General features: G+C 40.0%; 5 protein-coding genes across 5 annotated transcripts; 3 read left to right on the plus strand and 2 right to left on the minus strand.

The window, feature by feature from the left end:
• Nucleotides 1-9535: 9535 nt before the first annotated feature.
• Nucleotides 9536-29706, plus strand: LOC124141604 (sodium- and chloride-dependent GABA transporter 1-like). Its single transcript, XM_048383220.1, has 14 exons — nt 9536-10320; nt 10530-10661; nt 12823-12912; nt 14633-14909; nt 18353-18485; nt 18636-18770; nt 19044-19147; nt 19441-19565; nt 22143-22255; nt 22660-22791; nt 23657-23756; nt 25570-25670; nt 26233-26406; nt 27802-29706. Exons 1-14 carry the CDS (start codon nt 10119-10121, stop codon nt 27943-27945), a joined length of 1962 nt encoding a protein of 653 aa, XP_048239177.1. The 5' UTR covers nt 9536-10118; the 3' UTR covers nt 27946-29706.
• A 25679-nt stretch (nt 29707-55385) lies between these two features.
• Nucleotides 55386-55856, minus strand: LOC124141640 (ankyrin repeat domain-containing protein 50-like). The gene has a single exon (XM_046509672.2). The coding sequence runs from the start codon at nt 55854-55856 to the stop codon at nt 55386-55388; it is 471 nt and encodes a 156-aa protein (XP_046365628.2).
• Nucleotides 55857-76466: 20610 nt separating this feature from the next.
• LOC124141641 lies at nt 76467-85568 on the plus strand. The gene is made up of 2 exons (XM_046509673.1): nt 76467-76644; nt 84859-85568. The coding sequence occupies exons 1-2, from the start codon at nt 76467-76469 to the stop codon at nt 85566-85568; spliced, it is 888 nt and encodes a 295-aa protein (XP_046365629.1).
• Nucleotides 85569-88732: 3164 nt separating this feature from the next.
• Nucleotides 88733-89614, plus strand: LOC125372731. The gene has a single exon (XM_048383221.1). It carries the CDS (start codon nt 88733-88735, stop codon nt 89612-89614), a length of 882 nt encoding a protein of 293 aa, XP_048239178.1.
• Nucleotides 89615-113583: 23969 nt separating this feature from the next.
• LOC125372732 lies at nt 113584-122472 on the minus strand. The gene is made up of 3 exons (XM_048383222.1): nt 121408-122472; nt 120736-120844; nt 113584-113702 (listed from the first exon to the last, which is right to left on the minus strand). The coding sequence occupies exons 1-3, from the start codon at nt 122470-122472 to the stop codon at nt 113584-113586; spliced, it is 1293 nt and encodes a 430-aa protein (XP_048239179.1).
• Between the last annotated feature and the right edge of the window lie 21707 nt (nt 122473-144179).

The raw sequence follows: 144179 nt of genomic DNA on the forward strand, positions 1-144179 counted from the left end.
TCGTCAAAACTCTCACTCGCAGGGATGAAATAGAACTTCCTTGTAGCCATCTGACACAAACATGGACTTTGAAACATTCTTTCTGATATATTCTCACTAACAAAACAAGGATCCTGTAAAACAAGGATGTAAAATCTTGTGTACATGTATATGTAGGCCTTATCAGTGACGGGATGTTCTCTCCCTCAGATGCGGAATGATTTTCCCACCAGCCATCTCTGTACACATTTAGGATCTTCATCCTTTGTTTTGATAGGAACCAGGAACAGACTATGGAGAGGGTGATTTACAAGCGCTTCAGTTTGGTGGTTCTTTTGACGGTACTGCAGAGTGGCATGGGAAAGTATCTCTGTTGTGCTTTTATTACCCCAGTATCTGCAATAAAAAAACATGTATCATTCATATGATACGGATCCTTTACCAGAGTAAATATCTTTTTGGAATTTATAGATTAACTGTATTATTACAAAGAATGACATGCCCTTTAAATCAGCTTTTCACTCAGCATCGAATTTCACACAGTAGGGGATGTCAAGTGAGTGAGTGAGTATGGTTTTACGCCGCTTTTAGCAATATTCCAGCAATATCACGACGGGGGACACCAGAAATGGGCTCCATACATTATACCCAATTCGGGAATCGAATTCGGGTCTTCGGCGTGACGAGCCATCAGGCTACCCGACCGCCTCAGGGGACGTCAAGAAACATACTTTGGAGTTACTGTTATTAAATAAAATGGAGGTGACCAGATAACTGTCAATGTAATATTTCTAACACATAACTGAATGATACGCGAATCTGCATAACTCGTGAGGATCACAATGACTTGATTATTTGTGATTAGTATTTAATACACATATCTTGAATCGTAACAAGTTTGCTCTCTATCTTGAAACACATTACAAGTTTCTAAAAGCCGGATTTTACACCATTGAAACAAACGCAAATACGAGTACAATAGGAAATGTATGCTGTGACAGGCTTTATGTGGTGTTTTCCGATATGAATTAACTTTGGGCTTTTATTTGATATGGAGCTTCAACTTTGAGACATATGATCACCGTGTATTGTTGTATGCACAAGCACCATTATCCTGAATGCTCTGATCGGATTTTCTGACATTTCCAAGGCATTAAATAAGAAGTTGATACCCCAGTAAATACTTGATCATAGAGTATTCGAATGCATTCCTTTTTATTGTAATAGGTGCTGAGCTTTGCCAGTCCTTTCTAAGTGTACTAGGGTTTGAAATATGAACGTTTCCTTAGGTGGGGAAACATTTGTAAACATATTTTTTTCAAATGTTTTCAAGCCTTAGAAAGTTATGTATCATTCCGGATATCAAAGGTATGTATTTGAATAGTTTTTGCTCATATTATCGGTACTAAAATAAGATGATGATACGTTTCCAACATATTAAATATTGGGTTAACTATAATTTCACTTATACTGAAACCTTTGCCATCAAGGTTCATATGCCCCCATTAACCTTTCTGTTAAGGTTCTGGTTAAATAAAACACTATTATGCAAGCTGAAACGTTCACATTAGGTCATCAATTTAATCGCTTCCCTTCAGCAGGTTGCCAGTTCTTTTGACAATTGAGTGGGAGTGTGGGAGACCAGGGCTTCCGATAAATGACTGAGCCATTGAGCGTTCACTCACATGTTATAATTCACATCGGGTATCGATAGTTTGTTGCGGTATTCAGTGTATTATTACTCTTCGTCCCGTCTATAGGATAATTGTTAAATTTTGGCTGTGTTCATTGACATTCCTGCATTCCGATTAGCTAAATTGTTCACATGTTATTGCATTCCTTTCCCAATGAATGTAAAGACTTAAGCCATGCCCACCGAGGCGGACTACTTTTATTACTGCGGAATGTTGGGGAATCCGTATATTACCGTCGAGGGAATTCCCTTTCTGCTTACGTGTATCGTCATGCACAGGACATTTAGCGATATTCATGCATATTCATTTTCCAAACTACCCTTTGAAACCGAAGGCCGAGAAGTAATGAAACAGCAAACGTGCAGGCTCGCTCGCCTGTATTTTTTATCCCCACTGGCTTCGGTTCCACAACTTTCATGTCTTCAGGTTTCATTTCTAACTAGCATTTCTCCAACTGTGTTTTCCCGTTTTCAGGGAACATATCTATTTCTTTTGAGTGATTGAGTGATTATTGTTTAACACCGCATTAACAATCGTCTAGCTATTTGCGTGGATTGTTCCCAAGAATTATGGCTCACATTTTACCGTACCGTTATTTTGCAGACCATGTCATTTAAAACAGCCGCCTTCTCCCGGACATATTTCTTCCGGTTCGTTACAGTCTGACTGTTGCAGTTCTTCTCGTCTCTTGCCTTGATTGACAGGTCCAATAAACATTGTTTTGATTCTACCCTTCGTTTATTGGCTACTGACTGTGTAGGCGTGTCAAGTTCTGCGCAAAAATTAAACGATCACCTGATTCATGTCACGCCACAGTATGACGTTATTGTATTCATACACTGGAATGTTTTTCAATCTCGTCATTTTTGTCTGTTTTGATATATACAACTGTTTTTGGTTAAACTATTCTAGATAAAACATGTTTTACGTTGTCGAGTTTAATTATAAGCATTGACAGTGTATTTCTTGTCGGTTCATTGAGGTATGAATCGAAAAACCGATGTGCAAACTTTTGTAAGAATCCGCTACACGGATTCATACAGTTTGAACCGAAAACAATACACAGTCAATCCTTAATTGCAAACCTAAGAGTGGTTCTGTTCAAAATAATTGTACTTGTATACTGTTTTAGTTTTTAACTTCTACTCAACATGTGTTGATGTGTTACATAATTTCGTTACAGTGATACAAGTTACAATAAGCAAGATGTTGCACAGTTGTGCATTATTCACTACAGTGGAATTCTTGTGTATACGATGCCTGCATTCAGTCCGTAAGAAAAGAAATGTAAAAACATCTGTGTGCGCGAGCTGAAAAGCTACATTAGGTTATTACACATATTGGATAATATAATTTGTGTACGCAAGCAACTCAAAAGGTTTATGGTGATTTACAAATGCAGTTTTCGTATTTTACAAATACGTAGCTTATCTGGAGATCGTGAGAAGTATTAATACATTAACATCTTGTACAAATCACCCCATTCCCCATTCCCCCTTCCCCTCCCATACCCCATGGACTATAGTAGAATATATCACACGAGCACCTCGCATATACAAATATACATGAGCACCTCGCGTACACAAATATAAATGGACGTGCACATGCTCGCACACGCGTCTTAGTAGAGCACTATGGTAGCCTTGACACATTCCATAAAATCACGTTCTTATCAAATATCATAAAGACATGTTGATCAGTTTGCATACATATTTAACAATGTTGGGGAAGTGAATATGATTTAGGTGTGTGCTATTTCACCAATGAAGAGAACAATCTGCAAAATAACGGGATGGTTAAATGTGAGCCATAATTCTTTGGAACAATCGACGCCAATAGCTAGACGATTGTTGGTGCGGCGTTAAACAACAATCACTCAAAAGAAATAGATATGTTTCATTTTGTAACACCCAAACAATACAAATATAAACCATGTCACAATTACTTATAAGCACCGCGCCAGGAAAAGTACCAGACGCCTCAATTGCTTACCCGTCAATATCATTGCAAGGAGAGAAAGGACTCCCGCTAACAGTGAGGAGTACTAATAAAACATTCCAGTAATGTTACACGCCACTATATCAGTTTTATTTGTAACTTGCTAATCATTTTGATCGGCTTTTTGCACATACAAAACAATTATAGAATAATACATAGCAATATCCCCCTTTACCAACATTTACAAAGCAACACAGTGCTCAACTTAAAAATCTTCATTTTGCACATATACAATAATTATACACGAATACATAACAATTATCTCCCTTTACTGATCTATACAAAGAAAAACAATTTTGGATGAATCATATATACAAAATTTTATATTTTTGTATATGTCATATATACAAACTTGTATATTTTTGTATATTTCATCATTCCAAACTTGTATATATTTGGATATATCATATTTCCAAAGCATATACAAGCTTGTATATTTGGATTTCTTTTGCAGTGATTGTATCTGATCATTGAGACCCTTTAATCTTGAACTTAGCGTGTTAGCATACATTGGGATAAGTCAGAGTTTGACTTAATGCCCGTTCAAGAATATTGTCGATACGACATCCTAGTGAACGAAACGAAGAAATGCAGTCCAAACTATGGAATCGATCGTGTCTAGACAGACAAGTGACAGTCTACAGCAATTAAAAAAATTACCTTACGTTACTGCAGTTAAACGTTTCACGATAAAGAAAGATGGTGTTATCACAAACACAAATACTTATCTCATGACGTTTGCCCGTACATACCTTCCTCGTGTCAATTTAAGCAGGTTATTTCCACATCGGAGTGGATGTGTATGTCCCCAATCTGCTCCGATGCTACAAGTGCCGACATTTCGGTCATGGTTCCAAATCTTGTCATCTTTCAGTATGTCATCGTTGCGGTGACAACCATGAGAGCACTGACTGTGATCATGATTTGAAGTGTGCTAACTGTTCTGGCCCACATGTTGCTTCGCCTAAATCTTGCCCCGTGTGGCAAATGGAATCTTAAATGTGAAAGAAACATATTCTACCTGGATGCCAAAAAACTATTCAAAGATCAGACAATGACTCCATCATCTATTTCCTACTCCGCTGCAGTAACCCGTTCCGTAGCAACGTCATCTATTTCGTGTCAGACTGACTTGACATTGGTCAAGTCAGTAAAACCTGTTGCTACTATTCAAATCAATCGACCTATTCCTGCCATACAATCTAGTTCAGGATCTCATACTGAGATTCAGTCTGAGAAACAATCTCAAATGTCTGTGAAAGAACCAGTAAATCTGTCAAAAAAAGAGAAAAAGAAATTGAGTAGAAAGCAACCACCTTTCGTCCCTTCACCTTCAGAGGTTCCTTTACAGAACTCCTTTGGGCCTCTGGACATGGAGGTTACTCTGTCCTCACAGGACAGGCGGAGGAGTAGTTCCTCCTCACATTAACGCGAGCGATACCCAATTGAGCCTCCATGACTCAATTTTCCAATATAATACAGTGGAATTGCAGAGGACTTAGGCATAATTTCAATGAGATCCAATAATTGATACAAGATTTAAAGCCGTCAGCACTAAGTCTTCAAGAAACCTACCTTAAAAGTACAGATAAGTTTACTTTAAGACAGTACGATGATTATCATTCCTTTTCTCCTCCCGGAGATAAAGCAACGGGAGGCTCAATTATCTTGTGCGGCAGGGCATCATACATAGCCTGGTCCCTCTTAATACAAATCTTCAAAGTGTTGCTGTTCGTCTGACTCTACACATTGCTTTTACGCTGTGCTCCTTATATATCCCACCTTCCTCTGATATTCGACAGTCAAATCTTCAAAATCTATATGATCAACTTCTACAAGCCCTGCATTATCATGGGTGATCTGAATAGACACAATCCGCTGTGGGGAAGTACAAATGCTAATAATAAAGGAAAAATAAATAAGGACTTTCTTTGTGACTATAACTTATGTATCTTTAATGATGATTCCAGCACCTATTTACATCCAGCCAGTGGAACTTATTCTGCCCTCGATCTAAGACTCACAGACTCAAACTTGTATAATGAATTTGTATGGTCAGTCCATGATGACCTCTGCGGTAGTGATCATTTTCCCACTATACTTAAAACTGTTAACCCTACTGATGAGCCACCATCATCCGGGGAACTTTACTAAGGCTAATTGGTCCTTATATGAGGTACTGTGTACTGACACATTAAAACATGACATTTTCCAGAATATTCCAGATCCGATACCGTTGTGTTTTCGGACTTACTGAATGACATTGCTGACCAAACCATTCCTAAGTCCTCTGCGAATCCCCATATTCGTAAACCATGGTTTACTAATGACCGCAAACAGGCCAGAAAGTGTAGGAAGAAAGCAGAAAAATATTTTAGCCGACATCCTGCAGTCCATAATTCGGATAGGGTTAAACTTACAAATGCCAGGGCACGACGTGCTTTTAAACAGAATAAGCGACAATCTTGGAAAAACTATGTCTCCAAAATAAATTCCCGTACACCCATGTCCAAGGTGTGGAACATGGTTCAGGAAATAAAGGCAAAGGCTCAAAATCTTCTGTTCATCATCTTAAGGATGGTGATAAGTTATTTACTAATAAAACTGAAATTGCAAATAAACTTGGAGAAACGTTAGCCAAACATTCTTCGTCATCAAATTATGTCCCAGAATTTTGAAAATATCAGAAACAGGAAGAGAAAAAAGTAAATTTTAATTCGGACAATGGTGAAGACTATAATGAAGTATTTTCATTACATAAGCTATGTACTGCCCTTGGGCAAGCTCATGATACTGCTTCGGGGCCTGATAATATTCACTATCAGCTCCTTAAACATTTACCTGGATCGTGTTTAGTAAATGCTAAATATCTTTGACAATATTTGGACTTCTGGTAATTTTCCATCATCATGGCAAAATGCTACTGTCATTCCTATACCTAAGCCTGGTCGGGATCATACCGATCCCTCTTATTACAGACCGATATCTCTTACTAGCTGTGTTTGTAGGACTATGGAACATAGGGTAAATAATCGTTTAGTTTGGTTCTTGGAAACCAACAATCTCATTACTAACATTCAATGTGGTTTCCGCAAAAATCGTAGTACCATCGATCATTTAGTACGTTTAGATGATAATATCCATTATCAGCTCTTGAAACATTTGCCTGAATCATATATCGAAACCCTTTTAGACATTTTTGACCAGATATGGACTTCAGGGAATTTCCCTGCTTCGTGGCATAATGCCATTGTAGTCCCCATACCAAAACCTGGTCGGGAGCATTCAGATCCCACAAATTATAGCCCTATATCGTTAACCAGTTGTGTCTGTAAAACCATGGAACGAATGGTAAATAACATATTAGTTCGGTATCTGGAAACAAACAATCTTATTACTAATATTCAATGTGGTTTCAGGAAAAACAGAAGTACTACAGATCATATAGTACGGTAAGAATCCTTTGTTAAAAATGCTATAGTAAATAAACAACATGTAGTATCAATATTCTTTGATCTAGAAAAGCATATGATACTATCTGGAAGCACGGCATTTTACAGGATCTACACAATTTTGGTTTGAGAGGTTTACCTCATTTTATATCCCAGTTTTTAACTGACAGGCAATTTCAAGTCCGTGTGGGCTCAACCATGTCTGACCATCACAATCAGGATCAGGGTGTCCCATAAGGCAGTATTTTGTCTGTCACACTATTCAGTATCAAGATTAACAGTCTTTCAAAAGTTCTAAGTGATCCAGTAGATGGACCACTGTTTGTGAATGAATTCAATATACCTTGTCGGGGTAAAAACATGCATGCTATTGAGAGACAACTGCAGTTGTGTCTGAATAAAAAACATAAATGGTCGCTTGCCAATGGCTTTAAGTTTTTTTCAAAAATACAACTAATTGTTTACATTTCTGCAGAAAAATACAGACCACAAAAGGACCCAGAATTGTTTCTATCTGGCACCCCCATCAAAGTAGTTAAGGAGGTCAAGTTTCTTGGACTTATTTTTGATCGTCATGTGACATTCCTACCACATATTAAATATCTGAAAACAAAATGCTTGAAAGCACTTGACTTACTGAAAGTTGTCTCAAACACTAAATGTGGAGGGGATCAGAAAACCCTTCTCCATTTGTACAGATCACTTATTTGCTCAAAACGGGATTATGGTTCCATCATTTATGCTGGAGCCTGTAAAAGTAATTTACAGAAGTTAAATCCAATACATCATCAGGGGATTGAGGCTTTGTCTTTGAGCTTTCCGGTCATCTCCTGTTGATAGTTTATACGTGGAGGCAGATGAACCTTCTCCCAACCAACGCCGTCTTAAACTCACTCGCATTACAATATATTACTAAATTACGTTCAATCCGTCTAATCAAGCATGCAGTTGTGTTTTCTCTCCCATTTACGAAGAATTGTTTCAAACTAAACCCAAACTTGTTCCACCTCTTGGGATCAGACTTACGCCACATATCATAGCAGCTAAAACAGATCTAAAAATTATCTCGCCATATCAGCTGCTGTCTACACCTCCTTGGCAACTAGTCAAGCCAGAGCTAGACCTAACACTTGCAAATTTGAAAAAAATCAGAAACCAACCAATTACTCTTCCAGCAGGAATATATTCAATTAAGATCCAAATTTGATTCTTACTGCTCTATTTTTACTGATGGGTCGACGGATTGTGGCAAAACTGCTAGTGCCACAGTCTTTGGATAAAAAATTATATCTTCTAGAATACCAGATCATAGCTCCATATTTACCGCTGAAGCCAATGCTACACTAGCAGCACTAGAATATATTCAACATCAAAGTAAATGTTAGCAGTTTTGTCATATTCTCCGATTCATTGTCATGCCTACAGGCACTAAAAAATGTCAACTTGACTCATCTACTGATTCTTGCTACTTAAGAATTATTTAATACCCTTGCAACTGGCCAATACGACATTGTCTTTTGTTGGTTGCCCAGCCATGTTGGAATTGTGGCAACACATGTACAATGGCTGATGCTGCAGCTAAAGCAGCTCTCAACAAATCTGTGACACCACTTTTTCTTCCATACAGTGACTATAAGCCTGTTATCAGATTTTACATCAGGGACCTTATGCAAAAGAAGTGGGACACCCAAGTAGGTATAAATGAGTAACATGAAATAACACCAACTATTGGTTACACCTACTTTGGTTGTCAATCCAGATTTGAAGAGGTCATAACACGACGATGTCGTATTGGTCATAGCAGGTATACACATGAGCATTTGTTGAAAGGTGAGGATCCTCTGATGTGCATCTCTTGTGATGAAAGAATCACGGTCAAGCATGTCCTGCTTGACTGTTATTTTTCCATCGCAAGGGAATACATATTTCAAAGCATCAATTACGAAGGACCTTTTAAACAGCATGAATTCTAATCTAATAATTTGCTTTTAAAAGAAATATCTTTGTTGCAACATTTTTGAAAATCATGTTTTGTAATTACGTAATAAATTTCTAAATTGGTATGAGTAAATTTGATATCTGCGATTGTAAGCGGTTTTTCTCTCAAGGGGGTTGATGAAGAGTAAAATTATTGTCCCCCTATGAGAGTATGTAAGACCACATCATTCAAAGTACGTTTATTTCTACCAGAGTTTTAATCGTAGAATACTTGTAATTTTAATTGTTGGCTTAACCTTCAAACAATCACCAGTAGCCAGAGGGATGGTGTAAATCTTGCCGAGTACCATGTAGGTAGCTGAAGTACCGTAAGTCCCCATGGAACCTAGTATGGTGACCTACCTTTGGTTGTTGGTGATCTTTTACCCATTTTTATTTTGTATTGTTATGAATAGTTCAAATTTTATAATGACATGCTAGTTTTAAATATACGTCTGTGACAATCTAGTTATTTTACTATCCTTTGTCGAAAGGTTTTATAGTTCAGTTTTGTGTTTCATTAACATATAACTTGATTTAGTCACGATATGGTTGAAATATTGCCGATGTGACTATAAACTCACTCACTCACTTATAACTTGTATCTAATTCTTTCATCAGTATTTTTTTTTATGATCAGTAACTATTTGTATATAAATTCCTTTTTAGAAGTTTAAAGAATTTCCAGTGATGTGATTGGTTTATTTGCGGTTCACATGACCCGTTCATTTTTCAACAAACATCATTAAGTGATGTTAACAAAGAATAGACGTCACCTTTTGACATTTGCATGATTTTTGACCTGAACTATATATACAACTTCTCAATGTCTTTCATTTCATTTGTTAACATTTTGAACAGAAGAAAGCATGGTCTCATTATTAGTATTTATCATCTACAGAACTGCAGCGTGGCTGGTCGCAGAGCCTTGATGGTCAACAACAAGTAAAACAACATCGTGTAGCTATCTTCATTTGCATTAGTGTGTTTTTAATTGACGACACTCCAAGTCATAACCATGCCCAGCACCGCGGGAGATGTTACAGACCCAACGATTCCTATGGCGACGGGGAATACCCAAGGAGGAGGTAGAAGTGCACCTTTAAGACAGAGAGAATCATGGCATAGACATCTGGACTACATGTTAACAATGGTCGGCTACAGTGTCGGATTAAGCAACCTGCTGAGGTTCCCCTATATCTGCAACAGAAACGGTGGAGGTAAGCGTGATATCCCTCCAGATTACATATTTGCTCTTCTCTATATGTCACTCTTAAATTTAATGTAAATATAAGCTACAAAGAGTCCACTGTATGAATTCAGCTATATCATCAGCAGCATGTGTTTCTGAATGTAAAGTAACGCTATCATTACATCCCTACTGCTTGTGTTTAGTACATTAATAGATACAAAATATACTTTCTTTCAGGAGCTTTCTTGATCCCGTTCATCGTTTGTGTTCTGATCGCTGGGTTCCCAATGTTTTTCCTTGAGTCGGCAATCTCTCAGTTCTCGGGAAAGGCTGCCAAACAAATGTGGAGCTTTTGTCCCATGTTCAAAGGCCAGTGTACATTTCCTATGATTATATACTTGATACTACTGATATATATCGTTTTAATTAAATCTTTATTTAGATATCAGGAGAAAATTATGCATTTCTGGTCTGTGATACTACACGTCTACAAGTTAAAACTGTTTCCGCTCTGTGCGACTTGAAACTGTTTCCGCTCTGTGCTATGATTCTTGTTCCAATGTTTTTTAGTTGGCTGTATGTAGGGAATGGAATACCTTAAACACAACGTCATGTCAGTAAACATTTCAAATGACACGTGTAAATCTGTTATCTTATTAAAGAATTAAAGATTAAAGAATAGTTCACTATGTGAAAGTGAATGCTAGCTATGGAAGTCTGGCAAACTGATTTATACTTCAAACTTTATGTCAAAACTGGATATTCTCAAAATCGTAACATGTGTTCTACAGGGGACTCATTCACAACGCGTTCGTATCTTAGACTCATCGTAAGAGGTTACGGCCATTTGCAAATTCAATTACTTCGATCGTCGCTCTCTTGATAAGGGTGAACTTTCAATAGGTATTTCCCTGTGAAACCCACGAATATTTATTGAAAGGTGAGGACCCTCCATTCTGCATCCCTTGTGAGGAAAGAATCCCGGTCAAGCATGTCCTGCTTGACTGCATTGAAATATCCATCACAAGGGATAAGTATTTCAAAGTATCATCCATCAAGGATCTTTTAAGTCAAATAAGTGCTCTTCTTATCATCGTTTTTTTAAAAGGAATAGAATTAATTGATAAATTAAGATAATATGTATAGTATATAGAAAGTGATTTTTTTGTTTTGGTAGAATGAATTTTTAACTGAGATTGGTAGTGGCTGTATCGTCACAGGGGATAAAAGTATCGTAAAACAATTGTGCCCCTCAGAGGATATGTAAGTCCGGTATCATTCAAAGTATTTTGCCATTTCTCTGTGATTTTAATCGTAGTATTTTTGTTGTTTTAACTGTTTGGCTCATATTTCTGATCATCACCAGTAGCCAGAGGGATGGTGAAAATCCTGCAGGGGTACCATGTAGGTAGCAGAAGTATCGTAAGTCCCCATGGTCCCTAGTTTGGTGGCCTAACTTTGTTTGCTGGTGATCTATAGCTCATTTTTATATTGTATTGTGACATTTAGTGATATCTTTATATGATAACATACTAGTTTTAACGATTAATTTGTGATATTCTAGTTATTTTGCTGTCTATTGATGACAGGGTTTTATTAATTGATAATATATAATAACTTCTCTTCACGATATGGCTGAAATATTGCTGATGTGACGTTAAATTTAACTCACTCACTCATTCACTTTTAAATGGTTTCGTACGGTCTGGTCGGAGATTCTGCGCAGTCCGGGTATTTGGGATGCGGTTGAGGTGGCTGTGGTTGTCCTTTCACGAAGGTGGCGCAGTCGGATGTAGCGATCATGGGCGGGTGTGGTTACTCTTGGTCGTCCCGACTTTGGCCGATCACATGTTGTCCCATGCTGTTGAAACCGATCCCATAGCTTTGTTATGGTGCTTTGTCCTATTAAATGGTCACGACCATCAGGAGAGCATGTTGACAGTTTGATAGCAGACTCTTCCTACAGAATTGAAAAATAACCCATGAGATGTATCTGAATAAAACTAGCACTTATCTCGTCAGTTTCTATGTCACAATGGGGAAATACGACACTTCTGACTCACGTTTTGTGGTGCCATTAACGTGTATGAGGTATTCGTTGTAAAACTGTCTTCCGAACATAATTATAATTTCTTTTTAATAGATCCACTAGAGGTAAGAATGAAATTGACGCTAAGCCAAATTTAATATAGTGTTGGCTGTGTACTACAATCACACTCAGATGACTTAGTTCCCCATTAGTAATGACAAGTGTCATAAGAAAGTACACAGTTTTAATGAAGAAGAAATGGAACACACAGGGGGTCCAAAGACAAAGTCAGTACCTGGAATGACCACTCCTGGTCGCACTGCGTGCCACACAACACCTTCACAAGGACACTATAAGTCTCTGGATAACAGCTTATATCCTAGGCCACTCACGTTGCAGGACAAGTGCGAGCTCTCTAACGTTGGCGATTTAAGAGCGACGTGCAATGCGCTGTCCCAGCGATAGATTGGGGAATAATGTAGGTCCGTTATTCTGTGCCAGGAAGTCCAAAGAAGCACATGCTGTTTGAGCCCTGGCGTTGTCCTGTTGGAAAGTATGTAGCTCTTGGTGTTGACGGAACCAAGGGACAACGTAACGTCTTAAAATGGCGTCCCCGAGTAAACTGCATCAACACGACCTATGCATACATGGAGCTGTGTTCTGTGCCGAAAATTAATACTGCCCAAACCATTACACTTTAATCGCCCCATCAGTCAGCTCACACAATCATCGTTATAACCTACACCAAGGCGACGCCATACCCGTTTACGTCCATCGGGTTTCCCGATGTGAAATTTCGATTCGTCAGAGAAGTGAAAGGCATGCCAGTGTAAAAGCAACCCTTGTTTGTGCCTCAGCGACCATTGTAGACGTGCATTCGGTGCCAAAGTGTCAAAATTGAGCCTACGTAGCTGCGAAAGGCACGTAAACCAGCGGTGCAAAGTCGCCAGCATACAGTATCGGCGCTCCTCGTCGACCTATGATGGCAGCTGCTGCTCTGGACGATGGAAGTGTTAGATCTCGTAGATGAGCCCTCACAATCAGTCGGTCTTCCATGGCTGTTGTCACACGTTGTTACCGTGCGCGTGAATGGCCTCTGGTACGTCCTGTCTGCTGAAATAAGATGTGAAATCTGGTGAAATTCGATATGATGGTACTGTTATGACATCTAAACCTTTCCGTTCCTCAAGTGTCAATATCGGCATTGCATCCTCAGTGCTATTCCACGGCTACAGCGATTATGCGAGTAGCCTTTGAATGCAATCCCCGTGAGTAATGACATTTGTCGTGCTTTGCACGTGTAGAAACGTGTTTTTTGAGAACTGTTTTTTGTTGTATTTTGGTGACGACTCACAACAGCTATCAAACCTGGCAACTGTTTTGGAGCTTCCTGAACTCCTAACTTCTATTTTCATAGTTCTTTTCAAACTATCAGGTCTAGTGGTAGAGCGTCCGCCCGGAGAGCGGATGGTCTGGGGTTCGATTCGCGACCGCGTCATACCAAAATACGTTAAAAGATGATACTTGTTGTTAACCTGTCTGGCGCTCGGCATTAAGGGGCTAAAACAAGGACTGGTCAGCTCAGAGTCAGTATACTGTGTGGGGTATTCATGTTAAACTGCGGCATGGTATCTCAGTGAGCTAGCACTATAAATCGGCATCAGTCCGTACTAGTACAAGCAGCCACACACACACACACACACACGTGCATGCACGTCGCTATATAAGTGCAATAATCTTGGACGCGACGTTAAACCCCATTTCACCTCACCTTCAAACTATCATCATACTTTCATGGATTGATGTTGGTTCGTTTTCAAAGCGAGTCAGTATAACCTTTCTCAGCAACCCACTGACTTCCTTTGTCGCTACAAAAGGTCCAGAACATTCATGAGATAACTGGAATAGTAATAGTTTTGTGAATCGATATACCTTTTCGCAAACAACTGACTTGATCACTGTTTGATTGTAATTTCTAAACACTAGCTCATGATATATTCAGAATCGAACAATCGACTCTGCTTTTAACAGATATGTCCTATGATTATGGAAAGCGTTTTGGCACTTTTATCATTCTAAAGTTACGATGAATTTAATGATGTTCGTAGCGCTACAGATGCTTTGTGAATTGGGTCTCCATAATATAAATTGATAAGAAAGGTTTGATAATTAATATATTTAAATCAGTTGTACACACACTAAATGTTTCGTAAATGTTACCTTATCACGTACATCTTTATACCTTTGTATACACACATAATAAAAGGCAATGTATGCATTATGAAAATCAAGAACGTCTTCTTATATTCAGCAGGGATTGGTATTGGGTCTGTACTTCTTACATTCGGCTATATGCCCTATTACAACCTCTATCTGGCCTGGCCCATCTACTACATGTTGAAGACCTGCTCCAGCGTCCTGCCCTGGACAACATGTGGCAACAGCTGGAACTCCGACCTGTGTGTTGATGATGTGAATGCAGGCAGTAACATGTCAGCCCTGGCGGGGAATACTTCAGATACAATCACTGCAGCCGAGCTGTGGGAAAATGTGACACTGGCTCACACACCTGCCGAGGAATTTTGGCAGTAAGACATCCACCATGATATATGATGGGTGACTGAAAAGTTCTGAGCCTAACTATGAAAGATGTATAGTATACCCTAAAACATACTGTCCTTGCTTATGGTCATCTTCCCGAGGCAAGAGAGTTAACTGACTTTAAAAGTCCAGTTTCCACCCTTGCCGAACTAGGCTGGAATTCCTGGGCTCGATCGCAGCGCCACCACTGGTTATTGCGACTTATGTCCCTTCTAAGCCTCTCCTATGGACCAATCATATGTCACCTCTCGTATCACTTGCATTTGTTTCAAGCAAAATGGCGGCGCCCCCTAAAGACCATCTGATCGATAATCAAGATCTATATTGTGATAAAACGGGTCTTACATCGCGAAGTGCATCAAATCACGCGAGCGCCTTGATTGAAAACATGAACAGATTTGGAAAATATCTGTTGACAACGAGTTGGCAGTGCACATGCTTTGCAAATCCTGCAATCGACCGAAATCTGCACGACAGTTTACGAACCGGATTTCGATTTCGTTGCGCGATTTTGATAGGACTATGCTTAGACTCGTAAGTCCAGACTCGTAAGTCCAGCCAAAATGTAACTCAATTATTCAAGCCTAGTTCGGCAAGGGTGGAAACTGGACTTTTATAGTCAGTTAACTCTCTTTCCTCGGGAAGATGACTTATGGGCTGCAAAATGGCTAAATTATCTACTGCGCTGTCATCACGTATCTAAAACTGAAAGGATTAACTCCAGCCTTCCAACTATTATTCTACATTGCATGACTGTGGCTTTGAACACATTGAACATCCGCCATAATCATCAGATTTGGCAAGGTCAAAAGTATACCTCTTCCAAAACATAAAGTAGGAACTGTCTAGCAAGCATTTTTCTGCTATGTAGGACTCCTTATACCACCAGGCGAATGCCTGCTACAACAGTGCGATCCAGGTGCTCCAACATCATTCCCAGAAGTGTGTCGACATCAGAGGGAATTAACAATAAAGTAATTAGCAACCAACTCCTTGAACGTAAATTTATCATATTTAGGCTCAGAACCTTGCATACATCCCTCGAATGTGATCCATGCAAACATACCATTTCTTCAGTGTTCATAATATATGCCGTCCAGTATATTATTTGAATTAACTGGCTAGCCATTTGAGTTCAAAAGTTCCCATTATTGATAAATACGACTACCTGGTTCTACAATCAAAATAGGAGGATGTAAAGGTATGGTAACACAACGATTTTGTGTTGTGGCATTAGACTTGGTAAGTATTGTTACTTGCTTGATGTTGGTGTTAGTCTGCCTGTGATGATGGCAGGGCCGTGCTGACGTACAGGCATGTGTTACTTCGTGAACGAGGGTCTGCCCTTACAACCCCTCACAAATGAGGGTGATGACAGTGTCCGCCTGTACAATCTCTTACAACACTTGACTCCCTGAATATTATAAGTTCAATTGAACTTGCCTTTTGAGTGACTTATGAAAAACCACGATGAGCACGTATGCAGTGTAAGTTGGATGGATTGTTGACATCAGATTGGGCTTCGTGACTGTACGTTATATTATGAGTCCATCAAACCTGTCATGACAGCTTCAGGCTCAACGGCACGTAGGTATTAAATTTAGAATGTGCGAACAAGTCCCAGCAGCAACTTCATCATCAAAATAATGTCAGGCCAACACATAATGAAGCATATATGTTATTCATCTGTAAATGTGCTTGAATAATAGTTTTAATCGTCGTCCTCAAGTTCACGTTGGTAATACGTCTATTTGAAAGGTCCTTGATTGGATCTTCATTGACGGAATCTGAGTGACGTCTAGATCTATGGTCATCACCAAGGCCAGTTCTCCCAGCCTTAAAACATGGCTGTCCAACGTTTAACAGTGGAATAGCTGGGGCACTCATCCCCATACACACGTGTCATGAATGTTTTGGGCAGTATTTTACTCTGAAGTAAAATAATTGATGACCACTTGGTACTCGTGTCTTCTATTCCTGTGTCCAATTGAACCCCCTATCACGTTCAACTGGTTGTCACTAATATACAAACGGCCTCAACAGACCGTATACGCTTGCAATGAACTTCTTAAACAATTGACTACCTTGACTAGTTCACTTTGGTATGACCTGTAGTTGAAAGCTAGTCACGCTTAGAACTTGTTGACTATGCCCTCGTATTCTCAGCTTAAAGTCATCACAAAAATGTGGTAAACCAGGCTAATATTTGGTTGTTTGTTGTTTGACGCCGCACTCAGCAATATTCCAGCTATATGACGGAGGTCTGTAAATAATCGAGTCTGGACCAGACAATCCAGTGATTGATATCATGAGCATCGATCCACGCAATTGGGATAGATGACATGCATCAAACCAAGTCAGCGAGCCTGACCACCCGATCCCGTTAGTCGCCTTTTACGACAAGCATAGTCACCTTTTACGGCAAGCATGGGTTGCTGTAGACCTATTCTACCCCGTAATCTTCACGGGTCCCTAGGCTAATAAATTGCAAGCGTTTGTAACTACTATTATATAACGTTTCTATCTCTTTATTCTTGTATGAATGAGAAAAGAGAGTTATTGCTGTTTTAAGGAATAGGCTATGTTTGAATTTATTTTGTGATTAGTTCTGTCTAAAAAACTGTCTATGATATACGGGAATAATATAAGTGTGTTTATATAGTATAGCTCAATGACTCTTTGTCATAAAATTTGTTTTATATCCAGATATTATTTTGGATATGCTACACTTCTGTAATCTGGAAGACATCCCATTCTTACGAACAGGGAAGGAACACTATTACATGTAAAGTCTGTTTTTATTTTTGTGTAACACCTTACACCAGTAAATTCATGTTAGGTAAATTTATTTCTGTTATTAGTTAAGTACACATGTGTACCAAAATAACCTGGTACCTATTTATGTGCATGTATGCATTTTGTTGGAGATTTATAATATTTTTCCATTTAACATTATATATGAATAATTATTATATCGACTTGGTTCTTACATTAATTATTATACATTATAACACATAATAGTGAGTGAGTATGGTTTTACGCCGCTTTTAGCAATATTCCAGCAATATCACGGCGGGGGACACCAGAAATGGGCTTCACACATTGTACCCATGTCGGGAATCGAACCCGGGTCTTCAGCGTGACGAGCGAACGCTTTAACCACTAGGCTACCCGACCGCCCCTAACACATAATAAAAAGGTTAGATCTGTTGGTCATGTAAAACGGGTTGTACTATTGTGTTGTTGATGACTTGATTATGTGTACTGTTAATATTACTAATTATTCCTTTAACATGTTTCAGGGTGTAAAATATTGACGAAATATAACGCCTCACACCCGTAGCTACACATAAACGCAATCTTATGATATCGTCGGAATCGCAGAGATTTCTTATGGTTATTGAAACGAATTAGTGACTTTTATTTACAGGTACAATGTACTGAGCATCTCTAGTGGTATAGATGACGTTGGAGCTGTACAGTGGCACATAGTTGGATGCCTGTTTGCTTCATATGTACTGGTCTTTCTATGCCTAATTCGTGGAATCAAGTCTGCTGGCAAGGTAAGACAAATAAAAAACACTAAACTGAAAGACACGACTCATGTTCTGCAGAATGGTATGTTTACGATGTACGTTTATGAACATATGATTTCTTTTTCAAACATATGTCAGGAAAATGTTCTAAAACTTTCTTTGGAAATATGTTTAAAGGTTGTCTATGTGACCGCACTGCTGCCATACATTCTTCTTGTCTCCATCTTTATCACGACGCTGCTTAAACCTGGAGCTACAGACGGCTTACTATACTACTTCGTACCGGATTTCTCACAACTACTTGACATACAGGTATTTCGACACTTGAAATGCAGGTGAGTTAGTAGCATCAACACCTGAAATGAAGGTGTGTTACTAGCTTCAACATTTGAAATGCAGGTGAGTAAGTTGTGTCGACACTTGAAATAAATGAGTGTTAGATGCATAAACATTTGAAATTTGTTATACATTTCCGACACAATCGGACTAACTGACATTGATATGTCAACTGCACAACACGTAAAATCCCAATGTATTTCCACTCTATGTTGTCGAAAAATTCGTTTCAGTGTTGACACGTTTCAGGTGTGGCTGGAAGCGTGTTTGCAGGTATTTTTCTCACTGGGACCTGGATGGGGAATGATTAGTACCGCTGCAAGCTACAAAAAGTTCAACGAACCTTGTCTCAGGTGAGTAGGAATTATGTCATTGGTTGGAAAAAACAAGTCACAGAGCTTTGCTAAATGTCTCCCTGATGAGGCTTTAAGATAAGCACAAAAATGATGCAGGTCGAGGACATTTAACTGCATTTATCTTGAAAACTTATTACTGTAATACTGTCTTTATATATATACAAAGGGATACTACAACATATCCATGATTCTTAAGCTCTTAATTCGCTAAACAGGACGATTCCTTGGGAATGATATTATATTCTAATTTTCGAGGTTTGTAATAAGAATTACATAATACAAATTCACAGAGATTGCCTCATACTGACCATAGTATCAGAGGGAACCAGCATCTTTTCTGGTTGCGTGACGTTTGCTGTTCTTGGGACAATGGCACAGAAAACGGGTGTCCCTATTTCCGAGGTAGTTTCGACAGGTAGGTAATATTTTATTGATACAAACATATTCAACAACGTTTATATTCTAACTACTAATGAAAGATGGGATCAGTAAACCAACAACCTAACAAACCGAAAATAACCATTAGTTGAGAAGTAAGAACCTATCATTTGAACTATTGTCTTTGTTCCTGAACAACCATTAAATATCCTGCTTTATTCCCAAAGTTGAAGCACAATATCTAAATTCTGGGTCAGAAAAAGAAATATACTCCATACTCGATGATATCAATATTATCAAAAGTCAAAACCTGTAGCAGATTCTCGCTTGTCATTTGACTCACCAACACTAACACCATCATATTGAATTACCAAATGCAACAGGGGGATTTGTGGACTGTGACTTGAGAAAGTTATACAATATTTATAAAAACTGTCGACGAAGGACAGTATAATAACTAGCAATATATCACGGATTGACCTAAAACTCGTTGTAGAACATTAAAAATATTTCATTATTGAGGTACGACACAATATAAAAAAAGGCTATAGATCGCCAGCAACAAAGTTAAAATCACCTTACTGGGGACCCAGGGGACTTACGGTACCTCTGCTACCTGCATGGTTCCCCAGCAGGATTTACACTTCCCCAAGTTACTGGCGATTGTTGCGAGTTTAGCCAGAACTTAAAAGTGAACAAATATTCTGCAGTTAAGATGGAGGTAAATAAAAATATACTTTGAAAGAGGTGGTCTCAGGGGGACAACAATTTTACTCTACTTCTGGACCGCCTCCGTGGTCTAGTGGTAGAGCGTTCGCCCGGAGAGCGGAAGGTCCGGGGTTCATTCCCCGACCGCGTCATACCAAAATACTTTAAGATGGTACTTGTTGTTACCCTGTCTGGCGCTAGGCATTAAGGGGCAAAAACAAGGACTGGTCGGCTCGGAGTCAGTATACTGTGTATGAGTGGGGTATTCATGTTAAACTGCGTCATGGTTTCTCAGTAAGCTAGCACTATAAATCGGCATCAGTCCGGACTAGTACAAGCAGCCACACACACACACACACACGTGCATGCACGTCGCTATATAAGTGCAATAATCTTGGACGCGACGTTAAACCCCATTTCACCTCGCCACCTTACTCTACTTCAACCCCCGTCGAGGGTTTAGCCACTCACAATCTCAGTTATTAATTATGCACTACCGACTTATAAGATACATAAGTTTTTACATCAAAATGTGTGAATGAGTTCTATATTTTTTAAAAAGTTAATGAATAAACATTAAATAACAAGGCTAAAAAGGTCCTTAACGGTTTTGACACTGAAATAGTTATCCCTTGTGATGGAAAAACCAATACAGTCAAGAAGTCGAGAGTGTGAACTTCAACAACCCAGAAAACATTCTTTGTACTCTAAATTATTGATTGTGATGTATGTGTCTTATGTGAAAAGTGAAAAGAACAATTTATCGGTCTGACAGAATGCCTAAGAGTCAGAATGAGAGTCCACAAGGACCTGCTTGACCGTGTTGACATTTCCATCACACAGGATAACTATTTCAAGTTTCTTCCATAATCAGATTGCTCAGAAGTGCTCCTTTAATTAAACGAAATTGAATTAATTGATAAATTTCGATGTATAAATATATGTTTTTTTACAATTTGGTTATATGTGATGACTAACTGAGAATGTTACTGGCTGTGCCCTTTCTGGGGGTTGAAGTAGCGTACATTTATTGTACCCCCTGAGAGGGTATGTTAGCCCACTCACTCACAGTATTTGTGTACCAGTGTTTTAACAGAAGACTATTTATTTGTCTTAACCTATGGGTCAAAAATGCAACCTTGTCCATAATCATCAGTGACTAAAGGGATGGTGTAAACCCTGCTGGAGCACTATGCAGATGGCAGAGGCACTGTAAATCCCAATGGTATCTAGTGTGGTGGCCTAACTTTGGTTGATGGGGATCTATAGCCCGTATTTATATTGTATTTTTTAATCTATCATGATCTTTCATGGTTAAATGCTAGTTTTAATAGTGAGTGAGTTGGATTTAACGCTGCTTTTAACATTATTCTAGTTATTTCACGGCGTGTCAGCTTAATGTTGGAGGAAAGCCCGAACTGATGCAGGTCTCTGACGTTTAGTTTTAATATAAATCTGTGAAACTCTGGTTGTTCACTGACCTTTGTTGAAAGGTTTGTATATGGTTATTATTATTCATGTATAAATTGTTCTTGTCACTATATGGCCGAAATATTGCCGATGTGAAGTTAAATTTCAACTCACTCACTCACATGCACTTTGGCAAACATCGTTCGTAAAAGGCAAAGTTATTAAGAACAAGGTGAACAAAACTAGACAGGAAGATGAATCTACGATTCAGGACTGCCAGGTACACATTTAAATCTAGGCCAAGATGTACAAAGTACTCATAGTATGTGCATTGACACATAGTTTCTCTGAAACTAAAATCTTTATTCATTGAATGCCAGAATATTCACAAATAATACCTGTCAACAACTTGAATCAAGCTTGCCATTTTACACTATGTTCTTTATACCCTTGGGTAGATATGTTTTCTACAGATAAATCTTTTTTTCTACTTAAGGTCCCGGTTTAGGATTTGTAACCTATCCAGACGCTCTAGCACAACTTCCATTGCCGCAGCTGTGGTCATTCATGTTCTTTCTGATGTTGTTGATGGTTGGTTTAGATTCGGAGGTACGAAAGAATAACAGTAAAATGTTGTTTATATGTATATCTTAGGTATCTGAAGGCCATAGGATTCGTGAAGGTCCTAGTTAGAATTAGTCGTCATCAACCAATGCTTGTGGTAAGAGTCGAGTGACGGTAGTCAGACTTGGATGCTCATGATGCGAATCACGAGATTGTCTTGTCCAAGTTCGTTTATTTACAGACCGCTGTCATGTAGCTGGAATAGTGCTAAGAGCGGCGACAAACAAACGAGTCCACAGACCATAAGGTCAGTTTAGTTTATGGATTCCAGTTTCACTGCATTCAGATGGACGTCCCCGTTGTTGAGAACTGTAAAATTACTTGAGTAAACACATGTAAAGCGAAGATGTGACTCCCCTGTAACATAACAATACCTTCATCTCTTCCAGTTCATGGGCGCTGAGGTAGTCATTACTGCTTTGGTTGATCAGTACCCACGACACTTGGGCAAGAGGAGGATGCTGGTAACAGCAGGAGTTTGCTTTATATCATTTCTTCTTGGAATCGTTTTCTGCACGCAGGTGATTATACAGTTTACGTTATACAATGTATGACACACAGGATGTATTGAGTCGAGGAATAACCAGGGGGAATAATAGGACGTTGTAGATGAGATGATGTTGCTAATCAGGAACACTGTTTTAGTTCCCCAACGCATCACATATGAAGTAGAAGCAGAACGATGTATATAGCAACCAGGGGAACTTGAGCACTAGAAGATGTAGTAGCAGCAGCACTGGTTTAAGTAAAAGTAGTATTTGTTTGTTTGTTGTTGAACGCCGCACACAGCAATATTCCAGCTATATGACGGCGGTCTGTAAGTAATCGAGTCTGGACCAGACAATCCAGTGATTGATATCATAAGCATCGATCCACGCAATTGGGATCGATGACATGCATCAACCAAGTCAGCGTGCCTGACCACCCGATCCCGTTAGTCGCCTCCTTCGACATACATAGTCGCCTTTTGGGCAAGCATGGGTTCCTGAAGACTTATTCTACCCCGGATTTTCATGGGCCAGTGAAAAAAGTAGTAGAAGAAGAAGCGCCAGTGGTAGAAGCATGTGCAGTAGTTATAACATTGTTTGTCGTGGGAGGCGACTGAATGGATTGGGTGGTCTGGCTCGGTGATTTGGTCGATGCATTCCATCGTATCCCGATTGTGTGGATCGATGCTCCTAATCCCCATCACGGGGTTGTCGGGTCAAGACTTGCTATTTTACCGAACATCGTCCTATAGCTGTGATATTACTGAGTGAGTCATAAAACAAACAAGGCAAATGAACTTACACAAGTAGAATGGGGAAGACAACATAGTTGAAGCGGTATTCCAGAATAATGTATAACAATTACCTCGTGTGACCATACACCCTTGACTTATTGCAGGGAGGGCCGTACATGTTCCAGCTGTTAGACTGGTATGAAGCCTCTCTTGCACCCATGGTTTTCTGCACATTGGAGTGTGTTGCAGTGGGGTGCATATATGGTTCGTATACACGTTATCACACAATACTACCAATAGTCCATGCAGGAAGCAAAGGCACTGTCAGTACCCATGTTCCCTGGTATAGTGATCTCCTTTCAGTGACAGACGATCTCTAGCCCATTTTCATATTGTGTTGTTCATTAATACTTACTGCTTTGTAATATTCTCAACTAGTTTAAAATCAATTCTGTGATATTCTAGTTATTGTACTGTCCATCGTTGACAGGTTTTTATTTAGTCTAAATAAACTGACGTCGAAAAGAAACTTTACCATCTGAAAATATAAATTTCAGACAAAGTATAATCTTTTTTTCGATGAAACACATAACCTAAATACAACAACAGTGTATGCAGAAAATGTTAATAGTCTGTTACATGTTTGCGAGATAACACGCGAAAAAGTGAAAAACACGTGCACCACGGACAACTGCTAATGCACGTGCGGGTAAGGGTATAAAACGATGGCAACGGCAAGTCAGACTTCCACAGTGATAAAAAAACACAAAAGAAATGCCACGACTCACAGTCGAACAACGTGAACGATCCTTGGGTATGGTACGGATGGGAGCCACCCACGCCCATATTGCACGAACCTTCGGTTGCTCCCGTGTTGCCGTTACCAACTTGATGCAACGTTACAGACAGACAGGGTTGACCGCTGACAGGCCAAGAACAGGCAGACCCAGGGTGACCACGCCCCATGATGACCGGTACTTGCGTACCTTGCACCTCCGAAATCGCTTCCTGACAGTGACGTCATCGGCGACAAATGCCTTAGGTCACAGGGTTAGTCGACAGGCAGTGGCCAGGAGACTCAGGGCTCATGGAATCAGGGCTTTTAGACCATACAGAGGACAGCTATTGACAGCGCAACATCGTCGTCTGATCTTGGCCCCTCCAAGAAGAATGGCGTCAAATCCCACGTCATCAGACGACTGACTTTTTCCGTGCGTCGAAGAGTTTTTGCGTGTATTGAGGCATTTGGTGGTCACACACGCTACTAATGACTTGTTATTGACCGTGAGCGATTGTTCATATACTCTGCCTATTGGCCATGGTTCTGAAAGCTCGAGTTTTGTACCACACCCTACTTTTGGGGGCTCTGACGTCATTCTCGGTCGCGGTATGATTGTCATTTTCAGTGTTAATTATGTTGATATATTGATCTTCTCAATACACTTTACTTCATGCATGTATGTTTTGTTGTTTTTGAGCAAGAGTGATTTCAAACTCTGGTAAAGTTTCTTTTGACGTCAGTTTATGTGTTTCATTAATGTATAACTTCTCGTCACGACATAGCTGAAATACTGCCGATGTGACTTTAAATATTGACTCACTCACTCACTCGTCACGATATGCCTGAAATACTGCCGATGTGACATTAAATATTTACTCACTCACTCAATACTACAAATATGTGCTAAATAACGACAATTCCTGAAGACTAGCATAAGACAAGACGAAGCAATTATAACGCCATATAGTACAGAGACTGACAGCCATTCCTGAAGACTAGCATAAGACAAGACGAAGCAATTATAACGCCATATAGTACAGAGACTGACAGCCATTCCTGAAGACTAGCATAAGACAAGACGAAGCAATTATAACGCCATATAGTACAGAGACTGACAGCCATTCCTGAAGACTAGCATAAGACAAGACGAAGCAATTATAACGCCATATAGTACAGAGACTGACAGCCATTCCTGAAGACTAGCATAAGACAAGACGAAGCAATTATAACGCCATATAGTACAGAGACTGACAGCCATACATGACAATACCTAAACTTCAAACTTATTTCTATCAGGAATCAGACGAATGAGCAATGACGTTGAGATGATGCTTGGAAATCGACTGTCACCACTTGTGAAGATTCTCATAGTTTTTGTGACACCAGCAACCTTGACAGTGAGTGCTACATGATAAAAGAACATTATTTATTCTTGTAGTATTGATGTAAGGCATTAGTAGTGCCCACGATACTATGCATGGCAATTTGTATCTGATATTGACCCAAGCAATCTGTTAACATGGAGATGTACCAAAAGTTAAATTTCCTTATCACATTTCAATAAAAATGCAGCAATTCATATGTTTGTTGTTAAACGCCACACTCGACAATATTCCAGCTATATGGCGGCGGTCTGTACATTATCGAGTTTGTAAACGATGTTTCAAACTATATGACGGGGGTATGTAAGATAATCGAGACTGGACCAGACGATCCAGTGATTGACATCATAAGGATCGATACACGCGATTTGGAGACAAAGATATGCATCAACCAATTCATCGAGGCTGACCACCCGATCTCGTTAGTCGCCACTTATGACAAGCATAGGGGCCAATGCATACGAAACAATGTTGTCTAATGTTGCAATATGAAAACACCAACTACACCTAAAACTGTATTCTGAACAATGTTACAATTACACCTTTGTCAATTGTGTTCTCGATATTGTTGTTTCAGGCAGCTTTAATCCTAACCCTCCTCCGCTACCAGCCACCGACCTACGGCAAGTACCAGTTCCCCAGCTACGCCAGTTTAATCGGCTGGATCATTGCCGTGATTCCACTTCTACCTCTACCCGTCTACATGTTCATGACTGTCAGGGAGCACATGGCAACACACTCCCTGAAGAAGGTAATATATGTCTGTGTATTATTTGGACTTGCCTCGTCGATTTCCTTAGATCTTCTCCTGAATTAAGGACGGCGCTAGACGGTTCCTTTTATCAAATATTATGGTCTAATTGCTGATGTTATCAATTGAAAAGTCATCTTTAGCTTACTTCAGCAAGGTGAATTGTGCACATAGGTCTGGATATTTATTCAGTACTAGAATTATTGTGTGACTGCTTTTGCTCACCTGTAGGACAGATTCAAGTTTAATTGTACATAATATATAAATAGAAGCCCCCAAACTCTTTCCATAATATGAGAAATCTCTACTCAAAGCAGAATCAATTGCACGGCTCTGACTATCACATGAGTATGTGTTCACGAACTACTATAAAAAAGTGAGTATACCAGGTGTTCGCGGAAAGGTCGGGAAGGCTTTGCATCTACGTCAGAGATCTAGAACTGAATGTGTCAGTACAACTTACGAGTTATACATGTCTGTTCGTGGCGAGAGCGGTACATGGTATGTTACATAGTTCTTAACATTCATTATTTAAGTAGGGTAGGAGTAACCTATTTGGGTAAAGCATTGACTCGCTGTCGAGATTTAAATTTCTAACATGTTAACAACCCTTATATTGGTGATCCTTGTAATGATATGACTGGATTAAGCCTTGGCTACCATCCAACACTTTTTGGGAGCATTAGATGACAGTGCCAGGCTACGATGGGATCACATTTGTACTATTGACAGTTGTTTTTCTAGACAATCATTTTGTGGTCGCCAGATTTGATCAGATACTCTCATTTTGAAGGGTGATCTGTGTGATTATTGGTGATGTGTTGTTTGTTGGCATTGTGTAGCACATAACATTGAACATGTCTTCACGCAAGTCTTTAGGTATTGTAACAGATTCACACGATTTGACGTATTACTATTTAAACTGGACATTCTTAGCAAACCTTGAGTAGTATAGTTACATGGTTTAAGAAAAAGCATGCACACAGCTCAAGTGAGTCACAACCATCATCGTCAAAAGGTTGTAGGTCATATGTTTCATCATTGCAGTTTCTTGCCAATAAATCTTATACCCCAAAATTTAAACTGAAGGTAAAGTTGTTATGATTTTAGATCGGTCAGTGGACGCAAGGTCGCGGTTACATGATAATGACCAACTGGTATAGGAAACCTATTCAAATTAAATCCAAATCAGCATGAGTAGATCTTAAGCTTTATCAAAGGATATCCAACGGACAGAAACAAGTACACTCATTATTACATTTCAAAATGAAAGGTGTTCAATCTGTTGATGACTAAAACTCCTGAAGTTGAGAACGAATCTGACATGTTTACCCGAGGCCTAGCTGGACCGTTGCGTGCAGTTATAGTGTAACTGTGATTTTGTTCCATCTGCAGAGTGTGAATCTTGCCTTGAGTCCTGACGATGACTGGGGTCCTGCTGACGACAGATATGGGGAGGAGTACATGATGAATTCACAGCCAGAAAGCCTCCCATCAAGGCTAAGATCATGGATCTGTTCAAACAATGAAACAACGTGATTTCTCGTGGATTTATGGGGTTTATGTGCTTTGTGTCTACACACATTATTTACTGACAATATTCGCTAATCGCCATTATATGTAACGCACGGTTGATTTGTTACTTCTGTGGCCTGGACATCTAAGGCGCTACAATTCACTGTTAAGACGTGCCAGGACCTTATAATCGCTGGTTCGAATCTCATTTGCACCCTTATTATGATTTTGGGTTTATCAGCACCATACCCATACCCATGTTCAAGGTTCATTGGAGTAGATCCGATGTTAGACGTTCACTGCCTAGGACTTTTGATCTAACATCAAGCTGACATGGCGTGATATAACTGAAAGAGCGTCAAGAGCAGCAATAACTCAAGGTGTGGTGAGGTTAAATGGGCCGTAACGTCGCGTCAGTTGCCAGGATACACTATTCATGAGTTTGAATCTCACAATATACATGTTGGTTATAATTCTTGGTTCGTCAGCAGATTAAACATATAAAAAGGATTCACTGAAGTGGTCAATGACAAAGAGCTGTCTCTCTTCTTTTGCATCAGATCTCGGATGTAACATCTGATCACTGGTGTATAATCGCTGTATGGAATTTGAAGTGGTGTCACAGATTTGTTGAGAGCTGCTTTAGCTGCAGCATCAGCCATTGTGTTACAAATTATTCCAACATGGCTGGGCAACCAACAACATACACTGTCGTATTGGCCAGTAGCAAGATCATAATATAATTCAACAATTTCTAATAAAAGTGGATGATGACATGCATTATTTTGAATGGCCTGATGACATGAGAGAAAGTCAGAAAAGATGATTATTTGTTTGTATTTAGATTGGTGATTAATGTATTCAAGGGCTGTTAAAATAGCTTTGGATTCCGCTGTAAAAATGGAACATGCATCTGGTAGTCTTGACGAGAATGTTTTCGATCCAATGACAGTGGCGCTAGCAACTGCACCACCATCTTTGGAACCATCTGTAAATATAGATCTGTAAGTATTGTAGGTATTTCGTAACTGATGATATTGCTGCTGATACATCAGTGGATTTGTTTCTGATTTCTTCAGTTTTGTTAATTCAAGATGTACCTGTGGTTTTACGAGTTGCCACGGGGGAGACGACAGTATTCTTTGGATGAGAAACCAGTAGCGGAGTGGCAGACACAGATGTGTTGAAGATGCGCGGAAAAGTCGGCATGACAATGCCAATATGTTTGACAGATTTAATTATCTGCATGAGGGCTGTTTCAGGAAAGAAGACAGGGCCGTACTTACATGGACCTATTAGTTTGTAGTTGTTGGATTATCAACGCCGTGTTGCACTGAAACTAGGCCTTGGGTGTTTTTTGTACGACATGTTTATGCATGTTCTAGCTGTCAGAGTGTTTCACGTACACCTTTTTAGTAATTTGTATGCATTATATATTGTTATTGATGTCGTGTCAACTATAAACATATGGCTGTAATAAATTCGCAAACATTTTTTTACAAATTGTAATATTTACTTCTACAAGTTTTTCGTTTCCGAATAATAAGCGAATTTTAACCCAAAGTAGCTACGGTCGTGTGGTAATCTGGCTGCATGTGTATAGACGACCGCGGAAGGTGCGAGCCGTTCTGACAAAATGGCCGAAGATTCAGCTGTACGAGGGCGACCTATATGTAGGCGAGTCTAGAAAAGATAATCCAGAAAGCAAATGTGTATGAATGATTCCACACCGGTGATTCCGATATGATTGTTGGTTTGTTGTTTTACACCGCACTCCGCTATTAATATTCCAGCTATATGACGGCGGTCTGTAAATAATCGAGTCTCGACCAGACAATCCAGTGATTGATATCATGAGCATCGATCCTTGTAATTTGGATCGCTTACATGTATCAACCAAGTCAGCGAGCCTGACCACTCGATCCCGTTAGTCGCCTTTTACGACAGGCATGGGTTGCTGAAGATTATATGAGCTACGAAAAGAGATGGCATGGCACATAAAGTGATATACATTGAGGATGTACTGTTTGTTTGTTGTTTAACGCAACGCGCGGTCAGCAATATTCCAGCTATATGACGGCGGTCTGTAAATAATCGAGTATGGACCAGACAATCTGGTGATTGACATCATGAAGATCGATCCACGCAATTCGGAAACGATGACACGCATCAACCAAGTCAGCGAGCCTGACCACACAATACCGTTAGTCGCCTCTTACGAATAGCATGGTCTCCTTTAACGGCAAACCTGGGTTGTTGACATATTCTCCCCCGGATCTTCACGGGTCGGAGGAAGTACTCGGACATAGGGCTATTTGTTTCTAACAGGACACTTGTTTAATCTTTCCGACCAAGAAACATGTCAACGATATGTCAAACTCATCATATATTTCTGTAAAGGATATTTTCAAGTTATATCAAAGACTTTCTATATCATGTCTGTAGTATGAAAATAATCTAACCATGAGGGGTTTTTTTTAAACAAAGTACATGTATATACAAAGTTTCATTTACAATAATCAAACAGTACACACAATCACGTTTTTGTTTAAATCACTTAACCAGTGCCTCAGATCGTATATTGAAGTGATTCATTGGTTGAATGAAAAAAAGGAAACAGAATTGGAATACACCCATTCTGTCTCGGCCGGTCATCCAAGGTTTTGCAGTCCCACATGGACAGTTTGTTCAGTCCGAGTGGCTCCAGACCCGTGAAGATTACGGGGTAGAATAGGTCTTCAGCAACCCATACTTGCCGTAAAAGGCGACTATGCTTGTCGTAAGAGGCGACTAACGGGATCGGGTGGTCAGGCTCGCTGACTTGGTTGATACATGTCATCGATCCCAATTGCGTGGATCGATGCTCATGATATCAATCACTGGATTGTCTGCTCCAGACTCGATTATTTACAGACCGCCGTCATATAGCTAGAATATTGCTGAGTGCGGCGTTAAACAAATCAACCAACCGAGTGGCTTCAAGTGAGAACGATGAATAGCGAACTTACTAAAAATCGGGTTTATTCTATTTAATGTCAAGACGGTAAATGGCATTATTACCCATACGGGCAGGAAGAACTCGTGTAATAACTTTTTGATATTTGCACATGTGCATTTTGGTGATTCTCGGTGTTCATTGGCTTGTTAAAATTTTACGCTTTTTCATTGGCTGACACTGACCGCCGGAACTACTTTTGAGCTTTCACATTTCATTCACAAACCACACGTGCTTTCATTCATGAATTATATGCTGATTTCGTTCTCGCAAATGCGTTACTTTGACTAGAACAATTTACAGTATCTTCTTCCAAATAAAAACAAAGTACCAATATTGTATTACTTGAGACATCTCTTTAATGCACAATCTTTTAACAATCGATCAAATTTCCATGCACAACTTTGATACGTCTGCTTTTTTTGTAAACAAACATGGCTGCCCACTTGACACCGATAAAGGTCAATGACCTGGTCAAAGTTGATGGCGATCGATAGTTCAACCACTTAATACCTTCAATGTCTATGTGGTGAAGACTATGTTTGGCGAAATGCAAGTTCCCCGATTCCGATTACTAACCGAAACTGTGCCAAATGCACCACCGTCACGTCCGTCCTTTGGCCTACCCCAAGCAGCCGTGGATGACTTAATGAGTGATGACTTTTTCGATCCCCCAACACAAAACAATTCTACAAACTTTGCAATAAATGAAATTGATATTGATGACTTTTTGGCAAGTAATGAAAATGAAAATACCATGAAGAGCAAAGTTTGCAAGAAACAAGGAAAGTTGAAGAAATCCCACCCAATGAACTCAATATTCTCTTGTGCAGGTTTTTCATCTCCGCCAAAAAGTCGGATGGAACAGAATACGAATCATCGACATTAAAAGGGATAAAGGCCAGTGTTGAGCGTTATCTGAAGAGACATGACTATAAACACTCGTTGTCAGACTCCGTGCATTTCATTAAATTTCGAGAAGTTTTAAAATCTAAACAAAAATCCCTGAAAAAGCATGGTAAAGGCAACTTACCCCAGCGGGGCGAGCCCGTGTCAGATCTTGAACTAAATAAACTCCGTGAATCTGGACAACTTGGCACAAGTTTACCTGATGCAATCTTTAACACATTATGGTGGAACAACACCATCTACTTTGGTCTGCGTTCTGCCACCCTTCACTGGCGCATGCAATGGGGCGATGTCATTCTAAAAAAAGATACTGATAAAAGTCGATATTTCGAAGACATATTTTTAATCACCTGAAGGCACGAAAGTGAGTTATAGAAAATAATGAATTGTTTGTGTTCTGATTGATAACTGATATGTTTAAGAGCTGTAAAAATGGCGTTTGCTTCTGATGTGAATATGGAACTGTTTTCGGGCAATCTTGAAGATATTGTTTATGAGCCCCTAAGGACAGAAGGAGCAGGTCTGTCGGACGAAGAAGGTCTCGAGAGACTCTGGTCTTATCTGGGCAAATTCGCCAATATTACAAAGGAAATGACGCCGGAAAACAGGGTTGACCTCCTTAGTGATGCCCTTCTCCACTTTGGCAAAAACATTCAAGACAAATGTGGTGTGTAACAATCAAACTTAATATTAGCAAATGTTGTACCAAATTTATTTACATGATACAGTGTCAAGTTTACGTATTTTCAAGGATAATATGTTCATCAGTAAGCTATAAAGGTTTTACTTTTTAATGTTATCTTATTTATCTGCAAGAGTCGTTTGTTTGTTGTTTAACGCCGCACCCAGCAATATTCCAGCTATATGTATGACGGCGGTCTGTAAATAATCGAGTCTGGACAAGACAATCCAGTGATTGACTTCCTGAGCATTGATCCACGCAATTGGGATACGATGACATGCATCAACGAAGTCAGCAAGCCTGACCAGCCAATCCCGTTAGTCGCCTCTTACGGCAAGCATGGGTTGCTGAAGACCTATTCTGCCCCGGATATTCAAGAGCCGTAAAAGGCCGTCATACATATAGCTGGAATATTGCTGGATGCGGCGTTAAACAACAAACAAACGACTCTTGCAGATCGGTGCTCATGATGTCAATCACTGGATTGTCTGGTCCAGACTCGATTATTTTACAGACCGCCGTCATATAGTTTGTAAATATTAATTCAACGAAACTTCTTTGAGTTGTTTCACCTTGGTTGACAGATTTACTTAATGCTATGTTTGAACTGCATGTTGTCTCTATTTTTTCAGACTGGAGAACCATACTGAAGTGGTGCCTTTTGATATTTTGGGATTTTTATTTCTGAAACTTTTTATGGAAAGAAGTTGGATATAGACTCCATTAGGGACGGGGTTCGTTTCCGTGGCAGAATTCGAAAACCATTCAGTATATTTGATCGAAACTTGAAAGATGTATCACTAACTTGCTGAAGTGGTGCCGCTTGTTATTTTTAAATTTTCATTTTTAAAAATCTTTATGGACAAGGACACGATTGCCAGATTCACGGTTAACTTTGCGCGACTTGTTTTTTGAGAGTTACAGAGTAGTAATCAAGTTACATTCGTATCCACCTCAAGTAAGATTTGCAATGAAAAGGTTAGTTTTTGAAAAGAATCTTCTCATTTATTCTCAAGCCAATCAAGGAATAACTTGGATAGATATTTCCAGAAGAGAGAGTAGGACGACAGACAAGACAAGACAAGTCATCTGTGCACATCTCCTGTAAACAACACCTGAACACCCATTTGCACCAGTCTCTAGACAGTTCAAGGTTGGACGCAATGGAGTTGTTATGAGAACACAGTTCCCATTAAGACCATCTGCCGCCAAGACACTCCATAGGGCTCAGGGAGAAACTCTGTCTTCACTAACTTACTAAGAATCACCAGTAGCCAGAGCGATGGTGTAAATCCTGTTGGGTTACCATGTAGCTAGCAGAAGTATCGTCCATAGGGCTCAGGGAGAAACTCTGTCTTCACTAACTTACTAAGAATCACCAGTAGCCAGAGCGATGGTGTAAATCCTGCTGGGTTACCATGTAGGTAGCAGAAGTATCGTAAGTCCCCATGGTACCTAGTATGGTGACCTACCTTTGGTTATTGGTGATCTATAGCCTATTTTTATTGTGTACTGTTATGAATTGTTCCAATTTTATGATGATATGCTAGTTTTAAATCTACATCTGTGTTAGTCTAGTGTTTTTACTGTCCTTTGTCGACAGATTTAAATGTCTTTATTTATATATGCTTCATGTACAACTTGATTTAGTCACGATATGGCTGAAATATTGCCGATGTGACTATAAATCTTAACTCACTCACTCACTCTGTCTTCACTTGTTGTTGACTTTGCAGTGTGCACACTATGTTGGATTGAGCAGAGCAGTCTGCATATTCGTAACCTCAACAAAACAATGATGATGTCAGTTAATGAAGATGTCAAGCGAGAAATGGAAAGTCTTAGGACCTCTACATCATGCACTCTTTCAAGCACACCAATATAATCCATGTCAGATGGATTTGTTATCGCCTTACATGATCGACACTTCAAGTCAACAGATATCTTTCTCTTGTCAGAAACAAGAATCAGACCCACAGAAGCTAATGAGAGTTACCTATTTCCAGGCTTCAACCTCTACAGGAATGATGACACAGCTACATCAACTGTACGGCCACCACATGGAATGGCAGTCTTTGCTACCAAACCAACAACTGTGATAGCCAACAACCAGAGAGGCATTGAGATAATGAATCTTGAACCAGTACCTGCCTGACGTAATAGTTGTAGGTGTTTACAAGCCACCAACAGTTTCAGCTACACTTCTGACTCAGGTACTCCTGGACAATATCCTTCAGCTATCCACCAGATATGCAGTTGTCATTGGTGATATGAACCATGATTTAAACAAACATGAATCATCACCTTTGTCACCTGACTATCATCAACTAATTAAAGGTCCATGTTTACTATTTTAGGGTCCAAGTAACATGTTTAAAGAGCGCTTTGTCATTGTATTCAAGATTATCGACAACGCAGAGGACTCTACCATTGACAATTACACAGTGGTATTATGATATTTCCAGTGTTCAAAACAACCCTTTTGTTCCAGACCATTGAACCAAGTCATAAAAGTGTTTCCAGACTGACCAGAGTAACTTGCACGTATTTTCACAGTTTGAAAAAATAGTTTCTATTTACAGTATCTAATTTAGTTATTGTTTCTTGTAATTTGTCATTTGTTTGCATAAAAACCCACAGAAACACACTTGTTTTACTTTCCATTTCATATGGATACGACCATGGTGGATCTTTTGTGGGTAAACAATGTATGGTCTTCAAGAACATATATTTCTTCACTCATTGCATACAGAATTGCACATTTACTTGTGGTTACTTTACAAACAGCTGCCAGGGGGATATGTCATCTTTCTGATGACTCTTGTTGTGATCACTGTCAACCATCAACGTTATGAAGTAGCAATTTGAAAGTCAATTGAAAAACAATCCCCCCTTCGAAGGGCCACGGAAACTCACTTGTATGGAAATAACAAATGTCCCGACATCACTGTCATCAAGTCACTGCAAAGGAACTTGATCATCAGTTTATCAAACATGAGTGAGTTAATATTTAACGTCACATCGGCAATATTTCAGCCATATCATGACGACAAGAAATACATTATTAACACATACATCTAAACTTCATAAGAACCTGTCATCAAAGGACGGTACAATAACTAGAATATCACATAGTATATTTAAAACTAGCTGAGGAACATTCAAAAGCAACAATGAACACACAACACAATATTTAAAAAATGAGCTAGAGATCGTTCCGGGGTAGAATAGGTCTTCAGCAACCCATGTTTCCCATTAAAGGTGACTCTGCTTGTCGTAAAAGGCGACTAACGGGATCGGGTGGTCAGGCTCGGTGACTTCGTTGATGCATGTCATCGGTCCAAACTGCGTGGATGGATGCTCATGATATTGATCACTTGATTGTCTGGTCCAGACTCGATTATTTACAGACCGCCGTCATATAGCTGGAATATTGCTGAGTGCGGCGTTAAACAACAAACAAACAAACAAACAGAGATCGTCAGTAACTAAAGGGTAATCACCATACCAGGGACCATGGGGAATTACAGTGCCTTTGCTTCCTGCATGGACCCTGGCTGGATTTATATCGTCCCTTCAGTCATTGGCGATATTTTACCAGTTAAGCCTAATATTAAAATGACAAAAATTCTACGTTTTAAAATTCTGGAATGCATATAAATACTTCGAATGATGTGGGACTTACATACCCTCTTAGGGGGACAATAATGTTACGCTACTTCAACCCCCCTTGATGGTACAGCCACTAACAATCTAAGTTATGAATTAGCACTACCAATTTTTAAAACAATACAGTAAATACATCAAAATTTATGAATAAGATCTATTTCTTTTAACAAACATAGTATTAAAAAGGAATTAACTTTACTTAAAAGATCCTTCACTGTTTTTACACTGAAATATTTATCCCTTGTGATGGAAAAATCAATACAATCAAGCAGGACATGATTGACCGTGATTCTTTCATCACAAGGGATACAAAACGGAGGATCGTCGCCTTTTAACAAATACTCATGGGTATATCTCCAATGGCCAATACGACAACTCGCATAATGACCTTCAAATCTGGACTGACAACCAAAGTAGGTGGTTAAATTTTTATGTAATTTATTGATACCTACTTGGTTGTCCCACTTCTTTTGCATTAGATCACGGATGTGAGATCTAATTATAGGTTTATAATCACTGTATGGGATAAGAAGTGGTGTCACGGATTTGTTTACATACCAACATGGCATGGAAACCAACAAAAAACGACGTCATATTGGCCAGCAGCAAGATCATAAGTAAATTCGAGAATTTGGATTAAAAGTGGATATTTCGAAGACATATTTTTAATCACCTGAAGGCACGAAAGTGAATCGGAAAAATTAATGAATTGTTTGTGTTCAGATTGGTTACTGATATATTTAAGTGCTGTAAAAATTGCGTTTGCTTCTGCTGTGAATATGGAACTGTTTTCGGGCAATCGTGAAGATATTGTTTATGAGCCCCTAAGGACAGAAGGAGCAGGTCTGTCGGACGAAGAAGGTCTCGAGAGACTCTGGTCTTATCTGGGCAAATTCGCCAATATTACAAAGGAAAAAGACGCCGGAAAACAGGGTTGACCTCCTTAGTGATGCCCTTCTCCACTTTGGCAAAAACATTCAAGACAAATGTGGTGTGTAACAATCAAACTTAATATTAGCAAATGTTGTTCCAAATTTATTTACATGATACAGTGTCAAGTTTACGTATTTTCAAGGATAATATGTTCATCAGTAAGCTATAAAGGTTTTACTTTTTAATGTGTTATCTTATTTATCTGCAAGAGTCGTTTGTTTGTTGTTTAACGCCGCACCCAGCAATATTCCAGCTATATGTAAGACGTCGAGTCTGGACAAGACAATCCAGTGATAAACTTCCTGAGCATCGATCCACGCAATTGGGATACGATGACATGCATCAACGAAGTCAGCAAGCCTGACCAGCCAATCCCGTTAGTCGCCTCTTACGGCAAGCATGGGTTGCTGAAGACCTATTCTACCCCGGATATTCAAGAGCCGTAAAAGGCGACTAACGGGATTGGCTGGTCAGGCTCGCTGACATGGTTGATGCATGTCATCGTATCCCAATTGCGTGGATCGATGCTCAGGAAGTCAATCACTGGATTGTCTGGTCCAGACTTGATTATTTAGAGACCGCCGTCATATAGCTGGAATATTAATAGCTGAGTGCTGCGTTAAACAACAACCAACCAACATGCCATCGATCCCAATTGCGTGGATCGATGCTCATAAGGTCGATCACTGGATAGTCTGGTCCAGACTAGATTGTTTTACAGACCGCCGTCATATAGATGGAACGATGTCATATAGCTGGAATATTGCTGAGTGCGGCGTTAAACAACAAACAGCTCACCTGTTACAAGTTAGGCAATGCATTTATGTTTCTTGGTCCAAAGATCCCCTGAAGATCTTTTGAAGCAGGAAAAGAAGTCCGTTTTGTCCTGGTATTAAGACCAAGACATGCCTCTCCAACATCTAATTCTCATTGTGACAGAGTTGAAAATTCTTTGTTTTTTCAAGAAGGCTTATTTCTTGAAAGACAAGAGTTGAAAATTCTTTGTTTTTTCAAGAAGGCTTATTTCTTGAAAGACAATTGCATGTGAAACATTTGTTGGCAAAATGTTTGGTTCCGACATTGTTTACACACATTGTCGGAATTGAAATTTACAATTTTTCACACTCCTTGTTGCAAGAGGTATTGGAGTGTGAACATATTGTTCATATTGAAGAAGATGAGATCATGGAAGATGATGAGTTTGATCTGAGAGAGATTGAAGAGCAACATTGATGATGAGGAAGAGATGTGCTAAACCTTTCATGTGATCTATTGTCAGCGCCCCCTGAATCCAGGATGCAATTGCGTGAATCGATGCGCTTGATATAAATCACTGGGTTGTCTGGTCCAGACTCTATTATTTACAGACCGCCGTCATTTAAGAATTGACCTTCACTTTGTGTGAGTTCATTGAAGTATGAACCTTCATAGAGTGAGGGCCAAACTGTATGAACGTCGGAGCTTGCGATTTTTTTATCACAATTTCTTACCTCACAAGATGTAGGCGTAGATCTAAACACAATTTTATTTAGTACGTGTGACTTCATGTTTACACTGACAGCCATACAACAACCAGCTATATCGCGGAGTAAAATAGTTCCTCAAAAAGAGAGGTGACATGGGCGTATGGATGCACAACTTGCTCTCCAGAAACATCTTACGCAGCACATGTGTTCAAATCATATCCTCATTAGATGAGAAAGGTCTGTAAAGAACTACCTCAGTAAGTCAGTCACAATGACAGCGCATCGTAATACATTTACATCAAGTACAAGACGTCAAAATGGCCGACACGATAAACGTGACGGGAGAGATTTCCGAAGTTGTTGATGAACCTTTGGTGGTTACATGTGTTAGTCATCATTAATCAACTGGCCGATCATTGAAAGGTGAATAAAGATGCGTCAAACAGACACAAAGGTAAATTCATAGATTGCTGGAGACGGTCAATGTCAGCCTAGGCACGGATCGAGTCGATACTACGATAGTTTAGATGTGCATTTCTTCGTTTGTTCATTAGGATGGGCCGTAGCGAGGATATTCGTGAACAATCATGCAGTCACGCTCTCTCATTTATCAAAGTATACTGAAACGCTGAGACCAAAAATAAAGGTTCTAAATGATCAGAAAGAACGCTTATGCATGTTTTCGTGGTAGGGAATTCCCAGGGGTTTCCCCAGGAATGTGGAAGTAGCCCGTCAGTGTTTACGTCATTTCAAGAACACGGTCTCGTGAAAAGCGTATGAACGTCAAATTGTGTCGTTCATACACTTATGAACGTCAATTTCGCGGTTATGTGACCGACCTCTCGTCCAGTGGAAAAGCCGTATATCGTGTAAACTTCAAATAAAAAAATTATATTGCTGTATGCGGCGTTTAAACAACAAGCCAACCAACAAAATATTCGAGTCTGGACCAGACAATCCAGCGATTGACATCATGAGCATCGATCCACGCAATTGGGATCGATGACATTGCATCAACTAAGTCAGCGGGCCTGACAACCCAATCCCGTTAGTCGCCTTTTGAAGGGACCTGTGAAGATCCGGGGTAGTATAGGTCTTTATAGCAACCTCTGCTTGTCGTAAGAGGCGACTAACGGGATCGGGTGGTCAGGCTTGCTGACTTTGTTGATGAATGTCATCGATCCCAATTGCGTGGATCGATGCTCATGACATCAATCACTGGATTGGCTGGTCCAGACTCGATTAGTTACAGACCGCCGCCATATAATTTTAATATTAATATAATGATTAATATCAAGAGCATCGATCCGCGCAATTGGTATCGATGACATGCTTCAACCAAGTCAGCGAACCTGACCACCCGATCCCGTTAGTCGCCTTTTATGACAAGCAGAGTCACCTTTTACGGCAAGCATGGGTTGCTGAAGACCTTTTCTACCACGGAATCTTCCAACAAACAAATTTATGTACAAGATGTAGGTCACCTATAAGGTCAAATTGACAAAGTATGGTTGTGTCATCCTTATTGCTAGTATTGGGCAAAGATCATTGAGGTGAGTGAAGATTTACTTATTCCAGATGGACCTGGGGACTACTTTTGATACAAGAAGGTCAAAGGTCATGGTTATTTTGAAACGTGGTTGTATTTGCCAGTTTCTCCTGTATTTGTATTGTCCTGAGACAAAGTTATTGTTGTATCTTTAGAAGTTGTCTTGATTAAGGTCAAAGTCTGAAGGTAATTTATTTCAACTGGACTTTTGTGGTGGTGTTTTATTAAGACTTTAGAAGCTTTGATTTGTTGGGTTTTTTGTTTGATGTTTAACGCCACACTCAGCAATATTGTCTGAAACCAATCAACTTATTTATCAACAGGAATATCATCAACTACGAAACAAATATGATACCTACAAATCTCTATTTACAGATGGATCCAAGGATGGTGACGCAGTTGCTAGTGCCACCATCATTGGATCCAGGACTATATCATATAGAATTCCTGATAACTGTTCCATTTTTACAGCCGAATCAAAATCCATATTAACAGCACCAGTAAACAATCAAAACATAAACAATTTATTATATTTTCCGATTCTCTTTCCTGTCTTCAGGGCAGAATAGGTCTTCATCAACCCATGCTTGCGACTAACGGGATCGGGTGGTCAGACTCGAAGACTTGGCTGATGCATGTCATCATTTCCCAATTGCGCGGGACCCGTGAAGATTTCGGGGTAAAATAGGTCTTCAGCAACCCATGCTTGCCGTAAAAGGTGACTATGCTTGTCGTAAAAGGCGACTAACGGGATCGGGTGGTCAGGCTCGCTGACTTGGTTGGTGCATGGATCGATGCTCATGATATCAATCACTTGATTGTCTGGTCCAGACTCGATTATTTACAGACCGCCGTCACATAGCTGGAATATTGCTGAGTGCAGCGTTAAACAACAAACCAACCAACCAAATCCTGTCTTCAGGCAATTACAAATCAGTCCACGAAACATCCACTTTTAATCGGAATTCTTGAATTATAAAATGAACTTAAAAATTGCTACTGGCCAATGCGACATCGTTTTCTGTTGGTTACCCAGCCATGTTGGAATTACTGGGAACACAATGGCTGACGCTGCTGCAAAAGCAGCACTCAAAAAAACTGTGACACCGCTCCATATTCCATACATAGATTATAAGCCAGTGATTGGATTATATATCCGAGATCTGATGCAAAAGAAGTAGGACACCCAAGTAGGTATCAATAAATTACATGAAATAAAACCAACTATTGGCTACACTACGCCTATTTGGGTTGTCAGTCCAGATTTGAAGAGGTCATAATACGACGATGTCGTATTGGCCATAGCAGGAAAACAAATGAATATTTTTTTAAAGGTGAGGATCCTCCATTTTGTATCCCTTGTGATGAGAGAATCACAGTCAAGCAGGACGATTGTGATGATCTTTTTAATGGAATAAGTTCTCATATATTTTTTGCTTTTTTAAAAGATCTTGAACTCATTGATCAATTTTGATATGTGTAGATCGTTATACTTTATAATATTGGTAGTGTATGATTTGTAACTAAGATGGTTAGTGGCTGTATCCTCAAAGGGGGTTTCAGTAGCGTAAATTATTGTCCCCCTGAGAGGATATGTAAGACCACATCTTTCTAAGTACCTTTATTCATGCCACAGTTTTAATCTTAGTATCTTTGTTATTTTAATTGATGGCTAAAATCCGTATCATCGCCAGCAGCTAACGGGATGGTGTAAATCCTGCTCAGGAACCGTGTAGATAGCAGAAGTATGATCGTAAGTCTCCACGGTCCCTAGTAAGGTGGCCTAACTTTGTTGCTGGTGATCTATAGCCCATTTTGATATTGTATTGTTGAATGATAATGTTTTCTTTTAAATATTCTAAACTAGTTTTAAAATCGAAACTGTGATACTCTAGTTATTATACTGTCCATCGTTGACAGCTTTTTATACAATCTCTATATATATATTATAACTTTCGTCACGATATGGCTGAAATACTGCCGATGTGACGTTACATTTTACTGACTCGCTATATGACAGCGGTCTGTAAAGATTCGAGTCTGGACCAGACAATCCAGTGATTAACAACATGGTTGGTTGGTTTGTTGTTTTACGCCACACTCAGCAAAATTCTAGCTATATGACGGCGGTCTTGTAAATAATCGAGTCTGGACCAGACAATCCAGTGGTAAATATCATGAGCATCGATCCACGCAATTGGGATCGATGACATGCATCAACCAAGTCAGCGAGCCTGACCACCCGATCCCGTTAGTCGCCTTTTATGGCAAGCATGGGTTGCTGAAGACCTATTCTACCCCGGATCTTCACGGGTCGATCAACAACATGAGTGCTTATTGATTAGACAACTGTTTGCAATGGTGTGTTCATTCTAATACAGCGTCTCTGACCCAGTTGAGATGTAAAAGATCTTTTAAATTTGTTTTGACCATCAGTTTTAAATGTAATACTGTATATAAGATACATAGAAGGTTCATGTAATGACAATGACAGATATGGCAGTGTTAGTTTTGATTGGTTTGGACAGATATGGCAGTGTTAGTTTTGATTGGTTTGGACCTGTGAAGATTCCGGGGTAGAATAGGACTTCAGCAACCCATACGGGATCGGGTGGTCAGGCTCGCTGACTTGGTTGATGCATGTCATCGATCCCAATTGCGTGGATCGATGCTCATGATATTAATCACTGAATTGTCTGGTCCAGACTCGATTATTTTACAGACCGCCGTCATATAGCTGGAATATTGCTGAGTGCGGCGTTAAACAACAAACAAACAAAACAAATTGATTGGTTTGATTTGTTGTTTTACGCCGCACTCCGTGAGATGACGGTGGTCTGTAAATAATCGAGTGTGGACCAGATAATCCAGTGATTTACATCATGAACATCGTTCCTCCAGCGCCGAGCGGAAGCCCGAAGACTTCACACTTGGTGGCCCCCGTCCGTTCTAGAACGGCCTGTGCAAGCGGTCGGTACTTTCTCACCTTCGTGTTTGCCGCTGCGGCGAGTGCCTCCATAGAGGAGTCCCAGACTACAGTCACATCCACCACTACCGCCATGAAGGTTCCGGGGTAGAATAGGTCTTCAGCAACCCATGCTTGCCGGAAAAGGCGACTATGCTTGTCGTAAAAGGCGACTAACGGGATCGGGTGGTCAGCCTCGCTGACTTGGTTGATAGATGTCATCGGTCCCAATTGCGTGGATCGATGCTCATGATATTAATAACTGGATTGTCTGGTGCAGACTCGATTTTTTACAGACCGCCGTCATATAGCTGGAATATTGCTGTGTGCGGCGTTAAACAACAAACCAACAACTACCGCCATGTCGTCTTTTACAAAGATAAGGTCAGGTATGAGGTACCTCTCGCTGACTCTGAACCGGGGTTCAGTAAGTACCGCCCAACCACGAGCTTTGGCAGCGCCCGATATGGCTGTGCTCAACTTGTGCCGTTTTATTCGGTTCCTTTTGACAAACCCACAGTGGCCGCTGATATGCCCCAGCGTTTCGGTCAGAAAACCACACCGTCTACACTTCACGGACCCAGCCCTTCCTCGATTCACTGACTCCTTTGTAGGGTAGGTGTTGGTCCTAAGCTTGATAGCCAGTGAAAATTCGGACTCTACGAGGGTCTCAAGTCTGAACCATGAGTTGCCGGCCTTGGATCCTCTCAGCAGATGTGCCCCCATACATTGGGTTTTGTGGGCGTACCAAGCTCACCGCCACCATCGCCCGACGGCCGTTCCTTTGTTGTCGACCGCGCACGCCGGAAGCCCCCACTTGGTTCGGAACCAGTGAGGGACGCCTCACTGATGGTACGTAGGATATTGTCACTGGAACGGACTACTCGGCTCTTCATCCGCACAATACTGCATGGCACCATGTATCTTAGGCAGGGAAGGCTTAAGCCCCCATCCCTCGAGCAGGTGTACAAGAAGCCAGACGCAACCGAATGATGGAGGTGGAGCCACTCCTTGACTGTCCCTCGGATTAACGTGTCCAACTTGTTGAGTAAGCCGCATGAAGATTTCACTGTCGAGAGGGCGTATTGTAGGCGGGGGACCGCATACTTGGTGAGGAGGCATACTTTCTGCCGCGGCTTCAGAGGTGCTCTGGAGATCCTAGAGCACCAGGTCGAAAGCTTCTGGCGCCAGTCTTTGCTCGTGGTACCTACCCATGGATCGATGAGTGCGCCCAGGTACTTAGCGGTGCTATCCGGGTCGATCCATAGGAGTTCGCTCCCATTGACCTCCAGCGGCGTCTCGGCATTCACCGTGTATGTTTTCCCCCTATCTAACGTTCAGTTTCAGACCCGTCTCCCTGCCAAAACCCTCCACCAAGGTCAGATTGGTTTGAAGTCCTGTCACCCCATCACTTGCCAAACCTGTATCATCTGCATACCCCATCGCTGATATTGCAAGCCCATCCTCGAGCTTGTACCCCACGCCTTTTTCTTCCAGGAGGTAGAATAGGGGATCTATGGCTAAGTTGAACAACAAAGCAGAGAGGGGGTCTCCCTGCTTGACGCACCGCAGGATAGGTTTCTTCGACGTCTGACCTGATGGCACTGTGAAAGCTGTGAAAGTTCCAGTGTAGAGGTCTTTTACAACACGGAGCAGATGTGGATCCGCCCCGTGTCTCACGACTCCATTAATCACATGTGAGTGGGAAACCATGTCAAACGCTTTGGATAAGTCCAGAAGTGCCACAGCAAGGGACTTCCCCTTCTTCTTTGCGTGTTCAACCAGTGATGTGAGTAGCTGGACATTCTCAGCTCAGTTCGGTGCCTTGATGAAGCCGCGCTATCTAGCTAGTGTTAAGGTGACTGCCTTTTGCATTCGGGCTGCTAGTACCTTGGTGTATAGCCGTACTACGACCGACGTTATGGTGACATGGCGCAAGTGGCCTAGGTGACACTAAAGTAAAAAAAAACCCAGTGAAGTTAAAGTAACACTGCTATAGACCCGTGAAGATTCCGGGGTAGAATAGGTCTTCAGGAACCCATGGTTGCCGTAAAAAGGTGACTATGCTTGTCGTAAAAGGCGACTAACAGGATCGGGTGGTCAGGCTTGTTGACATTCTTGATGAATGTCATCGATCCAAATTGCGTGGATCGATGCTAATGACATCATCACTGGATTGTCTGGTCCAGACTTGATTGGTTACAGACCGCCGCCATATAGTTGGAATATATAACTGAGTGCGGCGTTGATTTGTTGTTTGTTTTTTGTTTAACGCCGCACTCAGCAATATTCCAGCTATATGACGGCGGTCTGTAAGTAATCGAATCTGAACCAGACAATCCAATGTTTAATATCCATGAGCATCGATCCACGCAATTGGGATCGATGACATGCATCAATCAAGTTAGCGAACCTGACAACCCGATCCCATTAGTCGCCTTTTACGACAAGCAGAGTCCCTTTTTACTCCAAGCATGGGTTGCTGAAGACCTAATCTACCCTGGAATCTTCCAACAAACAAATTTATGTACAAGATGTAGCTATAGGTCACCTATTAGGTAAAATTGACAAATTATGGTTGTGTCATCCTTATTGCTAGTATTGGGCAAAGATCATTGAGGTGAGTGAAGATATATTATTCCAGATGGACCTGGGGACTACTTTTGATACAAGAAGGTCAAAGGTCATGGTTATTTTGAACCGTGGTTGTATTTGACAGTTTCTCCTGTATTTGTAATGTCCTGAGACAAAGTTATTGTTGTATCTTCAGAAGTTGCCTAGATTAAGGTCAAAGACTGTAAGAATTTATTTCAAGAGGACTTTTGTGGTGGTGTTTTATTAAGACTTTAGAAGCTTTGATTTGTTGGGTTTCTTGTTTGATGTTTAACGCCACACTCAGCAACATTGTCTGAAACGAGATCGGGGGTGGTCAGGCTCGCTGACTTTGTTGATACATGTCATCTGTCCCAATTGCGTGGATCGATGCTCATGATATTAATCACTTGATGGTCTGGTCCAGACTCGATTATTTACAGACCGACGTCATAAAGCTGGAATATTGCTGTGTGCGGCGTTAAACAACAAACCAACTAACAACCAACTACTGCCATTTCGTCTTTTACAAAGATAAGGTCAGGCATGAGGTACCTCTCACCAACTCTGAAGCGGGGTTCAAGAAGTACCGCCCAACAACGAGCTTTGGCAGCGCCCGATATGGCTGTGCTCAACTTGTGCCGTTTTATTCGGTTCCTTTTGACAAACCCACAGTGGCCGCTGATATGCCCCAGCGTCTCGGTCAGAAAACCACACCGTCTACTCTTCACGGACCCAGCCCTTCCTCGATTCACTGCCTCCCTCGTAGGGTAGGTGTTGGTCCTAAGCTTGATAGCCAGTGAAAATTCGGACTCTTCGAGGGTCTCCCGTCTCAACCATGAGTTGCCGGCCTTGGATCCTCTCAGCAGATGTGCCCCCATACCTTGGGTTTTGTGAGCGTACCAAGCTCTCCTTTGCTCGTTCTGCCACCATCGCCGGACAGCCGTTCCTTTGTGGTCGACGGCGCACGCCGGAAGCCCCCACTTGGTTCGGAACCAGTGAGGGACGCCTCTCCATCCCGTTCCTCACTGATGGTACGTAGGATATTGTCACTGGAACGGACTACTCGGCTCTTCATCCGCACAATACTGCATGGCACCATGTATCTTAGGCAGGGAAGGCTTAAGCCCCCATCCCTCGAGCAGGTGTACAAGAAGCCAGACGCAACCGAATGATGGAGGTGGAGCCATTCCTTGACTGTCCCTTTCTGCATACTTTCTGCCGCCGCTTCAGGGGTGCTCTGGAGATCCTAGAGCACCAGGTCAAAAGCTTCTGGCACCAGCATTGACCAGCGGCGTCTCGGCGTCTCGGTATTCACCGTGTATGTTTTCCCCCTATCTAACGTTCAGTTTCAGACCCGTCTCCCTGCCAAAACCCTCCACCAAGGTCAGATTGGTTTGAAGTTCTGTCACCCCATCACTTGCCAAACCTGTATCATCTGCATACCCCATCGCTGATATTGCAAGTCCATCCTCGAGCTTGTACCCCACGCCTTTTTCTTCCAGGAGGTAGAATAGGGGATCTATGGCTAAGTTGAACAACAAAGGAGAGAGGGGGTCTCCCTGGCTGACGCCCCGAAGCATAGGTATCTTCGACGTCTGACCTGATGGAACTGTGAAAGCTGTGAAGTTCCCCCGTAGAGGTCTTTTACGACACGGAGCAGATGTGGATCCGCCCCGTGTCTCACGACTCCATTAATCACATGTGAGTGGGAAACCATGTCAAACGCTTTGGATAAGTCCAGAAGTGCCACAGCAAGGGGTTTCCCCTTCTTCTTTGCGTGTTCAACCAGTGATGTGAGTAGCTGGACATTCTCAACACAACCCGCTGCCTTGATGAAGCCGCGCTGCCTAGGGTGTAAAGTGACTGCCGTTTGGACTCGGGCTGCTAGTACCTTGGTGTATAGCCGTACTACGACCGACGCTATCGTGAGCGGGCGCCAGTTGCCTAGGTCACACTGGAGTAAAAAAAGTTAAAGTAACACTGCTATAGACCCGCGAAGATTCCGGGGTAGAATAGGTCCCATGGTTGCCGTAAAAGGTGACTATGCTTGTCGTAAAAGGCGACTAACGGGATCGGGTGGTCACGCTCGCTGACTTGGTTGGCATGACTTGGCAAGTCATCGATCCCAATTGCGTGGATCGATGCTCATGATATCAATCACTGGATTCTCTTGTCCAGACTCGATTATTTACAGACCGCCGTCATCTAGCTGGAATATGTCTGAGTGCGGCTTTAAACGAAAAACCAACACTATGACAATCCAATATGACCTTGTTGGCTTGATTGTTATCTCTCAGAATTGCTGGCAAGATTCCATACTAGTCTTGTATTGTGTTCAGTTACAGAATTTATTCTCCAGATCTGCTTTACAGATTACAGGTCTTGCTTCAAATGAATTAATTTTAGTACCAAAAGCTAATACATTCACTAAAACATTATTTGGAATCATAGCGGAAACTTTATTTTCGCAACATAGAACAAGTACGTTTTCGTATCAAAGGTGTCACGTTATACAAGTCTAATATATCTGTCATAATTTTGTAAGGATATGAGATAAAATGACAGTGGACGATATCACAGAACAGGGAATTTCCCCCAGATTTAAAACTGTGCATTTGTGTGCGTGATGTGTGCTGAAGTTTAATTTAATTTGAAGAGGAGGGGGTTAAAACGTGCAATCCCGATACTCTTCTTACTGTTTGCATGATATTTACCTTTGTATTGTTCAAAGTATTTAATTTGAAACATGGCCGTTGGGCAAAATCGAAGCCAGTATTATTTTATTGAAATGGAGACAACATACCTGGCTGATCAGAAATATTTCTTTTTAAATTTCAGCAACAATAATTTGCAGCACAACTCCATGGAATTTTTTTTTATATTTTGCCTTAGTTAAACTATGCCAACCACATGGTGCCTGTGTTGCACTTGCGTATGCATATGTCATGAAGGCAGCATTGCTCCGGCCTCTGAATTACCGAGATCGTATTTGACAAAGAGTGAGTGGGTGATTTGAGTTTTTAACGCCGCTTTTAACAGTATTCCAGTTACATTGCGGCGTGTCGACTTAATGTGGGAGGAGAGCCCGAAGTAATGCAGATCTCAGACGTTTACCACTTCGGTGAAACCCACGAGCACGGGTGTGGTGCTGACAATCCTAGAAACATAAAAACCGTGAAGATTCGGGGTAGAAAAGGTCTTCAGCAACCCATGCTTGCCGTAAAAGGCGACTAACGGGATCGTGTGGTCAGGCTCGCTGACTTGGTTGATACATGTGGATAGATGAGCGTGGATAGATGCTCATGATATCAATCACTGGATTGTCTGGTCCAGACTCGATTATTTACAGACCGCCGTCATATAGCTGGAATATTGCTAAGTGCAGCGTTAAACCAACAAACCAACCTAGAAACATAATCGGGGCGAACCGGGATTTGAACCCACAATCATAGGTGCCCAAGGGACGCAACTCTGCATAGCGAATCGCGGCGCCTTATGACCCCGTTACCCTATCAAAAACTTTGATAAAAAAAATTGGTCAAACACCATTTTTACCAAGTGTTTGATAGTGTAACATGCCGTCAAAAACTTGGACAAACTTTTGACGGGACTTTGATGGAATAGAAATCGATGCTATTTCTCGTCAATCTCTGATCAAAGTTTGACGAGATGTTGCAAGAATTAATTGATTTGTTTCAACAACGAGCAGCCATTCTCGGGACCAAATATGACTTTGCCTACCCCGACGCCGCCTTCTCAAAATGGCAATACACAAAACACATAAGACAACAGCAAACAATTCTTCGTCAGTTGCATCCACCTTGGCAAGATAATTCCTACTAAAAGAACTTGGTCAAAGTTTTTGATAGGGCAACGGGGGCTTTAGAGGACTGGGCCACCCGTGCCCCCAATTTGACAAAAACAACAGCCAGCCCCTTTAGTTATTAGACTTTAGCCACAATGCCGTGACGTCATCAGCAGTGTGACGTCATTGTCATTGTACATCAGCTGGACGACCCTCGGCTCAGTGCAGCGTGAGGTAAAAAAACAGTTTGTTGTCTGTTTCAGGATTAATACCAAATTTACGACATACAATTAACACAGAATATATTACGAGGTGCGATGTTTACATACCAATCACACATCATCTATATTTATACTCAGTTAACAATGGACCGATCCAGTCTGTCAATCAAAATTGGCACATGCGTCAGTTTGAGCCAATCAGAAGGCCGGGCGCGCTTTGCGGATTTGTCAGACTTACTTCCGGGGTCATTCGGGTAGCCTAGTGGTTAAGGCGACACCCGGGAAGCGACGTGGCTACGGTTTGTGCTATTTTCACTTGCGACAGCCTTTCTATGAAGAGATAGGACCCATAAAGTAATGAATTACCTGATCCTATTCTTGTGAAATGTAATCATCCCTTCAAGGTAAGAAAGAAGAGGAACATTTCGTGAGAAGGAAGTGAATTACTGAAATATTTTGACAGATTGAATTAAAAAGAAAATCTTAGTTGATATAAGAAAATTATTGGTTTAGAATTGTTTGCAACATAAGTTATTCACTGGTACTGGAAACTTAATGATATACATTTTAGTGAATCAATATAACTGTTAAAAACGATTATAGTTGGTTTGTTTGTTGTTTAACGCCGCACCCAGCAATATTCCAGCTATATGACGGCAGTCTTGAAATAATCGAGTCTGGACCAGACAATCCAGTGCTTGATATCATGAGCATCGATCCACGCAATTGGGATCGATGACATACATCAACGAAGTCAGCGAGCCTGACCACCCGATCCCGTTAGTCGCCTTTTACGACAAGCATAGTCGCCTTTTACGGCAAGCATGGGCTGCTGAAGACCTATTCTACCTCGGAATCTTCAAGGGTCTCGAGACAAAGGAACACCTCAAAGTCCACCTAACATGTGCACATGTCATTGATTTGAATGATCCTCAATGGCATGGATTCAGTTCAAAAAGCTCACGACCCGTGAAGTGTCGAGTCATTTTAATTAATTTACTGGAAATAATAGCAAGTTTTTTTAATGAACTCAGAGTTACATGGTCAAGTAATGATCTAAATTATAATCTAATCAAGTTATTGATAATTATTCCAACGAGTTATTTTATTGATGCCGTATAAAAGTATGATTATTATGAATTAATTGCACTAACGAACACTAAATGTTTGATGGTACAATATCCACCTGATATAAAACTTAGCTTGTTGTCTCTTTCTATAGGACATAATATTAATAAAATCTTTTTAAATAATATATTATTAAAAAAAGATAGTGTTGAAAGTGATTACCTGTATCATAACGCATGATATTTATTATAAGATACAAAGAATTTGTAATAACAAAGGCAGTATTTCTTTGTCACCTCTTGATCAGGCATTATCCAGAGTGCCTGATCAATTCTGATATATAACTGTGAGTGAGTGAGTGAGTGAGTGAGTGAGTGAGTTGGGTTTAACGCCGCTTTTAACATTATTCCAGTTATATCGCGGCGTGTCAGCTTAATGTGGGAGGAAAGCCCGAAGTGATGCAGGTCTCAGACGTTTACCACTTCGGTGAAACCCACGAGCACGGGTATAGTGCTGATAAACCTAGAAACATAATCAGGGCGAACCGGGATTCGAACCCACAATCATAGGTTTCTGGCGTGCCAAGGGACGCAACTCTGCACAGCGAATCGCGGCGCCTTAGACGACTGGGCCGCCCGTGCCCCCTGTGAATATTGAAATGTATTTAACCAAAATTGTAATTATTTACCTTGATTTGAGGAGATTGTCAATATTTGATAATTAAGTTTTGGTTATGATTATGTTGAGAATAGGCTTTTATATTTACTTCACAGTGATTTTGCTGTTTTCAGGACAATTTCAAGTGGTTTGTTTATCTTTTGATATGACTTTACCCAATTTTAGAACAACTTTAGGACATTATTAATGACAGTCAGTCAGTGACCTAAAATAGGAACTGGTCTGAATCCCTGTTTGTGTGTATTATTTTATTTGAGGAAAAGTCGTGTTCACACCAGTATTTGCGAAGCATACTTGGGATATATGTTTAAATATCTAATGAACTCCAGGTGTCCAGCAACCTGATATTTGCATTTAAATCTATGTTGTTTCATGCAGAAGTAGGTGAGGTGAAATGGGGTTTAACGTCGCGTCCAAGATTATTGTAGTTATATAGCGACGTGCATGTACGTGTGTGTTTGTGTGGCTGCTTGTATTAGTCCGGACTGATGCCGATTTATAGTGCTAGCTCACTGAGATACCACGCCGCAGTTTAACATGAATACCCCACTCAGACACAGTATACGGATCCGAGCTCCGTCCTTGTTTTAGCCCATTAATGCCTAGCGCCAGACAGAGTAAGGAAAAGTACCATCTTTTAACGTCTTTTGGTATGACGCGGCCGGGGATCGAACCCCGGACCTTCCGCTCTCCGGGCGGACGCTCTACCACCAGACCACGGATTCGATCTCATGCATAAGTAATACTTGTTACTTCACATGTGATTTTAAAAATGTTATATATATTATTTGGTGTTATGTCCTATAGGCATGTGGTTTCTGGAGCAATAAAAGAATTATTTCTTCTTAGTAAGTAACAGTCATGATGTCAAGAGGTCATTTTCTTGATTAAAGCTTTGAACTTATGACATATATAAATCTTTGGATTGCATTTAGAAGTGATACATAATAGGAAGATAGTGGTGGTCTTCCTCATAATTAAGAAGTTGACATACATAAATTCTCTTCCTAATGAGATATTTGTTGTACTTAATTTACATGTTTAGTTGGTAACAGTTATAATTCTTGGATTCATGACAAGTCTTTTGAATAAAAGATCATATATGAATTTTAATTTGTGTTGTAAATTTTATCAATGCAAGTTAATTGATGGGAAGTACTGCAGATCCTGCCTTCAGATACTTTTACCATCGCAGGTTTCCCTTTTCTGGAACATGGATCCGATTGATTTGATATAACCATGGCAGTTACAGGTGCTCATTTTATCTTGGATCCTCTCAATGTTTTCAACTGTTCTCACATCCATGTACCTAAATACTGGCAGTTTATTAAGTCCAATATTATGGAAGTGTGACCACGGATTTATGTCTAAATTTAGAATTTCAAACTAAGTGCCCTTGGCAAACAAATTGGGGAAAAAACTTATAATATAATTTCCTTACATTCTGCATTATTTTAGGATGGCATAGATATGTTAAAACGTTGGAAGAGGGACAGTTTACCGACATCTGATGCAGATTTGGGGCTGAATATCAGCCTCTGAGCAGGTCTAGATTTATTCCAGGTGACATGCCCGACCCCATGTTCCCGATGCCAAATAAAATAGATCTATATGTTATGATTGATTTATAATATAATAAAAACCAATCTACCAGTGAGGGGAAATAATGTACTGCTTTGATTTTATCAACTATTTCTTTATGTTTATTCATTAAAAAGACCCACTAACTCGATGCCGTTCAGGTTATATTGGTTTTACTTAGAGCACCAGACACAAATACGTGAGCAATGTAATTGTTGACAATCTATTTATTGCTGAGTGCCATTTATAGATATCAACAGGATATGTAACTCATGCTTGTGTTTACGGTTTCCAGTACTGTCCATACACTTAAATTACGATGTAAAGTAAGAACAAAATTTAGTTACTCCGCCCTTGGATAAATAATATATTATTGACATGCTGTAAATTGACAATATAGTATGCTCTGCCTGACATGAGTGCTTCGAAGTAGTGCACGCTTCTAACTTTCAGCCATGGTGACTTCCTCATCGACCGATACACCATTACATCGGACTTATGACTCATTCTCACCCCCGATATGCAATTTGACAACTAAAATAGAACCCAAAACAGATCATATATGACTCTATTTAGATATTTTTGACACACGACTGGTAACAAAGCATTCTGAGCCAAATTCATCGCCCGCGCATTCAGGTTTCGCCGGCTGTGACGCCATAGCGAATAGCCAGTGGTTGTCTCCCCAAACGCCGAAAACGAGGACGGCATCTTGTGGACGGCGCTTATCGGTCGGGACTGGATCGGTCTATTGTCCAATTGTTCCAATCATAACAAATGACAAAATGTGCCACAATCTTTTACCAAGATGTATTCATCTTCAGAAACAAAAAAAAACCCAGTTTTATCTTAAAACTGAAATAATATAATGCGATTGTTTCAAAATAGGACACATAAACCATAATTGAAACACTGTTTGAAGATCAATGTACACAATGTTCAAAATATTAATCGTGTCACCTAGACAGACACACGTACACGATACAGTTAATATCACAGGGGTACAGAAAATGTCAGTATCGGTTGTGCCCACCACGTGCATCAATCACCGCTTGACACCGACGACCCCTAGATGCAATCAAGTTGTCAATAACACGCTGTTGGATGTGCTGCCATTCATGCTGAAGTGCATCAAGAAGCGCCGGAAGTGTTTGGGGCGGTGGATTCCTTCTGCGAACGCGTCGATCCAACTCGTCCCACAGATGCTCAATCGGGGACAAATCTGGTGACCGGGCTAGCCAAGGTAATGTCTGGATGTTGTTGTTCTGTAAGAAGTCCTGACAAGCACGTGCAATATGCGGTCGAGCGTTGTCCTGCTGGAACTGTCCGCCATGAACGTTGACGTGAGGAAGAACGTAAGGCTGTAGATTCAAGTCTCTGTAACGCACATATGTCAGTGCACCTGGCACATGCACGAGAGGCGTCCTACCACCGTGATGAATTCCGGCCCATACCATGACACTCTGTAGACACGTGCGCGCCCATCAGCACGTGTGAGTAGGAAACGGGACTCGTCAGTAAACAGTACATTTCTCCACCTTGCACGTGCCCATCTAACCAACCCTCTGTTGGCACCAAAGCAGACAGTCCGCCAGGTGACGTGGGGTCAATACATGACGTCGAACAGGTCTTCGTGCAAAAAGTCCAGCCTCCCTCAGTCTGTTGCGTACCGTTTGAACTGATATTCTGCGTACCCCAGGGATCTGTGTGGTTGTAGACGTGGTTGTGGTAGTGCGGTCTCTGAGGTGTCGCAGCCGGATGTATCGATCTTGTGCTTGGGTTGTCACCCTTGGTCTTCCTGACCTTGGTCTGTCGTCAACTCTGTTGTTGTTGTTGTATCGGGTCCACAGTGCGGAGATTGGATACGCCAAAGTGCCTGGCCACTTCTTGCTGAGTTGCTCCAGCTTGTAATCTCCCAATGGCGTTGTTCCGTTGAGCTGCATTCCGTCTTGGCATTCTGTCATCGCCTCTACTGCAGTTATAAGGACTGTGTGATCAGCCGTTGATGTGGATTTTTATACCCATTCAGCAGGGGGCCTGCATGCCTAAATGCAGGATCCTGTGCTGCACGTTTTTTACAGGCGGTTGCGTTTGGATGAAACTGTAAAATTGATCCCCAAACGCTACGTTTATGTGCTTTGCATGTGTTTTCGCGAATTATAGACACATCATCTTTCTGTTTGACTTATTTGGTTCTCATTTAATGTAATTATTTTAGATATTTGGCAAAACGTGGTTTTACATCTATGTCAAGTTTCCTTTTTTGAAGAGTATATAAACAACATGAGCGACGACGCCACTATCGGTACCAACAGTTCGTCACTGTCTACACAAACACTACATTGACTTCAGTGAGCGCCGCGGGACACCAGCAGTCTCACCACACGGCGATATCCCTTCTCTCTCGCTATGTCGGCCGCAGTCCGCCCTTTCTTGTTCCTGGCGTCGATGTCCACCTCGTTCAGAGACAGGAGAAACCTCACCGTGCTCACGTCTCCTCCACGACAGGCTAAGTGAAGGATAGTGTCACCATAATCGTCCACCAGTGACAGGTCAGCTCCTTTAGTCACAAGGAGCTCCACCACGTCTCTGTATCCGGGGTATGCTGCCGCCATAACCGGTGTCCTGTTCTTCATTCCTCTACTCTTGTTGAAGTCCACTGCGTTCAGAAACAGGATATACTTCACCGTCTCAATCTCTCCTCCATAACAGGCTATGTGAAGAATGGTGTCACAGTCATCGCCCACCAGTGACACATAAGCTCCCTTACTAATAAGGAGCTCCAAAATTTCTCTGTATCCCTCCTCTGCTGCCTCCATCAACGGTGTCGTGCCTTTCAATCCACAGTTGAGGATGTTTACCCGTCCCTGACAGGATCTGCCTCACCGTCCTCAGGTACCCATGCTCGCAGGCGTTAGGAGGTCGCGGCAGACTGCTGTTGATGGAGACATCAATATTGTTCACACCTCAAAGTGCTGATACGTTACACGAACATTGATACACCAATGCACACTTCCAACATGTCTGACAACAATACAACGATTAAAGAAATGACGACAGATGGTTCATGTAATTCAGGATGATGTATAACATGTTTAAAATCTTTCTGCTGCATCAAGTGGTTGTATCATTATTCTCTGTTTGACAGGAGTCAACTTTTGTTGACCTGAGCTTTATAAGATGATAATATCCGTACAATTGCTGTTTGAAATTAGTAGAATAATATGACATTACACTGGTTTTATATCAGCATGTTTGTTGTTTTACGGCGTACTCAGCAATATTCCAGCTATATGATGGTGGTCTGTAAATAATGGAGTCTGGTCCAGACAATCAATTGATTGACATCATGAGCATCGATCTACGACAACGCAACCGATTCCCCACGGCTTTGTACATGTGCTTCTTACTTGTAGAGACTGTTGGAATGAAGGGTTAATGAGTAAGTTACCATCTGCTGGGTTCTCCCACCTACCCTATGAAGCAGACGTTTGTGTTGTCACTGGGAGCAGTGAGACCCTCTCGCTATGGCTCGGATGCTGACTCGGGTCACTCGAGGCTGAAACACAGAATATGCTGTTCAGAAAACTATATATTACACATACGCATAACATACTGAACAACAAAAGTTCCTGCGACATTGAATAAGATTTAGTGCAAAGTTATGTTTTTTTACCAAATCTGAAACAGTTTCGGTTTGCAACAGATAAAAGACTCCTGTAAGTGTTCAAATGGTTTAATTTGCCACACTGACTTCAGAAAATGCGGTGGAACACCCAAGTAGGTATAAACAAACTTTATGCTATAAAAACCAACAATAGGGTATACCTACTTTGGTTGCCATTTGAGACATGACGAAGTTATTTTGCAACGATGTCGTACTGGACACAGTCGATATACCCACGAGTATCTTTTAAAATGTGAGGATCCTCCATTCTGTGTCCCGTGTGATGAGAGAATCACAGTCAAGCATATTTTACTTGACTGTGTTGATTTTTCTCTCATAAGGGACAATTATTATCATTCAACATCTTTAAAGGATCTTTTTTCTATAATATCAGTGCTGATTTAATTCTCGGTTTTTTAAAAGAAATACTATTATTTTATAAATGTTGAATTGTTTTAGAATATTTGGATATTATTGTCAACTGAGATGTATGAAGGCGGTGCCACTCAGGGGGTTAAAGTAGTGTAAAATTATTGTCCCCCTGACAGTGGCACATGAGTCCATCTATATAGAAGTAATTAATATCAACTAGTGTTTTAACTCCTTGATTGTATTTTGATTTTTAATATTGGTTAATATTTCGTACAACCACTCGTTACCAAAGTGATGGCATAAATCCTGCTGGAATCATGCAGGAATCAAAAGCACTCTAAGTCCCCATGATCCCCAGTTAGGTGGTCTTAGCTTTGGTTATTAGTGGTCTATAGCCATGTTTTAATTGATAAGACTTCATCTATGTATAGCTATATGGTTTTTAAAAATTATGATCTGGTTTGTTTTATTAAAAACTGTGATATACCTTACTATTTTTGTCGACAGATATTTAAAATCGAATACCTTGTTCCCATCGCTATATGACTGAAATATTGCCGATGCGATGTAAAATTTAACTCACTCACTCACTCACTCAGAAAATGCGTGATTTCATAAAAAATATGAACATGCCAAAATGTCAATTTACAAATCAATAGCGTGTGTCCACCTCTAGTTGCGATGCAAGCAACACATCTTCGTCTCATGGAATGGACCAGGCGCACAAAATCCTGTGGGATATCTGTCCATATCTGCTGGAGCATGTTTCGTAGTTCCTGGTGTGTCTGTGGAACACGTGGTTGACGTCGGAGGCGCCGATCCATCGCATCCCACATGTGCACGATTGGTGAGATATCAGGGGAGCGAGCCGGCCAGGGGATGACATTCACGTTGTTTTGTTGAAGAGAATCCTCAACAAGTCGCGCAATATGAGGCCGGGCGTTGTATTGTTGAAAGGTGATGCCTGGGCCATGACGACGCAAAACCGGTAGAACAACGCGGTAGCGCTGTCCATTGCGATTTCCCTCTACCACTATCAAACGGGTCTTGCTGTAATCACACCCCATACCTATAACGCTGCCGCCCCCGAACCGATCTTCTTCCATGACACAATGATTGACATAACGTTCACCTCGACGTCGGTGCACTCGAATCCGTCCATCGCTGTGGCTGAGGTGAAAACGAGACTCGTAAGTGAATAGAACTTCTCCCCACTGCATGGCCGTCCAGCGTAGACGCTGTTTCCACCACTGTAGACATGCTTGACGGTGGTTTCCTGTCAAAATGGCGGGTCTTCTGGCGAAAATCCCTGCACATCTGAGGCGCCGACGTACGGTTTGTGAACATTTTCGAAGGCCAGGGATGCTTCTTGCAGTCACTGTTGCTGGCTGGAATCGATTTCGTAGGTGTGTTGTTCGAATCCAGTTGTCTTGTCGATTATTGGTTACGCGTGGCCTGCCACTCCGAGGATGGTCTCTGACTTCATTCGTCTGTTGCCAACTTTGCAATAAACACCAAAAGGTGTTTCTGTGGGCGTTTAATTGTCTGGCAACATCATGTTGACTCGATCCTGCTTCAAGCATACCAATGGCTCGCAGACGCTCATTTTCGGACAGGCGTGGCTTTTAGTAATGTTGAATAATTGCGTAATTTTGTTGTTTTTCTGAACCGTTGTCATCAGCACGATGCTAAACAATGCATATGGAATCCCGTTAACGCACATGTTTTATACCCATTCTTGGGTAGTGAAATGCATAGGGCTTGCATAAAAGTCAACTTTTGCATGGAATACTTGCTTTTTCATGTAGCAGTTACGTTTTTGTGACTTGATTCTACTACAATATTTAAAACCAAACTTTACTGGTTTGAAAAATACACTAAAATATTGGTGTCACAGGATCTTTTGTTGTTGAGTATACATTCTGGCCAGAGACAAGTTCTTGCCATTCGACAAATATGTTGCCTTTTAAAATATTCACTGATGAATTTGATTTAAATACATTCGTTATAGTGGAGGTGTAAATATAAGGTAACTTAGTGATTGTCAAATTCCTTAAAGTAGATTCAGATTGTCGTTCATCTATCCCATGCATCTATGTCGCAAGAAAAAACACTTCCTTAATCCAATTTCTAAAGTTTGAATCAAAGTGTATTATGTTGCACACTGCCTTTGTGATAATTGCTGAGATATATTGCTTATCTTTGTTAAATGTTGTAGTAACTGAATAAATTGTTACTTTGGAACATGAACAAACAACATTTATGAACATTTTTGCTACTTCAGTGAAATCAAATCAAATCAGATCTAAAATACAATAAAAACAAGATTATTTGAGGATAATGCTTTAGCAGAAGTAAATGCTGCACCATTGCAAGAAAAAACACAAAGACTTGAGTTGGATGTAAGGCAACAGGTTTATATACAGAAAAGTACAAGGACTGGAGAAACGCTAAACACGGCTGACTGTCAACCCAAAGGTGCCCGGACAGAACAGCAAACGCGGCTCCGAGGGTACAAACCATACGGAGCCAAATGATGGGACCCCCCAGGGAAAAGCGCATAGGGGGTCTGCTGTAGGCTCTACAACCACCATTATGCAATAGGGCCTAGAGGGTATGCCTCAAAGACCCCCAAAACACCAAAATCAATACTCCCAGCCCAGAAGTGTTACGCCACGAGATGTGTCTATACACATCTCCTCCAATACTTGTACTGTGATAACTGTTATATTGGTTATGGTGTAGGAGATTAATTAGCCAAAAACACCTTACTTTTTACTTCAGTATCTGCCATGAAGTGCTGAAAAGCCTCTTGTAAAGTGTTCACAAACAATGCATTTCCCACTTCAGAAAGATGTACGCCATCATGGCGGAAAAATTCTGTTTCAGACATGGTAAGCTTGTTATAAATACAGTGGCCACCCCAATGCAAAACTGCTTTGAACCCAGCTCGGTTCAGTCGACGTCGAGCCCTCTCTATTGCCTTTGGATTGAGTGATAGAGTGAGTTAAGATTTAACGTCACATCGGCAGTATTTCAGCCATATCGTGACGACCTTTGGATTGACAACTCCATGCCAGTATAACCGTGGTAGCAGTTGAGTCAGGTAGTAGATGCCATCAGTAACATTCCAAACAAGGGAACCAATATTCTGGTCAACAAAATCATTTGATCCCAAATGCAAGAGTATTAGACTTGGGGGAGGTATACGGCCTAATTGTGTCTGCACGACTTGCAAGAGTTCTGACCACTTCATGCCCCGCTTTCCAAACCAGTGAAATCGTAACCTTAGATTGTTTCCCAGTTTCAACCTCAATGATTGACGATGAGCCAAATAAATGAATGAGGAGCCTATTATCCATACATCTGGAAGAATAATAATTATTTATGAATATCAAATTGCCTGAAGGTATTGACTGTGCATCCAAAGTTTAGAGTCTAATGTAAGTTGAGTACACCTTAGACTTCCATCGACCCCACAACTGTATTGTCTCCGATGACACGCCTATTTTGGCGGCAGAAGTGGCAGCTCCAATGCAGAACGAGTGTGACTTGAACTTTACATGGGTCGAGTCCCATATATCTGATGCATTTGGAAACCATAGCTGCAAACTGGTATCTTGTTAAAGGTTGACAGTTCCCATGGCAAAACGGAAAAACCAAACCCGCTGGACGAAGTGCAAGGTATTGCTTCATTGCTTTTAGTTTGCATTTTTCACTTGCATTACCTTGGATGTGGAGCGAGCAACTCCTTGCTAACTGATCTGTCTTTGACGATCTCACGGTTACTTCTAAAAATGTCCTCTGGACTGTGACATCTGAAATCCTAAGACATCTGAGATCGTTCCAAATGAAGATGGTCAGTCTAAACCATCTCGCCAACTCTCATGAAACCGAAAAAGGCCAGAAAAAAAATGCAGTTGTAAACAAAATAGCTTCATATGGAGAACAGCAAAGAGCATTAAGAGCTTGAGGCATCTTAATCAATTTGGAATAGGTAATTGGAGCCCTGCCGTCCCTATGACCCTTGAGTCGTTAGGAGCCTTCCAACATCTTTCGGACGATTAAATTGCTTGTGGTATCTCGCAATCCTGTGAGTTTATGTTGGTAGCTTATTGCTGATAGGTGCTGACACTGTCAAGTGGGCCAAACCTTTCAGTGACAAAAATGCAATATATGTTGTTAGTTGACCTGACGGTGCAGGACAAAGATAATGAAAGTTGAACTGTTGTCGAAAGTGTGAAAAACTGGTCAGTGCTCCCTGGTAAGCCTTCCTCGTATTGTGTGAAATAGCCGTCACTAGTAATCGGTATACCTCTCTTCCACAATCTTCCAAACTGTTTCTGGTATAACAGTTGCCGCCAAATCTGCATCTGAAGCCAGCTGCCGGAATTTCTCTAACTGAAAGCGTGAAAGTGCATCAGGATGAACATTCTTTTCCCCCTCAATGTACTCGCCCCTAATTGTGATATTCAACTCCAAACAACACAAGACAAGGTGCCTATCCAAAGACATGACTGGATCTGAACTTGAGGTCATCTTGTTAATAATCTCGACTACTGCCTGGTTGTCAGATGGAAGTCATAAAGCCCTGCTGTAGCCAATGATTGCGCCAAGCTCCACAGGTCCATGGACTGGCAAAATAAATACCAAAACCTTTGCCTTGACCACCAGCATTGTCAGTATAAAAACTCCAGATCAGCATTTGAAAACGTTGATCTCATTATGGAAACTACATTGAACTCCTTCAAATTCTCTGCCAAACTCTTAGGTCACTCTTCATGTTCTTTGTCAATCTTATGTGGTTGTGAGGCTTCCTACCACATGTTGCATTAATAATTCGTCGGAGGAAACATCTGTCTGATGGAACTGCATTGCACAGGAATTTAAGTAAACCAAGTAACGACTGCATCTCCTTTAATCTAACCTTTTAACGTGTCAAAATATGATCTATAGCCTCTAACGAATGAGATGGCTTATCTCTGGCACACACGCACACACATGTTGATTCATCAATAAAATCCTTTACGCTCTGACCTTCTGGAAAGATAGGTGGTGTATTAATCTATAATCTCCTGGAGCGCTCTTAGGGACCAATCAAGCGTGAAACCTTAACATATGGTATAGGAGCTTAGTCTGTTATACCCAAGTCCAACTCTTTTTGGATTTTTAAATGTGACATTAGATGATTATTTTAAACAAATTTGAGATTTCTTGCCATTTCTTGCCAGAACGTACCACTGTACCATCATCTCCTAGCTTGAAGCCATATTTGAAACCACTAATGAGAAACTGAGCCTGATCCGGAAAATGCTTGGCCATTCGTTCCATCACCTGTGTCTTGACTTGTGTTCGACCGAGCTTGTATAACTCTGGAAGGAGTGCTGGCTGATGTACATCTGCAGGCTGGATGGGCATCGCTTCCACATGCGGAACAGCTGTGTCGGCACTTGCACTTTTGTCTAAAACACTTGCTATGATTAAAAGTTGTTACACGTGTTGCTTGCCGGTCGACTCGTAATTTGCCCTGAAATGTGCTGATGTGTCGTTTTTGTATACCAGAAAACCCCAGAACTTAACTGTTGATGGTAAGTGTCTGTACAAAAAACATCCACAATTCCACATTCAAGTTTCCCTATGGTAGAGACTGGTCACGAGCCTGGCGAAGACAACATTGTTCATCATAGGTTCTCCATCCCAAACCAGTATAACTAGACGCTGCTAAACGGACAGTATTCATGTGTTTGAGTGAACTTGTACCATGTCCATCCTGCGCAGGACATAAATACTCATGTTAGTTGTGAAAGCTGTTGTCCAATCAAAAATGTTCTGATTCTCTTGCCTTCAGACTTGGGCCTCAACTGCAGCTGTCCATCTGTACTGGTGAATACTGCCGAAGTTGTATATAATTCATCAAATCCCTGTCTGGTTTAAGCAAAACTGCGAAAATTGATGTACTCACCATTCCATAGTTGTTGTTTTTTGGGTTTTGGGTTTTGTTGTTGTTGTTTTTTAATGCTGACAGGAACATTACAACCCAGGTGATCATACACACTTTCTGTTGTTGTAGGCGGTGGCATATTTAACATGTCAACATTTTGAAACATGGGAATGAATTATGTTGGGCAATTGGGTTACTAATCATGCTAGGAGCATTGTTATGATACTGGGATTGAGGGACATGATTTTCAAATTCCGGGAGGATACATGTGTGAGTTAACTAAAGGGTTATATGCATAAGGCCTATTGGGATAAAAAACAATTTGCAACGACTCACCTCCTGAAGGAGTAGTGGTAACAGGCGTTATCGTCGATAGCCTCTGGGACCACGTGGACCTCTGCTTCGGCCACGCTGCTGCCGCCATTTTCCCTGTCTCCATGAAACGCACTCTCATAGCTGCAGTTGTTACTGAAAATCTTGATTCCATCCCCGAAACAAAATTGTCCATTGTTTGAAATACTTTTCCATGAGGATAAGTAAAGCTATAACGTTCACCACAATAATAACTAACGCCACAAAAACGAGTATTAGAACTGTTTCTTTTAACGTAAGTTTCCGCCATTTAAAAAACGTGTTACCAGTGTGGTTGTGTGGATGAAAAGAGGATGTAGCAACTAAATTCAGCTGCAACATGGGTTACTTCCCTTTGTTTAGAGCATGTGAAGAACAATTCCTGAATAATACACTGATAAGGTGCCTTGCACTATTAAACCAGCAAGAGTAGCTTCCCTTGCACTATTAAACCAGCAAGAGTAGCTTCCCTTTGACCGTGGAACACAAATGCATGGGGAGCACGCCCCTTGAATTGGAATAATGTAAGATTACCAAAATAATGCATTTTATTAATTAATAATAAAATTAAATATGGGCAGTCATAACTGTATTGGAACACCTGATGAGCTCTTACACCAGATACCTGCTCACAATTACAAATTATGGAATGATAAGTATTTAAGTTTAAATTAATTAATTGTGGGAGGTTTTGTTTTGACAAGGAAATGACCCCCTCAAGTTGTTGTGGTATTGCGTTGCAGCAGAATGTCTATATGGCAAACCTACATAGTACACACAGGTCAAATAGTAAACATTGTTTTCTGATTTTCATTGTTTTCTATGTTGTCCCTGTGTATTTAAATAATACTCAGACATGTGTCTGTGAGATTGAAAATCAATGCACAGCGTTATATATTTTGTCAAGATGGATATGAGACCCACCAGTGTCGTTCTAGTGGGAAACATATTTATTGTGCATTTCACCGTCTATTGTAATGAGAAGATAAAGTCCATTTTACACAAATTGACAACTGTCTTGATGGCTTGTCTATGTCCATATAATTACAGTGTTACAACTTGACACTAGCCTGCTTGCCCGGGGCTGGTACAAATACCTGCAGGCGAGTACAAATGTCCTCTTGTTTTAACATAAACAATTACAAGAGCATTTTATCCTTATCTGGGCTGGTAAAGCTTTTAAGTTCAGTTTTAACCCTTTAAATGCATGCATTATGCGAGCAGAAAACACAGAAATACACTGTAATAAATGTAAGTACAGCGACGACCTATCTACATTAGTAATTGTTCCTAGTGACTTTTCTAGATGTTTTAACACTGAATCTGTTACAACTATTTCTTCTTGAAGCGAAACACCTGGCATGTTACGATATGTCTATGAAAACACTGCCATGGTTTCAATAGTCAAAAATCCCTTTTAACATAAGAATAAACAGATCTTACTGGAAGTCTATGTTTTTTAATATAGGAATATGATCGTTCTGTGGACAAGAGAGCATTATGTTGGCGTAACTAATTATATAAAATAATATTTTTAACGTTTGATGAGGATGACAATGTAATGCGAAACAGCTCTGCTTGACCCTGCGCTTGTGTAACAAACACAGTTGTAGTTCCGTGTCAGGCAAACTCTGTAGCTTTGTTTGTAGCACTGTCATAATTTGAACATACCGAGTAAGGGCGGTAGTACAATCCTCACACATCAGCTAACTATCTGAGACAGAAACTGTTGCCGACACAACAGTACTTTACATGACGTTTGGTTGGAAAACCATCAAGGGTACAAACACGTGGCAATTACTAGTATATGGTGACAAATACGACTGCCCGTGTGATAGGCACCGAATTGTTTTTGCATTTGTCTGTTTTAAATGAGTCAAATTAGTAACAAAAATGAGAATCGTGCACACGTGTTCCACATTACCTTATCATTCCTTACAAAAATGTTGTTGCAGAAATACGTTTGTTCCACATAATATTGCCAGCATATTAATAACAGAAAGCTCTAGAGGCCTAGTGTGCAAACACCCATCGATTTGAAATGTTGTTGGAGACCTGCATTGAATGAAATTGCAAAAGGTATTATGTTGCTGTGAAACCACGTTGGTTATTAATAAGTCGACACCAACAATAACGATATCTGAAATATTGTCTCAAACAAACGATCCAAAATGTATTTTCAGTCTCAGAAAACAACACTTTTTGCCTTGCTTAGTACTTTGGTTTTATAATCATTGGAGCTAAAGCAAAGCCCAATGGCAAATGAGTATAATCATTTCAACGCGTTCGTACTTACTTCATATGTGCACAATTAATAGAAAAGGCTAACAACAGAGTTCCTTGCAGTCAGCCTAGTATCCCTTCCACAGGACCCAGAGATGTCGCGATTAGTCACCTCTCACACAGTCCAGTCAACGAATTACATATGTTGTTCAACCGTTTCATTCATTCGTCAAGTCTGTTCATTTAGTTAAATATATGTCATAAAATGCCATTGAGAAAATATCCTAAATCATTAAAAAACTATTTCCTTTTCCGTATTGATCCTTTGTTTCCAATGGTTGTCCGGCTCCACGTTCTGTCGTCAAAGAACATCTCCTGAGGCAAGGGAGTTAAGTGACCTTATAAGTCCAAATTTCATCCTTGCCGAACTAGCTTGTAATCCAATCAAAACTGCGTAACGAAATCGACATCCTATTGGTAAACATCATGGCGTGTGCTCTGCAGATTTCGGATTTGCAAATCATGTGTACCTTCAAGTATTGTACTACAATCCACGCACACTTGACGTCTGTGAGGCATGGAATTTGAAACTTTTCGTCGATTAACTTGTTTAGATCGTCTTGACCTCGCGCAGCCATTTAGTGTGAGGCAAAATCAAGTAGAGGTGGAATCTGATCTGTCAATACGAGTGACATGGAAGGGACATAACTCGTAATAGCCATTGGCTGCGCTACGATCGAGCCACGAATTTCCACCCAAGCTCGGCAAAGGTGGAAACTGGACTTTTATAGTTCTAGTTCCCTTGCATCGGGAAGATGTCGAAGCCCTTTGAAGATATAGCAATACCGTTACTTTGACGTTTAAATATACATTGTTGTGTTCTTCACTGTTGATGTTATGGTATGATATCTATATAATTATACAAAACAGTATGTAAAGCTCACTGAAATATTTGCATGAAGACATTCTGATATGATTTTTTTATAAGAACGTTTGTTTACAGACAAAGTCCAGGTACTTGATAGGCAAATTAGCTTGTGGGCGAGGTGTAATGCTAATTAAGTCATCACTGTGCCGGAGTGTGGCAACACTGGCCTGACTCCTCGGACTCTGAGAACCGCTGTGCGAATCTCTTTCCATTCATGAATATTGATGAGCAATCCAAAACGCGGCTCTACCCATATTCCACAGCATATGGCGGCAAACCAAATTCTTACAAGCGACTTGACTAGTGTACCGCACATCACATTTGCATTCATTGAGAACTTCTCAACTGAACAAGGAGTTCAAATACTACAGGGAACGTTTGATCTCCACGCTGAAGAGTAAGTGTCTCATTCATTTCAACCATATTGACGATCTTCCACTTTGAGAGGTCACACAGACCTTGTCAGATAAATGTGGTTACAAGCGCTTATATTGACATGAATTCAAAGCCGTATATTATAACATAATAACTTGTATATTAATTTACTATAAAGTAGACATTATATCTTAATTAATCAAGTACTGCCACTTTTCTGCAATATAAGCTGGCTACGCCTCAAATCGAAAAGAACCATTGAAGAACGGAGCGGAGTTTATTTCATGAAAATACTTTGTTCTATCATGACGTCATTCCTGGAGATTCGAATCTGCGCTCGCAACTTGATGACGTTATATATTGGACGACGTTATGTTTGAGAGGGGAGTGTCTCGTGATTTGTTCCCCATAGATTTAGCTGAGCAACGCAGATAAACGCAGTGGCCGAACGAACGCATCCAAAAGTGGGAGAGATTTTGACAGTCGGTATTGTGAGAACAGGTACAGCGTACATTATCGGCGTGAGGATTGTGAGAATGTCCGGGAAATACCACTACCAAACTCACCTGATAATTAAATGGAGTTGTCCGACATTGCCGAGGTCGGATTCTATTCAGGGAGTCTTCATCATTAAAATATGGGAAAATATTTTTAAAGCTTGTACTTTTTATCATCATCCTTAAAGAGGCTGTACATTATAATGATGTCTCATATAAGAAATATATGACTCGTGGTCATTGTTTATCGTACAATAAAACACTGCACTGAGAATAAACTACTCGAGGCTTCGCCCCTCAATGATTATTCTCCCTGTAGTGTCTTTTTACGATAAACAACTGCGCCACTCATAGTTTATTCTCCCTGCAGTGTATTATTGTACGATAAACAACGCCTACTCGTTGTTTATTTCTTAAATAAATTACCTCATGAAATTAAGAAACGTAACAGTATAATCATTGATTGTTCTTGGTGATATGTAAACACAATTATTATAAAATGTTGACCTCTAAACCATGGAGACTGAAATGGGCCCAGTCAGTACGAATCTGGCAACGCCGAGACTGGTAGAGAGGCGCCAGCACTAATGAAAGCAGGTTCTGCTTGTACAGGGCTGATGGCCACGTGCGTACCGTCGCAGGGGCGAACGCACAGCGCCCTGCTGTGTTTATGAGGTCGTTCCATTCGGTGGAGGGAGCGCCACTGCTCACCGTTGATGTAGATACTGACCTATACTTTCACCTAGACCTCCATGTTTGATAACACTGACACTGACGTAGTCACATGTTCACCTTATGTACTGAGCGAGCCTGACACCTGGACCTTCATGTTAGATAACAATGACATGGTCACACGGTCAATGTTATTACTGACCTATATTTTCCTAGACATCCATATTAGAATACACTGACTTGGTCAACTGACGTCCTGCCTGACATTTTAATCACTATCAAGTAGTGCAGATACCAGATGTTCGCGAAAAGGTGTGAGTATCCTGCTCCACCTAATGCAAATAAAGCGACATAACCTTTCCCATATCCAATAGAAATCTCTGCATAAAGCAGAGTCGATTGTACGGTTCCCACTATATCATGAGCATGTGTTTATGTGTAGTAATGATACCAGGTGTTCGCGAAAACGTGAGCGTATCCTGCCCCAGAGGTGGCATCCTTCTTAAACACATGCAAAGACAAGTCAATTGTTCACCTGAAAAAAAACACGGGAACACATGGTACAAATAAAAATATGGAATTGCATCGGACATCATTTTTGTCACTGATGCATCAAACTTGGAAATGTCCTCCACATGTCTAACACAAAACTTTTTGAAAGCTTTGCCGAGGACTTAAATGCTGTAACCTTGATAAAAAACTTCTGAGCAAGAGTCGTATGACGCTCTTTGAAATCTTCGAAGCATAATCGACTTTATCATATAATGGGTAGGTATCTCTGCAGGATAAAGCCAACGGATAAACACGATATCCGTTGGGGTCAAATGCGGATAGAGATGCAAATACCAAAGGCCAAGTTTCGAGTCAGAATTAACCATCGGGAATCTGGATAAACTACTCTGATAAAAGAACAGACTTATATATTGAAAATCAGTGTCTAACTGTGACGTAGCTGAGGCATTTTACAAGTTTGGGTAACTTTGGGGACATAAATTGCAAAAAACATTTTGCGAGGGCACTAGTCCTAGCCAAGCGGAATCAGTAGCCATATCTGTGCTCGTAGACCTCTGCGGCTTGGAACCTCTTCCACAAATTAAAAAAAGCTTGATTTGGCGGACATATGTTTGAATAGTTACCTTGTTTTGTTTTGTCGCTGTGTGTACATCTGACTGCACTTTGTAATGTTACAACAGGACAGACTGTGAACAACGCCTCACCGTGGCCGTGACGTCTCATAGACTAGGGTTAGAGTAGGGTTAGGGTAGCTTCCTTTTGACAAAGGGCAGTTACTCTAGCGCACAGGCCGGGGGATTGCCGCGAAGGGCAAGTAAAAATAATTCGTGTAGGCAATTGTTGTTTTGCCTGTTTGTTGTTTCGCCACTGTATAAAAAGCATGTTTCAGTTGGAACTTTATTGACTACTGTCATTTTCCGACTGACACACTTACCCTGTAATGTAATATATTTTAAGGCGCACATTCCACGAAAACCTGCAATGTTTCGGTAATGTTTGTAAAAAAAGGAAAGCGATTTTCAAGCACAGAATTGAAGCATGACATTATATGATAAATAGGTTATCACGCCTGTGTGTTAGGAGATGGTAATGTCCTGTATTAGGAATAAACAATATGTATTAAGCTCGCCAAGGCTCGCTAAATACAATGTTTACTCCTAATACAGGATATTTACCATCCCCAAACACACTCGCGTGATAACCTTTATATATCTGCAAAGTTGTAAAATGTAAACACCAAAGCCTGGAGCTTCTGGAATATTGCTCGACATGAAGGGAAAGTTGATTATTGGGAAGTTGAAGTCATCCCTATTGTCATACAGTCTTGCGGAGGGTGTTTTGTCTGAATCTTCATGCATAGATGTAAATATGAAACAGACGAGGCGGTCTCACTGGTCTTCTTTATTTCTATTTCAGGTAAGTAAATCAGTGGAAGGGTATTCTCTTATTGATAGTTATTGAATGATATCAGATCACCGATGTACCTGAAGGTTAAGTTAAACTTCTTGGAAAAAATACCTTGTTTTGACAATTCACCTGATCCAACAAAGAACAAATGGTACAACATAGGGAATTGCATCTGGCTTCGATCTCGTCACTGATGCGTCAAATTTGGAAGTGTCTTCCACTTGCCTTCCATAACACTTTTGAAACCTTTACCAAGGCCTTGAATGAACCTTGAACAAACAACTTTTGTGCAAGAGTCGTATGGCGCGCTTTGAATTCTTCGAAGAAGGAGCATGCCAAAATGTACCTCTAAAGTTGTGAGTGTGAGTGAGTTAAAATTTTACGTCACATCAGCGACATTTCAGCTATAGAACATCAAGACAATTTAAACTTAGATGAATAAAAACCTGTCAACGACGGACAGTATAATAAGTAGACTATCACAGTTTAGAAGTAAAACTAGTTGCGAACAATTAAAAGAATAATTATGATTCGACAATACATCATAAAAACGGGCTATAGATCGCCAGCAACCAAAGTTAGGCCACCATACTAGGGACCGTGGGGACTTACAATACTTCTGCTACCTACACGGTTCCCCAGCAGGATTTACACCATCGCTTCAGCTGCTGGCGATTGTATTCAATTTTAGCCACTATTTTAAATCAACAAATATTCTGCGATTAAAAATTACGATAGGAATGACAAACTGAATGATTGGGTCTTCGAGGGCTCAGCCACAAACAATCTAGGTTAATAATTATTCCCTACCATGTCGTAAAACAATAACTATGTACATCATTAATTCTACTTCTTTTAAAAAACTTATTATCAAATGAGAACTTAGATTAAAAAGATCTTTTATGGATGAAACTTTGAAATATTGATCCCTTGTAATGGCAAAATCAATACAGTCAAGCAGTACGTGCTTGACTGTAATTCTCTCATGACAAGGGATACAAAATGGAGGATCCTCACCTTTTAATAAATATTCATATATCTTGAATGGCCAATTCGACATCGTCGTAAAATGACCTCTTCAAATCTGGACTGACAACCCAAGTAGGTGTAACCGATATTTGGCTTAATTTGATGTAATTTATTGATACCTTCTTGGGTGTCCCACTTCTGTTGCATTTGATCTCTGAGTGAGTGAGTGAGTGAGTTGGGTTTAACGCCGCTTTTAACAGTATTCCAGTTATATCACGGCGTGTCAGCTTAATGTGGGAGGAAAGCCCGAAGTGATGCAGGTCTCAGACGTTTACCACTTCGGTGAAACCCACGAGCACGGGTATGGTGCTGACAAACCTAGAAACAAAATCGGGGCGAACCGGGATTCGAACCCACAATCATAGGTTTCTGGCGTGCCCAAGGGACGCATCTCTGCACAGCGAATCGCGGCGCCTTAGACGACTGGGCCACCCGTGCCCCCATTTGATCTCTGATGTATAATAATAATAATTATAGATTTTTTAAAGCATATTGAATTGTTTGCAAAATTTTGATTAATAATATTGTAAAAAACTATGTTTTAAATATGGTAGAATAAATTAACAATTGCAACTGCGATTGTCAGTGGCTGAATCTTCGAAGGGGTAAAATTATTGTCCCCCGGAGAGGATACATACGTTCCATTTCTTTCAAAGTAAATTTATAGCTATCACAGTTTTAATGGCACTATATTTGTTAGTTTTAACTGAAGGTTAATATTGAGGTGAGGTGAAATTGGGTTTAACGTCGCGTCCAAGATTGTGGTGGCCTAACTATGGTTGCTGGCGATCTATAACCCGTTTTTATATTGTGTTGTTGAATTGTTGTTTATTCTTTTATATACTCTCAAACTACATGTAGTTTTAACTAACATCTGTGATATTCTAGTTATTGTACTGTCCTTTGACGACAGGTATTTGACAAATTAAAATTTCTTTGTAATCAAATGTTTGACTTTATCCCGTTACGATATGGCTGTAATATTGCCTATGTGACGTTAAATTTTAACTAACTCAGTCAATGAAACTTCCGAAATTCAGGATCATAATTAGCTGAAGAAGAATGCTTGGCTAAAGTTTCGCCTAATTTATTTGCGATGTCAGATTTCTCTGTTAGTATATCATTGCCATCTTTGAGATGTTTTATGCTGGATTTTGGACCCTTGCCTTTGATTCTTTGATTCATATTCCACACCTTTGATAAAGGTGTGCGGCAATTGATTTTGGTCATATAATTTCCCCAAGACTGACGTTTATTTTGATTGACAGTTCGTCTAACCTTTGCACTGTTTATTTTTACAATATTTAAATTATGGACTGTCGGGTGTCGGGGGAAAAACTTTTCTGCCTTTTTTCAACGCTTTCTAGCCTATTTGCAATCATCGCTAAACCATGGTTTACGAATGTGCGGGTTCACAGAGGACTTAGGAATGGTTTCATCAGCTATGTTTTTCAGCTGTTCAGAGAAGACCTGAATAGGGTCTGGAGCATTTCTAAATGTATCAGGTTGCAGTGCTTCAACACAACGGGTTTGAAATAGTGGCCAATTTGCTCTATGAAAATTCAACCTTGTTGAAGGTGGTACATCAGTAAGGAAAATAGATGTTAGATGTGTGGGGAAATGGTCACTTCCACATAAGTCATCATGAACTGACCAGTCAAATTCATTTAGTAAACTGCCATCTGTAAATGACGGATCCAATGCTGAATAGGTTCCTGTTGCCGGGTGTAAATACGTGTTTGAGCCATCATTAAATATACATAAATTGTTGTTTGTAATAAAATCTTCAAGGACCGTGCCCTTAACGTTGGTATCAACGCTTCCCCACGGAGGGTTATGGCCATTTAGGTCACCCATGATGACACAGGGCTTCGGGAGTTGGTCAAATAGAGACTGTTGAAGTTCAACCTGCTGAAGAGGAGAAGATGGTGGAATGTATAAAGCGCAAAGTGTGAAGGCAATGTGAAATGTTAGCAGGACTGGAACGGTTTGAAGATTGGTGGTAAGAGGAACAGCACTATGAATTATGTCATGTCTCGCCAAGATGGAGGAACCTCCAGTGGCTCTTGCTCCTGGAGGCGAGAATGAGTTAAGGAGAAACAGTTAAGTGTTTTATGATACATGAAGATTTGTGAGCGATAAAATTAAGGAACAACACAAGGGTATAGCGAAACTGGTGGAAACAAATTGAAATAGATCTTAATAAAAAATATTGTACTATACAACTTGCCTGTGCACAAGCGGTTACAACAGAAAGGATATTGCACAGACAACACAAACGTCTTTGACTATTTTGAGTGAGTGAGTGAGTATGGTTTTACGCCACTTTTAGCAATATTCCAGCAATATCACGGCGGGGGACACCAGAAATGGGCTTCACACATTGTACCCATGTTGGGAATCGAACCCGGGTCTTCGGCGTGACGAGCAAACGCTTTAACCACTAGGTATAGGCTGTCCGACCTTTTTATATAAGTTTCAATATATGTATTATGTTTAACTATTGAAAGTCACGATATGGCTGAAATATTGCCGATGTGACTTAACATTTTAACTCACTCACTCACTCCTGCTTGAACAAAGAGCCCGAATGTAAGCTTTAATTGGTGCAACTGTGTGTCCACATATACATTCTCTGCTGGCTCACGTCACATCTCCCATCAAGACAACTCTATTTTGCAAGCATTATTTAATTTCCGAAGACATTTTGAATGAAAGGAATTAAAATGAAATTCGTTTTATAATCATATATAACAATCCTACATCAATTTTGCCAAATTCAATAATTTATACACCCGTATTACATTTCGTTCCAATGACATGGACCATTCAACTAGCTCCCGAAGGTCCTAAAGGAAGTTAAAGTGAATACAATTTTATAGTGTACGTGTATATATGTATATAACTCTTAACTGCATATGATGATCAATTAGCCTCCTTCCTACTTCGAATGAGCACATCCTGAGTCTAAATCAGGAAGGTGACAGACACAATCCTTCTTTGTACAATGCATTATCATTTGTTCTCGTTCAATCTATTGTACTTAACATTTGAAGTCATTGTAAAGTTTCAAGTAGTACTGTAAAGGTGTGGTACTGTGAATGAAATTAGAATATGAATAGTGAACAACAGTCACCATATGGGTTGTACATGTATAACTTGTCTTCCAACGCAACGCCTGTGCCGCCGACACCGGGTGTCATGAAACAAAGTGGTTCCATAAAGGGGCAATTAGTTATGCAGATAATTCCCAGTACCCCCGCGGAGTGTTTGCGTAGCTACGGAGAAATGTTTACAAACATTCTGCGTAGTTCTCTCGTAGTCACGCAAAGGTTTATCAAACATCCTGCGTAGTCCCCGCGGATTCATTCTGCGGAAAGTTTGGGAAATAAAGTAAAAGTGAGTGAGTGAGTGAGTGAGTTGTGTTTGACGCCGCTTTTAACAGTGTTCCCGTCATATCACGGCGTGTCAGCTTAATGTGGGAGGAAAGCCCGAAGTGATGCAGGAAACCCACAAGCACGGGTATGGTGCTGACAAACCTAGAAACATAATCGGGGCGTACCGGGGCGAACCCACAATCATAGGTTTCTGGCGTGCCGAAGGGACGCAACTCTGCACAGCGAATTGCGGCGCCTTAGACGACTGGGCCACCCGTGCCCCCAAATAAAGTAAAAGACTTTTACGTTGTAGTGTGGGTACAACACTTCTGTAAACATTGTCATTCCGTTCTTTACATTAATCATGTTTAAGAATAAGTCTTATCATGGTGTAAACGTTCTTTATATAGATAGCGCGGGTCTTCACACTTGAATTGTGCCAATCGTGAGATTTAGACTTCTGGTCTCAGGTGGTCGTAGAAGAAGTGTGTTTGTTGGCGACATAGGCAAACTGTCCCATTTATACATACTCAAGTATTTTGTTGAATATCAAAAGATAACAGAATGCACATATGTACCTATATCAAAGTTGTATTAAAGATAAAGACCATGCAGAGCACAGGAGACACAGACATTCCATGTGCAGGAAGGGAATTTCTTCCAGGGGGTCCCAACTTGATTGGTACTTTCACATAGAGAACAAGATATGTATTTTTTTCTTCAGGTATGACCCAGTTTCTCTATCACGTTTGAAGTCATGAATATTTGTATGTGTTTTCACTACGTGTTCTATTTTCTTTTTGTAGCTCATCATTGCTTTGAAGTTTTAAATGTTATCACCGAGGCTTACAGATTTCAACTAAATCACGCTTTAGGTGTGGGCTTTTCATCATTCTTGTTCACTCAGTTCATCATTATCATCATCATCATCATCATGAAAAACGGCAGATTCTGTATCATAATCCGCATCAGCAATATCTACACGTGTCAGAATATCAATTAATCTCCAGCTGTCAATAATTTATTTACTCAAATAAATCTCAAGACAGTCGCGACATCTAACGTTGTGTAGATAAGCAGCTGCATTGAATAACTCCTACTGGGCTCTTATGCTGGTGAACGGCTTCTCCGTCATTCTAACCGTCCCCCGTGGCAGGAAATTCAATCTAGCACACGAGACACCTGTACGTATACAACAAAATTGTGAATTAGGATTCGGTTAACAATCATAAAAGGCAATACAAAGAGTGAACTATGTGACAGCTGCAATATGTAATTGGTCCTGTATTGATAGTCAGTGCACTCACGAATGTTCAGTATTTGTCATCATCGAATGTTTTTTGTGTGTGATTGAGGGGTTTGTAGTTAAAGGGTGTGAGTGGGGAAGCCACAGGGCAGTTCACAACATGAAGAACAGTGTTGAACAGCACATTTTAAGTTGTGAAAAAAAGAATATTGAGTTTAAAAAAGGGAAAAAACAACAACAACAGAACATGCGAAAGTACGAGTCATTTCCTCTGCGGATGAGGTGTTACTTCAGCGTAGGATGAGTAATCTTAAGTTCAGGGCCATGACATACACGAATATTAAAGTTAGTCATGTTTGTGTTGTATATGACACTGTGCTCAGACCATATCATAGCATGTTGAGACCCGTGAAGATCCGGGATAGAAAAGGTCTTCAGCAACCCATGCTTGCCGTAAAAGGCGACTAACGGGATCGGGTGGTCAGGCTCGCTGACTTGGTTGATGCATGTCACCGTATTCCAATTGCGTGGAACGATGCTCATGATGTCAATCACTGAATTGTCTGGTCCAGACTCGATTATTTACAGACCGCCGTCATAAAGATGGAATATTGCTTAGTGCGGCGTTAAACAACAAACAACAACAACATAGGATGTTGACTTTCCATTAAATAGCCTTCACAAAGCGTATGTATCAACTTACATTAAACTTCACTGTGACACACAGCCGTTGCACAGACATCAAAGCTTTATTGGTCGACTTTCGTGGTGAACACGTCACAGTGATCTCTGTCGATAACCCAGCCTTTCCGGTCTCCTTTCAACTCCGACATGGCTACTGTTGTTCCGAAGTACTCTGTGAGGAAGGCAACTCGAGCTGATGTAGCCGCCATAAAAAACTTAACAGACATGGAGAAGTGGGACATTCCAAAAAGCTTCATGTACTGCATGTTTGATATGGATTCAAGGGCTTGGTTTGTAGCTGAATCCGACTCGGGCGAAATACTCGGTAAGGTTGTTTTTACTTCATGGCATGAATGACATTGCTGGTCCACCTATATCCACAAATCAGGATAGATATCTGGGTTCTTGTTTGGGTGAGTGAGTGAGTTAAATTTTTACATCGCATCGGCAGTATTGCAGCCATATCGCGATGAGAACAAGGTAGTTTCTACAGTTAAATACCTGTCGACAAAGGATAGTAAAACAGTAAGTAAAATTCACAGTTTAGATATAAAACAAACCTAAGCAATAATAAAACAAAGAATGTTTAGCAGATTATTTCCTATCAATTAAAACCAGGCTATTGACCACAAGCAACCAAAGCTACACCAACCAACTGGGAATCATGGGGACTTACAGTGCTTTTGCTTCCTGCATGATTCCCGGCCGGATTTATGCTTGACTGTAATTAAGCAAAATATGCTTGACTGTAATTCAAAACGGAGGATCCTCACCTTTCAATAAATATTCGTGGGTGTAGCGACTGTGACCAATGCGACATCGTCTCAGAACAACTTCGTCGTGTCAGGACTGGCAACCCAAGTAGGTACATGTATAACCTAATTTGGGTTTAAATTCATGAAGTTTATTTGTACCTACTTGGGTATCCCATCTTTTCTGCATCAAACTACGAATATATTCCTTGATGCCTTGTTTAAAATCACTGTAGGGAATGGTAAAATGGGACATTGGTTTTGCTGCAGCGTCAGCTCGTGTGTTACCAGCAATACCAACATGACTAGGTAACCAACAAAGGACGATGTCGTATTGGGCAGTAGCAAGGTTATTATAAAGTTCTAAAATATCAAGAATTAACGGGTGGTTCGAGTTGACAGTCTTAAGTGCCTGTAGGCATGATCGGAGAAAATGATGAAGTGTTTACATACAGTTTGTTTTTGAATATATGTCAAGGCTGTGTGAATAGCCTTAGGTTCAGCAGTAAATATTGAGCTGTTATCCGGTAATCTGGAGGGAACAGTTTTTGAACCAATGATGCTGGCACTGGCAACTTTGCCGTCATCCTTGGATCAATCTGTGAAGATGGAGCGGTAAGAATTGTATTTAGAGCGTAAGTGGACATATTCTTGCTGAAAGATTAACTGGTTTTAATCAGATTTCTTAAAATTAGTAAGTGTGAGATCTACTTCTGGTTTGACTAATTGCCAAGGAGAGCGTGGAAAGTAAGCGGTAAGGTGCAATAATATCAAGTTCTATATGAGCTGCTGTTACATGGGGTCATAATCTAATCCCCAGAGGTGGCACCAGTTTTGGTTTAGTTTGAAATAACTCCTCGTAGAGAGGATTAAAAACACAATCATATGCTGGTTTGGACGGGTTCGATTTTAGTTTTGTGATATAATGTAATGCAAGTTTTAAACGACGTTGTTTCAACGGAGGCTCATCAACCTCTACATGCATACTATCAACAGGAGAAGTCCTGAAAGCTCCAAGACAGAGTCTCAAGCCCTGGTGATAAATTGTATAGTCTAATTTTGAGCGGATCAAAGATCGGTACTTTCAGCAGGTCTAATGCTTTCAGACACTTTGCCTTGAGCTATTTTATATGAGTCAAGAGTGTCAGGTGGCGGTCAAAAATAAGCCCCAGAAACTTGGTCTCCTCAACTACCTTTATGGGTGTGTCAGATAGAAATAGTTTGGGGTCTTTGTGCTGTCTATATTTCCTGCAGAAGTGTATACAATTAGTTTTTGTTTGAGAAAATTTAAAGCCGTTAGCAAGCGACCATTTCTAGATTTTATTGAGACACAACTGCAGTTGTCTCGACTAAATGGTCGATAGTACTTTGGAAACCACATTGGATATTTGTAATTAGATAATTGGTTTCCAGATACCAAATTAATCTATTATTCACCATTCGTTCCATGGTTTTACACACGCAATTTGTTGAGGATATAGGTCGATAGTTAGAGGGATCTGTGTGATCCCGGCCAGGCTTTGGTATTGGAACTACAATGGCATTATGCCGCGAAGGAGGAAAATTCCCTGAGGTCCATATTTGATCAAATATATCTAAAAGTGTCTCCAGACATGATTCAGGTAAATGTTTTAAAAGCTGGTAGTGTATGTTATCAGCTCCTGTTGCTGTGTCATGAGCTTGCCAAAGGGCGGTATGTAGCTCATGTAATGAGAAGAATTCATTATAGTCTTCGCCATTATCAGAAGTGAAAATGACTTTTATCTTTTCCTTTTGTTTCTTAATTTTTTGAAACTCTGGGACATAATTAGATGTTGAAGAATGTTTGATAACGTTTCTCCAAGCTTATTTGCAATGTCAGTTTTATCCGTTAATAACGCGTCACTTTCCTTAAGATGGCGAACAGATGATTTTGAACCCTTGCCTTTTATCTTTTGTACCATGTTCCACACCTTGGATATGGGCGTGCGGGAATATATTTTGGAGACATAGTTCCTCCAAGACTGACGCTTATTTTGTTTAAAAGCACGCCGTGCCTTGGTATTTGTAATTTTAACCTTATCTAGATTATTGACTGTAGGATGTCGGCGGAAATATTTTTCCGCTTTGTTCCTACATTTTCGTGCTTGTTTGCAGTCATAGTTAAACCATGGTTTACGAAGATGTGGATTAGCAGAGGACTTGGGAATTGCTTCATCGGCAATGTCATTCTGTAGGTCCGAAAACAACTGTATCGGATCTTGAACATGTTGAAAAATGTCAGGTTTTAATTTTCCAGTACACAATAATTCATATAATGACCAATCAGCCTTTGTAAAATTCCACCTACTTGATGGTGGATCGTCAGTAGGGTTAACGGTTTTGAGAATAGTTGGAAAGTGGTCACTCCCACAGAGGTCATCATGAACCAACCATTCAAATTCATTGTAAAGGATTGAATCTGTGATTGAAAGATCAAGTGCTGAATACGTTCCAGTGGCAGGATGTAAATACGTGTTTGAATCATCGTTATATATACAGTAGTGTCAGAAATAAAATCTTCAAGGATTTTCCCCTTATTGTTTGTATTTGAACTTCCCCACAAAGGGTTATGCCCATTTAGATCACCCATGGTGATGCAGGGCTTTGGCAGTTGATCATAAAGATTCTGAAGTTCAGACTGTCGAAGGAAGAATGTACAAGGAACACAAAGTAAGTGTAATGTGCAAAGTAAGCCGAATGGCCACAGCTTGAAGATTTGTAATCAGAGTAACTGATGTCATGTCTGACTAATATAGTAGAACCACCCGTAGCTTTATCGCCTGGAGGCGAAAAGGAGTGATGACAATTATATTTCCGTAAGGCAAAGTTATCTGTATGCTTGAGATATGTCTCTTGGAGACATACTGTCGATGGTTTAAAATCCTGTATTAACTGTTGTATTTCATCAAAGTTCTTTCTCAGTCCTCTACAATTCCATTGTATCATATTAGACAATTGAGTCATGGAGGCTCAATTGGAGACCTCTCACGTGAACGTGAGGACGAATTGCTCCTACTGTCCAGTACAGACAGAGTAACCTCCATGTCAAGAGGCTCAAAGGAGTTGTGAAGAGATAGCTCTGGGGGCGAGGTTGTCTGAGATGTTTGTCTTCTATTTAATTTCTTTTTTTTCCTTTTTGTCAAGTGAGCTGTCAAGTGGTTCAGTGTTTTTGTTTTTTTCTGGGACAACTGTGTCAGGCTGACTAGCAGGCAGAGTAGCAGTCTGAGTGTCAGTCTGAGTTGCAGTCTGGGTTGCTGAACTGGTCTGATAATCGGATGTTGGCTGACTGATTCAAACGGTATTTATGGGTTGATCAGAATGGACCCATGATAGATCCCTTTGGCATGTGATTGACTCAGTGGCAGTTGATGTAAGTGCAGAACGGGTAACTGCAGCAGAGTATTGGTTGATTGTTTGATTGTTTATTGAATTGTTTTCTTGCTTCTGCAAAAGAAATGCTATTTTCATACTTCATTTTATTTATTTTTGATTCAAGTTGCCACACAGGACATGACTTAGAAGAAGACAAATGTTGGCCACCACAGTTAGCGCAAACAATGTCCTCCTCACAGTCTCTACCCTCTTGGCTGCCAGCACAACGATGACATTTGACAGGTTAAGCACATGATTTTGAACCATGGCCAAAAGTTTGACATTTATAACATCAAATAGGATTTGGGATATACATATCCACTCCAATTTTGACATATCCACCCTTGATTGACTGCGGTAAAGAGGAACGGGCAAAAGTGAACAGATATGTATTTGTATTGCTGACAACTCCATCTTTGTTTTCGGTAAAACGTTTGACAAACGTAACACCTTGGTCATCCAGTTCAGCAACAATTTCCTGTTCCGACATATCAGACAGGCAACGAGCTCTGTCCCGAACTATTCCCCGACACGAGTTCAGTGTTCTGTGCACGGACACAGCAACATCAACATTGGCAAACTGAGTAATTGATAAAAGATTCAGAGATTGCTGTCTCCGTGCACACTCCACAAGTAGGGAGCCAGACCAAAGACGGGTAACATGTTTTACTACACCACAAAATCCAGAAACAGCTTTGGAAATGGCAAAAGGGTTCAGTTTTAATGGTTGATGATTAGCAGCCTCGATTACTAGAAAACGAGCCCAAGAATCATTGTTTTTAAACAAAGTTTCAGGCGAACTGTCATTTTCAAGTCTTCTCTTCTTTTTATGAAGAGTTGAACCAGGTATTTGTTGCGCCATAATGAAAGGAATTTATTCAGCACCCCTGTTCCCCGACCGCCATCTAGTGTAAAAAAAGCCGATGCTGAAGAGGAAGCCAGTCTACAACACCAGGGTTACAGGGTTACGCCAGTAAATACAAAACGAAAAGCTATATTTGTCTACCAAAAGAAATGCCCAGCTGGTTCGGCCCGTGACAGAACATTGGAGACATATAGAATTCGGAAGTTGACATCACCAGATTGGCCCATGAGCCACCGCCTTCTGGCATAGGACTCTAGGCAATAAGTACATTGGCATAGTTGTTTTATATAATTGATCATCATAAATTATTTGATATGATGTTTCTAAAATGATTTTTTACATGCACAGGGCACGACGTGACCAGCCGATTGATAGAATCGTGCCAATTCTACCACCCGTCTAGGCGAAGTAAGGGTCGAAGTGGTGTGTTGGGCAAAAGTTCCCTGTTCCTGGCTCCAATGCCCTCATCCACCAGACTCCCGTCCTCCGCCGACACAGGGGCGCAACCCAACGCCTTTTACGACCAGCAATGGGGTGCTGTGGACAAATTCTACCCCGAGTCCACACGGGGGAAGAGCTATTAGCGTTACCCAGCACTCACCACGAGGAGGTTGCTCTTCACGAGTGCCTTCTTGTTTGGGGGAGCGAGTGCGTACGCAGGTGTGTGAGATGGTAGGTGTATGATTGGTTTGGGTCTTCTGTGGGTGAGCAGGTGACTGAGCGTAAAGCGCTTGTGCGGTAAACATATGAGACATAAACGAGACTGCTTTAACAGACAGACAGACAGACAGACAGACACAGACAGAAACAGTTTATTCAGTAATTTAGTCATCAAGGCGAATAGTACAATGCAGGTTGGATAGTAACATTTGTCACGTTATGTAATCTTAAATCTAGTTACACATTCCTCATTATAAAGACATGTTTTAAGAATACAGAAACAGAATGGATCATATTAAGATTTTCGGACTTTAGCAGAGTTATCATTAACTGACGGTCTTTAAAAATACCTTGCAACATGAGGAGAAATTTATACTTTAAATGGGAATACATTTCACACATAATTAAAACATGGTATCCATCCTCTACTTCTCCGGGTGAACAGTGTGTACACATAGAGTTCACAATTTCACCGTCTTTGGACCTGCGACAAACATTTACATAAAAATTGTGCAATGAAATTCTAAGTTTACAATAAGCTCCTATTAAACCTTTCTCATTTGAACAAGTTAAATATCTTTCAGTTTGTAACAATGATTTTACTTTGCTGTAATTGCTAAGATAAAGTGATTCAGAAATACTTTGGTGCCACTGTTGACAAAATATATCCTTTAGTCCTTGCTTTATTGAATTTGAAAATAATTGTGGTTCTTGGGAAATCTATACATATAAAAAGTCACTAACAAATAATATATTTCTCCCATCTGAAACCCAATTATTTTTACCAGTATCATCAAGTACCTTTACCATGCTGTAACACTGATATGGGTATCTATCAGGCAGCATTCTAAGTAATTCAATCCAATACTTATTTACCCTTGATTGGCTGGCTACAAAACTATTACTACGGCCTGTCTGATCAAGGATTGGCTTGTCTGAGTCAAACTTCCCAACACCTACAAAATATTTGAAATATGAAGTGTGAACATTTTCAATTGCAGCGTAAACTTAAGTTTCATTCGTCATGCTTCACAATCCGGACGAACACAGCAATTGACAAGCGCTAAATGAGCAGACAGCACAACCAACAACTTATGTTCCAATTGCCCACTCAAGGTCGTGTTTTGTATTGCAATAAGTTTGTTTTGTTAAGGATGGTATGTTATACATAGGGAGAATATAAACTAATTGTCTTTTTACGACTGCAGTGCATTTATTGGCTGTGCAGGTGGTGTGTATACGATTAACTAGCTACAGAGTTTTGCCAGCGACAGAGTACTGGTACATGACTTCAGGTTATTTTGATTAATGTAATACGATGTTCCTTATGGCCGTTATGTGACATTTATAGTCGCCATTGTCATCATAATTATCTTGAATTTGGACTTGGACATTCACTGTAAATTTTAGTGCAGAAAACAAATGCTCAGGCGGAGGTCAACCTCGATTACACACTGTATTATATGTCCGTTCTAGGATTATGATATCCTGGAGCCATTCCCTGCCATAGCTTAGAATATTTCATATGAACTCACATGATATTTGTACTACTATTCCATGTCAGTTAAGATTCAGTTTAATGTGGCTACTAAACTAAATGTTAGCGTAGCATCATTTGACTGAACCAGAGCTGTGGACGGATTACTGTTAGGAGTTTGACAGGGCGATTTAACAAATTAGTTTAGATACAGGCGGATCTCCAAGAATATACTGTCTACAGACAGGTTCGCTAAAGTGTGTAACTACCGACGTTGCATATTTAGTCGCATGTATATGTCATTGACTGACAGGCTCGAGGAGGTGAACCTTGTCAGTAGGCCAAGGCACACCTGGTTGTTTAAGTGAATTGCAGTGATATTACATACCACTATCGTTAAGCTGAATATAGTTTTGGAATATGATCCTCTTCACACGTTTAACTATACATTCAACATTCTTGGGAACAACTACTGTGTCGTAAGGATATAAGGGTTATATATAATATGGTGAGTGATGTAAATTCAATCATCATCATCTAGCATAATACAATTATAGCCTTGATGTCAGACCTGTTTCAGGCGAGTAGTTACAGATTCATACCTTCCCCCTGATATATTCACAATGTTCGCCCCACTAATTAACATGAGTGAGTTCGATTTAACGCCGCTTTTAACAGTATTCCAGTCATATCACGACGTGTCAGCTTAATGTGGGAGGAAAGCCCTAAGTGATGCAGGTCTCAGACGTTTATCACTTCGGTGAAACCCACAAGCACAGGTATGGTGCTGACAAACCTAGAAACATAATCAGGGCAATCCGGGATTCGAACCCACAATCATAGTATTCTGGCGTCCCAAGGGACGCAACTCTGCACAGCGAATCGCGGCGCCCTAGACGACTTGGCGACCCGTGCCCCCCTAATTAACATGAAGCCATATCAGATAATCTACACAATTACATGAGCGAAGACCAGCTGGTATATTATAGAGTTGGTTAATTGGTTAAGAATCATGGATCAATCATTGTTCAGTGTGTCATCACTCGTGTACCTTTTGAGCTGGGACTGCCTCTGTGGTCTAGTGGTAACACATGAAAAGAAGCTACAGCTATGTCGAAGCGTCCTGTATATAATCAAGTACGTAGCAGACACACCAGTGATTGATATTAACATCAGTCACCAACGCAATCTGAATACGATGATGGATGATAATTGACAGAGTCTGACAACCAGATCCATTTCGTCGACTCTTATGAAAAACATTGCTTGCTTACAAATAATCTACATTGAGCATTTCATATAATATATGAATGTAGGTTTTACATTAAGACGTTTTACTTTACATCATTCTTATATATGTTTTTTATATCTATGTCCTGTACTTTTTAACAGCTTGTCGAGCCTTGGCGTTTCATAACGAGAAGACAGTAGCCGGTGGCATCTATCTTGTAAGGAAAGACCTCAGAGGCAAAGGAATCGGACGTGATGTGAACCTTCAATCACTCAAGGCAGTGGGTGACGCAAACATCGTCATATCAGCTACTTTCGTTAACCTTTACGACACCCATGGCTTCACTTTCTATTATGACGTACACCAAAAACGTGGGCCAGCGGAAGTCATACTGGGGGCAATTCCTGATGCAGTACTGAGTTCGGATATCATCATTGTCCACTTTGAAGGCTCCATGTTTACTGAGTTGAAGGCGTACGACGAGAATGTATGTGAAAGCGAGAGGGATTACTTCTTCAAAAACTGGATCATCAACCATGCAAAATATATTCTTATTGCTCGATCACATGCCGGGGGTGTCGTAGGATATGGATGTCTGGGTGTGACAGAATACTCCAATGAGATTGCACCTTTATATGCTGATAGTGACAACATTGCTTTGGCACTATTGAAAGGAATCTTGCAACTCTTAAATCCAAAGAAAATTGTTGATATGTTTATCATCTCAGAAAACAGAGCAATGATGGAGATTGTTGACAAAGTTCCTCTAACAAATATGTTTACAGTTCATAAAATGTACACTAAAATGCGAGTACCCCACACCCTTGAGCGGTTGTACTCCTTATCTGCCAGCGAATTATCCACCATATGATGCATTTCCATACCGAAATATATTTCCCTTCCTCGACGTCCTTTGTACCACTAGATGGACATACATCTTCAGTGTTTGGCATTAAGCGAGTCATTTATGAGGCAATGCTTATAACATGCAATACTGAACAATATGGTGTGAGAAAATGTTCAAAGGATATTTTACCTTTATTTTCCATTAAAATCAATTTCAGTTGACACAATTGAAAATTATAATGTATTGCACTATTTAAACATAATAAAACCTGACCAATAATATCAAATGTATAGTGTTGTGATTAGGCAGTGTTGTCCAAAGACTTTCTTTAACAACAGTTAACCATTTAGGGGCAGTCTTGGTTCGTAATAATGACTGACCCATCGGTGTCCACCCACACACTTAAACAGACTGTACAACTGACTTTTTCTCAGTGCATGAATGATACTGCATCCACGGTTATATTACACCTCAGTAAGCCCAGGCATGCGAATAACGTTCACTGCTACTTGGTGTATAACGACAGGTGATATGTCACAGGAAATTTCAGATTTTGATCACGCTTGTGTTTTGAGAAAAAATGCACATAATCATTAAGTATGATTTGTATGGACATACACTTTTATTTATTTTTTGATGGACCGTGGGTTTCTTACCTACAATATCCCCAGTCACTTCTCGCAAACTCATAGATTCACAACAACACATAGGAAATACTTAGTGGCGACATCTGAGCTCCGATTGATGAGTAGCTGCGTTAAAAAACACTGGGCCTTAATGCTGGTGAACGGCCATCCCACCTGGTAGGAAAGTCAATCAAGCTAACGGTAGGTGGATGACCGTTTCTACCAGATAACTATAGACATGGCTGTAGCAGATCACATTACCTCAGTGTTTAACTTGTAATTACCAACATTTCAACATCACAATGCATTTACCCTTCATGTCAGGAATGTGATCATTTCACCAATTTGTACAAATAACTGAACATATGTTAACATACTCATATTAGTCTCTTGTTGTGGTGTACGGCTTCTCTGTCGTCGAAACTGTCCCTCGGGATATAAATTTCAATCCGGCACACAAGTACTGGATGACACTGGATGTGTCTCTACCAGATAACTTTAGATATAGCTGTAAAAGGATAACAGAACCTCAGTGTTTCTCAACACAATACATTGACGCTTCATGTCAGGAATATGTGATCATTTCACCATTTTGTACACATAACTCAACATTTGGTAATATATGCCTACCTAAACACAACTTCTGCTACCAATTATCATGTATATACTTTCCTTAAATAAAAAATAGGTATTATATATTTCTACCTTAACTCTATGATTATAACACGTCCCATTTTAATTCTGGAAACCCAAAGGTCCAGAAACTCTACGCTCTTTGCCCAGTCTCGGTTAAAGGTATTTACAAAATTAAACATGCCGTTTTCATGGGAACATACCAAGGAAGAAAATTTTTTTTAAAAATTGTTTAAAAACTCAATATTTAGACTATGTCGCCCATGGGCCTGCCCATGGGCGAAGTCTGGCCCATGGGTAGGCCCATGGGCAGGCCCATGGGCGAGATCATGTTCCTTTACTTAAAACTCATGATTTTGTTTCGCAAATACATTAAATGTATTTATTGAAGTATCATGACACAAAATTAAACTCATTTTAACTTAATTCAACGATTTTATAGCGATATTGAAATATTTCGCCCATTGGCGAGAAAAAGGTTTGGCCCATTGGCAGGCCCATGGGCGAGAATATGTTCCTTTACTTAAAACTCATGATTTTGTTTCGCAAATACATTAAATGTATTTATTGAAGTATCATGACACAAAATTTAACTCATTTTAACTTAATTCAACGATTTTATAGCGATATTGAAATATTTCGCCCATGGGCGAGAAAAAGGTTTGGCCCATGGGCGAAAATATGTTCCTTTACTTAAAACTCATGTTTTTGTTTCGCAAATACATTTAATGTATTCATTCAAGTATCATGACACAAAATTAAACTCATTTTAACTTAATTCAACGATTTTATAGCGATATTGAAATATTTCGCCCATTGGCGAGAAAAAGGTTTGGCCCATGGGCAGGCCCATGGGCGAGAATATGTTCCTTTACTTAAAACTCATGGGCACTCGTGAAGAGCAACCTCCTCGTGGTGAGTGCTGGGTAACGCTAATAGCTCTTCCCCCGTGTGGAACCGGGGCAGAATATTTCCACAGCCTCCCATTGCTGGTCGTATGAGGCGACTAAAATGGGCAACCTGTTTGCCGTGGGTTGCGTCCCTGTGTCGGCGGAGGACGGGAGTCTGGTAGTTGAGGGCACTGGTTCCTGGAACTGTGTTCCTTTGCCCAACACACTACTTCGACCCTTACTTCGCCTAGACGGGTGGTAGAATTGGCCCGGTTCTATCAATCGGCTGGTCATGTCTAGCCCTGTGCTGGAAAATTGTTTGTATATTCTACTACATTATATTGTATTTTGGCTTTGAATGTTAAACATTCTGTAAATACGTTTGCCTAGAGTCCTATGCCAGAAGGCGGTGGCTCATGGGCCAATCTGGTAATGTCGACCTCTGAGTTCTGTATGTCTCCAATTTCTTGTTATGAGCAGAACCAGCCTAGCATTATTATTGGTAGACAAATATAGCTATTCATGCCGTATTTACTGGAGTATATCACCCTGGTATCCCCAGTGTTTGCATGCCGGATCTCCGCTGCAGTGAAACACTGTCCTTGTTGACACTCCGTGGTGGGTGAGGAGCAGGGGTGCTGAATGTTACTACTACATCATGTCACTTACACATTCTGGTTCCGTTAGAAATGACAAGAAAAGGAGATTAGAAGCTGATCATCTCTCATGTCATGAAGATGTTTCAGTTTCAAAACAAGAAACTTGGGCCAAATTTATTGTCATTGAATCTACAAATGGAGATCCACTTCAAATCAATCCTTTCGTTATATCAAAGACTATTCAGTCCATCTGTGGAGAAGTTAAGAACGTTTCACGTCTCCGAGGCGGTTTGCTACTTGTTGAGTGTGATAGACGTCAGCAATCTATAAATTTACTAAAACAGCATCAATTTGCAAACATCAGTGTCGCTGTTTCAGCGCACAAAACACTAAACTCTAGTAGAGGCATTGTTAGAGACAGAGCCCGTTGTCTGGCGGACATGGCTGAGGAAGAAATAGTTGCCGAACTTAAAGACCAAAATGTCACGTCTGTTAAACGCTTCACTGTCAAGAAACAGGATGGAAAAATTGTACCCAGCAACACCTACCTGTTTACATTTGCTTTATCTACTGTACCCAAATCCATAAAAGCTGGCTATTTCAATATCGGGGTGGAGGTGTATATCCCCTCTCCACTCCGATGTTATACATGTCAAAAGTTTGGGCATGGTTCCAAATCCTGCCGTTACTCTCATCGTTGTCACCGCTGTAGCGAAGATCATCAGGACTCTGATTGCACTAAAGATCCTAAATGTGCAAATTGCAGTGGTGACCATCTGTCGTCCTCTAAATCTTGCCCTGAGTGGCAGATTCAAACAAAAATCTTGAAATTAAAATATGAAACCAATATCCCTTTCCATGAGGCTAAACAACAAATTCTGAGCCAGACTCCAGCAAAGTTATCTACTTCTATCTCCTACTCAGCTGCTGTCTCAAACAAACCAAAAACGGTTTCTATTTCGTGCCAAACGGATTTGACGTGGGTTACATCTGACCAACCAGTGAATACAGATACTACACGATCTCAATCTCTCACTTTGGCAACATCTTCCTCCCAGACTGCCACTCAGTCACAAGCTGAGGTTGATCAAGCTGCTGTTGATATTGCTGTACCTGTTGAAACGTCACAAAAACAACGCAAACGCCTAAATCGTAAAAAACAATCATCACAGAGCTCTTCTCCTTTAGAGGTACCTGTAACTGTTGAAGTTCATAACTCATTTGACCCTCTGGAGATGGAGGTGACTCCATCGTCAGAACACAGAAATAGAAGTCCATCTTCCTCCCGTGGCCGTGAGAGATCCCCCATAGAACCTCCATGAACCAATCTCTTAATGTCATTCAGTGGAATTGTAGAGGACTTAGGAATAATTTTAATGAAGTACAGTTATTAGCACAAGATTATAAGCCTTCAGCATTTAGTTTGCAGGAAACCTATCTTAAGCAAACTGATAAATTTGAAATGCGTCAGTACAATTCATATCATTCTTTCTCCCCACCAGGTGATAAAGCCACTGGGGGTGCTTCAATTTTGGTGAAGCAGGGCATTATCCACAGCCCTGTTTCTCTTAACTGTAATCTTCAGGCTGTTGCTGTCCGTCTTACCTTACACATTACCTTCACACTTTGTTCAGTATACATTTCTCCATCTTCGAATCTTCAGCAGTCCGTTCTTCAGGATTTATTTGACCAGCTCCCTAAGCCCTGTATCATCATGGGTGATCTTAATGGTCATAACCCTCTATGGGGCAGTTCAAATACTAACACTAAAGGGAAAGTCCTCGAAGATTTTATTTCTAATAATAATCTATGCATATTCAACGACGGCTCAAACACATATTTACATCCTGCAACTGGTACGTATTCTGCATTAGATCTGTCAGTCACAGATTCTAACATATATAATGAATTTGAATGGTCGGTCCATGATGACCTCTGTGGCAGTGATCATTTTCCGACGGTACTTACAGCTGTAAATCCCACAGATGCTCCACCTTCAACACGATGGAATTTTTCAAAAGCCAATTGGCCATTATTTCAGACTATGTGTATTGACAAATTGAAACCAAACCATTTCATTGATGTCCCTGATCCAATTCAATCATTCTCTGACATACTGAAGAACATAGCTGATGAATCTATTCCTAAGTCCTCTATGAACTCACATATTCGGAAACCATGGTTTAATGACGAATGCAAACAAGCTAGGAAGCGTAGGAAGAAGGCAGAGAAATACTTTCGACGCCATCCTACTGTACATAATTTAAACACTGTGAAAATTAATTCTGCCAAGGCTCGACGAACATTTAAACACAATAAACGTCAGTCTTGGAAGAAATATGTTTCTAAAATAAATTCACGCACGCCTATGTCAAAGGTATGGAACATGATCCAAAAAATCAAAGGCAAGGGTTCTAAATCTTGCATTCGTCATCTTAAAGATGACAATAATTTATTGACGGAAAAATCAGATATTGCTAATAAATTGGGCGAAACTTTAGCTAAACATTCTTCTTCGTCAAATTATAATCCAAAGTTTCAGAAGTATCAACAACAACAAGAGAAGAAAAACGTTAATTTTAATTCTGATAACGGCGAAGATTATAATGAAGTTTTTTCACTAAATGAACTACACACTGCTTTAGCACAAGCTCATGATACTGCGACTGGTGCTGATGATATTCATTATCAGCTCTTAAAACACTTGCCTGATTCTTGTCTTACAACGCTACTGAATATTTTTGATCATATATGGACAACTGGACATTTTCCTCCTTCATGGAGAAATGCGATAGTTGTACCCATACCAAAACCTGGCAGGGATCATACCGATCCGTCAAATTATCGACCTATTTCATTAACTAGCTGTGTTTGTAAAACCATGGAGCGCATGGTAAATAATCGATTAGTTTGGTTTTTAGAAACCAATAATCTGATTAGTAACATCCAATGTGGTTTCCGTAAAAACCGAAGTACAATTGATCATTTGGTTCGTTTAGAATCATTTGTTAAAAGTGCTTTTGTAAATAAACAGCATGCTGTATCTATCTTTTTCGATCTTGAAAAAGCTTATGATACCACTTGGAAGCATGGTATTTTAAAAGATTTACATGACTTTGGTTTAAGAGGCCGCTTGCCTCAATTTGTATCACAGTTTTTAACTGACAGACAATTTCAAGTTCGTGTTGGATCAACCCTGTCTGATCATTATAATCAGGATCAGGGGGTTCCACAGGGCAGCATTTTGTCTGTCACTTTGTTTAGCATCAAAATAAATAGTTTATCTAAAGTATTAAATGACTCAATAGATGGGTCATTGTTTGTAGATGATTTTAATATTTCATGTCGTGGTCAAAATATGCATACCATTGAAAGACAGTTACAGTTGTGTCTTAATAAAATTAATAAATGGTGTCTTGAGAATGGATTTAAGTTTTCACAGACCAAAACAAATTGTATTCATTTTTGTCGGAAATATAAACTCCATAAAGATCCAGACCTCTCTTTAGATGGCACTCCAATTAAGGTTGTTAAAGAAGCCAAATTTTTGGGATTAATTTTCGACCACCATTTGACGTTTTTGCCACATATCAAATATTTAAAGACTAAATGCCTGAAGGCCCTAGATCTGTTAAAAGTCGTCTCGAATTCTAAGTGGGGAGGGGATCAGACAACCCTCCTTCACCTTTATAGATCATTGATTCGTTCTAAATTAGATTATGGCTCCATTGTATATGCTGGAGCTTGCAAGAGCAATTTAAAAAAGCTCGATTCAATCCACCACCAAGGACTCAGACTGTGTCTTGGTGCTTTTAGAACTTCTCCTGTTGACAGCCTCTATGTCGAGGCTGATGAACTCCCTTTGAAACAACGCCGTGTTAAATTGTCTCTTCAATATATCACTAAATTACACTCTAATCCTTCTAATCCTGCTTATGACTCCGTTTTTCAACCCCTATATGAAGAGCTGTTTCAGAAAAAAACAAAGCTGATTCCACCACTTGGAATTCGGATGAAATCACATATTATTGCTGCAAATATAGATCTTGATATTATCTCACCATATCGTCTCTTGTCTACTCCTCCCTGGCAGCTGGTGAGGCCAGAAGTAGATGTTTCTCTAACCCGTTTCATTAAATCTGACACCAATCAACTTATATATCAACAGGAATATGTAGAACTAAGAAATAAATATGACACCCACCGTTCAATCTTTACTGATGGATCCAAGGATGGTGGCAAGGTGGCATGTGCCACTGTCGTTGGATCAAAACATATCTCATCTAGAATACCAGACACTAGCTCTATTTTCACTGCTGAGGCCAATGCTCTTCTTACAGCCTTAAAATACATTCAACGACAGTCTGCATATAAACAATTTATCATCTTTTCTGATTCTTTGTCCTGCCTTCAGGCACTGAAAAAAGTCTCCTCTAATCATCCAATTATTTTAAACATTTTAGAACTTTATAATGATCTTTCAACTGGCCAATACGACATCGTCTTTTGTTGGTTGCCCAGTCATGTGGGCATAACAGGCAACACAATGGCTGATGCTGCAGCTAAAGCAGCACTCAATAAATCTGTGACACCACTTCTTCTTCCCTACAGTGACTATAAACCTGTTATCCGTTCTTACATCAGAAATCTAATGCAGAAGAAGTGGGACACCCAAGTGGGTATAAATAAATTACATGCAATAAAACCAAATATCGGTTATACCTACTTGGGTTGTCAGTCCAGGTTTGAAGAGGTCATTGTCCGACGATGTCGTATTGGCCATTCAAGATATACACATGAGTATCTATTGAAAGGTGAGGATCCACCGTTTTGCATCCCTTGTGATGAAAGAATCACGGTCAAGCATGTCCTGCTTGACTGTGTTGATTTTGCCATCACAAGGGATAACTATTTCAAATCTTCATCTCTAAAGGATCTTTTTAATAATATCAGTTGTCATTTAATTGTTGGATTTTTAAAAGAAATAGAACTTATTGATAAATTTTGATTGTGTACATAGTTGATTTTTATAATATTGGTAGTGTTTAATGAGTAACATAGATGGTTAGTGGCTGTATCCTCAAAGGGGGTTGAAGTAGTGTAAAATTATTGTCCCCCTGAGAGGATATGTAAGACCACGTCCTGAAAGTACGTTTATTCATACCACTGTTTTTAAACGTAGTATATTTGTTTTGTTTTAATTATGGCTTAATTGCGTACCATCGCCAGCTGCTGAAGGGATGGTGTAAATCCTGCTGGGGAGCCATGCAGGTAGCAGACGTATTGTAAGTCCCCACGGGCCCCAGTTAGGTGGCCTAACTTTGGTTGCTGGCGATCTTTAGCCCGTTTTTTATGATGTATTGTTGAATAATAGGTTATTCTTTTAATTGTTCTAAACTAGTTTTACTTCTAAACTGTGATATGCTAGTTGTTCTACTGTCCGTCGATGACAGGTGTTTTATTCTATGTCAGTATCATAAATGTTCTCGTCACGATATGGCTGAAATATTGCCGATGTGACGTAAAGCTTTAACTCACTCACTCACTCACTCATGATTTTGTTTCGCAAATACATTAAATGTGTTTATTCAAGTATCATGACACAAAATTTAACTCATTTTAACTTAATTCAACGATTTTATAGCGATATTGAAATATTTCGCCCATGGGCGAGAAAAAGGTTTGGCCCATGGGCGAGAACATGTTTCTTTACTCAAAACTCATGTTTTTCTTTCGCAAATACATTAAATGTATTCATTCAAGTATCATGACACAAAATTTAACTAATTTTTACTTCATTCAACTATTTTACGGCGTTATTAAAATATTTCGCCCATGTTTTCGTCAGTCCCTTTCAAGCATCAACTAACTGTTTGCAAAGTATATTGTATCATGTGAAATATACTTTATATTATATCATTACATTACTATTTAAAAAGGGCTTTTGGTTGGATGTTTCCTTTAGTTCTACAAATTTCACCTGTTTTACATATTGTAGCGATCTTTAATGAACCCGGCCTTACCTCTCAAAACGTTTTGACAGTTTATCATACGAATTCATGTGCGTGTACTCAAATTCATTGGAGTTATTTTCCACAACATTAAATTTTAGTTAGTTTCTATTTCATTTCCCCTTTTTATGTCCCGTTGATACATCACACTGGGCAATTACGTGACACTAGGTATGCAATATATAGGTACGCGTGCGCGTATTTTAATGAAAAAAACTATTCGTCTTTTATTGCATAACGTTTGGCTGAATATCTTACATTCTAACGAAATCTCGAAATAATTATTTAATTACATGCGGTTTCGAACTGACCAGTAGGAATTATGTTTCAATGCGATTGAGGAAAACGTGAGTGAATATTGTGACACTAAAGCAACTTTTAACTGCATTGTCACTTTTGGTATGAAAATGGTAACAGTTCAGAAAAAACAACAGCCTTCTTATGATAATTCTCATTAGTACGTTGTGTCTAATTACAGTGTCGGCCTTATTTACAGGTGATTCTACAATACCTGCTCTCGGTCAATTACGATCTACCACACCACGCGTGAATAAACAGTTATGCAGGTGTTGCTGTGGGCAAATACCTAGTCTGAAAATGTTTATTTTTTTTAGGATACATGTTTTACAAATGTTCGTTGATATGTGGATATATTAAGCACAAAGACAAAAAAATGTTTATGAAAGATGAATTAGTGCCTTGATATATTCATCGAGATGTGTATCATCGTTTAATGGGGTCATTCAATAAACGTATGTTTGGAGGCGATATCAAAGGAGCCGCCCAATATACACAGTGTCGTCCGGTGAACTACCACCCCACCCTGTCCATTAGAGTTATGTTATCGGTACACAAATATATTTGATGCGGTGTCAGTGCGGAAGGAGTTTGAATTACGTCCGCCACTTGCCACAGAAATCCTCAAAGTATAGAAACAATAAACAAGGTCAATCCGTACTAATTACCTAGTGACGCACGCAACAACGACTGTCAATAGGGAAAATGGTGAAAACAAATTGAAATAGATTTTAATAAAACATTATTGTACTAAATAACTCGCAAAAGCGGTGCCTAAAATTGTTTGACCGTGTTATGTGTGTTGTAAACTGACGAATAGCAAGTAATTGTCATGCTGTACGCATGGTTCCATATACAAATTCAGTTATACAACCGGTATGAAACTGAGAACTTAGATACCAAGTACAACCTGCATTCACACACGGAAGCAATATACTTGTGTGTATGCCCTCTCCTCTAAAAAATGTATCACTAAAGTATTTGCATTATAATAAATATAGTAATGATAAAACTTGGTAATTTGGTAGGTCTCCGACAGATATGATTTTCAGTTTTTTTACACCTTTGATTGATACGGATTACGTATCTGTAGTCTAGTCACTGTATCTAATGTATCTGCTTGTTAGAAATTTCAAATGTCTTGTTATAGCACTGTTCCTAAAATACGGCAGTTTCTTTTATCGGGTATAAATAGTTGATTCGTCTTATCACGCAGTCATTTTTACTTGATCGAATGATTTCCACAAAAAATTACGGCAGACAGTTTTGTATTTTATTATATTTTTAGAAGATTTTAGAAGATGCTTACATCACTGTATCTCAGAACGTAAAACTGATAACATTCAAACATGTAATTAGTACACAGTTAATTGTTACATATAATTTCCTGCATATTCCTTTTTGAACAGAAAGCCTACATGTATACTGATATCGGTGTCCACTGTTAAAAGGGTATTAGTGCAGTCAGCCATGGTAAATGGAGAGACAATTATAAGGTGATTAATTATAGTCTGTTGCAGAATATGCGGTATAAGTGTAGTCATGGATACATATACACATTACACATATACAGATGAAATACACGATATGATTCAGTGCAAGAACAAATTAAGATACGGTTTCTATTAAAAATATTTATACGATTTTGGATTTAATTAGCATGTTTAAATTTTCAGGCCAACACGGCTGAGATACAGCATCGGCATACTCAACTGGAGTTGTTTTTTGCCGGTCGTAAGTTCATTGTTTGACTGAGCACACTCGTGTCGGGGTTGCGATATTTTCTTCTCTTTGTTGGCAGCCTGCCACCGGTCTGAATTTTGAGAAAGGTCTCAGCATGGGACTGTTAGTTACTTCTTAATGATGTCTACAAGCTTACAAACTTGTAGATGTTGGGTGCGGTTAGGACCAAACTTTTTCAGCTCAGAGTGTTATTGGTCCTGGAACCCATAGTGTCCAACAGGTTCTGCACAAAACGTCCATCAGATTCTACTGTTCAGCAACATTGTCACTGAATTTCAGAACTCTGGCATGATATAATAATCAAGGATTTCGAAGGTGAACGAGGGGAAAGGCAGACGCACGTGGATTTACCCTCAGGTTATTATTGTCTGGAGTTCACATTTTGGGGCATTTCATATACTAATTGAACAGAGTTCACCTGCACATGTCCACTTTAGTGATACAGACTGTAACCAAAAATGCAATGAGCCGTAGCTCTTAATCCCTTATAACAACGGTAACAACAACCAGGGTGAGGACACAGTAAGGTTAAACCGTGTCCAACAGACATTCTGAGGTGGCTATCTCCCATCAAGTCAGCTCTGTTTTTAAGCGCATAGTTATGTTTTTACATATTGAAATAAAAGGAATTTAAAAAATTATATTTAACAAACCTACACATTACCAAATACAAAACTTTCTAGACTTCGTTCCAATTAACCTGGATCATTCAACTAGCTCGCGAAGGTCGTATGCGACTTTAAAGTGAATATGTCTACAGTGTACAAGTAACTTTTAACTGTATCATATATACTCATGATAAGCAATTATTTTCGTTCCTAATTCGAATGAGCACATTCTGAGGCTAAATCTGCAAAAGGACAGATAAAATATTTCTTTGTACAATGCAAACGATACAAACGTAGCGGCTGATAATAGAGACAATGATTTAATAATCTGCAATATATCAAGTGTTCTCGTTCAATCTATTGTACATATTGAAGTGATTGTAAAGTTTCAAGGAGTACTAAAATGTTGTGGTATTATGAATGTATTTAGAATATGAATAGCGAAAAACAGTCACCATATCGGATGTACATGTATAACTTGTCTTCCAACACCACGCTTGTGCCGAGGCCCATGGTAATAAAACTAATCGGCCCCATAAAAGGAGCAAATAGTTTCGCAGATACTTCTTGCTATGGTTCACTCCCAATTGTCAGACGACCTAATCATCAGTCAGACCAGTCAAGTGTGACCAGCGTACCTGCCTGGATTTGGCTCCTAATTACTGAACTGCCCAATACTGTCATACTGTGGGCAGAGAAAGCGGCCTCGTTGAGTGATACAGACTAACCAGATTATGATTGTGTTTGTAAGTTGCGTTTAATCTGTGTCGGGTTGCAGTTGTTTTATAAGTCATGACTAGGGGTAGTTTTTTCAATGAAACCTTTTGAGTTTGTTTTGCATTCATTTCATTAAATACATTGTTAGGTAGAATAATAACCCGTTATATGGATTAAACATCTCCCTAATCTGAGTATAATCTCACATGTACTCTAAGTACCGTACTATATTACTTTGCGGAGACACTGAGTATAATTTTTTAGTTGGCATTGTATGCTGTCTGAATGACTTTACACAAATCCCTGCATTCAATAGACCCGTGAAGATCTTCAACAAACCATTCTTGGCGTAAAAGGGCGACAGCGCTTGTCGTAAGAAGCGACTACCGGGATCGGGTGGTCAGGCTCGCTGACTTGGTTGATTCATGTCATCGTATCCCAATTGCGTGGATAAACCTTTAAGTCATCAGTGAGATTGTTGTTAGTGACAGGATATTATGTCCAATTGCGTGGATCGATGCTCAGGATGTCAATCACTGGATTGTCTGGTCCAGACTCGATTATTTACAGACCGCCGTCATACAGCTGAAATATTGCTAAGTTTGGCGTTATACAACAAACAAACAAACAAAACACAAAAAGAGAAAGTGTATGAGTACTAAAACTTGCAATAGATATGCGTACCCTACGTACACACATGAGTCCCATTCGACAGTCTACAACACACGAATAACTGTCAAACAAGTTTGGGTACCCCTTCTGTTCAGGCAAGTTATTTAGTTCCATAATTTTGTATTAAAATCCTTTTCAATTTGTTTTCATCCTTTTTCCCTATTCCATGCATGTTTATGATGCTACATCTTATTGCTCATGTTTCCAAGTATTGTAAAACACTTTAATGTTTCTCCTTCTTAATATAACGTTATAACATTTCCGGTCATTGCCATCATCTAATACACAAGAGATGATACCAAGACATATTTTATTCGGTTTTATGGTCTATGCGGTCTTACAATTGATTTTATTAGTCATTAAATCTTATGTCTAGTAAATATTTTCACAAACAGGGCTGTTAACTGATATAAGGAATGTAACATCCAGTTGAGGACTGAATACGACGTACGTTAGTCTGGTAACGACATTTCTACAATTAATATTTTGAATAAGCCGTTAATACGCCAGTTGTGACAGGGATGATGGTATGGTAGATGTAGCAGACATATTGACAGCCGTTGTTACGCGAGTCACTAGGTTATTAGTACGGCATTGGCCTTGTTGATTGGTACTATACTTTCTGTGGCCACTGGCGGACGTAATTCAAACTCCTTCCACACTGACATTGCACCAGATATATTTGTGTAGCGATTACATAACTCTTACTGACAGGGTAGGGTGGTAGTTCACGCGAAACGGACAACACTGTGTATATTGAGCGGCTCCTTTGATATCGCCTCACAACATACTTTTAATGAATGACCAATTAAACGATGATACACATCAGGATCGCGGAGAAAATACAAGCTTCGTTCGCGTTGAATATATATATCAAGGCACAAATTCATCTTTCATAAACTTTTTGTGTCTTGGTGCTTAATATATCCACATATCAACGAAAATATGTAATACATGTATCCACAAAAATATACATGTACAGGCTAGGTATTTGCCCACAGCAACACCTGCATAACTGTTTATTCACGCGTGGTGTGGCAGATTGTAATTGACCGACAACAAGTACTGTAGAATCACCTGTAAATAAGGCCGACATTGTCATTAGACACAACGTACTAATGAGAATATGAGAATTATCATAAGAAGGCTGTTACGTTTTTCTTAACTATTACCATTTTCATACCAAAAGTGACAATGCAGTTAAAAGTTGCTTTAGTGTCACAATATTCACTCACGTTTTCCTCAATCGCATTGAAACATAATTCCTACTGGTCAGTTCGACACTGCTTGTAATTAAATAATTATTTCGAGATTTCGTTAGAATGTAAGATATTCAGCCAAACGTTATGCAATAAAAGACGAATAGTTTTTTTCATTAAAATACGCGCACGCGTACCTGTATATTGCATACCTAGTGTCACGTAATTGCCCAGTGTGATGTATCAACGGGACATAAAAAGGGGAAATGAAATAGAAACTAACTAAAATTTAATGTTGTGGAAAATAACTCCAATGAATTTGAGTACACGCACATGAATTCGTATGATAAACTGTCAAAACGTTTTGAGAGGTAAGGCCGGGTTCATTAAAGATCGCTACAATATGTAAAACAGGTGAAATTTGTAGAACTAAAGGAAACATCCAACCAAAAGCCCTTTTTAAATAGTAATGTAATGATATAATATAAAGTATATTTCACATGATACAGTATACTTTGCAAACAGTTAGTTGATGCTTGAAAGAGACTGACGAAAACATGGGCGAAATATTTTAATAACGCCGTAAAATAGTTGAATTAAGCAAAAATTAGTTAAATTTTGTGTCATGATACTTCAATAAATACATTTAATGTATTTGCGAAAGAAAAACATGAGTTTTGAGTAAAGAAACATGTTCTCGCCCATGGGCCAAACCTTTTTCTCGCCCATGGGCGAAATATTTCAATATCGCTATAAAATCGTTGAATTAAGTTAAAATGAGTTTAATTTTGTGTCATGATACTTGAATGAATACATTAAATGTATTTGCGAAACAAAAACATGAGTTTTAAGTAAAGGAAAATATTCTCGCCCAGACTTCGCCCATGGGCCACACTTCGCCCATGGGCAGGCCCATGGGCGACATAGTCTAAATATTGAGTTTTTAAACAATTTTTTTTTCATTTTTGGTATGTTTTTTTCATCCTTGGTATGTTCCCATGAAAACGGCATGTTTAATTTTGTAAATACCTTTAACCGAGACTGGGCAAAGAGCGTAGAGTTTCTGAACTTTTGGGTTTCCAGAATTAAAATGGGACGTGTTTTATTCATTCTGCACCAAACATTATAGCAAAGTTGTTTACAGTAATATAAACAAACCTTACGTCTCAACACGACCCATGACAAAGCCCTGTGACAACCCTCCAATGTAGTTAATAAAATCTGCCCAGTCTCTGAGGACAACCTTGCTCCTTTGTACCCGGTCACATGTATCCAAGCAACAATCCCATCTTGGTTGCGTTTTTCTGCTCTGACATCAGACTTTAAACGACCATATTGAGAATGAGACATGTGTGCAGTTACATATATCATAATGGGTTTGGGGTAGATGCATGACACTTTTGTATGCACCGTTAAGAGTTGATTCCAAAGTTGATACGTGAAGGGCAACCCAGAAACCTGTATGTGAAGAAATATTTGTGAATCTGTAAAAATAAACACTAGATCAAGGAACACATTCTATCGATACACACAGGATTAATTTCACAATAATAAAAGGCAATACTATGGATAAAAAATGTGGCAGCTGCAATATGTGATATGCCCTATATTGACAGTCAGTGCACTCACGAATGTACAGTGTTTGTCACAGTTGAATGTCATGTTTGAGGAACGTGTGCCGATCTCGAATCAAGAAAAGTGATGGAAGCAGGCAGAATTGGCGGCGATTTCAGATATGTATTGTTGATGTCATTTGAAAAAGAAGAAGATAAAATATAGAGACTGTGATTTCATTGTCTGCTGGACAAGTCCTACTGGCCATGGGCATGTCCGAATCTGTAAATCTCGTGTTATGATAAGGTGTGAACATGTGCTGTCAGGCGTGACAGGTTGTCCAGCTATATGACGGCGGTCTGTAAGTAATCGAGTCTGGACCAGACAATCCAGTGATTAATATCATGAGCATCAATCCACGCAATTGGGATCGATGACATGCATCAACCAAGTCAGCGAGCCTGACCACCCGATCCCGTTAGTCGCCTTTTATGGCAAGCATGGGTTGCTGAAGACCTATTCTACCCCGGATCTTCACGGGTCGATCAACAACATGAGTGCTTATTGATAAGACAACTGTTTGCAATGGTGTGTTCATTCTAATACAGCTTCTCTGACCCAGTTGAGATGTAAAAGATCTTTTAAATTTGTTTTGACCATCAGTTTTAAATGTAATACTATATAAGATACATAGAAGGTTCATGTTATGACAATGACAGATATGGCAGTGTTAGTTTTGATTGGTTTGGACCTGTGAAGATTCCGGGGTAGTATAGGACTTCAGCAACCCATACGACGGCGGTCTGTAAGTAATCGAGTCTGGACCAGACAATCCAGTGATTAATATCATGAGCATCAATCCACGCAATTGGGATCGATGACATGCATCAACCAAGTCAGCGAACCTGACCAACCGATCCCGTTAGTCGCCTTTTACGACAAGCATAGTCACCTTTTACGGCAATCATGGGTTGCTGAAGACCTGTTCTACCCCGGAATCGTCAATAAACAAACAAGTCAGTCCCGGTAAGGTGAAGTGGATTAACGACTTAAAACAACTACAACTAAGGGAGGTGACTCTAGGTTACCAGCTGTTCACGGGCAACATTCGATTTTACAAGCACATCAATGTCCAGCTTGCAGGTACGGTTGGGACTGTCTTAACAAAGCCAACCTATTCTTCACCCTTTTTAGCCCTCAGAAATTCTTCTATCCCCATTTACATAATGGTAGTTTGTACACTGTACTTTCCTTTTTTTGCGATATCGTGAGTTCAAGTCGATGAAAACTTGCCGATACGTCGACCTCTGACAATACAATCGACAATACATTTCGAGTTGTCATGTAATGTGAACGGTTTTCCGAATCTGAATTGGTGATTTCTGAGCAAGAAGTACGATTGAACCCCTACATGTTTGTACCTGTGACCGACAATAGAGACGAACATATCCAGTCTGGTGCCCATTTTGGAACCATGGCTCGCAAGTGATTGCAAAACACAAAAAGGTAAGATTGTTCAGTTTATTTTCTCAAAATCACAATATACTGTTCCAGTCTTGAAAAAGCATTGCAAAAAAAGAATAATTTCTGTCACTTGCTAACGTGTAACATACATTACACTGTAAACATGGCCTGTTGATTATTATACCTGGACTGACTGCTGGCATACATTCTGCAATATTTAAACTGTCCTTGTTTTCATTGAAATTCCTGTATTCTGATTAGCTGAATTGGTGTAATTGCATTCATTTCCCAATAAATGTAAGAATTTAAGCCACGCCCACCGAAGCGGACTACTTTTATTACTACACGTGTATCGTCACGCACAGGACATTTAGCGAAATTCATGTATTTATTGTCCAAACAACCTTTTGAGACCGAAGAGCGTAAATTAGAAATACTTTTGACAAGGTCCCAAATTCCAACATTTATATATATTTAAATGGTAGTAGCATATCACACTTGAAAGCTGAAAGCACCACAAAAAGATATATTTCAAACAATCGATGTTACAGAATGGTATTCAGAAAACTAGGTTAAACTCGTTTGAGAATTAAATGTTGATTTCGGTTTATATTTAAGACCTCTATTTTAGTTCAGCTCCTTCACCGCTATACCGACATAGATAATTCTTCTACTGTTCCATCCTTGTATTACTTCATACTTCAGCAAAATACATGTAGCCAAAACCCCCCTATCAACATAAACTTGTTCACCACGACATCTTGAAGCGCACGCCTGTTTCATTTCGACACAGTTGTTGTTGCCAGATGGCTCCTTGTCAGGGTTGAATTATGTATGTCAAAGGAAGACCATTTTTTCATTCTATATGACGAAAACGTCGGTATGATGCCACGCAAAGGCTGTATTATTATATTATGCTATTTGCTACTCCATGAATTAATGTATTTTTGTAATGCAATGCTTTGGCATTCATAATCTACGAGGGGCGTTCAATAAGTTTTGCAACTTGGGCATTTGTGACACTAGTCATAACATCAGGTTCACACGTGTCATAACAAGTTCCAGACACAACAATAAGTTAGATGTGATGGCTTCATTCACTTAAGGGTGGTCACAATCATGGATTCTCTCGAACATGAACAACGCGCTGTAATAAAGTTCCAAACATGCTCCGGTTCACAAGTCGAGAATTGCACAGGCCGCCATATATGCATGTGTATTCGAACAGTTAAATCACCCACCCTACAGCCCAGACTTTGCCCCGAGTGACTATTTCCTGTTCCGGCAAATGAAATCTGCCCTACGTGACAGACGCTTCCAGGATGACGAGGACAGAAAGGCTGACACAGAGGCGTGGTCAGAGGGCCAATCTGCGGATTTCTATTTAAAGCTTGAAGGACATATGGAATAAATGTATTGAGGTGAATGGAGTTCATATTGAAAAATAAAAATGCAAAAGATATTCTGCGACTTGGTCTTATATTGAAGTTGCAAAACTCATTGAACGCCCCGCGTATACAATTGGTCTTAGACTGTGAAAACTTAAATCCATTTTCAAGACACCATTTATGAACTTTATTAAGATATGCTAAAAAGTCATTTATTTTATACAAAACAAATTAACAAAATGTATTACACAACTCTATTTCTTTTAAAAAGCCAATAATTAAATGAGAACTCATAGTGTTAAAAAGATCCTTCATAGATTTAACCTTGAAATACTTATCCCTTGTGATGGAAAAATCAACACAGTCTTTCATCACAAGGGATGCAGAATGGAGGATCCTTACCTTTCAATAAATATTCATTGGTGTAACGCGAATGGCCAATTCGACCTCGTCGTAAAATGGCCTCTTCAAATCTGGACTGACAACCCAAGTAGGTGTAACCGATATTTCGTTTAATGTCATGTAATTTATTTATACCTACTTGGGTGTCCCACTTCTTTTGCATCAGATGTCGTATATGATCCAATCACAGGCCTGTAATCAGTGTATGGAACAAAAAGTGGTGTCATAGATTTGCTGAGTGCTGCTTTAGCAGGAGCATCGGCCATTGTGTTATCTGTGATGCCAACATGTCTTGGTAACCAGGAAAAAACGATGTCGTATTGGCCAGTAGGAAGTTCAATATATAATTCAAGAATTTCGATTAAAAGTGGATGTTTGGTAGATTGATTTGTAATTGCATGAAGACAGGCAAGAGAGTCTATATTCTAGATGATAAAGTCCTGGATCCAATGATGGTGACACCAGCAACTGCGTCACCATCATTGGATCCATCTGTAAACATAGATTTGTAAGTATCATATTTGTTTCGCAATTGATTATATTCTTGTTGAAAAATGAGTTGATTTGTTTCGGATTTTTAAAATTTAGTTAAGGTTAGATCTACCGCTGGGTTTAGTATCTGCCAAGGCGGGGAAGTCAAAAGTTGAGTGGGGGCTATATTTTCAAGATCTATTTTAGCAGCCGAAATAGACGATTGTATTCTTAGGCCAACTGGTGGAATAAGTGATGATTTTTTGCATAGAGGTCTTGGTAAAGAGGGTTAAAATCACAGTCATAGGCTGGATTGGATTTCAAAGAACGTAATTTAGAAATATATTGCAAAGATAATTTAACGCGACGTTGTTTAAGTGAAGGCTCATCAGCCTCAACGTACAGACTATGAATTGGAGAAGTTCTAAAAGCCTCAGGCCCTGATGATGAATTAAATCAGGTTTTTTCAAATTGCTTTTACATGCTCCAACATAGACAATGGAGCCGTAATCATGTTTAGAGCGGATGATGGCTCTGTATAGTTGGAGGAGGGCTTTCTGATCCCGTCCCCACTTTGCGTTTGAAACTACTTTGAATAAAGCAAGAGCCTTCAGGCATTTACTTTTTTTTAAAATTATATGTGGCAGAAAGGTCAAGTGATGGTCAAAAATAATACCAAGAAATTTGGCCTCTTTGACAACTTTGATAGGAGCACTATCCAAAACTAAATCAGGGTCCTTATGCGGCTTATGTTTTCTACCAAAATGAATGCAGTTTGTCTTGGCTTTTGAAAACTAAAAACCATTTTCAATTGACCATTTATGAATCTTATTCAAACACAGTTGCATTTGCCTTTCAATTGTATGCATGTTTTTACCACGACAAGAAATATTAAAATCATCCACAAACAATGATCCATCAAGTGAATCGTTTAAAACCTTTGACAAACTGTTAATCTTGATGATGAACAATGTGAAAGACAAGATACTGCCTTGTGTGCTACTCTTATCTTGTTGATAATGGTCAGACAGGGTTGAACCCACACGAACCTGAAATTGTCTATCTTTTAAAAACTGAGATATAAATAGAGGCAAACGGGCTCTTAATCCAAAATCATGAAGATCTTTTAAAATGCCATACTTCCATGTGGTATCATATGCCTTTTCGAGATTGAAAAAAATAGATACAGCATGTTGTTTATTAATCATGGAATGTTTTATAAAAGATTCTAAACGTACTAAATGATCGATGGTACTACGATTTTTGCGGAAACCACATTGAATGTTAGTAATGAGATTGTTGGTTTCCAAGTACCAAACTAAACGATTATTTACCATACGTTCCATAGTCTTACAAACACAGCTAGTAAGGGATATCGGTCTGTAATTAGAGGGATCAGTGTGATTCCGATCAGGCTTAGGTATAGGAATGACAGTAGCATTTTGTCATGATGATGGAAAATTACCAGAAGTCCAAATATTGTCAAAGATATTTGGAATTGTTTCTAAACACGATTCAGGTAAATGTTTAAGGAGCTGATAATGAATATTATCAGGCCCCGAAGCAGTATCATGAGCTTGCCCAAGAGCGGTGTGGAGCTCATGAACAGAAAAGATTTCATAATAATCATCACCGTTATTGGCCTTAAAATAAATTTTCTTTTTTTCTTGCTGTTCCTTAAATTCCGAAAGTTTGGCACATGATTTGACGATGAGGAATGTTTAGCTAATGTTTCACCTAATTTATTAGCAATATCAGATTTATCTGTTAGAAGGATGTCACTCTCCTTCAGATGGCGAACACTTGATTTGGACCCTTTTCCTTTAATTTTCTGCACCATATTCCAAACCTTAGAAAAAGGTGTTCGTGAATTAATTTTAGAAACATACTTTTGCCATGACAGTTGTTTATTTTGCTTAAATGTGCGACGAGCCTTGGCATTTGAAATTTGAAATTGATTTAAGTTATAGACTGTGGGATGACGACGAAAATATTTTTCTGCCTTCTTCCTAACCCTTCTAGCTTGTTTGCAGGCAATGTTGAACCATGGTTTGCGAATATGTGGAACTGTAGAGGACTTTGGGATACATTGATCAGCAATTATATTTGATTCATCAGAAAAAGACTTGAATGGGATCATTTACCCTTAGAAATAATTCGGGTTTTAATCGTTCAGTGCATAATGTGTGAAATAAAGACCAATTTGCCTTTGTAAAATTCCATCTTAATGATGGTGGGGTATCAATTGGGTTTACAGTTGAAATAACAGTGGGGAAATGGTCACTTCCACAAAGGTCATTGTGGACTGACCATTCGAATTCATTCAATATATTGGCATCTACAACAGATAAATCAAGAGAAAAGTATGAGCCAGTTGCAGGATGTAGATATGTGTTAGAGCGATCATTATAAATACATAAATCTTTTTTTGAGAAGAATTCCTCGAGTATCTTACGTTATTAATGGAAACGTTTCCTTTTGAGAAGCAGATGTCGATACCATAGGGTGAGTTTGGGAGATCTGATAAGCTTCATCAAGGATTATCTGGTCATCCTTGACCCAGGATATTGTAGTTTGGCACAAAACAGAAGCTGTGAAAGAGAAGAGTCTGCGGCTGAATATGATTTTGTAGAAATAGATAAGGATGGAATTAACTTTTTGGCTTCATGATAAGTAATGTTATTTGTGTGCTTTAATATTAGAATTTTGGTCTCATGATCAAAGACAGGGTACGTTTTAGAAGAGGCAAGGTGCCCACCGCTACAGTCAGCACATTTGACATCATTGTTGCACTCGGAGCTGTCAAGAGCTCCACTGCAGCAGCAGCAATGATAGTCTTGGTTAGGGCTGCAACGGTTCGGTTCGGTGCACCGAGAACAAGTACTTGTCATCTCGATTCGATCTTCGATCTACAATGTCTAGATTTCGATTCAGTTCATTCCAATTTTTGTAATAAATTTAAAATTTACAAAAATAACCTACCTCGTTGACAAAAAAAATAAAAGTCTTGCGTTCATATCGACGAAGTGTAAATGTCCAAAAATGCATTTGTTTGAAACTTTTGACGACTGTCACTTGAAAACAAAAATAGATTAGAGTGACCTCCCTTTGAAAGCATGGCAGACGACGTGCTGTCACAGCCCCAAGTCATAAAAAATCTAATGTTTGGGCTTATTTCGGGTTAAGGCAACAGTATAAAGATGCTACAACTTGTAAAGTTTGTTACATGGACATTACGTACAAGGCCGGAAACTCGACTAATCTTTCAAACCATTTGAAAAGAAAGCATGGACTCGATGTCAACGCGAAGACTAAGCAGTTCAACAACGAAAGTAAGCCAGTTTGATCTGGTCAAATGAAACTCACAGATGTTATGCGACAGGAAAAATTGACTACTTGTCATTCCACACTTATATCTCAAGCCATCGGAGGATACTTAGCTTTTGACATGCGACCTATTTCAACTGTTCAGAATGATGGATTCAAACACATGATACATGTTTTAGAGCCCAGATACAATTTACCATCTCGGACTTATTTCTCTAATACTGTACTGCCTAACATAATGAAAACTGTAGTGGCAAGAGTGAAACGTCAGTTGAAAGAAGCTGAAACTGTATCTATAACGACAGATGCATGGACTTCGAGGGCTACTGAAAATTATGTAGCAGTCACTGCTCATTTCATTGACATGGTTGGCAAATACAGAACTATACCTTACAAACAAAGAAATTCAGCAAATCTCACACAGCTGAAAACCTCGCTGCAAGTCTCTCAGTGACCATTTCCGAGTGGGACCTTACTAGAAATGGGTGTGGTCCTGCTATCACTACAGACAATGCAAGCAACATTGTGTTTTTATCCTAAAACATGATCATCCCTGAAGACCTGATTGACCTCACAATCTTAGGTGATGAGTTTGTCCTGTTGGTGCAATGTTGCACTGTTCAATAAAAAAGTAACGTAAATACACGTTTTGTTACTTATTTATGCATATTAGTATACCTGAATCATTGTATATCATCTAATGAATCGAATCGAAAATAATCGAATTGAATGGAAATAATCAAGCATCGAACCAAATCGAAGTATTGGTGAACCGTTTGCAGCCTTAGTCTTGGTACGGCAGAATTTGGCACCATGGCCAAATTTTTGACATTTGAAACATCGGAGTGGGTTTAGTATGTAAACCTCCACTCCGATGTTGAAATAGCCAGCTTTTAAAGACTTTGGGACTGTTTCCTGAGAAAAGGTGAAGAGATAGGTATTTGTCTTACTTATGGTTCCATCATCATACTTTTTAGTAAATCTTTTTACCGTGGTAACACCTTGATTTTCCAGTTCGGTAACAATTTCCTCCTCACTCATGTCCGTCAGACAATGAGCTCGGTCCCGTACAATCCCTCTACTTGAATTCAGTGTCCTGTGCTCAGAGACAACAACCTGGGTATTGACAAACTGCTGGAGACCCAGCAGGTTGATAGATTGTTGCCTCCCTGTACATTCCACAAGAATGGAGTGAGTGTGAGTGAGTTAATATTTAACGTCACATCGGCAATATTTCAGCCATATCGTGACGAGAATTAATACATTAATAACAAATAAGTATATATAATTTATAAAAAACCTGTCAGCAAAGGACAGTACAATAACTAGAGTATCACAGATTTTAGTTAAAACTAGTTTGAGAGTATATAAAAGAACAATGGTACAAGTCAACAACACAATATAAAAACGGGTTATAGATCGCCAGCATCCAAAGTTCGGCCACCACACTAGGGACCGAGGGGACTTACGATGCTTTTGCTACCTGCACGGCACCCCAGCCGGATTTACACCATCCCTTCAGTCGCTGGCGATTGTAGTCGATATTAACCACCAATTAAAACGAACAAATATGCTACGATTAAAATGTGATAGCTATACATTTACTATGAAAGAAATGGAACTTATGTATCCTCTCCGGGGGACAATAATTTTACTGTGCTTTAACCCCCTTCGAGGATACAGCCACTTACAATCACAGTTGTGAATTCATTCTACCAAGTTTAAAACATAGTTTTTATACAATATTATGAATCAAAATTTTGCAAACAATTCAATATGTTTTAAAAAATCTATAATTAAACGAGAGTTGATACTAGTAAAAATATCCTTAATAGATGATGCTTTGAAATATTGATCCCTTGTGATGGAAAAATCAATACAGTCAAGCAGGACATGCTTGACCGTGATTCTTTCATCACAAGGGATACAAAACGGAGGATCCTCACCTTTTAACAAATACTCGTGGGTATATCTCGAATGGCCAATACGACATCGTCGCAAAATGACCTCTTCAAATCTGGACTGACAGCCCAAGTAGGTGTAACCAATGTTTGGTTTAATTTCATGTAATTTATTAATACCTACTTGGGTGTCCCACTTCTTTTGCATTAGATCTCTGATGTATGATCTAATCAAGGGTTTAATATCACTGTAGGGGATTAAAAGTGGTGTCACAGATTTGTTGAGTGCTGCTTTTGCAGCAGCATCAGCCATTGTGTTACCAACGATTCCTACATGGCTGGGTAACCAACAGAAAACGATGTCGTATTGGCCAGTAGCTAGATCATTGTATAATTCGACAATTTCGAGCAAAAGTGAATGTGTACTGGACATATTGTGAATAGCCTGAAGACATGAAAGAGAGTCTGAAAATATTATGAACTTCTTATGCTTAGATTGATTTTGAATGTATTTAAGAGCTGTTAAGATGGCGTGTGCTTCTGCCGTGAAAATTGAACTGTCATGTGGCAACCTGGACGATATTGTTCTGGTTCCAATGACAGTAGCGCTAGCAACTGCGTCACCATCCTTGGATCCATCTGTAAAAATAGATTTGTATGTATCATATTTAGTTCTCAGTTGATGGTATTCTTGTTGATAAATTAGGGGATTAGTTTGTGATTTCTTTAGTTGTGTGAGTGTCAGGTCTACTTCGGGCTTTATAAGTTGCCAAGGAGGTGAAGACAGAAGGCGGTAAGGAGAAATATTTTCAAGGTGTAAATTTGCATCAGAAATTGCAGTTTTCAACCTTATTCCAAGAGGGGGAATAAGAGAAGATTTCTTTGGGTAGAGGTCTTCATATAGGGGGTGAAAAACGCAATCATATGCAGGGTTTGACTGATTTGAAGATAATTTGGTAATATACTGTAAAGATAATTTTAGACGTCTGAGTTTTAGTGATGGTTCATCAGCCTCTACATATAAACTGTTAATTGGAGAAGTTCTGAAGGAGCCAAGGCAGAGCCGTAGTCCTTGGTGATGTATAGAATCCAGAATTTTTAGATTGCTTTTGCAAGCACCCCCATAAACGATGGAGCCATAATCCAGTTTAGAACGTATGAGAGATCTATATAGTTGGAGCAGGGTCTTCTGATCACCTCCCCACTTTGAATTGGAAACGACTTTTAACACATTGAGTGCCTTCAGGCATTTAGCTTTAAGGTATTTGATATGGCTTTTAAATGTCAAATGGCTATCAAAAATAAGTCCCAGGAATTTGGCTTCCTTTACAATTTTGATAGGTGTGCCATCCAAATACAGTACAGGGTCTGGATGTGGTGTATATTTGCGACAAAAATGTATACAATTTGTCTTGGCTTTAGAAAATTTAAAGCCATTTTCAAGTGACCATCTTTGAATTTTATTAAGACATAACTGCAATTGTCTTTCAATTGAATGCATATTTTTACCACGACAAGATATGTTAAAATCATCCACGAAAAGCGACCCATCTATGGAATCATTTAAGACCTTAGACAGGCTATTTATCTTAATACTAAATAGTGTAACAGACAAGATACTGCCTTGTGGGACACCCTGATCCTGATTATAATGATCAGACAGGGTTGAGCCCACGCGGACTTGAAATTGTCTGTCAGTTAAAAATTTGGATATAAATTGAGGCAAACGGCCTCTCAATCCAAAATCGTGTAAGTCCTTTAAAATACCATGTTTCCATGTAGTGTCATATGCTTTTTCGAGATCGAAAAAGATAGACACTGCATGTTGTTTGTTTATGATGGCATTTTTGACAAATGATTCTAAACGTACTAAATGATCAATTGTACTTCTATTTTTATGGAAACCACATTGAATATTTGTAATTAGGTTATTGGTTTCTAAGTACCAAACTAGGCGATTATTGATCATGCGTTCCATGGTTTTGCAAACGCAGCTGGTCAATGAAATTGGACGATAATTTGAAGGATCAGTATGATCACGTCCTGGCTTAGGTAATGGAACAATTATAGCATCTCGCCATGAGGATGGAAATTCACCTGATGTCCAGATTTCATCAAAACTTAGTAGAAGGGTTTCTAAACATGAGTCTGGTAAATGTTTCAGGAGTTGATAATGTATATTATCAGCTCCTGTAGCAGTATCGTGTGCTTGTCCAAGAGCAGTATGAAGCTCATGGATTGAAAATATTTCGTTATAATCTTCCCCATTATCTGAGTTAAAATTTATGATTTTCGTTTCTTGCAGTTTTTGGTATTTTTGGAATTTAGGCACATAGTTAGAGGAAGAAGAATGTTTTGCTAATGTTTCACCAAGTTTATTTGCAATTTCCGATTTATCAGTCAATAGTTCGTCTCCATTTTTAAGGTGATGTATGCTAGATTTAGAACCTTTACCTTTAATTTTCTGGATCATGTTCCATACCTTAGACATGGGCGTACGAGAATTTATCTTGGAAACATAATTTTGCCAAGATTGGCGTTTATTTTGTTTAAACGTACGTCTGGCTTTAGCATTTAAAATTTAAAATTTATTCAAATTATGTACCATTGGATGGCGACGGAAGTAGTGTTCAGCCTTTTTCCGTGCCTTCCTAGCTTGTTTGCAGTCATCGTTAAACCATGGTTTACGAATGTGAGGATTTGTAGAGGACTTAGGAATACAGTCATCAGCGATTTTGTTTAATTCATCAGAAAATAATTGTACAGGGTCAGTAGCATCAAGAAACAGATCAGGTTGTAACTTTTTGGATGCAAGTATTTCGAATAAAGGCCAGTTAGCCTTAGTAAAGTTCCATCTTGTTGAAGGAGGAACATCGGAAGGTAAGACGGGTTTTAAAATGGTTGGGAAATGATCACTTCCACAGAGGTCTTCTTGGACGGACCAATCAAATTCGTTTAATAATTCAGAATCTGTTACTGACAAATCGAGAGCAGAGTAGGTACCTGTACCGGGATGCAGATACGTATTTGAACCATCATTATGGATACACAAATCGTTGCTGGAAATGAAATCTTCCAAAAGTTTTCCCTTGTTATTAGTCTGAACACTACCCCAAAGTGGATTGTGTCCATTTAAATCGCCCATGATAATACAGGGCTTTGGGAGTTGATCATAGAGAGCTTGAAGTTCAGACTGTCGGAGAGAAGACGATGGTGGAATATAGAGTGAGCACAATGTAAACACAATGTGCAGAGTCACACGGACTGCAACAGCTTGAAGTGGGGTTGCAAGATGGACGGGGCTATGGATAACACCTTGTTTTATGAAGATTGAAGAGCCCCCAGTGGCCTTAGCACCAGGAGGTGAAAATACATTGTAGGAGGAATAACCTCGTATATCAAATGTGTCAGTTTCTTTGTAATATGTTTCTTGTAAACATAACGCTGATGGTTTAAAATCTTGAATTAAGAGTTGTAAATCGTTATAATTATTCCTAAGTCCTCTACAGTTCCACTGTATTAAATGTGATGATTGAGTCACGGTGGCTCAATTGGTGAACGCTCACGAGAATGTGAGGAAGAAGAACCCCTTCTGGTCTCTGGAGATGGGGTGACATCCATGTCAAGAGCATCAAAGGGGTTGTTGAGAAAAACCTCTGAAGACGAGGATTTCATAGTAGTTTGTTTTCTGTTTAATTTTTTTCTTTTCAGTCAGTGTTGTCATGGCCTTCGCCACAGCGCTGACAGACTACAGAGTGATTGCAAAATTTAGAACCATGTCCAAACTTTTGGCACTTGAAACAACGGAGTGGATTGGGGACATACACCTCCACTCCGATGTTGAGATAACCAGCTTTGATTGACTTAGGAAGGGCCGAAAGAGCAAATGTAAGCAGATAAGTGTTTGAGGGAATGGTGTCACCGTCTCTCGATTTCATAGTAAAACGCTTAACTGCTGTTACCCCTTGAGTTGTCAGTTCATCAGTAATTTCCTGCTCTGACATGTCGGACAGGCAGCGAGCTCTGTCTCGAACAATGCCTCGGCAAGAATTCAAGGTTTTGTGGACGGACACAGCAACCTCAATATTTGCGAATGTAGTTACAGACAAAAGATTCAGAGATTGCTGTCTCCGTGAACACTCAACGAGAAGAGAGCCACTGCGAAGACGTGTAACATTGTTCACTTCTCCGCAAATTCCTAAAACAGCTTTGGAAATGGCGAATGGATTTAGCTTAATAGGTTGTTTGTTAGCTGCCTCAATCACAATAAAACGGGACCAGGAATCTAAGCCACGAGATAATTGTTCACTTTGATCAATGTCATCAAGATCGACATGTCTTCGTTTGGAACGGGTTGAACCAGGGTTTTGGTGTGACATGGTGAAATATAGTAATTCAGCACCCCTGCTCCCCACCCACCAAGGAGTGCTACAAAGAGCGATGTTTTGTTGCACCGGAACTCCAACATGCAAACACCAGGGATACAGGGATGATATACTCCAGCAAGTATGACGCAAATAGCAATATTTGTAGACCCAAATTAAATGCCAGGCTGGTTCGGCCCATGACAAGTAATCGGATACATACTGAATTTGGAGGTCAACATCACCAGATAAAATAGTTAATTCACACAAATTATGCATGGCCAAGGCCAAAATATACATCAAAATACAACACATGTGTGCATATACAATATTACGCACAGGGCCTGGCATGACCAGCCGATTGATAAGACCGGGCCCATCTTACCACCCGTCTAGGCGAAGTAAGGGTCGAAGTAGTGTGTTGGGCAAAGGAACACAGTTCCAGGAACCAGTGCCCTCAACTACCAGACTCCCGTCCTCCGCCGACACAGGGACGCAACCCACGGCAAACGGGCTGCCCACTTTGGTCGCCTCTTACGACCAGCAATGGGGTGCTGTGGAATTATTCTGCCCCGGTTCCACACGGGGGAAGAGCGATTAGCGTTACCCAGCACTCACCACGAGGAGGTTGCTCTTCACGAGTGCCCACAAGAATGGAACAAGACCGAACACGGGTGACATTTTTTACATCTCTGCAAGCACTGTGTATGCCCTTGGATATGGCAAAGGGATTTAACCTTAACGGTAAACCGTCAACAGAATCTATTACTATAAACCTTGGCCAGGAATTTGAAGCTTCAGGATAGATATCTTCATCAGATGATGTACATGTAAGATCAACATGACGACGTTTGTTGGGCTTTGACGAACCAGAAGACTTGTTAAGGGATGGAAATAATATTGATTCAGCATCCCTGCTCCCAATCCGCCATCGAGTGTCAACATGAACGATGTTGCAGCAGAAGCCAGCCTGCAACACCAGGGCTGCAGGGATGTTAAACTCTAGAAATAAAGACATGAAAAGCTATGAAAACCAAAAGAATAGATGTCAGGCTGGTTCGGCCCATAACAACATTCTCAAGAACCACAGATTTCAGAAGTCTATATCACCAGATTGGCCCATGAGCCACCGCCTTCTGGCATAGGCAATTCATATAACATAGGTTCCATGAACATTCATAAATTGTGAAAAAAGTAAAAATAAGTTACACATGAATGGTTTCCATGCTCAGGGCATGGCGTGACCTGCCGATTGATAGAATCAGGCCCATTCTATCACTCGTCTAGGTGAAGTAATGGTCAAAGTGGTGTGTTGGGCAAAAGGAACACTGTTCCTGGCTCCAGTGCCCTCAACCACCAGAATATCGTCCTCCACCGACACAGGGGCGCAACACACGGCAAACGGGTTGCCCAATTTAGTCGCCTTATACGACCAGCAATTGGGTGCTGTGGACACATTCTTCTCCGGGTCCACAAGGGGGAAGAGCTATTAGCGTTATCCAGCACTCACCACGGGGAGGTTGCTCTTCACGAGTGCCGAACGAGCTGTAAAATCAGCCACATCCGCTCTCATTGACAACATCGAAAAACAAAGCTCAGTTATTACTGCTCAAACAAACTTGATTCATTAACTTCAAGGGAACTTAGAAACCACTGTGTCGAAACTTGAACAATCTGTAGTCAGATGTGAAGAACTTGAACAATATACTCACTCACTCACTTTACGGTTCATGAATAATACTGTTACCAGTGATAAGGCTCAAACCGACCAAATGATCATTGTCATTTGTGAAACCAGTCTCGATGTTAAGGTTTTAGAGCGTGATATTGATCGCTCGCATGTTATCGAGAAGATCATAAATGGCCGAGCAGAGGTCCTTGTTAGCGTTTTTGCTCACAATACCAAAAACAAGTTCTACATGGCAAAAAAGAAACTATGGGTAACTCCTGCAGAATGTTTGTAAGATCTCACAAATTATCCCCGGGACTTGGTGAAAAAAGATTTCTAAATCGAAACAAGGGCACAATAGATATCGAATTTTTTTATATATACTCTCAAAAAAAAGAAACGCACAGGGATACATTTTAGAACAGAAAACTTATTATGAATGAAGATAACAAAGCGAAAATGAATCACACAGATGTCAAATATCACATGAGTCAATGGTCAGCTGCACCAAATGACATAACTCAATGTCACCACAATTGTGACACTGCACTATAGACGGAGACATTGACGTCAGTATCTGTTGTGACCACCGTTAGCCTCTCCGGGGCATTGTCAGTATACATCTCCTGATCCAAGCCTGGGGTATTCTAGCCCAATCCTCCTGCAATGTTCGCCGAAGTTGTTGCATGGTCTGGGGTCGTGGTTGACGTCGCCGGACTCTTCGATGGAGATCGTCCCATAGGCACTTAATGGGTTTTACATCCAGGGAGTTTGACGGCCATGGAAGCACTGTGATATTCTGGTTGGTGATGCGTGCTGTCCGGGACCTGACGTTGTCCTTTTAAAAAATCTGTCTCTGTCGATCTATAACTGGAAGAGTGAGTGAGTGAGTTAATATTTAAAGTCACATCGGCAATATTTCAGCCATATCGTGACTTGAACAAGGTATAGCATATATAAAAAACTGTCGTCAAAGGACAGTACAACAACTAGCAATATATCACAGATTATAATTTAAAACTAGTTTTAGATCAATAAAATGATTGGATGACGACAGACGACACATTGTAAAAACAGGCTATTAATCACCAACAACTAAAGTTAGGCCACCATACTAGGGACCATGGGGACTTACATTACCTTTGCTACCTACATGGTTTCCCAGCAGGATTTACACCATTCCTTTAGTCATTGGCGAATGTTGACGAGAGTAGCCGAAAATTAAAATATACAAATATTCTGCGTTTAAAAACAGGGATAGATAAATTACTTTGAATGAAATGGTCTTACATATCCTCTCAGGGGAACAATAATTTTACACTACTTTAACCCCCATCGAGGATATAGCCACTTACAATCTCAGTGAATTATTCATACTATCAATAGTAAGAGTTATTTATTTATTTACAATACATAGTCATCAAAATTTATCAATCAATTCAATTTCTCTTAAAAAAGCAAGTATAAAATGAGGACTTATCTGATTAAAAAGATCCTTAATGGATGATACTTTGAAAAACTTATCCCTTGTGATGGAAAAATCAATACAGTCAAGCAGGACATGCTTGACCGTGATTCTTTCATCACAAGGGACACAGAACGGAGGATCTTCACCTTTTAAAAGATACTCATGTGTATATCTCGAGTGGCCAATACGACATCGCCGCAAAATGACCTCTTCAAATCTGGACTGACAACCCAAGTAGGTGTAGCCAATAGTTGGTTTAATTTCATGCAATTTATTAACACCTGCTTGGGTGTCCCACTTCTTTTTCATGAGATCACTGATATAACATCTGATAACTGGCTTATAATCGCTGTATGGAATCAGAAGTGGTGTCTCAGATTTGTTGAGTGCTGCTTCAGCTGCAGAATCAGCCATTGAGTTACCAATAATACCAACATGGCTCGGTAACCAGCAAAAAACGATGTCGTATTGGCCAGTAGCAAGATCATTAAACAATTCAACAATTGTGATTAAAAGTGGATGTGTACAAGATAAATTTTTAATAGCTTGAAGGCAAGAAAGTGAATCGGAAAATATAATAAATTGTTTATGTTTTGATTGGTTATTTATATATTCCAATGCTGTTAATATGGCCTTAGCCTCGGCCGTAAAAATGGAACAGTTATCTGGTATTCGGTTTGATATAGTCCTGGATCCAATGACAGTGGCGCTGGCAACGGCGCCACTATCCTTGGATCCATCTGTAAATATAGATTTGTACGTATTGTATGAGGATCGTAACTGGTTGTATTCTTGTAGATAAATTAGTTGATTTGTGTCAGATTTTTTAAACTTAGTGAGAGGAAGGTCTACTTCAGGCCTGACTAATTGCCAAGGAGGAGTAGACAGAAGTGCATATGGAGATATGATGTCTAAATCAATAGTAGTAGCTGCAATATGAGGTTTGATCCAAACCCCAAGTGGTGGTATAAGTTTGGGCTTGTTTTGAAACAGGTCTTCATTAAGTGGATCAAAGACGCAATTATAAGCTGGGTTTGATGGGTTGGAACGTAAGTTAGTTACATATTGAAGAGATAATTTCAAGCGGCGTTGGGCAAGTGAAGGTTCATCCGCCTCCACATACAAACTATCTACAGGAGAGGTTCTAAATGCTCCAAGACAGAGCCGCAGTCCCTGATGATGTATGCTATCTAATTTCTCTAAATTACTTTTAGCAGCTCCACCATAAACAATTGAACCATAATCTAGTTTAGATCTAATAAGGGATCTATACAGGTGAAGTAAGGTTGTCTGATCCCCACCCCACTGTGTATTTGCAACAACTTTTAGCAGATCAAGTGCCTTCAAGCATTTAGTTTTAAGATATTTTATAAGGGGTAAAAACGGCAAGTGGCGATCAAATATAAGACCCAAGAACTTGGTCTCCTCAACAACCTTGATGGGGGCACCGTTTAACAACAGTTCCGAGTCTTTATGCGGTCTATAATTTCTACAAAAATGGATACAATTTGTCTTTGCTTTAGAAAATCTAAAACCATTTTCAAGTGACCACTTTTGGATTTTATTTAGGCAAAGCTGCAGTTGCCTTTCTATTGTGTGCATGTTTTTGCCACGACAAGATATGTTAAAGTCATCTACAAAAAGTGACCCATCAATTGTGTCATTCAATACCTTGGAGAGACTGTTAATTTTAATGCTGAATAATGTGACAGACAAGATACTGCCTTGTGGAACACCCTGATCCTGATTATAATGGTCAGACAGGGTTGAACCCACACGGACTTGAAATTGTCTGTCGGTTAAAAAACTGGATATAAACTGAGGCAAACGACCTCGCAATCCAAATTCATGAAGATCTTTTAAAATGCCATGCTTCCAAGTTGTATCATAAGCTTTTTCTAAATCGAAAAAGATGGATACAGCATGTTGTTTATTTACAATGGAATTTTTTATGAACGATTCTAAACGCACAAGATGATCAATGGTACTTCTATTTTTCCGGAAACCACATTGTATATCTGTAATGAGATGATTGGTTTCCAAATACCAAACTAATGGATTATTCACCATACGTTCCATAGTTTTGCAAACGCAGCTAGTGAGAGATATCGGACGGTAATTTGATGGATCTGTATGATCCCGTCCTGGTTTTGGTATAGGGACTACAATCGCATCGCGCCATGAAGGAGGAAAAATCCCTGATGTCCAAATAGCATCAAATATAGTTAAAAGTGTTTGGAGACATGATTCAGGCAAGTGTTTTAAAAGCTGATAATGAATATTATCTGCTCCAGTTGCAGTATCATGAGCTTGCCCAAGGGCGGTATTGAGCTCATGTAGTGAAAACACTTCATTATAGTCTTCACCATTATCAGAATTAAAATTAACCTTTTTCTTTTCCTGTTGTTGCTGAAATTTCTGAAATTTAGGATCATAGTTGGATGATGAAGAATGCTTGGCTAAAGTTTCACCTAATTTATTTGCGATGTCAGATTTATCTGTTAATATATCAGTACCATCTTTGAGATGTTTAATGCTTGATTTTGAACCCTTGCCTTTAATTCTTTGAATCATATTCCACACCTTTGATATAGGTGTGCGTGAGTTGATTCTGGATACATAATGTCTCCAAGACTGACGCTTATTTTGTTTAAATGTTCGTCTAGCCTTTGCACTGTTTATTTTTAAAATATTCAAATTATGGACCGTAGGGTGTCGGCGGAAAAACTTTTCTGCCTTCTTCCTATGCTTTCTAGCCTGTTTGCAATCATCGCTAAACCATGGTTTGCGAATGTGCGGGTTCACAGAGGACTTAGGAATGGTTTCAACAGCTATGTGTTGCAGTTGTCCTGAGAACAGCTGAATAGGATCTGGAATGTTTTGGAAAGTTTCTGGTTTTAGTGTTTCATAACAACGAGTTTGAAATAAGGGCCAATTTGCTCTATAAAAATTCCACCTTGTGGAAGGTGGTTCATCGGTAGGCAGAACAGATTTTAATACTGTGGGGAAATGGTCACTTCCACATAGGTCATCATGGACTGACCAGTCAAATTCGTTTAGTAAATTAGAATCTGTGAGTGACAGATCTAATGCTGAATAAGTTCCTGTTGCAGGATGTAAATATGTGTTTGCTCCATCATTAAATATACATAAATTATTGTTTGTAATAAAATCTTCAAGGAACTTACCCTTAGCGTTCGTATCGACACTTCTCCACAGAGGGTTAAGTCCATTTAGGTCACCCATGATGACACAAGGTTGAGGGAGTTGCTCAAGTAAAGACTGAAGATCGGCCTGCTGAAGAGGAGAAGATGGTGGAATATACAGATAGCAAAGAGTGAAGGCGATGTGAAATGTTAGCCGGACTGCAACGGCTTGAATACTGGTTTTAAGAGGAATAGCTCTATGAATAATGTCCCTTCTGACTAAGATAGAAGAACCTCCAGTGGCTTTTACTCCTGGAGGTGAGAAGAAATTATACATATTATAATTCCTTATATCACATTTATCTGTGTTTTTAAGATAGGTTTCTTGCAAACACATAGCTGATGGTTTAAAATCTTGTATTAAAAGTTGTAAATCATTAAAATTATTTCTAAATCCTCTACAATTCCATTGAATTATGTTGGACGATTGAGTCATGGTGGCTCAATTGGTGAACGCTCACGTACACGTGAGGAGGAAGGACTCCTACTACTGCTCTGTGATGATGGGGTTACATCCATGTCCAGACCATCGAAGGAGTTATGGATAACTATCTCTGAAGAAGAGGAGTTCCTGTTTGTCTGTTTTTTATTTAGTTTTTTTCTTTCTTTTCTTGTCAAATTAACAACATCTGATTCAATAGTTGCAGGCTCTACTGTGGCCTCTGACTCTGTATTAGCTGGCGCAACAGCATCAGAGTTAGCAATCAAGGGTTCGGATTGACTCACAGTTTGAGTCGAAGATGTATTTGAAGTGATCACAGAAGATAGGCTGATCGGTTTATCTGATGTGACCCATGTCAACTCTGTTTGAATAGAAATAGATACTGTTGGGGGAGTTGGAGGAGCAGAGATAGTGGCAGCAGCAGAATAGGATCTGGTAAGTGGAATTGATGAAGACTGACTTTCACTAACCTTCTTTGCCTCATAAAATGAGATATTTTGTTCGTGTTTGAGCTTTAAGATTTTGGATTGCTTTTGCCACACTGGACATAATCTAGATGATGCTAGATGTTGCCCTTTGCAGTTTGGACATTTTATTTCAGATGTGCAGTTGATGCTGTCATGGTCGGCACCACAGCGCTGACAGATAACTGAGTGGTCACAAGATTTAGACCCATGCCCAAACTTTTGGCATTTGAAACATCGGAGTGGATTGGGGACATACACCTCCACTCCGATGTTGAGATAACCAGCTTTAATGGATGTAGGAATTGCAGAAAGTGCAAAAGTAAGCAGATACGTATTGGACAGAATGATGTCACCGTCTCTCGATTTCATAGTGAAACGCTCCACTGCTGTCACTCCTTGAGTTTTTAGTTCATCTGTAATGTCCTGCTCTGACATGTCGGACAGGCAACCAGCTCTGTCTCGAACAATGCCTCGGCAAGAATTCAAGGTTTTGTGCACGGACACAGCAACCTCAATATTTGCAAATGTAGTTAGAGATAGCAGATTGAGAGATTGCTGTCTCCGTGAACCCTCAACAAGGAGCGAGCCACTACGAAGACGCGTCACCTTCTTGACTTCTCCACAAATACCAGATACAGCTTTGGAAATGGCAAAGGGGTTGAGTTTGAGTGGCTGTTTATCAGCTGCTTCTGTGACAACAAATCGGGCCCATGAATCTAAAACAGGAGATTTGTTTTCGGTTTGAGCAGTTTCATCAAGATCAATATGTCGTCGTTTTGAGCGGGTTGAACCAGGGTATTGGTGAGACATGATGAAAGAAAATATTTCAACACCCCTGCTCCCCACCCACCATGGAGTGCCACAAAGAGCGATGTTTTAGTGCACCGGACCTCCAACATGCAAACATCAGGGATACAGAGGTGGTATACTCCAGTAAAAGCAACGTGAATAGCTGAATTTGTCTACCAAATATAATGCCAGGCTGGTTCGGCCCATGACAAAAAATTGGAGACAAACAGAACTCAGAGGTTGATTGTACCAGATTGGCCCATGAGCCACCGCCTTCTGGCATGGGACTCTAGGCAAGTTTATATCATACATTAATAACATAAATACATACATACCCAACATTCACATAAATTGAAATATCTTAATATGAACATGTTTCCTACACAGGGCATGGCATGACCAGCCGATTGATAGAACCGGGCCCATTCTACCACCCGTCTAGGCGAAGTAAGGGTGGAAGTGGTGTTTTGGGCAAAAGGAACACCGGTTCCTGGCTCCAATGTCCTCAACCACCAGAATCCCGTCCTCCGCCGACACAGGGGCGCAACCCACGGCAAACAGGTTGCCCAATTTAGTCGCCTCATACGACCAGCAATGGGGTGCTGTGGACATATTCTACCCCGAGTCCACACGGGGGAAGAGCTATTAGCGCTACCCAGCACTCACCACGAGGAGGTTGCTCTTCACGAGTGCCATTATAACTGGAAGAAGGTGACGTTGTAAGGTTACATGTCTGTAACGAACGGCAGTAAGATTCCCTTGAACGTGCGCTTGGTTCTGCGTCTGTAGGCCCCCTACGGATACTACCGTCACGACGTTGCAACGTGAAACGTGATTCATCGCTGAACCACATTATTTGCCAGTTTTTCCAATTCCATCATTTGACGTTTGTGCACCAACGAACACGTGACAGGCGATGATGACGTTGAAGCACAGATCCAACATAAGGTTTTATCGCACGAAGTCCACTTTCTTGTAGGCTATTTCATATTGTCTGGGCAGAGGCTCTCTGTAGACCTTGGACATTTCCTGCGATGTCAGTTGCTGGGACCGACCTGTTGCGAAACTTGAACACCCGGATGTAACGATCCTGTGCCTCTGTTGTGATCTTTGGCCTACCAGTTCGAGGATTCAAGTTGACGGTAACGCCTCTAAACGCGTGTAACGCTGCTGGGGTGAACATTAAAATGACGTGCAACTGATGAACGTGATCCTCCGGCCTCTAGACGTTCAATGGCGATATTTCGGTCTTCTGCACGCAATCTTGTGATATCGAATGTCTCGGAAAAAACACACGAAAAGGCGAATGCTATGCTATGTATCCTGCATCCCTCTCATCCTGGAGCAAAGCTTCCCCAGTTTTCACGTGCATCACGCATTGTGATCGTTTTCCATTCGGACCAATGTTGAGGGTTAATGTTTCATCAGGTGGTGTGTTTTAGTGATTGGGTATGATTATGAACTTACATTCAGTGTGTTTTGCGTTTGAAAATAATTATTTCATCGTTTCAATTTACACGAACTAAAATCAACATTTATATTTCACCTGTGCTTTTCCTTTTTGGGAGAGTATATTTACTGAGGAGTTATCAGTTTGACTTTATGCAAATAATAATAATAATCATTATAATAATGATAAATAAGACAGTATCTTAAGCGACATGATGGGGTGGCTCGATCATTTTATTACCGTCTTCTCCATGCTTGTTGTTTTGACACAGAGGTCCATCCATGGTTCGACCCGGAATAAGTAGAAGGCGTCATGGAAAATGATGAGATACAAAATCCTTTGGAATAGGCCCGTTTACAGCCTCAGGCATATCCAGGCCAACAAACCTGATCTTGTCCTTTTTGATAAATCCCATGAAATCATTTATATCATTGAATTTTCTGTCCCTTTTGATAGTAATGTGATTGACAAGATTGAGGAAAAACATGGCAAATATGCAGACCTCGCTTTCGAAATGTCACGCTTGCATCCAAAGTACCAAGTTGTCCGACTCCCCATTGTCCTCGTTGCCTTAGGTTTGGTACCTCCCAATCTGTTGACTGACATTGGAAGAGTACCCAGGTTTGCTACCAAGAATACAGCCCTTCTGATAATCTGGGTAATGCAGAAGGCTGCAGTGTTGGAGAGTCTCACATTCTATAATAATAATAATTATAATAATAATAATAATACTACTAATAATAATACCTGCAAGCAGTAAAAGTGGGCTCCAAGTAATACACGCGCACAAACGTCCATGTTCGAGTCTTTAAAGGGTTTGCTTGTAGCCAATCCGTCAAATGTAGGCACCTCTTACCAGGTATCGCCACTACGAAATTAGCATGTACCGGGGTATCAATTCTGTTCGAACATTTTCGAATCCTCAAAGAGTTTGCTTGTACCAACTCCGTCAAAAGATAATGACTGTTTGCAGGTCATCGCCACTACGAAATTGGCGTGTTCCAGGGGTGTCCAAAATATTAATCAAATATTACCACCAAGCGGTGTTACTTTTAGCATGCAACCAAGAAGAGAAAATGATATGCATATGGCACACTAACTACATGTAAACTTGCAATAGTTTCTGTCAACAACCTTACTATACATTACAAGATATTTTAAAGTAAAGTTTCGGTGAAGAGAATTATCAAAATCAAAATCCAATATGGCCGCAACTAAAAATCATATAAAAAACAGCTATTAGAGTTTGTTGTCTTGTGTGTGGTGACAATTCTCAGAAAGTTTGGAAGAATTTCATGCAATGGATTCAGAGGAGTATGCATTTGAAGACTCTGAATCCAATATGGCCGCAACTAAAAAAAATATCCCAAAATGGCAACTCGAGTTTATTGTGTTGTGTATGGAGATAATTCGCAGAAAGTTTGATAGCATTTCATGAAGCAGATGCAGAGGAGTTTGCATTTGAAGACAGGTAAAAAGACACTGTAAAAACCTTGAATCCACTATTGCTGCCAAACCACGTGACCAATGACCAAAGTCAAAGAACCAAAAATGTGAAGCAACTCAAGCATCAGATACATGCATGTTTCGAAACCAATCAGAGCAATAGGGCGAAATATATCTTGAAAAATTACTTGTTTTTCTGCATATATATTCATTAGACATTTAGCTAACAGATTACTTCGTAAATAGATTTATACTATTTTTTTTAAGTAAGGAAGATCGCGGCGGTTCTGAGTTCCTTCCTGAATAATTGCACAGATGCATACCTGTATAACTCGACTGTTTGATGTGCCGCATATTACATTGTCAGAACCGTAAGGGCTATCCGCTTTCTAACGCACTGGATATGTAGCTGCTCTGATCACGTCTGTAGCAATTCTTCCGGCCGTTCTAAGTTCCAGAAGAGCTACACATATTCACACCTGTATAGTTCGCTTATGCGAATTGCCGCATTGCCACATTACCCTATGTTACATTGTCAGAATCACGAGGAGAATTATTTCATCACCGGAGTAAATTGACATACTCACTATCATATGCATCCGACAGAATTCAATGACAAAAATACAAATTGTAATGGTATGATATTTTTGTAATGTTTTCTTTTCTGAGATAAAACATGACACTTTTACAATTCAGAAATCAATCAACACAGTTAAACCTTGTATACTTTTGACAGTGAATAGTTGAAGGTTCAGAGGAACGTTATTCTATCTTGTTTTGTCCAGGTGAATCGTGAATGAATCCCATCTTATTAATTATTTGCTTTTTCTACGCTCACTAAAATAAACCTTTTGCATTGAAATAGTGTTTTATGGTGTCACGATCACAAACTGATATAAATATTTCAGCACTGTATTTTCGAACCTAGTAGTAGGCAGGCCGTGGCAGACAAACCAGATGGTGGTGATGTGCTAAGTGCACGAGCGCGCACGTGCATCCTACCCGTTTATCAGCGAGCGTCTCGGACGGCCCGGCCTTTTCAACCATTATCAGGCCAAGAGGTTGGCAGCATGAAGGCTGGAGTACAGATTAAAATTCTGTCGTTGGATTGGTGGTTTATCCAGTTATTGGTGAGTACTAACTTGTACAGAAAAAAAGTGAGTGATGTTTGTTAGGTCATTTTTAGTGTGTGGTTTGTAAATGTATTTAGTTCACACCCGTACACACATTATTCGATGTAGATGATGGTAAGGCAGTGTAGGAGTGTGTTGTTGGGCGCTCTGTAAGGGTACAGTATGTCCCGACCCCTGTGTGTGAGAAACAGGTAGCCGAGGAGCAGGCAATTGTTGCCATTGTGAGCAATGTGTATTGGGTGACTTTGAGCTGGCGCTGGCGTTGGTTTGTGGTATTTAATGATGTGTTGTGTTAATTTGTTCGTTGGTTTCTATTTCTAAAAACGCCCATTTCCTGTGTATGCGGTTGTTACGTTCAGAGCTGGTATTTGCTTTGATGTGAGCTGCTGTTTTGGAGATATTGCTCCTATTGTTCGGATAAACATTGTGTTGTGTGTATCTACGTCTGTGTGACGTGGTGAGGAGGCCAGTATGCCTGGTTGTATTGATGTATGTTCATGTGTACTTTGTATGTGCGCCCGAAAATAAGTTCGTGCTAACTCATAGATCGTCACAAGGTTAATGTTTGCCTGAAAGTTCAGTGCTCTTCACTGAGAACGTTTTACTGAGAATGTTTTAATCACATTCTGTCTATTTTCTTGACTCGAGAGGACTTATTTGTCAAATGGAATAGACATGACATTCGTGGTTCAGAAGTCTGTCAAGCAAAACCTCATCATATTGCAACTCATATGGTTTCGCAAACGATTCCAAACCTCGACTGAACATACGTTAGTTGTGGCTCTGCATGAAAACAAACATAATTTGCACACAATGGAAATGGATCTCAACACCCGGAATTGCTTCTGCCCCCTTTCTCGAACACCTACCATCATTACTATTTGATAGTGATTCATATACACATGCTCATGATAAAGTCGGTACAATCGACCGTTTTTGACAGATTTCTACGGAATATAGAAATGGTTGTGGTGCTTTTATTTTCTTCCATTTGATCATTGAGGGACCTGAAAAATAAAACATAGTTGCATAACGTGTACACTAAATAAGTAATTGTAAAAATAGGTGGTAATGGCCATCAGATGTGTAAGGCATGTCAAGCTTACTTCCGGCCTCACTGGGTGCCTGAATACAAATTTCATCTATACTTTTACATGTCATCTACACAACACTTTTTAATTAAAAGACAATTATGTTACAATATAATAGATATACAAAATAAATACATTTTTACAAGCTTTTCCACTAAAATTGCATGAATTTGCAGCACAGAGTATCGTAATAAGCAGGACATGAACATAATCTTAAATGAGACACAATCGTGTATATTTATACTCAACAACAACAAAAGTTCCTGTGACACCAATGTTTTAGTGTATTTTTTTACAAACAAGTAAAGTTTGGTTTTCAATATTGTAGTAAATGTATGGAATCAAGTCACAAAAACGCAACTGCAACAGAAAAGCATGCATTCAATGCAAAAGTTGACTTTTATGCAAGCCCCATGCATTTCACTACCCAAGAATGGGTATAAAAACATGTGCGTTAACGGGATTCCATATGCATTGTTAAGCATCTTGCTGACAACTACTCAGAAAAACAACAAAATTACGCAATTATTCAACATTACGAAATGCCACGCCTGTCCGAAAATGAGCGTCTGCAAGCCATTGGTATGCTTAAAGCAGGATCGAGTCAACGTGATGTTGCAAGACAATTTAACGTCCACAGAAACACCATTTGGCGTTGATGGCAACGTCGGCAACAGACGAATGCAGTCAGAGACCATCCTCGGAGTGGCAGGCCACGCGTAACCAATAATCGACAAGACAACTGGATTCGAACAACACACCTACGAAGTCGATTCCAGCTAGCAACAGTTACTGCAAGAAGCATCCCTGGCATATCTTCACAAACCGTACGTCGTCGCCTCAGATGTGCAGGGAGTGTCGCCAGAAGACCCGCCAGACGTCCCATGTGGACAGGAAACCACCGTGAAGCACGTCTACAGTGGTGCAGACAGTGTCTACGCTGGACGGCCATGCAGTGGGGATAAGTTCTATTCACTGACGACATCGAGGTGAACGTTACGTCAATCATTGTGTCATGGAAGAAGATCGGTTCGGGGGCAGCAGCGTTATGAAGTCAGTATGGCACATTAAACCATTTGAACAGGAGTCTTTTATCTGTTGCAAACTGAAATTGTTTCAGATTTGGTAAAAAACATAATTTTGCATTAAATCTTATTCAATGTCACAAGAACTTTTGTTGTTCACTATACTATTATCTAGAAAAAATATTTACAAATATTACTTTAATCTACCTAAAACAATTTCTTAAATACTTCTGTGGTTAGATTTTAGCTATTTAATAACTAAACAGCAAACCTACCTGAAGTGCTTCAAATTCACAGCGATTGTTTACAATAGCTGTCCAGTCGGGGTATTGATGAGAGTGCTCTGTTAGTGCTCTACCTTTAGCCAGTCTTCATATAAGGATGACCTGGTTGAAGCATGTCATCGATCCCAATTGCGTGGATCGATGCTCTTGATATCAATCACTAGATTGTCTGGTCCAGACTCGATTATTTACAGACCGCAGTCACATAGCTGGAATATTGATGAGTGCGGCGTAAAATAACAAACCAATCAACCAAATCATAGAAGGATCGTACACCACCCACTTCCGATCAGTTTCAGAACCAGCACATATAAGTGTCACGGAACACGACAGCAACTCAGCATCAGTCAATATGCCCAACACAAATGAACGAAAAAGCTCACTTCATACAGCGGGTTCAATTTGTATACCCTTCCAACCATCATCGTGAATCTCGCAGTATATTATCCATGCAGTCGCGATTTTGGAAACGAAATAATTTTTGAGTAACTGGTCTGAGCATTGTATTTGGAACACCACGGCTCCGAACAAAAACAGTAGGCTGCGCATCTGAGAAGCTGGAATCACACACCTGTTCCTACGACACGTGAGACGGTTCTAATAAAACCTAATGACGTCATTCCTTTATCAATTGACACCAATGACGTCATATTACGAGGGACATAAGCCATGGTGTGTTTATTATGGAAATAGAACTCTCGGTAAATGTGAAAAACATAAACCGATTTAAAGCAAAAAATAAATTAATAACTTGATACTGTATTATTTTGGCTATGAAACTTCACGGTAAATACTTTTCATGTTGAAAAAGTCCAAAAAAATAGGTTCAAACTTGCCTTTAAGGATACCTGTAGTGATGTCAACCTTGTTATGTTTGTCCAATTCGAGTGAGTGAGTGAGTGAGTTAAAATTTTACATCGCATCGGCAGTATTGCAGCCATATCGCGATGAGAACAAGGTAGTTTCTACAATTAAAGACCTGTCGACAAAGGACAGTAAAACAGTAAGGTAAATATCACAGTTTAGATATAAAACAAACCTAAGCAATAATAAAACAAAGAATTTTTTAGCAGATTATTTCCTATAAATTAAAATCAGGCTATAGACCACTAGCAACCAAAGCTAGACCTTCTAACTGGGAATCATGGGGACTTACAGTGCTTTTGCTTCCTGCATGATTCCCGGCAGGATTTATGCCATCACTTTGATCACAAGTGGTTGTATGAATTGCTAACCAATATTAAAAAATGTACGCACAATCAATACATTAAAACACAAGTTGATATTAAACACTTCAACAAAGATGGACTTACGTGCCACTGTCAAGGGGACAATAATTTTACACTACTTTAACCCTGAGTGGCACAGCCTTCAATAATCTCTGTTGTTTATAATATCACACTAATTTAAAACAATTCAAAATTTACAATTTATCAAATAATTCTATTTCTTTTAAAAAAAATTGAATTAAAAGAGCATTTATATTTGTAAAAAGATCGTTTAAAGAAGTTGAATGATAATAGGTATCCCTTGTGAGAGAAAAGTCTACACAGTCAAGCAAAATATGCTTGACTGTAATTCTCTCATCACAAGGGACACAAAACGGAGGATCCTCACCTTTCAATAAATATTCGTGGGTGTAGCGACTGTGACCAATGCGACATCGTCTCAGAACAACTTCGTCGTGTCTGGACTGGCACCCAAGTAGGTATAGCCTAATTTGGGTTTAAATTCATGAAGTTTATTTGTACCTACTTGGGTGTCCCATCTTTTCTGCATCAAACTACGAATATATTCCTTGATGCCTTGTTTAAAATCACTGTAGGGAATGGTAAGATGGGACATTGGTTTATCAAGAGCTGCTTTAGCTGCAGCGTCAGCTCGTGTGTTACCTGCAATACCAACATGACTAGGCAACCAACAAAGGACGATGTCGTATTGGCCAGTAGTAAGGTTATTATAAAGTTCTAAAATATCAAGAATTAACGGGTGGTTCGAGTTGACAGTCTTAAGTGCCTGTAGGCATGATAAAGAATCGGAGAAAAAGATGAAGTGTTTACATACAGTTTGTTTTTGAATATATGTCAAGGCTGTGTGAATAGCCTTAGCTTCAGCAGTAAATATTGAGCTGTTATCCGGTAATCTGGAGGAAACAGTTTTTGAACCAATGATGCTGGCACTGGCAACTTTGCCGTCATCCTTGGATCCATCTGTGAAGATGGAGTGGTGAGAATTATATTTAGAGCGTAAGTGGACATATTCTTGCTGAAAGATTAACTGGTTTGTATCAGATTTCTTAAAATTGGAAAGTGTAAGATCTACTTCTGGTTTGACTAACTGCTAAGGAGGCGTGGACAGTAAGCGTCAGGGTGCAATAATATCAAGGTCTATATGAGCTGCTGTTACATGGGGTCGTAATCTGATCCCCAGAGGTGGAACCAGTTTTGGTTTAGTTTGGAATAACTCCTCGTAGAGAGGATTAAAAACACAATCATATGCTGGATTGTACGGAAGCCTTTTAGGGCCATTTGTTTTTTTTCGATACTATCTTGAAATTTCAAGATATTAAGTTGAAATTTCAAGATAGTATCGAAAAAAATAAAAAAACAAATGGCCCTAAAAGGCTTCCCGTAGGATTGGACGGGTTCGTTTTTAGTTTTGTGATATACTGTAATGCAAGTTTTAAACGACGTTGTTTCAACGGAGGCTCATCAGCCTCTACATACAGACTATCGACAGGAGAGGTCCTGAAAGCTCCAAGACAGAGTTTCAAGCCCTGGTGATGAATTGTATCTAGTTTCTGTAAATTACTTTTACAGGCTCCACCATAAATTATGGAACCGTAGTCTAATTTTGAGCGGATCAAAGATCGGTACAAATGGAGGAGGGTTTTCTGATCCCCACCCCATTTAGAGTGTGATACGACTTTCAGCAGGTCTAGTGCTTTCAGACACTTTGCCTTGAGATATTTTATGTGTGGCAAGAATGTCAGGTGGCGGACAAAAATAAGCCCCAAGAACTTGGTCTCCTCAACTACCTTTATGGGTGTATCAGAGAGTAATAGTTCGGGGTCTTTGTGCTGTCTATATTTCCTGCAGAAGTGTAAACAATTTGTTTTTGTTTTAGAAAATTTAAAGCCGTTAGCAAGCGACCATTTCTGGATTTTATTGAGACACAACTGCAATTGTCTCTCAATAGTGTTCATGTTTTTCCTGCGACAAGAAATATTAAAATCGTCCACAAATAACGACCCATCAACTGAATCATTCAAAACTTTTGAGAGACTGTTTATCTTGATACTAAATAATGTTACAGACAAAATACTGCCTTGTGGGACACCCTGATCCTGATTATAATGATCAGACAGGGTTGAACCCACTCGGACTTGAAATTGTCTGTCTGTTAAGTATTGTGATATAAAATGAGGCAAACGCCCTCTCAAACCAAAATCATGTAAATCATTTAGAATGCCGTGCTTCCAAGTAGTATCATAGGCCTTCTCAAGATCGAAAAAGACTGACACTACATGTTGTTTGTTTACAATAGCATTTTTCACAAAGGATTCTAATCGTACTAAATGGTCGATAGTACTTCGAAACCACTTTGGATATTTGTAATTAGATTATTGGTTTCCAGATACCAAATTAATCTATTATTCACCATTCTTTCCATGGTTTTACACACGCAACTTGTTAAGGGATATAGGTCGATAGTTAGAGGGATCTGTATGATCCCGGCCAGGCTTTTGTATTGGGACTACAATGGCATTATGCCATGAAGGAGGAAAATTCCCAGATGTCCATATTTGATCAAATATATCTAAAAGTGTCTCCAGACATGATTCAGGTAAATGTTTTAAAAGCTGGCGGTGAATGTTATCAGCTCCCGTTGCTGTGTCATGAGCTTGCCCAAGGGCGGTATGTAGCTCATATAATGAGAAGACTTCATTATAGTCTTCACCATTATCAGAAGTCAAATTGACTTTTATCTTATCCTGTTGTTTCTTAATTTTTTGAAACTCTGGGACATAATTAAACATTGAAGAATGTTTTGCTAAAGTTTCTCCCAACTTATTTGCAATATCACTTTTATCCGTTAATAACGTGTCACCTTCCTTAAGACGGTGAACCGATGATTTTGTACCTTTGCCTTTTATTTTTTGTACCATATTCCACACCTTGGATAAATGGGCATGCGGGAATTTATTTTGGAGACATACTTCCTCCAAGACTGACGCTTATGTTGTTTAAAAGCATGTCGTGCCTTGGCATTTGTAATTTTAACCTTATCTAAATTATGGACTGTAGGATGTCGGCGGAAATATTTTTCCGCTTTCTTCCTATATTTTCGTGCCTGTTTGCAGTCATTGTTAAACCATGGTTTGCGAATATGAGGATTTGCAGAGGACAGCTATTTCATTGAGCTGATGTGAAAACAATTGAATCAGATCTTCAATATTTTGAAAATGACAAGGAGTTAATTTTTCAGTACATAATATTTCATACATCGACCAATTGGCCTTTGTGAAATTCCATCTGGATGTGGAGGATTCAGGATTCGGGCTCACAAATTTAAGAATGTTGGGAAAGTGATCACTTCCGCAGAGGTCTTCATGGACCGACCATTCAATTTCGCTAAACAGAGTTGAGCTAAACCAGTGGCAGGATGTAAATAAGTGTTTGAATCATCATTAAAGATACATAAATTATTATCAGAAATGAATTCCTCAAGTACCTTCCCTTTATTATTGGTGTTCACACTTCCCCAAAGAGGGTTGTGCCCATCGAGATCACCCATGATTATGCATGGTTTAGGTAGCTGATCATATAGATTTTGAAGATCACATTGTCGAAGTGTAGTGGATGGAGGAATGTACAATGAGCATAGAGTAAATACTATGTGCAAAGTTAAATGAAGGCCAACAGCTTGAAGATTTTTTTTAAGAGGAACAGGGCTGCAAATCACACCCTGCCTCACAAAAACGGAAGATCACCCAGAAGCTTTATCTCCTGGCAGAGAAAAGGAATGATGACAGTTGTACCGCCGTAAATCAAATTTATCTGTATGTTTAAGATATGTCTCTTGGAGACATAGTGCAGATGGTCTAAAATCTTGTATCAACAATTCCACTGAATCAAATTGAGGGAGCCACTCATGGATGCTCAACTGGGGATCTTGGTCGTGTGGAATGGTCACTCCCATGTACAGGGTGTGATTGAGTGACGTCCATATCAAGTGGTTCAAACGGATAATGAACCGTTACAGTAGTATCTAAAGATGGAGGCACCTCCAAATGCTGGAGAGTCCTGGCCTTTTTTTTTAACTGTTTCTTTTTCTTTTGGTTAACTGTCTCAACTTCTTGCTCAGATGTTGGTTCAGATGGACCTTGTTTTGGCATTTCTGTCTGAGACGCTGATGAACTGGTCTGTGAAGGTGGTCGCATAAGTGTATCACCAAGTGTGACCTGTGTATGTCTGTTTGACATGAAATGGATTTTGTCGTTACCTTGGGAACAGGAACAGAAGAAAGTGGAACAGAAGAAAGTGCAGCAGAATATGTGACAGTAGGATTTTGACTAGGGTTGGGAAGTAATTTTTTGGCTTCATTAAAAGAGATATAGTTTGTGTGTTTAATTTTGAGGAGTTTTGACTGATATTCAAATTTTGGGCAGGACTTTCACGATGCCAAATGTTGTCCATCACAGTTGGCACACTTGATGTCATTGGTGCACTCAGGGCTCTCATGAGCCCCACTGCAACGAAGGCATACATTATTGTGGGTGCAGGTCTTGGCACTATGGCCAAACTGTTGGCACTTAAAACATCTGAGTGGGTTATGTATACCTCTACACCGATGTTAAAGTAGCCAGCTTTTATTGATTTTGGAATAGGGGAAAGTCTAAAGGTGAACAGATATGTATTTGTTTTGATGACATTGTTGTCCTGTTTTCTCATGAACGTGTCACAGAGGTAACTCCTTGATGTGTTAATGCTGATGCAACTTCGTCTTCTGTCATGTCAGACAGACACTTCGCTCGGTCTCGAACAATTCCTCTGCAGGAGTTCAGAGATTTGTGCACTGAAACAACAACCTGGTTGTAAACAAACTGCTGGAAACCCAGCAGATTGACAGATTGTTGTCTCCGTGCACATTCGACAAGAAGTGAACCATTTCTGAGACGAGTTACATTTTTTACTTCTCCACAGACACTCTGAATGCCCTTGGAGACAGCAAAAGGATTAAGTTTGAAAAGTTTTTCAATCAGAAGAAGATATGACTATAAACCTTGGCCAAGAATTAGCAACATCTTGAGAGACATCTTCATCAGATGACAAAGAGTCCACATGACGCCGTTTATTGGTTTTCAATGAACCAGAATTTTGGTTTTGTGACATGGTGTGAGAATAAGATTTGGCACCCCTGATCGCCACCCACCATCGAGTGTCAATAAAAAACGATGCCGTAGAGGAAGCCAGTCTACAACATCAGGGCTACAGGTGTGTTATACTCCAGCAAATACAACACGAATAGCTAAATTTGTCTACCAAAAGAAATGCCCAGCTGGTTCGGCCCATGACAGAACATTGGAGACATATAGAATTCGGAGGTTGACATCACCAGATTGGCCTATGAGCCACCGCCTTCTGGCATAGGAATCTAGGCAAGATTTAGATTTGCGTAATTGGGTTATCATAATTCATCATAGAAAATTGGCTATTATGATGTATCAAACGTGACAGTGCCCTCAACCACCAGAATCCCTTCCTCCACCGACACAGGGGCGCAACCCACGGCATACAGGTTGCTCAATTTTGTCACCTCATACGACAAGCAATGGGGTGCTGTGGACAAATTCTACCCCTAGTCCACACGGGGGAAGAGCTATTAGCGTTACCGAGGAATCACCACCAGGAGGTTGCTCTTCACGAGTGCCTGTCAAATTCGACCATCTACCGGTTCCATAGAAGGTTGGCTCACATAAGCCCTTTAACTAAACATCATAGTTATCATTGGCTTCACACAATCTCAGAAAACAAAATGTTGTCAAATTATGTTACATTTACTTTACATTCCGATTGAGTTGATATATATATAAATCTTAGTGTTACTTTACATTAGTCAAGGTCTTTCGCTTATCTGCTCCCTTTTCATTCTCAGGACCATCTACAATATATTTTGTACTTGATTGTGGAATGCCTCTTCTCTATGTTATGACCTGTGCCGACAATCCTTGATTGTATAATTCAGAAATAATCTTTCGTTTTTTTCCAAAGCTGCCATTTCGACAGAGGTCTTGTTTGCCGTCTGCTATCATGTTTACCAAGGGAGACAACTGTGGTCATACTTTACAAATATGACACGTGGAGTTGTCTCTCTTCAATCAAAGTCAGAATACGTTCTACATATACCTTTCATATGGTAAGTATTTATGGCCAAAGTGGTTTGAACATTCTCAATAATTTCTGGTTAACTGTTGTACTGCTCACTGAACATTGTTTTCAGATCTATGGCGATTCATCCTTTTTTGTGAAATAAACTTTAATTTTGTGTTGACTGTTTATGCCATTAGTCTTATGCACCTTTTTGAGGCGTTCGAACTTCAATTAAACTATTATGTAGAGAAAAAACAAGTACTGGTACCTTCCAAAACAATCTCATGATAATCTCACAAGTGACAATCGTTGATACATTGTTGTGTTGTGATTTTTTAATTTTTTCTCTGAACAAACTGGGAGTATTAATATATAATAATGAAGGATAGCATCATACGAGAACTAATGTTTCTTAATTAAATGTACAAACAACTGAAACAAGAGGCCCACAGGGCCTGTGTCGGAAAATAGCCAAATTACCCCTATTTGGCCCCGCCCCTCAGCCCCACCATTTGTACAATTGTGAAATATGGTTGATATCTATTTCTTAGTTCCAGAGAATGTTATGAGTGACGTTGTATTTGTGTGTGGTTCACAAGGGGTTCAGTTTGGGTGGACGGCGTCATGTTTGATTGAGTTAAGCAAGCTGTCTGACAGGGAGAAGCGTGCTTATGGGGTGATTGTAGTTTGAGTTGCCTTGGTAACTGATTGGTGTGGGCCGATCAACCTTTTGTTGTGTGCTGAAGTACATAGCTTACTTGAAAATTTGTTTACTATATGAGGGCAAAGTATCATATAGAAAGGGGGAAGGAAAAAGAATTGGAGAGGGAGAAATATGGTATAACTGAACGAGGGCAGTTCAGCCCAGCGTTATGTCCGGAGACAAAGTTAGAAGGTCCTGTCGACGCTTCGAAGGAGGAAACTGTTGTAACCCAGTTATCCTGTGAACTGTGTTATATAAGTTTGGAACTATGTGAGATTGAATACGTTGGGAATGTGATGTCAAGAAATCTGAGGTGACTATTATCTATATTGCACATTTGTCATATTGCTTTGCCTAAATAGATTTGTATATGAGTGCCTTGCCCAGTAACTGAGAATTGTCATATCCTAATCTGGCACTCGTGAAGAGCAACCTCCCCATGGTGAGTGCTGGGTAACGCTAATAGCTCTTCCCCCGTGTGGACTCAGGGTAGAATTTGTCGACAGCACCCCGGCCCATTGCTGGTCGTAAAAGGCGACCGAATTGGGCAACCTGTTTGCCGTGGGTTGCGCCCCTGTGTCGGCGGAGGACGGGAGTCTGGTGGTTGAGGGCACTGGTTCCAGGAATAGCGTTCCTTTGCCCAATACACCACTTCGACACTTACTTCGCCTAGACGGGTGGTAGAATGGGCACGGTTCTATCAATCGGCTGGTCACGCCAAGCCCTGAGCACATATTGTGTTTCAACTGATTTGACTTTTTGATTGAACTATTTAACTTTCGGACTTGGCCATATTATATATGTATCAAATCTTGAATTTTGATTGTTAATTGTTTTAATTGCCTAGAGTCGTACGCCCAGAAGGCGGTGGCTCATGAGCCAATCTGGTGGATTGATGAATTTATTAGTTAATCTGTATACCATCCCAGTATCCTTGGTGCTGCCAGTTGGAGATCCACTGGCGTATAGCATTGTCCCTGTGATTCTCCGTGGTGGGTGGGGAGCTGGGATGGTGAACCATATACAAACTCAAAATGGCACAACCAAAAAAAACCAAACGGTCTTTGGAAGATTCCTCGGATGAGGAGACTACTATCCTGAAGTGTTCTTCTGGTAGTTGGGCTAGATTTTTAGTGGTTTCCGCCACTGATGGTACACCCTTGAAATTGAATCCTTTTGCAATTTCTGAGGCACTGTATGGCATTGCTGGAGATGTCCAGGATGTCAAACAAATTCGATTGGGATTGCTGTTAGTTGAATGTAAGACTGCAAAACAATCAACCACCTTACTTGCTGCCAAGCAATTAGTTTCCACTCCAGTTTTTATTTCAGCGCACAAAACTCTAAATTCCAGCAAAGGAACCATCAGAGATAGGGAACGTTGTCTCTCTGATATGTCAGAAAGTGAAATAACTGATTTTGATTTCAGCGCACAAAACTCTAAATTCCAGCAAAGGAACCATCAGAGATAGGGAACGTTGTCTCTCTGATATGTCAGAAAGTGAAATAACTGATGAGCTTAAAGATCAACAAGTTACTCACGTCAAACGCTTCACGTACAAGCGAGATAATAAAACCTTCAACTCCAATACTTACTTGATGACATTTTCCAAACCAACACATCCAAAACATATCGAAGTGGATCAATACATTCCAAACCCACTCCGTGTTACAAATGCCAGCAGTTCGGGCACGGTGCCCAATCGTGCAACCATCGCAAGATATGTCATTAGTGTGGTGAAGATAACCACAATATGGAAACAAGATGTTTAAAAAACCCTCATTGTGCTAACTGCTCTTGTGATCATGTGGCATCCTCAAATTTAAAATTCAAAATTCAACTTCAAATTGTAAAGCTGAAGCATGACAAAAACATTACTTTTCCAGAAGCTAAGCGTTTAGTCATGGCTTCTGTCTCTCCCACTACAGCTGTGACTTATTCAGCAGTTGTGTCACGCATAACTCCAAAATCTGTCATGTCTGTTGAATGCCAGACTGATATTACTTGGGTTTTCACATACATCTATTCCTTTGTACAGTCCAGTTCATCTTCACAAACAGATTATATTTCAGCATCAGCAGCATCTACGCCAAAATTGACACCAACAGCAGTACCCGCACCTAAACCATCCCCAGTTGTGAAAAATGCCAGCAAAAAAATTGATTACTCCAAAATTTCAGATCGTGTGCCAAAGGTTCATCGTTACCCCATACAGATTTATAATCGTTTTGAAACCTTGGAGGACATGGATGTCTCTCCTCATCCCTGGCGCAACGGAAGTAAGTCGCCGCGAAATGGGAGACGTAGATCTCCTGTTAATCCACCAGTAACTTGAACATTATGAATCCACTGATTCAGTGGAATTGCAGAGGTCTTAGGACCAATTTTAATGAACTACATTTATTAATCCAAGATTTTACGCCATCAGCAATCTGTCTCCAGGAGACTTATCTCAAACAGAATGATAACTTTGATTTCCGGTGGTATAGTTCCTACCATTCATTTTCTCCTCCAGGTGTTAAAGCTGGTGGAGGATCTTCTGTTTTGGTGAAGCAGGGAGTGATCCACAGCCCTTTTTCACTTCATTCCAATCTTCAAGCTGTCGCAGTACGACTGACTTTTCACATAACATTTACACTGTGTTCTTTATATATTTCCCCTTCCTCTGTGCTTCAGAGATCGGATCTTCAATCCTTATATGATCAACTCCCTAAGCCTTGCATGATTGTGGGTGATTTAAACAGCCTTAACCCATTTTCGGGAAGTGTTAACGTTAATCCAAAGGGGAAAGTACTTGAAGATTTTATTTCTGATAACAATTTATGCATTTTCAATGATGGATCAAAAACCTATTTACATCCTGCTACTGGAACTTGTTCCGCTTCAGATCTGTCACTAACAGATTCAAATCTATTAAACGAATTTACGTGGACGGTCCACGATGACTTGTGTGGAAGCGACCATTTTCCCTCAATATTAACAGCACTTAATCCATCGGATGTTCCACCTACATCAAGATGGAATTTTACCAAGGCAATCTGGCCTTCCTTTCAGGAATTCTGTATAGATAGATAGACACCTAATTTTTTCAGAACTGTTACTGACCCCATTCAATCGTTTTCGGATAAGCTGAATGAAATTGCTGATATAACCATTCCTAAGTTCTCTGCAAATCCACACATTCGAAAACCATGGTTTGATAAAGAATGCAAACAGGCTAGGAAGTGCAGGAAAAAAGCGGAGAAATATTTCCGCAGACATCCAACTGTACATAATCTAGATCGTGTTAAAATCACAAATGCTAAGGGACGCTGTACATTCAAACAGAATAAGCGTAAGTCTTGTAGGAATTGTGTCTCTAAAATTAATTCTCGCACGCCAATATCCAAGGTGTGCAACATGATAGCAAAAATTAAAGGCAAAGGTTCAAAATCGAGTGTTAAAGACGGTGACCATCTGTTAACAGATAAATCGGACATTACCAATAAATTGGGTGAAACGCTGGCCAAACACTCTTCATCATCGAACTACCATCCTAAGTTTCAAAATTATCAGAAACAACAGGAAAAGAAGAGGGTTGATTTTACTTCTCAAAATTGAGATGATTACAATGAGGTATTTTCGCTCCACGAGCTAAATACTGCCTTAGGTCAAGCCCACGATACTGCAACGGGAGATGATAATATTCATTATCAGCTCCTGAAGCATTTGCCTAATTCATGTTAGGAGATGCTTCTTGATATATTTGGTCAGATCTGGACGTCTGGACATTTTCCGCCTTCGTGGCGTAATGCAATAGTTGTTCCCATACCTTAACCTGGTAGGGACCATACTGATGCATCCAATTATCATCCAATATCACTAACCAGCTGTGTGTGCAAAACCATGGAGCGAATAGTAAACAATCGACTGGTGTGGTACTTGGAAACTAATAATCTTATAAGTAACATACAATGTGGTTTCCGTCAGAATAGAAGTACCATTGACCATCTGGTACGTTTAGAATCCTTTTTCAAAAATGCAGTTGTAAATAATAAGCATGCAGTATCAATCTTTTTTTATTTAGAAAAAGCTTATGATACCACATGGAAGCATGGTATTTTAAAAGATCTGCATAATTTGGGATTAAGAGGCCGTTTGCCTCAAATTATATCCCAATTTTTAACAGACCGACAATTTCAGGTTCGTGTGGGTTCCAGCCTGTCTTACCATTATTATCAGGATCAGGGTGTCCCACAAGGCAGTATTTTGTCTGTGACTCTGACAGACAATCAATCTTTATGCTAAACAAAGGTTTTAAATGATTCCATTGATGGTTCACTTTTTGTGGACGATTTTAATATTTCATGTCGTGGCAAAAATATTCGTACCACCGAGAGACAGTTGCAGCTATGTCTCAACTAAATCGAAAAATGGTGTCTCGAAAATGGTTTTAAGTTTTCCAAAGCTAAGACTAATTGTATTCATTTCTGTAGGAAATACAAGCATCATAAAGATCCAGAGCTATTTTTACATGGCACTCCTTTCAAGGTTGTTGAAGAGGCCAAGTTCCTGGGTCTCATTTTCGATCATCATTTGCCACATATTAGTTATCTAAAAACTAGATGTCTGAAATCTCTAGATTTGTTGAAAGTATACTCAATAACAAAAGTTAAGCAACACCCAAATATTTGAAAATGAGAAAATATCAGAAACGGACATGTGCACTGACTTCACGGAGAGAACATATCGCACCAACACACCAAGTTACGCTGATTTTTAGTGACATCTTCATTTACACGTGCATTGCATGTGATTTTATTCACATCAGGACTCCCGTGAATCTCGTCACATAAATCGCTATAAAACCTCGATGAAACGTTAGTGACACTCATTGTTGAAAGGAAAACACTGGACGCTACACGATTTAAATTATGGGACGACGCAGAGGAATGCCTGAAAATGCCAGACATGAAGCCATTGGCATGTTAAGGGCAGGGGTGAGCTTGAGACAAGTTGGGAGACACTTTAATGTGCATTACAGCACAATTTCCCGTCTACAGACACGTGTTGCACAGACTGGGACCATGAAAGATCGAGCCCGCAGCGGTAGACCCCGTAAAACCACAGCAAGGGAAGATCGCTACATTGTGACGTCATCACAACGTAATCGACTAAACAGTGCACCAGAACTTGCTCAGGCACTTCATCACGCAACTGGAACACGTGTACATGCACAGCTTGTCCGTAATCACCTCCATTCAGCCGGTTTGCGGGCTCGACGTCCACTTCGACGCATCCCCTTAACGTCACGTCACACCCAAGACCGAGTCGCCTAGACACGGATCCACCAAAGATGGCGCCACGCACAATGGAGACAAGTGTTATTCACAGATGAGTCCCGTTTCTGCCTTCGGTTTACAGATGGAAGATCCCGCGTATGGCGACGACGTGGAGATAAATTTGACCCCAATAACGTCATTCAATATGATCAATATGGTGGAGGAAGTGTAATGGTTTGGGGGGGAATCCACTTGGTTGGGAAAACAGACCTCATTGTTCTGAACAACACTCTGACTGCCCAAAGGTACTGCGATCAGGTGATAACGCCAGTGGTTCTACCGTTCATGAGAGCTCACCCTGGACACATCTTCCAACAAGACCATGTGCGCCCCCACACAGCTCAACTGACTCAGAATCTGCTGCAACAACACAACGTTGACGTCCTCGATTGGCCGGCTAGATCTCCGGATCTTGCTCCCATTGAACACACCTGGGATATCCTTGGGAGACGTTTAAGAAGGAACCTCCTAACGTCAACAACATTCGTGACCTTGGCCTTGCCCGTCAACAAGCATGGGCAACCATCACTCTTGGTGAGATCAGGGAGCTCATTAGAGGAATGCGTAAACGCTGAACCATCTTTGAAACACGGTGTATCAAATTATCGCTTCAATACTTTACAAAATTGCGTTCAAACCCGTTAAACCCTGCATAAAACTGTATATTTCAACCCCTTTACAAAGAACTTTTTCATAGTAAGGCTAAGCTGGTCCCGTCACTAGGCATACGAATTAAACCCCACATAACAGCTGCCAATATCGATTTAGATAATATTTCTCCTTTCAGGGGTACTCGCAAAGAGCAACCTCCCCGTGGTGAGTGCTGGGTAATGCTTATAGCTCTTCCCCCGTATGGACTCGGGGCAGAATTTGTCCACAGCACCCTATTGCTTGTCGTATGAGGCGACAAAATTGGTCAACCTGTTTGCTTTGGTTGCACCCCTGTGTCGGTGGAGGATGGGATTCTGGTGGTTGAGGGCACTGGAGCCAGGAACAGTGTTCCTTTTGCCCAACACACCACTTTGACACTTACTTCACGTAGACGGGTGGTAGAATTGGCCCGATTCTATCAATCGGCTGGTCACGTCATGCCCTGTGCATGGTATACTTGATAATTTAGACATATCCTATCACACAGGTTTTGATCGGAATGTAGGATGACCTTCATTATGTCAAATAAAACTTTGCCTAGTGTCCTATGCCAGAAGGCGGTGGCTCATGTGCCAATCTGGTGATATGGACTGCTAAATTCTGTGTTTTTATAGGAAAATGCCATGGGCCTAACCAGCCTGACATTCCTCCTTTTATTAATGGCAGCTATTCATTTCTTTATTTCTGGAGTATAACACCCTTGTAGCCCTGGTGTTGCAGCCTGGCTTCCACTGCGGCACCGTCCTTGTTGACACTCGATGGCGGGTGGGGACAAGGGATGCTGAATTTATCCTATATACACCATGTCTCACACTAACCTTACTAGTTCCAGTAAAGCCAATAAACGTAGGCATGTAGATTGTGCTTCATCAGATGAAGAACCTTCTCAAAAAGATATAGGTCCTAAAGCTTCTTGGCCGAGATTTATTGTCATTTCGTCAGATGGTGGAAGTCCATTTAAAAAGAATCCTTTCGCTATCTCCATGGGCATCAAAAGCGCTTATGGAGACGTGAAAAATGTTACGCATCTTCGTAACGGATCACTTCTTATAGAATGTGCAAGGAGGCAGCAATCAGTCAACCTGCTGGATCACAGCAGTTTGTCAATGTTAAGGTTGTTGTCTCTGCGCAAAGGTCGCTCAATTCAAGTCGAGGTATTGTCAGAGATCATGCTCGCTGTCTCTCTGATATGACTGAAGATGAGATAGTGTTTGAACAACAGCAGCAAGGTGTCACTGGTGTAAAGTGTT

Source organism: Haliotis rufescens, unplaced genomic scaffold (assembly GCF_023055435.1).
Source record: "Haliotis rufescens isolate VD_foot unplaced genomic scaffold, xgHalRufe1.0.p SCAF_46, whole genome shotgun sequence".
In the NCBI taxonomy this organism is placed as follows: Eukaryota; Metazoa; Mollusca; class Gastropoda; order Lepetellida; family Haliotidae; genus Haliotis; species Haliotis rufescens.

Bases quoted from the DNA above. Each gene is read 5' to 3' on its own strand.
- LOC124141604 (XM_048383220.1), top strand. From the start codon at position 10,119: ATGCCCAGCACCGCGGGAGATGTTACAGACCCAACGATTCCTATGGCG. The intron at 10,321-10,529 runs GTAAGCGTGATA...ACTTTCTTTCAG, and splicing joins CTGCAACAGAAACGGTGGAG to GAGCTTTCTTGATCCCGTTC. The intron at 19,148-19,440 runs GTGAGTAGGAAT...ACAAATTCACAG, and splicing joins TTCAACGAACCTTGTCTCAG to AGATTGCCTCATACTGACCA.
- LOC124141640 (XM_046509672.2), bottom strand. From the start codon at position 55,856: ATGGAGGCAGCAGAGGAGGGATACAGAGAAATTTTGGAGCTCCTTATT.
- LOC124141641 (XM_046509673.1), top strand. From the start codon at position 76,467: ATGGCTACTGTTGTTCCGAAGTACTCTGTGAGGAAGGCAACTCGAGCT. The intron at 76,645-84,858 runs GTAAGGTTGTTT...ACTTTTTAACAG, and splicing joins CGACTCGGGCGAAATACTCG to CTTGTCGAGCCTTGGCGTTT.
- LOC125372731 (XM_048383221.1), top strand. From the start codon at position 88,733: ATGGCTGAGGAAGAAATAGTTGCCGAACTTAAAGACCAAAATGTCACG.
- LOC125372732 (XM_048383222.1), bottom strand. From the start codon at position 122,472: ATGTCTCACCAATACCCTGGTTCAACCCGCTCAAAACGACGACATATT. The intron at 120,845-121,407 runs GTAGAGCCTGCA...TCTCCTCTTCAG, and splicing joins ATACAGAGTCAGAGGCCACA to CAGGCCGATCTTCAGTCTTT. The intron at 113,703-120,735 runs GTAAGTTCCTTG...CCTCGTCTTCAG, and splicing joins TGTCGATACGAACGCTAAGG to AGGTTTTTCTCAACAACCCC.